Source organism: Equus przewalskii, chromosome 25 (genome assembly GCF_037783145.1).
Source record: "Equus przewalskii isolate Varuska chromosome 25, EquPr2, whole genome shotgun sequence".
Taxonomy (NCBI): domain Eukaryota; kingdom Metazoa; phylum Chordata; class Mammalia; order Perissodactyla; family Equidae; genus Equus; species Equus przewalskii.
This window is the reverse complement of record NC_091855.1, coordinates 1,166,170-1,310,348: the sequence shown is the minus strand read 5'-3', so window position 1 is coordinate 1,310,348 and position 144,179 is coordinate 1,166,170. Positions and strand designations below refer to the sequence as shown.

The window sequence follows — 144,179 nt, the reverse complement described above, 5'->3', positions numbered from 1 at the left end:
CCAGGCATTAACTTGTCTCCCTCCCAAAGTCAGGGTGACTTACACCTGAGGGGTGGTCACAAGAGACCTTCAAGTTTTTGAGGAAACATCACCAGGAGATCATGAAGCCTTCAGATGGCTATGAAGATCCGTCCAAAATGAGGCTGCCCTTGCTTATTGGGAGGAGTTTCCAGAGGGATTACTGACTCATTATTTACTTGCATCCTTGCAGGCCTTATCTCTATGGTGAGAGTCATCAAATTAGAAAAGGTGGTGTAAACTTTGTCCCTCACTTAAGCTGATATGATCAATGACAGGTCAGGATTGAGCCTGAGCTACAGGTGGTGGGTGGAACCCTCTGGCCCATGCTCTTTCCACACAGGCTGGTGCTGATGACCTTACTGGCATGAGGAATATGGAGGGTATGTGTTAAGAAATCTGACCTTCTTATGGCAGATTCAAGACAAAATCACAGTAGGTAGTATTTAGGAAGAAATGTGCACACGGAAGGAGGGAGCTGAAAATACAAGTCCCTGAAGTTGGCCAACTAGTAATGGGTCCATAAATCTTTCTTCCAGCTTGTACCAAGGCCAAGCACAATGAATGTGTTGAAATCTTGCCCTCAACCTGGCTGTCTCTCTACAGAGTGTGTTTGTATGCTAAGGCTGAACAGCTTACCCAAGTATGCCTATAGGTACTTGTAAGCATGTAGCTCATCATGGTACTGGCCAGTGGCCGGATACTTGAGAGAAGAGACTAGAAGGAAAGAATGTAATCCATAGTTTTAATAAAAGGATTTGTTCCAGGTAAAAGTGAAGAGAGAATCACAGATGAGTACTTGATGATTCAATTGGCCAAGATGTAACGTCTAATACAGAGGCACTCCTCTACTACATGGTTAAGTCCATTTTCTCTGGTGACTGGAATGGGAGGAATGGTGGTCGAGGTGTGGATGTGTACCTGAAAGCTTGATAGTGCTCTCCAAAACACAACTACAAATTAGAGATCCGGCTCTTAAATGACAGAGCTGAGGAAAGCACTGTGTTAAAAGACCTCTGATAGGATCAAGCTGTGATGTCCAAGAGCTATAGGGATATCAAGCAACAAATGTGGCCACTTCGATTAAGTAGTCAACAAAGATTAGGTTGGCATGGTGGCCCTGGCCCACGTGAAGTGAATGTTTGTTCTCCTCTTCTCCTCTGGAAGTCTGTTGGAAGGTCACCTCAGAGAACTCTCCCCACCAAGGGAATCATCACAGTAGAAATTAATAGTGGAAGAGCAGATCCAGGCAGAAAGCAGGACCTAAGATAATACTCCCTGACAATCCCATCCTACTCCCATGAGGGGTTTGAAAAAAATCCTAAAGGTTATTACTTTCATGTAGAGAACAGAAAGGAGCTAAAAGTGAGAGCTGGTAGGCCTGCCATAGGCCATGTGATGCATGATGAGGGGGCCCTATAGCCAAGGCTGCGAGAGGATAGCCAAAACCCAGGACCAGGCCTGCGTAGGAACAGGTCAAGGACTGCAGTGTCAGCAGAGGAAGGCTGCCAGGCTTCCCTGAAACAGTCTTCACGCATTGTCAAGGCTGAAGACACAGACCAGTACCTCAGCAGTGGATGTCAGCAAAAGGAGCAGCCACAAACCAGACACACGCACACGCACACACACACGCACACAGGCACGCACACGCACACAGACATACCAGCCTGGAGCTTAAAAGGATAAGTACCTGGAGCTTAAAATAACCCCTGAAGAGACAGGAAGAAGGGAGAGTGAGGGAGACCTGACCATGCCTGGGTCCTGAGACCAAGTTTTAAACCAGAAATGACTGAATAAATTTATACAACACAGTTAGGTTTTAACCATCAGTGGAAGCAGGGACAAGAGAGTAAAAGCAAAAGTCTGGGCTGTTTCTTGAACACGCCAGGCCCACTCCTGCCCCAAGCTTTGCCCAGGCTGTTCTCTCTGCTCTTTCCCCAGATATGTACGCAAGACCAACTCACTGACCTCCCTCAGTCTTTGCTCAATGAGGCCTTCACTGCTCGCTCACCCTAGTTAAAACCAGTCTCCCATTCCCTGAGCTCCTGCTACCCGTCAGCCTGGTGTAGCTGCTCCACAGCACTTTCCAACTTTCCACCATGCCATCCACTTCTGTATCGGATGATTGCTCATTGTCAACCTGCTCACTCCCCAAGAGAAGGAAACTTTTCTATTTTTTTCACTGATATGCCTGAAACACCTAGAAGAGGACCTGGCACATCACAGGTGCTTTAAAAACATCTGTTGAAGGGCTGCTGGTGGCATAGTGGTTGGGTTCACTCACTCCACTTTGGTGGCCTGGGGTTTGTGGGTTCAGATCCTGGGTGCAGACCTATATGCCACTTATCGGGCTGTGCTGTGGTGGCGTCCCACATACAGAGTACGGGAGGATTGGCACAGATGTTGGCTCAGGGATGGTCTTCCTTGGGCAGAGGGAGGAAATTGGCAACAGATGTTGGCTCAGGGCCAATCTTCCTTACCCCCTCCTCTCCCCCCAAAAATCTGTTGAACAAATAAAGCAATTTAAAAATTACCTGGCCTGTCTTAGTCCATTCAGACTGCTACAACAAAATACCACAGACTGAACAGGTTGCACGCAACAGAAATTTCTCTCTCACAGTTCTGGAAGCTGGAAGCCCAAGAGCAGGGTGCCAGCATGGTCAGGTGAGGACCCTCTTAGGGGGGTAATCTTAGGGTATCAGGCTTCTCATTGCACCCTCACATGGCAGAAGGGACAAGGGAGCTCTCTCAGGTGTTTTTCATAAGGATACTAATCTCATTGATGAGGGTTTTGCCCTCATGACCTAATCATCTCCCAAAGACCCCACCAGCTTGGGGGTTAGGATTTCAACATACGAATTTTGGAGAGACACAAACATTCAGACTATAGCATGGCCCATAGTCAGTGCTATATAAGTGTTTATTCTCAAGGAGGAATATCTAAAGCAAAAGGAATGAGAAAGAATTTTTGAACATAACAATAAAATTCCCGGAGTTGTTAAATTAGCAAACTTAAACCTTCCTTAACTCACTTTAATTTAGAGAAAGGCAATTGATAAAGTTACATTTGCATGATAATTTAGAACAGTTTTGTCACTTATAATCATGAATAGCAATTCTTTTAACAGAATGTCCAGGCAGCAGTTCCTCTGGGTCTACCTTAATGACATATTTTAATTAGTAGATTTTGACATATAAACAAGAAGAGTCAAAGCTCTTAATAACATCCCTTTTCAGATACAAGAGGAAGTTGGTACCTAAAAACATTCTCTCTATAGCAACACTAATTGTGTTCGTCTGCCAGTGCTGCCACAACAAAGCACCACAGACTGGGCAGCCTCAACAACAGACACTTACTCTCTCCTGGTTCTGGAGGCTGGACGTCTGCGATCACGGTGTCGGCGGGGTTGGCTCTTCTGAGGCCTCTCTCCTTGGCTTGTGGACGGCTGCCTTCTCCCTGTGTCCTCACATGGTCTTTCCTCTGTACACATCTTTGTCCAAATTTCCTCTTCTTACAAGGATACTAGTGAAACTGGATTAGGGCCCACCCTAATGACCTAATTTTAACTTAACCACCTCTTTAAAGACACTATCTCTGAGTCACATTCTGTGGTACCGAGTGTTCAGATCTCAACATATGAATTCCAGGAGTGCACAAGTCAGGCTGTAACATTAATAAAATTAAAATAGAAAGATATTTGTATTGACAAGGGATAAAATTAAGCTAGATCTTTCTTTAGCTACACCTAATAGCACAAGGAATATAGGGTACAACACAGGTCTCTTTTGAAATTTGTTCAAAGTGGTTGACTTTAAAGTACATACTTAGAACAAATTTGAATTCTTTTAATATTTTTTGCCTATAATTGCGCATTCTACCTAGACAATGGTACTTTTTAGGAGCATTACTTGAACAGTTTCTGAAACTTTGAAGAAAGGACTGTTATTTGAGGAAAAGAATGCTTTTTGTAAATGCCACCCATTTTTTTCTCTATTAAAAATAAAGGAAATGGATGATTTTTAAATATCGATAGCTTTCCTGAGTTTATACGCTTTCATAGGAAATCAGGCATTTTTTGATCCAAGAAGTGTGTTGTCTTAAAAAGTCATTATTAGTGAGTCACGTATGTTTGGCCCTTGAAGCGTTAGTGACCTGTAATCTCTAGAGTAGTTGTGCATCCCTCCTTATAATGAAAGGAAATGATGTCATAACTGTGTAATTGTCGTGAATCCCTGTTTGACTGTCTGCCCTGCCCAGCCCCCTTCCTGGGAAGTGCCCTTTCCCTCATTTCACATGGCTACACAGGGAGCAATTACCAGTGTTGGGAGAAAATATTTGCAAATTATATATCTGATGAGAGACTTGTCTTTAAAATATATAAAGAATTCTTACACTCAACAAATATTCCAATTTTTAAAATGGGAAAAGGATTTGAATATATATTTCTCCAAAGAAGATACATGAATGGCCAATACCCACATGAAATGATATTTAACATTGTTCATCATCAAGGAAATGCAAGTCAATACCACAAAGAAATACCATTTCATACTACTAGGGTGACTATAATCAAAAAGACAGCAAGTGTTGGCAAAGACGTGGAGAAATTGGAACCCTTATATATTGCTGGTAGGATTGAAAAACAGTGCAGCCACTTTGGAAAACATGGATGAACCTTGGAAACATTACGCCAAAGGAAAGAACTGAGACATAAAGACCACATATTGTATGATTCTATTTCCATGAAATGTCCAGAATAGGCAAATCCATAGAGACAGAAAACAGATTACTGGTTATAAGTAGCTGGGAGTAGAGGAGAAATGAAGAATGACTGCTTATGGGTATGGGGTTTCTTTGGGGGATGATGAAAATGTTCTGGAATTAGATAGTAGTGACTGAGGCATAATTTTGTGAATGTACAATCAGTTCTCATTTTTCTTGGTAATTGTGCTCTATAAAGTTGCCACAACACTGAGTTAATAAAGACTGAGCCATTGCTTCTGAGGGAAATACAGGTTGAGGTTCCCACAAGCTTCTGGTCATAACATTTTTCATCCACCACTCAGTACATAACCTTGTTTTACGTGTGTTTAAACACCTTATTTAATATATTTCTTAAAATGAATTATTTGCAGTATTTCTTTATACTAAAACACTAGACAAGAAGAGTTTAACATGTTCTTCACTCTGGGTAATATGACAGTAAATTTCTCTGGCTTTCAGTCTCACAACAATACTATCCACTATACTTTATGCTTTTTTCAAATTGGTTATCATCTCATGAATTGACAAATTTAGATGCTTTTCCATCTTCTTCATCACACGCTATAGACGTTGTTTTAGCACTTTCCAGAGCAGCCTCATAGACAGGTTGGCAAATTTCCTCTCCCTTTTTCTGGATGCACTGCGTTGTTAAGTCATTAACTCTGAACCCACAGCCAACGGCACTATCACTCAGGCCTGAGCGAAGCTGATCTAACACGTCTATTTTCTCCGTAAGGCACATCACAGTCTTCTGGTGCTCAGGACAGTAACCAGCACTTCAGCGCGACATTTGGGGGCCATTTTAAACAGTAACATCACCAACAAAAAGCACAAAAACTCAAAGAACGTGGCAGTAAATAGACCACAAAAAGAGCACTTGTCTTTGGTATGAGAGAGTTCAACCTCAGCTGGAAACGTGTATGTCCAGCAATTTAATTTTTCCCCACTCTGCACATGTCCATGAACGGTTCACTGGACGAAAAACTACTGAGCTGTACACTTTAACAGTGAACTTTATAGTATGTGGATTTTTCAATTAGATCTAAATAAAGCTGTTATTTTTTAAAACTTGAAAAAAGAAAAATATTGGGTATTTCAGTTGAGGGCAGGAGGTCGTCTTGGTCTTTGGTCTACTCAGAGTTTAGGCCTGCCGTCAATTCCATGTAAGGAGAAGACTGAAATGTAAGTGTTGTGTGGTATGAAGTGTTCCTGGGGCACAGATAGACCACGTATAGAATCCCCAGATCAAGCACTCCTTCATGAATGGTCACAACGTGGTTTGTGGTCCTGAATCTATCACTAACTGGCCACGAGACCTCTATAAAATAAGGAGATCAGAAAAATAATCCGTTCCTGAGACCTACTGCAGCTCTGATATTTTTTGTTATATACATTAAACATACTTCTTAAAACAGTTCATACGCTGTTCGTTATGCTACTCAGCCTTTCCTTCGCGGTCATCACAGAAGATAAATGTCAACTCAGCCCAGTGCATCCAAATCAGGTTACAGTGTCTAACTAAGCACTATTCCAGCTCTCAGCTGAATTAGCAAATCCCTATTAAGATTAGAATTGGTAGCTAAGGTGCTATTTTAGTGGAGAGAGCTTTGGGGTATTTTTATTGTAATAAGACAAGAAAAGAGAGTAAGTCTCATTCCCCCACCGTCCCCATAAACCTTCGTTTCCTCCAGGCTTCAAGAGCCCAGGGCCCAAGGGAGCTTTCCCCAGGTGGCCTGAGGCGCTGGCGCCCAGCAGTGGGGAGGGTCAGGGTGCAGGAGCGTTGTGAAACTTTAGCCTGTTGCACCTTCACCTGTTGGGCTTGTTAAGAAACCAGATTGCTGAGCTCCACCGGAGAGTTCCGGATTCAGTAGGTCCCGAGACAGTCAGAAGTTTGACATTTCTAGTCAGCTCCAAAGCACCATGAACTGTTAGTTGTTGGTTTGGAACCACACTTTGAGAACCAGGGAGGCAGAACCTCTCAAGAACTCCACACGGAGCCAGGTTATATTGCCTCTGAGAGGCTGTCAAGTTCGCAGGTGAAGAGAGCCTCCACAAAGGCTTTTACTGTGGCCTTCACCTTGCCTGTTTTTAGCTTTCCTAGAGAGGTAGGGAGCTTCTCTTAAGAGCTTTCTAAAGCATTAGGTATATCTTCTATCAAAGCCCCATGACATTACATACTAATTGAAAGAAACCTGCTTCCTCTTGAGGCATCTGTCTGATTGCTACATAATGTGAGAACAGTCTTTAGTGAAATTGGCATGTTCAAGCCTCGCGTTAATGTTTCATGCTACATTCTTTATCAAATAGTGGCCCCTCTGCTTAGGTTAGCCTTAGAGATTCAGTCTCCTGATATTCCTTTATGAGTACCTGCTATGCACAAAGTACCCGACTGGGGCTGTGGGAGATGCGGATGCCTGAATGTCCGGCCGTAAAGCATTTATATTGCACTGTAGAATTAAGGGCACAAAGTAGAAGATGGTACGTGGCATTAGGAGGGCAAGAGCAAAATTCTATCAGGGTCTAGAAGGGGTCACATCTTGAGGAAGGAATCATGGTTAGTTTCAGAGCATGGATTTTCTTTTAAAGTTTTGAGCTTCTAGAAATTTGGCTTTTTGTCGCTTGGTATTTAGGGGTTTTTATGGTACTATGAATGATTCATCTAACGTTAGTGGTATAACATTGTCTCTCTGAGAGACAAAAAGAGAGAGAGTTGCACAGGACAGAAGAAAGTAAAGAGAGATTTACCAAATGCGCCCTTGGAAGTGATAGTAAGAAAACTAGTTACCCACATAGTTCAGTGGAACTCCCTTCTTTTTCTTCGATCACACACACACACACAGACACACACACGTGTGCACACGCACACACATCTCTCCACCCACACTGCCCCTTTTCGGCTTACTCATGGGCTTAGCTTGCTGGGCAATTTGCAATTTTAGAAAGAGCAGAGAAGACAAGCACAAAACAGATTGTTCACCTTATAATTTAGAGTTGTTAGAACAAACATTTACAATTCCACTGGGACTTGCATTCATATTTAGCATTAGAATAAATAGCATCAAGCTTGCTAATCTCTTCAGTATTTCAAAACAGATATAAGTGAGAATGTGTGTGAAACACAAACTGTGACACTTTCCACTCAATATGTGCTTAGTTGGTTAGGTACAAGTTTCTGATCATACTTAAAATTGAGATGGAAGGAGAAGTTTCTTAAAATTTTAGCAGCAGCTGGGGGAAAAAAGGTACCTATAACCAAATTATTATATTACAAGGAAAATTTAAGTGTGCTCTCAATAAACTATTCTACGGTTTTTTATTTTATTTAACTAGTCTGAGTATATTTCATTTGAAAGATCAGAGTAGAACAATAAAGACTGCTAAACAAATATACTTCTGTTTCTTAAACCAAGTGAATGATTTTCAGCTCCCTTTTGATTCCAAATCCTGGGAAACCACACCAGTGTAGCCCCATCTTTCAGTTAAATGATTATTTAAGGTCCTTGTGATCATACCTCCTGACGCTGCTGGGGTTGGGCACACTGGTCCTTACAGAGAGAAGATTTCTCCTACACAATATCCAAGAAAAAGTGTTTTAATTATTTATACAGCAAAGGCAGTGTCAGTGGAATTGAGGGTATAGTAATGTTGGCAGAAATATGGAAATCTACGTGACATAACAGAAAGCACAATAGTAAGTTCTGTCACTAGCTTTGAAACTATAAATAGCTCACTTCACATCTCTGGGTCTTAGTTTCTCCATCCATAAAGTAGAGTGATAGGTCTTGACCAGTGGCTCTGAACTAGCACCGGCATCCGAATCGTTTGGAGAGCTTCCCAACAGTGTTTGTGCCCAGTCCCCCACACCAGACCACCCAGCCGGGCCGACAGGTATGTTTCTAAAGAAGCTGTCTGGGTCATTCTGGATGCTCTGCTCCCTCCCATCTCTGAGATTGTCTGAGACTATGAAATATATCTTTATTTTCTCTCATTTTATCTCAAAGTGAAGCCAAGTAGGAGAAGCACTTAAAGCACTTTGATGGAAACTTGGATATTTATTAAGCAAATATGACTTCTTATCTTACTCGGGTTAAAATCTTAGAATTTCAAGCTCTCAGAGGCCATGACCCCTAGAACTTCAAAAATGAGACATGATTCTATACTCTCAAAATTTTCACAACTCTACTGGACTCGACTCTTGGCCTGTTTTTATACTGGAATGTATGTTCTTTTTTTTTTTTTAACTTTGTTCAGAAAACAAAATGTATCCTTTATGGCTTGGGTAGAGTCATTTAATCATAATCAAAATAACATTTGTTAAAAGCCTTTTTGTGCCTGATATGATACCAGAAGATTCACGAAACAAGTGAGAAAGAAATCATTGCTGCTCTCTGAAAACATATTACAAAATCAGTAGCATAAATAGCAAACCTTGAAGGTTTATGGTTTCATAATTCAAGGTACAGAATTTTCTCATGACCCATCATGAATTCTTTATTTACCAAAGTACTTGAATATTCATTATCTATTCTTAACCACAGATCAGCCTTTCGAAATACACTCAGAAGGCATTTTCATTCTGATTCAATAAATGAAAACAGATTGGATCTCCTGTCTTCTGTGAGCAACTTGAGTTCAGAAAAGGTAGATGATCCTGATGCCCAGCGCACGGTGCCTGGCACAAAGGATGTGCTCAATAGAGGTGTGAATGAATGAATAGACAGATGTGTTGCCTCCTTCCTCTGGCCAGCTCTCCAAACCAAGGGTAGGGAGAGCAAGCCAAGCACTGGGGTTCTCAAGGGCTCTGAATCCTCACATGGGTACCAGGTACCGGTACCAAGAGAATGAGCATTCATGTGTTATAGTTTGGGGTTCCATATTTCTGGGGCTTCCTTCCAAGCAGTGATGCAGTGGAAAGATTAGGTGATTTTCCAGGGATGTTCAACCACATGGTTTATTATTTTCCACTGACTTTGACTTCAAGGATTCTTTTAGTTGCCTCCTGGGGCTCCCTCAGCCTTGCTTGCCTTTTGTAGCAGCTGCAGAAGCTACAGCTTCTGAATAGTTCACAGCTGCTAACAGCTGTTCATACTTATTCTTTGTATGCAGGGCAGCTAACACAATGCCTGGATTTAGGGTCAGTAGGGGTTCAATAAATGTTTGTTAAATTGAATTGCACAGGCTTCCATGTCTAAGAAACACGGATGCTTTGCTCCCATGTCTAGAGATTCCGATTTAATTGTTCTTGAGTGTGTCCTTGCATCAGAATGTTTAAAAGTTTTCCAGGTGATCCTAAGGCACTAAGAACTATTGAACAGATTTCACACATGCTGCACCTTAGAAGAGAGATGAGCAGTTCATCAAATCCTCAAGGCATTCGAGAGAGATTAGCACCTAATAGGAATTTTCTCTCTGACATAGTCAGAGTTGAAAGCTTAGAAACAGGGGACACTACAGAAAGAAATGGGCACAATTGTCGCTCCCTTTATTTATATCTTTCAGTGGCATCACATTGCTCCTGAGATAAGATCCAAAATCCAAAGCATGTCCTGCACAGCCTCTACCATGATCTCAACCTGGCCTTCCAGCCTCATCTGGTGCTCCCTCTTCCCTCACCTCCTTTGCAGCAGCCTTCTTTCAGCTCCATGGACTCATGCCCTTCTCACTTCAGACCTCTAAGCTGTGGTACCCTCTTCCTGGAATACTACCCACTCCTCATCCTGATTCCCATCCCACCCATTCACCCCCGCCCCCTTTGCCTTGCTCACTCCCACGCACAGTTGGGGTTCATGATTGAATGTCACTTTGTCAGGGAAGAGTGTTTTCCTTAACCCTTCAGACTAGAGGTTGTGTGTTCTTAGCATCTGGCAGGTCACTCATCATAGCTGCCATCAATTATTCACTTGGTTAATTTGTTCAATGTCTATCTTCTCCATACACGGCTGGATGGCATCTATCTTGTTTACCCACCATGGGGCCCTTCTGCTGGATCATTCTGTAACTTGGAGCATACTATGTAACCTCTCCAAGCTTTAAGTTTCTACTTAGTAAAATAGTTATGTCAATAGTTCCTGTCTCATAAGACTGCTGTAAAAATTAAATGAGATCATTCATGCAGAAGGCTTCTGGTCCAGCACCTTTGACATAGTCAGTCCTGAGGAAAATGTTAAGGATGATTATTCTGTAGAAGTCTTCAACTTAGATATGGTTCCAGATGACCTCTTAAGGTCTCATCAAAACTCCATCTTACAATTGTATGATGCTGTATAGTTTTGGAGTTTAGGGACTAAATAAATAACATCTCTTTTCTTCCCTTCCAAAATCTGCAACCAAATATGAAATAAAACACAAGGTAGAAGTGATGTAAGCACCATGGAGGAGTGAGATGTTCCCTTCATCTCTCCTCCTTTGACCAACAGAGGATACCTACACAGCACAAGAGGACACCTAAGAGACCCATGCAGCTATACATCTGAAGGTGGATGGACTGATTACCCAGGAACTGGTGGAGATAGGTGAGCACTCCCCTATCCTTTCCCAACAGGCCTGTGCACCGGACTGAACGCTTTCCCAGCTGGTGCAAGTGCCCACAGGACTGCTGCAATCCCAAAAGTGGGAATGTACCTTAACATAACTGTGGGAAGGGGTGGCAGCAGGCCTGGACCTGCATGCAAACACTTCCCCAGCCAGTGGGAGAGCCCACCCTGCCACTGCAGTCTCAACAAGTGGTCCAGGATCTGACCCCATGAGGAAGCCCTGCCCACCAAGCACAGCAGCCAGCATGACAGTAAGAAGAGGCTGCAGCAGATATTCATGCACACACAAATGCTTCCCCAGCTGGCACCAGTGCCCATAGTACTGCTACAGCCCCACAACTTCCAGCAGATAGGGTGGGAGCAGAAACACAGCTCTTGCTTCCACCCAGTGGTAGCAGGTGAAATCTGTGACCGGATACTACCACAAATGCCCCAGCAAATGATTATTTCACCAAATAACATGAGAAGCTATAGCAACAATTCAGAGCAGAAGGAAAATGACAAGTCCCCAGAAACCAACACTGGAGTTGCAGAAATTTACAATCTAAATGACAGAGAGTTCAAAATAGCTGTCATAAGGAAGCTCAACAAGTTACAAAAAAACTTGGAAAGACAGTTCAATGAGCTCAGGAATAAAATGAACGAGAAAAAGTAATACTTCACCAAAGAGATTGAAGCTATATTTTTAAAAAGCCAAGCAGAAATTCTGGATATGAAGAACACAATTAATGAGATAAAAAATACTTCAGAATCCTTAGAAAATAGAGCTGACATGGTGGAGGAAAGAATTAGTGATTTAGAGGATAGAAATACAGAAATGCTTCCAGTGGCAGAGGAGAGAAAACTGAGATTTTTGAAAAATGAAAGAATTCTTCAAAAAATATCCTACTCAATTAGGAAAAGCTGCATAAAGATTATAGGTATTCCAGAGGGAGAAGAGATGGAGAAAGGAGAAGAGAGCTTGTTCAAAGAAATAATAGCTGAGAACTTCCAAAACCTGGAGAAAGAACCAGACCTACAAATACATGAAACCAATGGAATTCCTAATTACATCAATGCTAAAAGACCTTCTCCAAGGCGTATAACAGTAAAACTGGCAAAAGTCAACAACAAAGAAAAAATATTAAAGGCAGCAAGACAGAAGAAAATAACCTACAAAGGAACCCCTTTCAGACTTTCAGAGGATGTCTCAGCAGAAATCTCATAAACTAGGAGAGAATGGAATGATATATTCAAAATTCTGAAAGACAAAGACTTTCAGCCAAGAATACTCTATCCAGTGAAACCATCTTTCACATACAATGGAGAAATAAAAGTTTTCCCAGATAAACAAAAGCTGAGGGAGTTCATCACCACTAGACATTCCTTACAAGAAATGACTAAGGATGCTCTCACACCTGGAACAAAAACGCAAAGGTGTACGAAGGCTTGAGCAAGGAGATAAATATACAAAAATCAGAAAATTGCAGCTCTCTTTCAGAACACGGTAGCAAATACTTAATTATAACTTAAAAGATAAAGGAGATGATGATGTCACCATCACGGCAGAGTGAACTTGTCTGGGATTCTCTCCCCTCCAAAATACAATGAAAAGGGACATCCATACTCCAACAGAGGACATCCTAACACAACACAAAAACGTCAGAGAGACACACGCAGCCATACGCTGGACGGCAGAGAGGGTAGAGCACCCTTCAGAAGAGCTGGAACAGGGTAAGAGAAAACTTCACTCCCTCCCCTAATAGACTGCAATCCAGGACCACAGGAGACCTCCGAGAAGGAAGGAACAGGGGAAGGGACATTCAATCATGGAAACATCAAGGACGCCTGAGGTCCCAAGCAGCCTAGAGGGAAGAGCTCTACCAGGGCAAGAGCTTCCTTGAGGGGTGACCTCATTAAGCCAACACCCAAGGAGAGCAGATAGCAAGAGCAGAGCAAGAAAGCCCAGAGAGCACACAGGAGAAAGCGCCCCTCTCCACACCAGCCCCGCACCCACTCCAGTGCCTGGGATTTCAGCTGAAGGCAGAGGGCTCAGAATACGCAGTTCCTCACCCCTACCCAGTGTTGATAGGCAGGAACTGCAACCAAATAATATCAGGATACGTAAGACCAGAGCCAGCCCCTATAGCAATATCAAACATTATATCAAAACTCCAGACCAGAGAGAAAATGACAAGTACCCAGAATTCAGTACGGAGGACACAGAAATATGTCATCAAAATGGCAATGAATTCAAAATAGCTATCATCAAAAAACTCAGCAAGGCAAAAGAAAAGGTAGAGAAACAATTCAACAAGTTCAGGAGCTACTTCACAAAAGAGATTGAACCTGTAAAGAAGAAACAATCAGAAATATTACAGATGAAAGACACAATGGAAGAAACAAAACAAAATACAGATTCCCTGAATGCTTGAATGGACATCATAGAGGAGCATATCAGCATAATCAAAGATATACATGTTGAAATGCTCCAGACAGAAGAGGAGAGAGAACTAAGACTAAAAAGAAATGAAGAAAGTCTCCGAGAAATATCCAACTGAATTAGGAAATGCAACATAAGAACTATAGGTATTCAAGAAGGAGAAAACAAGGAGAATGGAACAGAAACCACATTCAAAGAAATAATAGCAGAGAACTTCCCAAACCTAGGGAAAGAGATGGAAATTCTTGTGGAAGAAGCTTCCAGATCTCCTAGATATGTCAGTGTAAAAAGACCTACTACAAGGAATATAGTAGTAAAACTGGTAAAAATGAATGACAAAAAAGAATACTAAGGGCAGCAAGGCAGAAGAAAATAACCTACAAAGGAACACCCATCAGGCTTTCAGTGGATTTCTCTGCAGAAACCTTACAAGCTAGGAGAGAATGGAATGACATATTCAAATCTTTGAAGGACAAAAATTTTTAGCCAGGAATACTCTATCCAGAGAAAATATCTTTCAGATATGATGGAGAAATAAAAATAAAAACTTTTCCAGGGAAACGTAAGCTAAGAGAGTTCATAGCCACGAGACCCCGCCTACAAGAAATCCTCAAGAAGGCTCTCAGACCTGAAAAGAAAAGGGAGAAACGGGTTTCAAAGCACAGCATAAGGAGATAAACATGTAGACAGAATCAGAATAGGATAGCAAATATTCAAGTATGGCATTAAAGATAACAGGAAAGAAAACACCAAAAACAAAGACAATCTTGTCATTTTAACCAAAAACTCACAACACAAGATGGAATAAGATGTGAGAAAAACAACTTAGGAGGGGAGAAAACACCAAAAACAAAGACAATCTTGTCATTTTAACCAAAAACTCACAACACAAGATGGAATAAGATGTGAGAAAAACAACTTAGGAGGGGAGGAGGAAAGGGACTGAATGAGTTTAGACTAAGGAAATAAGAGGCCATCAGAAAACGGGCTATCTTATACACAAGATTCTGAATACAAACCTCATGGTAACCACTAAACAAAAAAGCAGAACAGAGACTCAAATAATAAATAAGGAGGAAACAAAGAAACACATCATAAAAAACTACATAATTCAATGGGTAGACCAAAACAAACAGGACGAGAAACAAAAGAAATGCAGGAGAATCAGGAAATGAGTGAAAAAAGTGACAGCATTAAGCCCACATATATCAATAATCATCCTAAATGTAAATGGATCGAATTCTCCAATAAAAAGACACAGAGTGGCGAGAAGGATTAAACAACAAGACCTCCAGGAAACACATCTCAGCTCCAATAACTAGCACAGGCTCAGAGTGAAGCGATGGAAAATGATACTCCAAGCTAATGGCAAATAAAAGAAAGCAGGTATTACAATACTTATATCAGACAAAGCAGACTTCAAAATAAGACAGGCAAAGAAAGACAAAGAAGGGCAGTATATAATGAGGAAAGGGACACTCCACCAAGAAGACATAACACATAAATTTCTATGCACCCAACACAGGAGCACCAAAGTGCATAAAGCAACTATTAACAAACCTAAAAGAAGACATTAATAATAACACAATAATAGTAGGGGACCTCAACATTCCACTCACATCAATGGATAGATCATCCAGATAGAAAATCAACAAGGAAACAGCAAAATTAAATGAAAGGATAAACCAGTAGGACTTAATAGACATATATAGAACACTCCATCCAAAAAAAGCAGAATATATCTTCTTCTCAAGTGTGCACAGAAGATTCTCAAAGATAGACCATATGTTGGGAAACAAGGGAAGTCTCAATGAATTTAAGGAAATTGAAACAATAACAAGCATTTTTTCTGATCACAATGCTATAAAGCTAGAAATTAATTACAAGAAAAGAGCTGACAAAGGTACGAAGATGTGGAGACTAAACAACGTGCTATTGGACAAGCAATGGATCATTGAAGAAATTAAAGGAGAAATCAAAAAATATATGAAGACAAATAAAAATGGTAACATGGAATACCAACTCATATGGGATGCAGCAAAAGCCATATAAAGAGGGAAATTCATCACAATACAGGTACACGTTAAGAAACAAGAAAAATCCCAAACAAGCAATCTCAAATTGCACCTAACTGAATTAGAAAAAGAAGAACAAACAAATCCCAAAGTCAGCAGAAGGAGAGAAATACTAAAAATCAGAACAGAAATAAATGCTATTGAAACAAAAAAGGCAGTAGAAAGGATCAATGAAACGAAGAGCTGGTTCTTTGAGAAGATAAATAAAATTGACAAATCCCTAGCCAGACTTACAAAGGAAAAGAGAGAAAGTTCAGATAAACAAAATTAGAAATGAAAGAGGAGAAATAACAACAGACACCACAGAAATTAGACAAATTATAAGAGAATACTACAAAAAACCATATGCCAACAAAATGGATAATCTAGAGGAAATGGATAAATTCTAAGACTCTTATGTCCTCCCAAAGCTGAATCAAGAAGAAAGAGATAATATGAATAGACCAATCACAAGTAAAGAGATTGAGACAGTAATCAAAAGCACCCCAAAGAATAAAAGCCCAGAACCAGACGGCTTCCCTGGGGAATTCTACCAAATTTTCATAGAGGATTTAATATCTATCCTTTTCAAGCTATTCTAAAAAATTAGGGAAGATGGAATGCTTCCTAACACATCCTACAAGGCCAACATCACTCTGATGCCAAAGCCTGACAACGACAACACAAAAAAGGGAAACTACAGGCCAAAACACTGATGAACATAGATGCAAAAATACTCAACAAAATGCTGGTGACTCAAATTCAGCAATACATCAAAAAGATCATACATCATGATCAAGTGGGATTTATACCAGGGACACAGGGATGGTTCAACATCTGCAAATCAATCAATGTGATTCACCACGTTAACAAATTGAGGAATAAAAAACACATAATCATCTCAATAGATGCAGAGAAAGCATTTGACAAGATCCAAAAGCCATTTATGAGAAAAGCTCTTAAGAAAATGGGTATAGAAGGAAATTACTTCAACATAATAAAGGCATATATGGCAAACCCACAGCCAACATCATACTCAATGGGCAAAAACTGAATGCCATCCCTCTGAGAACAGGAACAAGACAGGGGTGCCCACTTTCACCACTCTTATTCAACATAGTACTGGAGATTTGGGCCAGAGCAATTAGGCAAGAGAAAAGAATAAAAGGGATCCAAATAGGGAATGAAGAAGTGGAACTCTCACTGTTTGATGATGACATGATCTTATATAGAGAAACCCTAAAGAATCCATCGGAAAACTATTAGAAATAATAAAAAACTACAGTAAAGTTGCAGGGTACAAAATCAACTTACATCAATCAGTTGCTTTTCTATACTCTAATAATGAACTTACAGAAAGAGAACTCAAGAATACAATTCCATTTACAATAGCAACTAAAAGAATAAAGTACCTATGAATAAATTTAACCAAGGAGGTGAAGGACTTATACAATGAAAACTATAAGACATTACTGAAGGAAATTGATAATGACATAAAAAGATGAAAAGAGATTCCATGCACATGGATTGGAAGAATAAACATAGTTGAAATGTCCATACTATCCAAAGCAATCTACAGAATCAGAATCCCAATGACGTTCTTCATGACAATGGAACAAAGAATCCTAAAGTTCATACGGGGAAACCAAAGACCCCAAATTGCTAAAGCAATCCTGAGAAAAAAGAACAAAGATGGAGGCATCAGAATCCCAGACTTCAAAATATACTACAAAGCCATAGTGATTGAAACAGCATGGTACAGGTACAAAAACAGGCACACAGATCAATGGGACAGAACTGAAAGTAAAACTGCACATCTAATCTTCAACAAAGGTGCATACACTGGAGAAAAGATAGTTTCTTCAATAAATGGTATTGGGAAAACTGGACAGCCACATGGAAAAGAATGAAGGTAAACCACTATCTCATGCCGTACACAAAAATAAACTCAAAATGGATCAAAGACTTGAAGATAAGTCCTGAAACCATAAAACTCCTGGAAGATAATATAGGTACTGCACTCTTTGACATTGAACCTAAAAGGATCTTTTTGAATACCATGTCTTCTCAGACAAGGAAAATGAAAGAAAAACTAAACAAGTGGGACTTCATCAGACTGAAGAGCTTCTGAAAGGCAAAAGAAACTAGGATCAAAACAAAGAGACAACTCACCAATTGGGAGAAAATATTTGCAAATCTTATATCTGACAAGGGGTTAATCTCCATAATTTATAAGGAACTCACACAACTGAACAATAAAAAAACAAACAGCCTGATCAAAAAATAGGCAGAGGACATGAACAGATATTTTTCCAAAGAAGATATACAGATGGCCAATAAACACATAAAAAGATGTTCAACATCACTAATCATCAGGACAATGCAAATCAAAATAACACTAAGATACCACCCTAGTATCGATAGTGGCTATCTATAGATCTTAGTATCTTAGTGGCTATAATCACTACAACTAAAAATAACAAATGTTGGAGAGGGTGTGGAGAGAATGGAACCCTCATACCCTGCTGGTGGGAATGCAAACTGGTGCAGCCACTATGGAAAACAGTATTGAGATTCCTCAATAAACTAAAAATAGAACTACCATATGATCCAGCTATCCCACTACTGGGTATCTACCCAAACAACTTGAAATCAACAATCCAAAGTACCACATGCACCCCTATGTTGATTGCAGCACTATTCACAATAGCCCAGACATGGAAACAATCCAAGTGCCCATTGACTGATGATTGGATAAAGAAGATGTGGTATATATATACAATGGAATACTACTCAGCCATCAAAAAAGACAAAATCATCCCATTTGTAACAACATGGAAGGACCTATAGGGAATTATGCTAAGCAAAATAAGTCAGACTGAGAAAAAAAAACATAATTTCACTCATATGTGGAATATAAACAAACATATGGACGAAGAAAACAGTTCAGTGGTTACCAGGGGAAGGAGAGTGGGCAGTGGGCACAGGGGTTGAAGGGGAACATTTATGTGGTGACAGTCAAGAAATAATGTACAACTGAAATCTCACATTGATGTAAACTATTATGAACTCAACTAAAAAAATCCAGAATAAAAAAGATAAAGGAAATGAAAGCATCAAAAAGTAACTATAAACACTTCAACTTAGTCACAAAATCACAACACAAAACAGAATAATTTGTGACAACAATAAGTCATAAGGGATAGAGGAAAGGGATGGAACCTGCTGAGGCTAATGGAGATAAGAGGCTATCAGAAAATAGACTATCTCTTTTTAAAGATTGGCACCTGAGCTAACATCTGTTGCCAATCTTCTTTTTTCTTTTTCCTTCTTCTCTTCCCCAAAGCCCTGCACTGCATAGTTGTATATTCTAGTTGTGAGAGCCTCTGGTTGTGCTATGTGGGATGCCGCATCAGCATGGCCTGATGAGCGGTGACATATCTGCACCCAGGATCCCGACCAGCGAAACCATGGGGCCCTGAAGCAGAGTACATGAACTTAGCCACTCTGCCACGGGGCTGGCCTTCTAGGAGTTCTTTTATACAAACCTCATAGTAACCACTAAACAAAACGCCAGAAAAGAGCCACAATTCATTTTTAAAAAGAGCAAACTGAAAAAGTCACCACAGAAAACCACCAAAATGAAATGGCAGCCAGATATACAAAAGAAGAGAAACAATGGAAATATAGAACAACCAGAAATTAAGAAATAAAATGGCAGGATTAAGCCCTCATATATCAATAATCACTATAAATGTAAATGAATTGAATTCTCCACTCAAAAGACACAGAGTGGCTGTATGGGTTAGAAAACAAGGAAACATATCTCAGCTCTAAAGACAAACACAGGCTCAGAGTGAAGGGATGGCAGATGATACTCCAAGCAAATGACAAAGAAAAGAAAGCAGGTGTTGCCCTATTCATATCAGACAAAGTAGACTTCAAAATAAAAAAGTCAATGAGAGACAAAGAGTGGCAGTGTATAACAATAACAGGGACACTCCGCCAAGAAGTTGTAACACTCGTAAACATATATGACAGGAGCACCAAAGTACATAAAGCAATTATTAACAGACCCAAAGGGAGAAATTAACAGTAACCCAATAATAGTAGGGGACCTCAACACCCCACTTACATCAATGGATAGATGATCCAGACAGAAAGTCAGCAAGGAAATAGTGGACTTAAATGAAACACTTGATCAGATGGACTTAATAGATACATAGAGAGCATTCCATCCAAGAACAGCAGAATACACATTCTTCTCAAGTATACATGGAACATTCTCAAAGATAGAGCATATGTTGGGAAATAAGGCAAGCTTCAATAAATTTAAGAAGATTGAAACTATATCAAGCATCTCTTCCAACCTCAATGAAACTAGAAATCAACTACAAGAAAAAACCTGTGAAAGTGACAAACATGTGGAGACTAAACAACATGCTACTGAACAACCACTGGATCAATGAAGAAATCAAAGGAGAAATTAAAAAATACCTGGAGACAAATGAAAATGAAAATTCAACATACCAACTCCTGTGGGATCCAGCAAACATGGTTCTAAGAGGGAAATTCATAGCAATACAGGCCCACCTCAACAAACAAGAAAAATATCAAATAAATAATCTTAAGCTACACTAACAGACCTAAAAAAAAGGAGAACAAACAAAGCCCAAAGTAAGCAGAAGGAGGGAAATAGTAAACATTAGAGCATAAATAAATGAAATAGAAACTAAAATAAACAGTAGAAAGGATCAACAAAACTAAGAGCTGCTTCTTTGAGAAGATAAACAAAATTGACAAGCCCTTAGGCAGACTTACCAAGAAAAAAAGAGAAAAGGCTCAAATAAATAAAATTCGAAATGAAAGAGGAAAAATTACAATGGATACTACAGAAATACAGAGCATTATAAAAGAATACTATGAAAAACTATATGCCCACACATTGGATAACCTAGAAGAAATGGATAAATTCTTAGACTCATACAATCTCCCAAAAGGAATCAAGAAGAAATAGAGAATCTGAACAGACCAATCACAAGTAACGAGGTTGAAACAGTAATCAAAAAGCAGAACCCTCCTACACTGCTGGTGGGAATGAAAATTGGTGCCGCCACTATGGAAAACAGTATAGAGATTTCTCAAAAAATTAAAAATAGAAATACCATACAACCCAGCTATCTCACTACTGGGTATTTATCCAAAGAACTTGAAATCAACAATTCAAAAAGACATGCACCCCTATGCTTATTGCAGCACTATTCACAATAGCCCAGACATGGAAGCAACGCAAGTGCCCACTGACTGATGAACAGATAAAGAAGATGTGGTACATATACACAATAGATTACAGCTGTAAAAAATACGAAATCGTCCCATTTGCAACAACATGGATGGACCTGGAGGGCATCAAGTTAAGTGAAATAAACCAGACAGAGAAAGACAAACACTTATGATTCCACTCATGTGTGGAAGATAAACCAACACATGGATAAAGAGAACAGATTAGTGATTACCTGAGGGGAAGGAGGTTGGGGAGTGGGCATAGGGGGTAAAGGGGCACCACATATGGTGAAGGACAAACAATAATGCACAACTGATATTTCCCAATGTTATAAACTATTATGACCTCAATAAAATTTTTAAAAACTCACATATAGTCCCTTAAAATTAAAAACAAAAAACAAAAAACCTCCCAGAAAACAAAAGTCTAGGACCAGAGGGCTTCTCTGGAGAATTCTACCAAACATTCAAAGACAATTTAATACCTCTCCTCCTCAAACTATTCAAAAAAATTGAAGAAGACAGAACGCTTCCTAACTCATTGTATGAGGCCAACATTACCCTGATACTAAAACCAGGCAAGGACAGAACAAAGAAGGAAAATTATAGGCAAATATCCCTGATGAACATAGGTGCAAAAATCTTCAACAAAATATTGGCAAATCGAATACAATACATTAAAAGGATCATATATCATGATCAAGTGGGATATATACCAGGGATGCAGGGATGGTTCGACATCCACAAATCAATCTACGTGATACATCCCATTAACAAAATGAGGCATAAAAATCACTTGATCATCTCAATAGAAGCAGAGAAAGCATTGACAAGATCAGACATCCATTTACGATAAAAAAAAAAACCTCTCAATTAAATGGGTATAGAAGGAAAATATCTCAACATAACAAAGGCCATATATGACAAACCCACAGCCAACATCATACTTAGTGGTGAAAAGCTAAAAGTCATCCCTCTGAGAACAGGCATGAGACAAACATGCCCATTCTCACCACTCCTATTCAACATAGTACTGTAGGTTTTGGCCAGAGCGATTAGGCAAGAAAAAGAAATAAAAGGAATCCAAATTGGAAAGGAACAATTAAAATCCCACTGTTTGCAGATGACATGATTCTATATACAGAAAACCCTGAAGAATACTCCATAAAACTATTAGATATAATCATCAATTACAGCAAAGTTGCAGTGTACAAAACCAACTTACAAAAATCTGTTGCAGGGGCTGGCCTGCTGATGCAGCAGTTAAGTGCGCAGTTCTGCTTTAGCGACCTGGGGTTTGCCAGTTTGGATCCCGGGTGAGGACATGGCACTGCTTGGCAAGGCATGCTGCAGTAGGCATCCCAAATATAAAGTAGAGGAAGATGGGCACGAATGTTAGCTCAGGGCCAGTCTTCCTCAGCGAAAAGAGGAGGATTGGCAGCAGTTAGCTCAGGGCTAATCTTCTTCAAAAAAAATCTATTGCATTTCTATACACTAACAATGAACCAGCAGAGAGAGAAGTCAAGAATACAATCCCATTTACAACTGCAACAAAAAGAATGAAATATCTAGAAACAAATTTAACCAAAGAGGTGAAAGACCTACACACTGAAAACTATAAGATATTACTGAAAGAAATCAAAGAGGATACAAAGAAATGGAAAGATATTCCATGCTCATGGATTGAAAGAATAAATATATTTGAAATGTTCATCTTACCTAACGCAATCTACAGATTCAATGCAATCCCCATCAGAATCCCAACGACATTCTTCACAGAAATAGAACCAAGAATGCTAAAATTTATATGGAAAAGCAAAAGACCTCGAAAAGCCAAAGCAATCCTGAGAAAAAAGAACAAAGCTGAAGTCTTCACAATCCCGGACTTCAAAATATACTACAGACACAGAGATCAATGGAACAGAATTGAAAAACCAGAAATAAAACCACACATCTACAGTCAACTAATCTTCTACAAAACAGTCAAGAACATACCATGGAGAAAGGAGAGTCTCTTCAATAAATGGCGTTGGGAAAACTGGACAGCCACACACAAAAGAATGAAAGTAGACCATTATCTTGCACCGCACACAAAAATTAACTCAAAATGGATTAAAGACCTGAAACCATGAAACTCCTAGAAGGAAACATAGGCAGTACACTCTTTAACACTGGTCTTAGCAGCAACTTTTTGAATACCATGTCTACTCAGGAAAGGGAAACAAATAAAAAGTTAACAAATGGGACTACATCAGACTAAAAAGCTTCCGCAAGGCAAAGGAAACTATGAATAAAATGAAAAGACACCCCACCAACAAGGAGAAAATATTTGCAAATCATATATCCAACAAGGAGTTAATTTCCAAAATACATAAATAACTCACACAACTCAACAACAGAAAGACAAACAACACAATCGAAAAATGGGCAGAGGATCTGAGCAGACATTTCTCCAAAGAAGATAGATATACAGATGGCCAACAGACACACAAAAAGATGTTCAACATCACTAATTATTAGGGAAATACAAATCAAAACTACAATGAGATACCACCTTACACCTGTCAGAATGACTATAATTACCAAGACAACAAATAAATGTTAGAGAGGATGCGGAGAAAAGGAAACCCTCAAACACTGCTGGTGGGAATGAAAACTGGTGCAGCCACTATGGAAACAGTATGCAGATTTCTCAAATAATTAAAAATAGAAATACCATATGATCCAGCTATCCCACTACTGGATATTTATCCAAAGAACTTGAAATCAATAATCCAAAGAGATTTATGTATCCCTATGTTCATTGCATCATTATTCACAATAGGCAAGATATGGAAGCAACCCAAATGCCCAGTGACTGATGAATGAATAAAGAAGATGTGGTATATATATACAATGGAATACTACTCAGCCATAAAAAAGACAAAATCATCCCATTTGCAACAACATGGACGGACCTTGACGGTATTATGTGAAGCAAAATAATCCAGACAGAGAAAAACAAATACTGCATGATTTCACTCATATGTGGAAGATAAACACATGGAAAAAGAGAACAGCTTACTAGTTACCAGAGGGGAAAGGGGCTGGTGGGTGGGTGAAAAAGGGGTAAAGGGGCACATATGTATGATGATGGATAAAAATTAGACTACTGGTGGTGAGCACAATGCAGTTTATACAGAAATTGATAAATAATAATGTACACTTGAAATTACACAATGTTACAAACCTTTATATTTCAATAAAATAATTGAAAAAAATCACGAGAGAGAGAAAAATAAATATCTGTTAGCTTTATAAGAGATAAAGCCGAATGGATAATGTGACTGTAGATATGAAGCCAAAGGGGCTGCTGGTACCCTCCCAACACTGAATTCTCTTCCACTCCGAAATAGCAGGCCTCTTTGTAGGGGCAGAGCTGCCTGCTTAGCCAAACCACAGGGAAGAGCGGAGGAAGTGCGCATCTTGGAGACAGACTGGCTCTGAAAGATAACCTCAAAAAGCACAGAGCCTTGCCAATTCACCAATCAGGTAAGTTATTCCATCTCCCTAAAGGAGGAAAGAGTGAGGGGGCAGAAGATGAAAGGGGTCCTGGCATGCCTATCCCGGGAACGAGATGGATTGCCATCCCCTCTGTGGAAACAATGAGGAACAGGAATAAAAGTTCTCTGTCCCTCACAATATAGTTTCAACGCCAGTAGAATGGTGTTTTTCACAAGATAATTACAAAACTTACTTTGAAAAAAATCAGTTCATAGTGCACTGTGGGAGATATGTCTGATAATAGTATGCAAGTAAAAAGAAACTTGGTGAGTGACTTCCTTGGGTTGTCTATTAAAATAGTTGGTGTCTCTTTGTGTCTATATGTAGAACAGTATTTGAAGATGACATCAAAAGCCTGAATTTGAGGTCCTCGTGAACTGCGGCCAAGCCTACTCCAGCCTCACCCTTTCACTGCCCTTCTTGGAGCAACACCCTGATCTGCAGACTAGTGCAGGTCTGTGACCACGTTTTCACCTGTTGGTGTCAAAATTAGAAAAAAAATTATGTAACTATTTTTTAAATGAAACTAAGTGTATGTAAGTCCTTAGTAAGGCTTATCACCTAGTTTTTAAAACCATAGACTCTGGAGAAACAAATCCAAATCATTACTAACTGTGTTACTTTAGACACGTTCTCTCTTTATCTCAATGTTCTATCTATAAAATGGAAATAATAACAGTATCCATCTCACAAGTTTGTATGAGTAAAATAGTACATTCAAATGGCTTAGAATAGCACTTTGCATGTAAGTGTTTAATAAACGTTAGCCACTATTATTCAACTGAAAGACTATTCTTCATTCTGAAATTATATCCACTCTTTTATTTTCATATTCAAATGTCTTTCTTCATGCAATTATAGCAAGAGTTTATAGGAACTCTCTGTTTTAATTTCCTTACTTGACAAAATTTTCAAAGAACTTGGCAACCTTATATTAGTCCCTCCAATTTTTATTTTTAAAAGGTAACTGATTCATGAAAAACAACTATCTAGAAACCACCGAACTATAGTACACTACCTCCAACCTTCCTTATTTGAAGACCTTAAAGGCAAGGAGATAGCAATATATATTTTGTAATTAAATAACTTTCTGAGTATTACCCACTCTCCTCCCCTTTTCTCCACATAATTTGCCTTTGTTGCAAATTAACATCCTACCGAGGCAAACCACAGGGTATTTGCACAAGAGTCTAGAGGACTTTGTGGAGGGACCTGTGTGTTAAACAGTCTTTACTCATGGGCAATTATTCTGCCTATCTGCCTTGCCTTGGCATCGTGCAGTGGAGAGTTTATGGTAAATACTACTCAGTGACAATAACATCTGTGGTGACAGTGATTCTAATATTCTCTGTCGCTTGACTTGCAGTAGAGGCACTGAATGAGCAAACAATTCACACGTGATTGAAAGACCGTGGACGACACCGAGTGAAAACAGGCCTCGCGTCCTTCCCCAGGCCTGATCTCATGAAATTGCCATCGGTCTGCTGGTCACCGTTGGGAGGCAAACTCACATTTTGAAATAAACTGGTAATTAAAAGGAAATGAGCACCCATGCAGTAAGGAAGTGAGAATCCAGGTCAGCAATAACACCTGGGACTTCTACAAATCCTATTGAGATGAAATTTTAAAAATTCAGAATGTTTTCCCAGGATCCCCTACTTGCTTATACTGCAGCATTGCAGATTAAAACTGTGATTGATTCTAGCCACAACCACAATTAAGAGGTTAAAATTTGTCTTACAAACATATAAGCCTTTGCTTCAAACTAATGTGTGAAAGTATCTTTTTCTGTTAAAATATCTGGGCTCCTCCAGCCTGTCCCTCCAAGCTAGCTTTGAGCATCTGGCACATCGCTATGACTGGGCAAAGGAATGATGCCAAAGTGACAGTCCCTTGTCTGAACTCTTGATTTGCCTTCTTTGACAGCCCTGCTTGGAGAGGCACAGAGATTAGGGAGATGCCTGGCTGCTGGGGATGTGACAAGTGACAGTTTCCATCAACATTTAGCTCTACTTGACAAAACTAAGGAAAGTCTGGAAACAGGCCTCTGTGGAACATGTTGGCAATCACAGACCATACTGAGCAGGGCCTTCAAATCCAGGAATGCATGTGTATTATCCATCATAACCAGATAAAGAGCCTGCCAACTGTGAGAGTAACTAGAATTTGCCCTCCCTTCACTAAAATAAGAGCAATCATTTAACGAACGAGAGATTTATATGCATTGTCTTTAATCATTGCAATAATCTCTCTGTTTTACTATCTGTATTACTATCTGTTTTACAGTTGACGAAAACTAAAGCTGAGAAAGATTTGGTCATCTCCCACAAGAGCGCACAGCTGGTAAATGGTGGGGTTGGGATTCCAACTTGGGCCTGTCTGGCTCCGAAGCTCAGGCTCTCGCCAGTGTGCTAATCGAGGTCTTGCTCTCTGAGTAAGACTAGGTAAGGTAAGAGGGGTCTTGGCGAGACTGGGCCATGTTTGTGAAACTGTCTTTCTAATTAACCGCCATCCTAAAGTGTTTGTCAGAAAGACCACCCTGTCAGGGATTCTTAAGTGTTTGGCTGGCCTGTTTATTCCTGTCATTTTTCCAAAATCCAAAGCTGGGAATCGCTTGTGTATTTGTTTCAGTGCATCCATTTCCTCTTTGGTCTCAAGTTGATTCATCTTAACTTTCACTTTACCTCAGAAGATTCTCCCAAGCAAGCTTTGTTAACCTTCAGCCAACAATCCCCTTTGCTAGTAATTCTTTAGAAGCATCTGGTTTTAAAAGTATGTTCTGCCAGCTTGTCACCTAGAAAAATGGAAGCACAGAAAATTATTTGCTTTATTTCAATTAACTAACCATCAGTGATGATAGGACTACAAACAAGCTATTGAAAAGAAGTTTTTATATAGATACATTTAGTATCCAAGATATAGTATCTTTTTCAACAAATGAAGACAAGTAGGGGAAATTAGATTATAGCTTAAATGTCTTTATGGGTTCTACTCCCAATCCTGAGCCCCATCACCCTAAAAAACTCTAACCAAGGTCATCACGTTTGGGCGATAATATGCCAAGGGGAGTCCCAGGGTACATGCATCCAGAATCTGTCCAAGAGCAAAGACCTGCAATCGGGAAGACAGGAGAATGGTGACGAAGTCCAGAATCACAACCAGCTAACCAACTGAAGGGTTGACTAACCAGACACAGATGCAATGAGACAACCTAAGTCTAGGAAGGAGACACCGAACCAGATCTGGGCAGGTGAAGCAGCACAGTGGAAGCCTGAGAATATTCTAGGTGATTCCTTTTCTACTGACCCTGCCCCACTTTGCTGGACCAGAGATGGAATGAAAGGATCCAGCTATGTTGGAAGATGTTAGAGGTGAGACTGTGCTGTGGACTGAATGTTTATATCCCCCTAAAACTCACATGTCGAGATCCTAACCCCCTGTGATGGTAACAGAGGATGAGGCCTTTGGTAGGTGATTAGGTCATGAAGGTGGAGCCCTCATGAGTGGGATTAGTGCCCTTATAAAAAAAGTCCAAGAGAGTTCCACCACGTGAGGACACAGCAAGAGGATGGCTGTCTCTGAACCAAGAAGCAGCCCCTCTCCAGACAGTGAACCTGCCAGTGCCTTGATCTTGGACTTCCCAGATTCCAGAACTGTGAGAAATAAATTTCTGTCATTTGTAAGTGACCCAGTCTATGACATTTTTGTTTACAGCAGCCCAAACCGACTAGGAAAGACTTTTTATAACTTTTGCACCGAGAATATAGGTAATAAGAAGATACATCTCAAAGCCATTATATTAAAACACATTTTTCTTGATACTTAAGGAATATGCCAAATAACAACTGTTGAAAATAAATTCTGGCCATATTTCAAAAAACAAGAAACAGCCCACTTGCATGGCAGCGATTTTCCAAAACACTGAAGACAGTCCACTTCCCCCATCATATTGCCATAAGCCACTAACCGGTCTGGATCAGTACCTTTAAGCCCACAGCATACATCAAGCACCACATAAAACAAATCTCCTTTCCCATTCCCTGTTGTAGAGCTCACCTGGGAAACCCTCAGCCCCTCCACATTTCTCAACCTGACCTGACGGTCTAGCGTACCAGCCCGGTTCCATGCCTGTCTCTAATTGGCTCCTTCTGACAGCAGCTCTGCAACTCTGCCCCTCAGATCCTTGCAGATACTTTCTCACATCAGCTCACTCTGCCTCAGGGGCTGCTCCTTCATCTGAGCTGTTCCTCCCTTACCTGATTTGTCCCAGCCTTTAGGGAACAGGGAGAGCATGCCCACTTCTTGACCCTGAACCATGGACTGGATACTCCTGTAGTGAGAAAACAGTGAAAATGGCTCTCCTACAATTATCTTAAATTCTACCAATAATGATCCATTCCTTTGTGTTAAACTTTGACCCCACTCTCTTCTCTTAAAATTTAAATACTCCCACAGGACAGAGACTTCTAGCAGGAATGAACTTATCTCATTTTTATCCCTGGGACAGAAGAAACCATTTTTATCCCTGGGACAGAAGCAACACAGGGAAGAGAAAGCCTTGAAAGAGAGAAAAAGAGAGCAGAAAAGGAAAACAGAAACACCAGGCAACATCACCCCTTTGCAATTTCACTATCACTATGGACAGCATTGGACTTTTGAAAGCAATATCTTATCTTAGTTATATCTTTAGGATGAAAAAGTCAAAATAGTCTACAGGTTTATTATTGTTTCTTGTGCCAAAAATCAAGGATTAAATTTAGACTCGTTAATATTGGGGTAGTGGGATAATATTTTAAGATATTAACCTAGAGTTCTCTCCCTTACTTCTACTCCTCTATCCTCTCCTCCCTATCCTCCACCCAACGCCCCCAGCCCAGTGCTTCCTAGATCCTTCCCTAGGCTGCAGCTAGGACCTTCCACGTTCAGTGTCTTGGGTAGAGCATAGGGAGCCTGCTAGGCCCTTCATCTCTGCCCACTCAGCCTGGTGTGAGCTAGTAGAGATGGCTGCACAATGTTTCTCCTTGCCCAGAGGACCTGAGACAGCTTCACAGAGTTTTCCATATACCACTGTAGCACTCAAGCTGTGCAGTGTTCATACAACTGAGAAAGAGCTAGTAGGCTTGAAGAGGCCTTGAGGTTGGAACAAGGAACACCCAATAGTGACCCACTGATCAACCATCAAAGGCCAGACATGGAAGCTGACCATCTTGGCAAATGCCAAGATGGATAAATGATGACAACATAAGACGGATGCTCCCGACTCCTCACCTCCAGCCTGATTCCTTGGACAGATGAGCAACCCAGAACTCAGACCCTGAGGTTAATTTTCGACCACGTAACAGAGTAGAGAAAAAAGAGGTTCCATTTCTTGTGAAACTGCATATGTGGCCTGTAATGTATACTCACTACGTTGGTTAATAGAACAAGTTGCAATTTGACCAAATAGAAAAACATTTTTTAGAAACAAGAAGATAGGACACAGGTGGACATGGACAGAAGCGAATTAAGAGCCTCTGCCTCACACCGGGTGAGTCACAGGATCCTGGTGCTTGGATGACATGGAAAGGATCCGCTTCCTGGGACCCCAGGGCCAGGAACTCCTGCAGGGGCAGCACCACACCACTCACACTCCAGAGGCTTTGTCCAGGGCAAACTGATGCATGAAGCTGCCTAGGATTATATTTCAGTTAGCAGAGGTTACCACATGACATTTCTTTCAGACCCTGAATTCTGGAAACTCCTTTGCAAGAACACTGAAGCCTGAACACCATAAAGGAAAGAAAAAGGTCAGGGTTGGAAGAGGAATATAAAACAACATAAAATACAAAAATGAGATATGACAAGAGTGAAAAAATGAGAGAAGTATAGAAAAGAGAGCTAATTCGTAAGATCATGTAAGCGATCTCTAAGCTACATCCAGTATCTTCCCAACTCCCAGGACACTCCTACTATTTCAATAGCTTTAGTTTCCTCTGGGTTAACATGACATATCAGTTCAATTGCTTTCATCTTATTTGGTGCTAATGATGGCATGCCAGATGCCCCCCTTTGGCAAAAGGGCCAAGATCTTATGTAGTCACAGATGTCAAATTTGGGAGTAGGAAAAATAATCATAAAAGGTCACAGCTAGATATGACCTTAGCTCAATTTCCTCATACTACAAATGAGAAAAGCCAGACCCTGCGAGGATAAAAGGATTGCCGGTGGTCACCTGTCTAGCAGTGGCAGACCTGAGGCTAGGATCCGAGTTTCCTAATTTCCCGTCCATCCTTACTCCACTCCTTCATTCCCACACGCTGCCATTCACTACACAGCTTGGAACACATATGCTTTCCCTGACCTCTGTCAATAGCACCAACTTTTTTCCTTCCATTTCTGTGAAGGAAAATGCTAAGGACAGCTGGGATCAGCAAGGCCTACAGCACCCACGCACAAAAAGAAAGTAAAACTTACTATGGTCCAAATATTCTGTTTTTCCATACCTACAGCTCTACCTGGAAAAGTTCTGAAAAATACTTCCATGTAATAGTAACAAATAATTTTTTAAAACAATTAATTACAGTCACTTGAGTACAGCTGATGGTCTGGATGACAGCAGGCCTCAGCTGGGGAGAGGGCCGATCCTCACTGCATCACCACGTCCTTAGTGAGCCCGGGACCATGGTGAAACACAAGAAGTAAGCAGAAGAAACCTGGGCACTAAAAATGAGGTTTTGCTCGATGTTACTGCCAACTAAACAGAATTGTTGTTCAGTAATTTCTTTGAAAGAAGGAAACAATATTTATGTCCATTTAGGGAAAGGCATCTTCCAAGAAGTTTGCAATATTTTTTAAAGAGTGTACAGAAAAACTCTCTGTTTGGGGGGTAAAACCAAACTTAAGGAAGGCTCATTACAGTAGGCTATCTTTGCAATGAAGCAGGACCACTAAAAATGGACGGCATATCCATTTTAAGGAGGCTGAGAAAATTGTTCCTCACATGTCATGGACATCGAGAAGAAGAAAGAAAAAAAGCACTTTTTGAAAATGGAAATCCTCTAATTCTTGGTGCTTATCCCTCCTAATTTTTGTGAAAAGACAAAATTTATTTAAAAGGACACCTCTGTTTAATTTGAAAAATGAGTTCTGGGCTGTTCTTGTGTGATATCAATTTATACAGAGTCTCATGGTACATTAGCATCACTCATCAGGCAGCAAGTTCTACTGAGAGACAGTATAATGGATGGAAGCAGTGAGTGCATAATTCAGCCCTTTCTCGTGGGTTTTTCCAAAGCTAGATCTCTAACAACATGCCTGCACACACCATTTCTGGAACTGTTCCCCCATCTTTACTGTTATGGCAGGTAATCTCATCTTCTATAGTCCATCTTATACCCCACTGACTTATTAATCTTCCTTTTAGAAAGAGGAAGTGGGCTGAGATGATGATACTTCCCTGCTAACAAAATCTGTCAATGTCTTCCTATTATGTACAGAATAAATTCTAGCCTCATGAGTACGGTATTCAGGGTCCCCTGTGATCCAGCACAAACAAACTTTGCTAGGCACAAAGTGGCATGCATTTATTGTTTTACTTACATATTTTTTTGTTAATGTGCCAGATGAACCCTTTATCTCACTTTTTAAGTTTTCATTTCCTCTTTTGCTAATTTTCTGTTCATAACTTCTGCCCAGTTTTCTGATGGGGGCTTATTAGTTTTTCCAATCTACGACTAGGAACTCTATCTATTAAGGTTTGTAATTTTATGTCAGTCATATTTATGACATCTTTTCAGAGTTTGTTGATGACATTAACTTATGGGTGAATTTAGAAAGTCAAAACATTCACAGCTTCATTGACAGGGCCAGAGTTTTTCTTCCACCCAATTCATGTCTAGAATCTCTTTTTGGAAGGTTTCCCTCTCACCGTCTGCCCTTCCTGTTTTCTACCACATTCACATGGAACAACCCAGAGTTTTATGGTTCCAGCTATTTCATACGTTGACATTGACTGTCTTAAGAGTTTCGACCCTTTGTGCCTTTAGCAATCTGATAAACTATTGGGAATTTATTGGGTTAATGGAAAAGAGCTATCTTTTTCCTTCTGGGTGGCAAAATTTCCTTTGTGCCCAGGGTTCCCCAGCTGGGCTTGAGTCTTAAGATTTTTGAAACCTGGGTGACTATAAGTGAGGAAATTGTCATTTAAGAGCTGCAGGTTATGGGGCTGGCCACATGGCTGAGTGGCGGCCCAGTGTTTCGTTGGTTCGAATCCTGGGCGCGGACATGGCACTGCTCATCAAACCACGTTGAGGCAGTGTCCCACATGCCACAACTAGAAGGACCCACAACGAAGAATATACAACTATGTACTGTGGGGCTTTGGGGAGAAAAAGGAAAAAATAAAATCTTTAAAAAAAAATAAGAGCTGCAGGTTCTTGGGGCCGGCCCCGTGGCCGAGTGATTAAGTTTGCACGCTCTGCTTTAGTGGCCCAGGGTTTTGCTGGTTCGAATCCTAGGCATGGACATGGCACTGCTCATTAAGCCATGCTGAGGCGGCATCCTACATGCCACAACTAGAAGAACACACAACTAAAAATACACAACTATGTATCAGGGAGCTTTGGGAGAAAAAGGAAAAATAAACTCTTTAAAAAAAAAAAAAGAGCTTCAGGTTCTTTTGTACTCAGAAGTAGAGACGTCTTTCTTCACCTTTGGAGGAGACTAGTAACGGTTCTTGGGAAAAACCGTTAAAGTGCTTGACCTTGTTAGTGCGTTAACTTGACCACAGATGCTAGATATTCCAATCTGATCATGTACTTTCTGTGTTGGTTGACCCCACGCTTTCTCTCTGAGGCTTTTGTGGTGTTATTTTGGGAAGGAGGGAGGACAGGAAGAAGACGAAGGGGAGCTGAGAGTTGCTCCTGGGTATTGAAATTGAAGGGAGAGATTAAAGGGGAAATTTTGTGACTCTAGGCAGAGCTCTATGTTCCTGGTGAAAGGTGTGGCTCAGAACTGGAAAGAGGACTGATCTGTCCTCCTCCCATCTGAGCCTGGCACTGCTCTGGCTCCTGGATGGTGGAGGTTTAAAGGGAGTCAGAGAGAGCACCTTGGCAGGGCCACCGCCAAAATCAAAAGGGGATGGCACCATTAACAAGGCAACAGCAAGGTTCCTTCAAGCTCCTTGGAAGTGAGTAAGGGCACATGGGTAGACACAGTGTTGCCAGAGCAGGAGAAGAGGAACATAGCAGGCTGGGATGATTATTGTAGGGGATGGAACAAACTGTAAGCAGATATAAGCCATCCTTTTGGGGACTGCAGGAAATATTTAGGAAGTATTTGACTAGCAATCAAGTGAGTGGAGGCTCAAGTTATAATTTGGGCATAAAACACTTAATATGACCTCCTTTATATTTAGTGGCAAGCCTGGCCATACCAGTTGCACACCTTAAGGGTACACATATGAGGACAATGCTCCTACTTTTATTATGTAACTCAAGAAAGTGCCTCAAATTATGGGTGTATATCAGACCCAGTAGGAAGGACTCATCATGGCAGGACTATTGAGGAAATATTTTAAAGCGGGTTGAGCTTTGCAATGCCCTTCCATTTAAAACTGAACAATGACTTACAGAGCATGAGCCCCTGATGGGACCATATGAAAATGATGATAATATCAGTGCAGGTCATGGAATGAAACAAACACCTGGAAGTGCCCTGGTTCGGCAACATAGACTGAGTGACAGTTATGTGCAAGGCCCTATGCTAGATGATACAGGAGCTATCAAACTGCTTACAGGCAGGTTGATTTAAGGAAAGTCATATCTCTGATCATTGCTAGAGACTTAAGGTCACTATTTAAATTCAGTATATGATCCTCTCAAAGAAGATCACTAATAATCTAATAGTCTAGATTTGCTCATCTCTCCTGGCCCACTCTCTATCTTCCAGTTCTTTAAATCCTTTCTTGCAGGTGCATGATTCTTTCTGCCTGGAATATTCTCCTGTACCCCACCTCTACTCCCCTTTTCAGCCACCTTTTATTCATCTTTCAGGTTCTGCTTTAGGCATTTCCTTTTCCAGGAAGACTTCTGTGACTGAATGGCCACGTCCTTGCCCTCGCAGATGGGTTGAGCATCCTCTAAGTGCCACATAATACACTTCAAGGCCCTTCTCAAGGCTCCTTTCAACTGTAGGACTGCAGATTTAATTGCCCATCTTTCCCAGCGGACTGTAAATTCTGTCCCTAATAGAGTGCTTGGCTCATACTTAATAGGCATTCGATACGTGTTTGTTCATTTGAGTTATCTTTTGTCAGTTTTCCCTAAATACTAATACCCCTTGAGAGAGGTCATTTCAATTGTCTTTCATTTTACAAGTAGGAAAATATTGCCTGACTTTTATTTACAGGAGCTGAAAGATGCTGCTGAAAATAAAATTCTATCTGCATCTTTTTCCTAAGAATTATGGTAGTGAATTCTGTGTTTTCATCTCTGACTCAGACTACTAAGTCATCAAATCAGAAAACTACAAGCAAGTTTCACTTACCCTAAAATTCAGTTAGCTCTGAAGGGGTTCTCATAGTTTTCATGATCTTTGAAGGTGCCAAAGAATCTCGCAGGTCCCAGGACTTCTCAAAAGATTTCAAAGCACATTGAAGGGTGTGTGAGACTTTATTTCTTACCCCAATGGGCTGAGCCACTGGTATTAAGAAAGCCAGTGGGGACAAGCGGGGGAGAGGGCAGAGTTGCAACAAGGACTCCACGTGACCTAAAATTCAGGTCTGTGGCCTCTCCAAGGAGTTACACTAAGGCAGAGGAGCCAAAAAGGGTTTATGAAAGCTCCAGGGAGAAGGATACGGGTAATTACAGACCTTTGGAGGACTGAGAGGTTGAGTTCCTTTCCCTGACTTCTGTGTGGACTGGCCGAGAGTCCTGAGAAGAGCAAGGTTAAGTAACTAAGGAATCACAAGACTAGTTGAAATGTAAATAAATAAGATACTTAAGATGCTTAATAGCCCCATTCTACTTCATAAGATTTATAGATAAGCAAAAAGAAAGCAAGGGCAAAGAAAAAGGAAACCTTTTGAAATATAGGACGGTCTTCCATTACGTCATGTGTTTGCTGCCAGCTACGGCAGGTGACAACTGGGGGAGGCTCTACAGGGCTTTCATATCTATTATCTCATTTTGTCTTAAATAATCCTGACCACAACAAAGTGAGGCAAGTATTGTCATTATTCTTACCTAATCGATGATGAATCTGAGGTTCAAAGCTTACATAGCTAGTCTTTGACAGCACTGAGAACTGAACCTAGGTATGTCTGCAACCTATGTGTGATTTCCGTGACATCTGTACATACTGATTGTATTCAAATATGCTAATCAACCACATTAACGACGTCATACAAGGAGAAAGCTGCTTGGAGAAGAGAAACCTCTAAAGGAGGGGGGTGGTCAATACTGAACAATATCATTCTCCATTTTATTTTGTTTTAAAAATTATTTTTTAATTATACAAGTAACATACAAATGTGTGCTCATCGTATAAAGTTCAAATAATATAGAACTTAAGGTCCAACTTCATTTCCTCCCCACCACCAAGAAGTAACTATGTGGGTGATTTGTAGCTTATCCTTCCAAACGTATGCCAAAAATTTACACAGACAAAGGTGAATATTCACAAATACGTGTATATACGCACATGTAAAGTGTAGGTTTGTTCGTATTTGTAATGTCAAAATAAGATCAAACCACAGATTATTTTCCTTAACTTGCTATTTTCACTTGATAATATGACTTGGAGAACTTTCTATGCCAGGACATACCCGCTCTCTGCAGTGTGTTCCATAGTCATAGATGTACACTAGGCTATCGAGCCATTCTGCTGTTTTCACGCCAATGTCAAGATATTTCCAACTATGGGTTGCTTTTTTGTTTTGTTGTTATTGTTGTTCTGTTTTCAAAACAAAGATAATACACTTCAAATTATGCTTTCTAGTACTATGTCTCTGTCAGTAAGGATTTTGAACAGATACTCGCTCTTCCATTGACCCCCAAAAAACATTTTGTAGAAAATCTATAACTTATCTGAGAAGTTTCAGAAAGGAATATCCATAGTAAAGTGCTACAATTACATATTTATCATCTAAAATTCTCAAGACGAAAATAAGTAATTCCTTTTGCTGAATAATGCCTTATTTCTTTGTTTACATATAAACAAGAAAAATCAATTACCATCTGTTTCATCTTATCAAGACTACAGATCACGTAACTGATCTACTGGAAAGCTCAGAGCCAAATTGTGGCCCATGTCAATTTCGCAAATACATGAGACTTTACCCAGTATGTTTTATTCCCTGACTTCTTATTTTCCTAATGTCACTGTTCCCTTTTCTCTATTTTTCTCGCTTATATTCATTGTTTTGAATGTATTTCTGGAAATCACCTTAAATTCTTTTTGAATAGGTGAGAAAATAAACAGACAAATGGATGGATGGATGAATCGAAATGGTTGAGTGAGTCAAAAGGCAACTTTTCTTGGGGCTGGCCCCATGGCCGAGTGGTTAAGTTCGCGCGCTCCGCTGCAGGCGGCCCAGTGTTTCATCAGTTCGAATCCTGGGCGCGGACATGGCACTGCTCGTCAGACCACGCTGAGGCAGCGTCCCACATGCCACAACTAGAGGAACCCACAACAAAGAATACACAACTACGTACCGGGGGGCTTTGGGGAGAAAAAGGAAAAAAATAAAATCTTTAAAAAAAAAAAAGGCAACTTTTCCTGAGCTACTTCTGTCAAATACTATTTTTGTTTTGTAATGAATCACTGTCTTTACTATAGTAAACATATTACAAAATTCCCTTTGTACCATATCCTTTTCTGTATTTGAAACGGTGAATTTCTTCATCTGTGTTTATGATTTTACATTTACCATTTTAATTTAAGTAGTATTTAAAAGTTCTCTAAGAAAAAATTAATCTAGTCATTGTTTATGTGTTCACCAAAGTTGTTTAGACACTTGTGCTTGCATATTTACATTCACTGTCCATAGCAGGTTGAATAATGTCCCCTCAGAGTTCTTGTCCACCTCGAACCTTGGAATGTGAACTATTTTGGAAAGAGGGTCTTTGCAGATGTAGTTAAGATGAAGTCATACTGGATTTGAGTGGGCCCTAGGTCCAAGGACTAGTACCCATTTAAGAAGAGAGGACACACCGAGACACAGACGCACCAGGAAGAAGGCCACGTGTTGACAGAGGCAGAGACTGGAGTGATGCAGCTATAAACCAAGAAATGCCAAGGATTACCAGCAACCACCAGAAGCTGGGCAAGAGGCATGGAACAACTCCTCACTCAGAGCCCCTAGAAGGAACCAAGCCTGACAACACCTTGATTTCTGACCTCTAGCATTCAAAACTGTGAGAGAATAGGTTTCTGTTGTTTGTGGACATTTGTTATGGCAGCCCCAGGACTAATACACTGTCCCTCTATAACTTAATGACAATTATCTCAAGAGCACCTGTGGATTATGGTTTCTAACCTGGAAGGACAGTTATATGAGATCAAGGTTTATAATTTCTAACTTGAGAAGTATAGTACTATGAATAATCAGATGAAGGACTGTTTGAAGGCTCTTAGTGATGATGAAGCATTAGTTTGAATCTGAAGTTCTAAACTTAAGAAGTGAAGAGAGAATGAGTTGTAAATCCAAGGCCGTTGTTACTCATTTCTTATATTTAAAATACAGGTTGTTTAATCTGGAAGAAGATTAAATTTCTGAAAAACCTTGCTTCCCTACCATCCCATTTTAATTTATTAATGACATTCTCCTAACAGCTGTCTAATATGGTTCAAAAAGCCAGTGGGAGTAGGGGGGGACCAAGATGGCGGAGTGAGTGGTCTTCTTTGTCTCTCCCCTGTAGAATCTACAACTAATTGGACATTCACCGATTAACAAAGGATATCCAGATAGCAAATCAAGACGCCTAAGAGACTCGTGCTGCTATGCATCGGAAGGCAGATGGACATCCCCCGGGGAGAAGGTGGAAATAGGTGAAAACTCTCTGACCGCCAACCCCCGGACAGCCTAGTTCCTGCAAGAGGCTCTCTTCCAGCGGACTCCCCCATAGCATTGCCACACACCAAGGACAGGAGTGTGCACTCACCAGCAGAGCGACGGTGGAAACAGGTGACAACAGCCCTACCTAAGCCCCCCGTGATTACACCTAAGCCCAGGGGGAATCTCCAGGGTCCCGGACCCACCGGCAGGGAAGGCCTCTGCTCGCCATTAGCAGGGAGGCCCCACCCAGAAAGCAGAACAAAAGAAAGCTCCCAGCAATCGGATTCCCCAGCGTGGCACCAGACTGCCAGCTGCTGCTGGGCCCACAGTCTCCGGCCCTGCACAGGTTGGTGCAGGGGGTGCCCGGACTTCCCGTGGACGTGCTTGGGGACTGGGTGGAGCTCCAGCACCCGGTTCTGCGGCCCGGGGGAAGCTCCAGGGTCCCGCACCCACCCCCCACAGGGAAAGCCTCTGCTCGCCATTAGCAGGGAGGCCCTTCCCAGAAACCAGTACAAAGGGAAGCTCCCGGCGAGTGGATTCCCTAGCACGGCACCAACCAGCCAGCTGCTGCTGGGCCCACGGTCTCCGGCACATGGGTCAGTGCATGGAGTACCTGGACTTCCCGTGGACATGCTTGGGGACTGGGTGGAGCTCCAGCACCCAGCTCTGTGGCCCGCAGGAGGCTCCAGGGTCCTGCACCCCCCCGGCAGGGAGGGCCCCTGCTCGCCATTGGCAGGGAGGCCCCGCCCAGCATTTGGAACACCAGGAAGCTCCCTAGAGCAGAATTCCCCACAAGGCAGCAGCTTACCAGCCACAGCCAGGCCCACAGACTCTGGCCATGTCCCAGATGAGGCAAGGGGCTCAAAGAGATCCCATGAGAGTGGTGTGGGGCAGAGTGGAGCTCCGGTGAAACTATGTGGTCCAGGGGGGATCTCCAAGTTCCTACAGCAGCCTCAGCGAAAGCCTCTGCACAGCACTAGTGGAGAGGTCCCGACTGGCAATCGCAAGGCAAGAAGGCCCTGGGGCAAAAGTAGCACAGCTAGGTGAGCTAACAACAGACTGCAGAAGATACCCATAGCTCTGCTGGAACCTATAGTGGACAAGTGTGCTCTTGTGGGCTCTGTCAGTGACAAAGCTACGATTATAGGTGACCCTGCTCCTGGCTGCTGGGAAAGCCCATAACACCACTGCAGACCACAAGGAGGGAGCGCGTCTAAGTGGGCTGCAACAGTAGGCACCAGCAGCCTGAGGCCCCCTTGCAATTGCCCCCACAACTGATGAGGGACCCCACAGGACCACTGTGACTACAAGGAGGGGTCCAGGTCCAGTCAGTAACAGCTGACAGGGTTCCTGGTTGGTGCAGTCTAAAAAGCTGCCCCCCACCACACACCAGTCACAACAAGTGGAAGCAGCAACTAAACTCTTTCTCTATGCAGAGGCACAAATCTACGCCATAAAGCAGTATGAAAAAATATACTAAATCTCCAGAACAGAAGGAAAATGATAAGCACCCAGAAAACAATCCCAAAGACAATGACATCTATAACCTAAATGATGATGATTTCAAAACTGCCATTATTAAAAAAACTCAGTGAGTTAAAAGAGAATTCAGATAGACAACTCAATGAGTTCAGGAGCTAGGTCACAAAAGAGCTTGACACTATAAAGAAGAACCAATTAGAAATACTGGAGATGAAGAACACAATGGAGGAGATTAAGAAAAATCTGGACTCTCTGAACAGTAGGGTCGATAATATGGAGGACAGAATTAGCAATTTGGAGGATAGGAATATAGAAATGCTGCAGACAGAGGAGGAGAGAGAACTAAGACTAAAAAGAAATGAAGAAACTCTCTGAGAATTATCTGACTCAATTAGGAGATGCAACATAAGGATTATAGGTATACCAGAGGGAGAAGAGAAGGAGAAGGGGGCAGAAGGCCTGTTCAAAGAAATAATAGCTGAGAACTTTCCAAATTGGGAAGAGAGATGGAACTTCATGTAACAGAAGCCAATAGATCTCCAAACTTTATTAACACAAGAAGACCAACCCCAAGGCATATAGTAGTGAAACTAGCAAAAGTCAACAACAAAGAGAAAATACTAAGGGCAGCCAGGCAGAAGAAAAAAACTTACAAAGGAAACCCCATAAGGCTATCAGCAGATTTCTCAGGAGATACCTTACAGGCTAGAAGAGATTGGAATGAAATATTCAAAATTCTGAAGGACAAAAACCTGCAGCCAAGAATACTCTACCCAGCAAAAATATCCTTCAAATACGCTGGAGAAATAAAAACTTTCCCAGATAAACAAAAGTTAAGGGAGGTCATCACCACAAAACCTCCTCTTCAAGAAATGCTCAGGAATAACCTTATTCCTGAAAAATCAAAAAAAAGGAAAGGGGTTACAAAATCCAGAACAAAGGAGATAAGCAGAAAGACAATAACACCAAGTAACAGCTCTCCATCAGGACAAAATGCAAAAGAACTGGAAAACAAGTGATAAAATGGCAACAGTAGGCCCCCACGTTTCAATAATCACTCTAAATGTGAATGGATTGAACTCTACAATCAAAAGGCACACAGTGGCAGGATGGATCAAAGAACAAGATCCAACAATATGCTGCCTCCAGGAAACACACCTCAGCCCCAAAGACAAACACAGACTCAAAGTGAAGGGATGGAAGACAATACTCCAAGCTAATAATGAACAAAAGAAAGCAGGTGTTGCCATACTTATATCAGACAAAGTAGACTTCAAAGCAAAACAGATAAAGAAAGACAAAGAGGGGCAGTATACAATGATAAAAGGGACGCTCCAGCAAGATGACATAACAGTTATAAATATTTACGCACCTAACACAGGAGCACCAAAATTCGTAAAGAAACTATTAACAAAACTAAAAGGAGACATCAACAGCAATACAATAATAGTAGGGGAACTCAATACCCCATTAACACCAATGGACAGATTATCCAGACAGAAAATCAACAAGGAAATTATAGAATTAAATGAAAAATTAGACCAGATGGACCTAATAGATATATGTAGGACACTTCATCCAAAAACAGCAGGTTACACATTCTTCTCAAGCGCGCATGGAACATTCTCAAGGATAGACCATATCTTGGGAAACAAAGCAAGCATCAATAAGTTCAAGAGGGTTGAAATAATATCAAGCATCTTTTCTGATCATAATGCTATGAAACTAGAAATCAACTACAAGAACAAAGCAGGGAAAGGGCCAAAAATGTGGAGACTAAACAACATGCTACTAACAAACAATGGATTATTGAAGAAATTAAAGAAGATATCAAATATTATCTGGAGACAAATGAAAATGAAAACACACCATACCAAATTATTTGGGATGCAGCAAAGGCAGTCCTAAGAGGGAAATTCATTGCAATATAAGCTCACCTCAATAAGCAAGAAAATCTTACATAAACAACCTCAAACAACACCTAACAGAATTAGAAAAAGAAGAACAAACAAAGCCCAAAGTCAGTAGAAGGAGGGAAATAATAAAAATTAGAGCAGAAATAAATGATATTGAAACAAAAAAGACAGTAGAAAGGATCAATGAAACAAAGAGTTGGTTCTTCACAAAAATTAACAAAATCTACAAACCCTTAGCCAGACTCACTAAAAAAAAAAAGAGAGAAGTCTCAAATAAATAAAATTAGAAACGAGAGAGGAAAAATCACAACAGATACTGAAGAAATACAAAGGATCATAAGAGAAAACTATCAAAAACTATATGCCAACAAATTGAACAACCTAGAAGAAATGGATAAATTCCTAGACTCATACAACCTCCCCAAACTGAATCAGGAAGAAATAGAGAATCTGAATACACCAATCACAAGTAAAGAAATAGAAACAGTAATCAAAAACCTCCCCAAAAATAAGAGCCCAGGACCAGACGGCTTCTCTGGAGAATTCTACCAAACATTCAAAGAAGATTTAATATCTATCCTTCTCAAACTATTCCAGAAAATAGAGGAAGATGGAGCGCTCCCTAATACATTCTGTGAAGCCAACATCACCCTGATCCCCAAACCTGACAAGGAAAACACAAAGAAGGAAAACTACAGGCCAATATCACTGATGAACATAGATGCAAAAATCCTCAACAAAATTTTGGCAAACCGAATACAGCAATACATCAAAAAGATTATACACCATGATCAAATGGGATTTATACCAGGGACACAGGGATGGTTCAACATCCGCAAGTCAATCAATGTGATTCACTACATTAACAAAATGAGAAACAAAAACCACATGATCATCTCAATAGATGCAGAGAAAGCATTCGACAAGATCCAACATCCATTTATGATAAAAACCCTCAATAAAATAAAATAGGTATAGAAGGAAAATACCTCAACATAATAAAGGCCATATATGACAAACACACAGCCAACATCATACTCAACGGACAAAAACTGAAACCCATCCCTCTCAGAACAGGAACAAGACAAGGGTGCCCACTTTCACCACTTTTATTCAACATAGTACTGGAGGTTTTGGCCAGAGCAATTTGGCAGGAAAAAGAAATAAAAGGAATTCCAATAGGCAATGAAGAAGTAAAACTCTCGCTGTTTGCAGATGATATGATCTTATATATAGAAAACCCCAAAGAATCCATAGAAAAACTATTAGAAACAATCAACAACTACAGCAAAGTTGCAGGGTATAAAATCAACATGCATAAATCAGTAGCATTTCTATATGCTAACAATGAACTAACAGAAAAAGATCTCAAGAACTTAATCCCATTCACGATTGCAACAAAAAGAATAAAATACCTTGGGATAATTTAACCAAGGAAGTGAAAGATCTATACAAAGAAAACTACAAGACTTTCTTGAAAGAAATTGACGACGACATAAAGAGATGGAAAGACATTCCATGCACATGGATTGGAAGAATAAACATAGTTAAAATGTCCATACTACCTAAAGCAATCTACAGATTCAACACTATCCCAATCAGAATTCCAATGTCATTCTTTACAGAAATTGAACAAAGAATCCTAAAATTCATATGGGGCAACAAAAGACCCTGAATTGCTAAAGCAGTCCTGAGAAAGAAGAACAAAGCTGGAGGCATCACAATCCCTGACTTCAAAACCCACTACAAAGCTACAGTAATCAAAACAGCATGGTACTGGTACAAAAACAGGTGCACAGATCACTGGAGCAGAATTGTAAGCCCAGAAATAAAACCACACATCTGTGGACAGCTAAGCTTTGACAAAGGAGCTGAGGGCATACAATGGAGGAAAGAAAGTCTCTTCAACAAATGGTGCTGGGAAAACTGGACAGCCACATGTAAAAGAATGAAAATCAACCATTCTTTTCCACCACTTACTAAAATAAACTCAAAATGGATCAAAGACCTAAAGATTAGGTCTGAGACAATAAGTCTTCTAGAAGAGAATATAGGCAGTACACCCTTTGACATCAGCTTCAAAAGAATCTTTTCAGACACCATAACCCCTCACATGAGGGAAACAATGGAAAGAATAAACAAATGGGACTTCATCAGACTAAAGAGCTTCTTCAAGGCAAGGGAAAACAGGATTGAAACAAAAAAACAGCCCACTAATTGGGAAAAAATATTCACAAGTTATTTATCGGACAAAGGGTTAATCTTCATAATATACAAAGAACTCACACAACTCAACAATAAAAAATCAAACAACCCAATTACAAAATGGGCAGGGGACATGAACAGACATTTCTCCAAAGAAGATATACAGATGGCCAATAGACACATGAAAAGATGCTCATCATCGCTAATCATCAGGGAAATGCAAATCAAAACTACACTAAGATATCACCTTACACCTGTTAGAATGGCAAAAATATCCAAAACCAAGAGTGACAAATGTTGGAGAGGCTGTGGAGAAAAAGGAACCCTCATACACTGTTGGTGGGAATGCAAACTGGTGCAGCCACTATGGAAAACAGTATGGAGATTCCTCAAAAAGTTAAGAATAGAAATACCTTATGACCCAGCCATCCCTCTACTGGGTATCTATCCTAAGAACCTGAAATCAGCAATTCCAAAAGTCCCATGCACCCTTATGTTCATCGCAGCATTATTCACAATAGCCAAGTCATGGAACCAACCTAAGTGCCCAGCAACTGATGATTGGATTAAGAAGATATGGTGTATATATATACAATGGAATACTACTCAGCCATAAAAAAGGACAAAGTCGTCCCGTTCACAACAACATGGATAGACCTTGAGGGTATTATGTTGAGTGAAATAAGCCAGACAGCGAAAGACGAACTTTGTATGACTCCACTCATAGGTGGTAGTTAACATATAGACAAAGAGAACCGATCGGTGGTTACCAGGGGAAAGCGGGGTGGGGGAAGGGCACTAGGGGTGAAGTGGTGTACCTACAACATGACTAATAATGATGTACAACTGTAATTTCACAAGGTTGTTAACTATCATAACCTTAATAATAATTAAAAAAAAAAAAAAGCCAGTGGGAGAGCTGTGGAAGGCATCTGTGGGCTTGTGAGCATGGAATCATATGTTGTTCAAGCTGAAACCTTACATTTGAAATGCTGACTGACGATGTAAGGATCAACACGATTTCTTAAGCAGCACTTGCAAAAACAGTGAATCAATTCTGCCACTCAGTCCTTTAAAAGCTCAGCAAATTACCCAGAGGTGCACTAGTGGAAATCCCTGTTGAAACACAGCTTCTTGTTTCTTTCCTTTTTCACTTGTTATATGAAAATCAGAATAAACTACACATATGCAAGATGCCACTTCTAAGTCTTTCTCAGTACAATATTATGATTATCAATTACTTTTTGTTGAAGTAATATGAGTTATATACTTTGTGAGTGAATGTGTACTTTCAGTTTACCGCTGGGGTGAGATAGAAAAAAAAAACCTGGAGCACAAGAGTCTTCAAATGCATCTACAATGGATACATAATGTGGACCTCACAGCAACCTATGATTATAGACTTACTGGCTTTTCTGTAATGAAATAACCAAATCTTCTCTCTCTGATATAAACCAGCTGATGAGGATTTTGTGGCTGCCTCCATAAAGTATGCATCAATATTGTATTGATTTACATTTTCTTTCATTTGAATATATACCTTTGATACTAATTGACACTTATTTCTAGAAGGAATATAAAAAAATTTCTATGGGGTTTTGATAAGTACAGTTTTGTGGGCAAACCTCTTAAAAATCTTTAAGTAAATGCATTTGATAATTCTACATTTTAACTGACTCCAAGTAAACATAAAAACAAAAGCAAACTATCAGAAAAAGAGCACTAGACAATAAATATTTGCTGAATGAATAAACAGAAGCATGAATGACCTTATCCATTATTTATTCCTATATTATTTCTGCACACCTCACTACCTTTTGATTGTAATTTGGCTTCCTCTATTGATCTATCTTTAGAGAAAGAATGATTCCTGTGGTCATTCTGGCATTGCAATTATAATCCTCAGAGCAGATAAAAAGCTGGCATTCTGGGTTTATTTAAAGATACCTCTAGACTGTGAATGCTTCACTGGAGGGCCTAGCGTAGTGCCTGAAACTTAGCAGATATCTAACACATGTTCAATGAATATGTCCTGCTTCATTTCAAGTTATCATTCCATTTAGTCGATGCACCAAAGAAGATACTCCCTGCTGTGCTCTGAATGTTTGTGTCCCCCCAAATTCATATGTCGAAATCTTAATCCCCAAGGTGATGGTGTCAGGAGGTGGGACCTTTCGAAGGTGATTATGTCACGAGGGCCCTTATAAAACAGGCCCCCCAGAGCTCCCTAGCCCTTTCCGATATGTGAAGACTCAGCAAAAAGATGACTGTCTACAAACCACGAAGACCTCACCGAATACCAAATCAGCCAGCACCATGATCTTGAACTTCCCAGCCTCCAGAACTGTGACAAATGAATGTTTGTTGTTTACAAGCCATCCAGTTTATGGTATTTTTTTATAGCAGCCCAAAAGGATTAAGAAACTCTCATTTAAGAAATCAGATAAATAATCCTAAAAATAAAAAGTAAAATAAAATTTAAAATGTAGTGGATGGCTTACCAAACAGGAAATACAGCAGATGGAGGGATGATCATACGACCGCCCTCTTTCTTCATACTAAATATTTCATCATACACTGTGGGCAAAGCCATTTCAAGTGTGGGTGTGTGTTATTGGCTCAGAATAAAGTATATGGCATAAGGCTACCACTAATATATTTAAACAGCTGAAAATGGGTTAACATGAACAACAAGGACAATCTTTAAGAGGGCAGAAGAGGGAAAGGTGACACAAAATTATTCTAGGTAACTTTTGAGAGATGAGGAGGGGAAGATGGCCCTAGTCACTCAATGGGCACTGCTATATGCCTCATGGGGAAGAGAGGATGGCAGATGCGCAGGCAAGCTGCTTCAGTCCTCCATAGCACAGACCAGCGAGCTTTGCCTCCTTTCCTCTCCCACGTCAACAAGGACTCCCCCAGGCTTGGTCCTTCTGCTTGGTTATTGCAGCAGCACAGGTCCACAAATGCCAGAAGTCTTAATCAATCATAAAGGTTTATGTGAAGGAGGCTCAGTCTTGGATAATTATTAAAATACAATAGACTGCTTTACACACAACCATGGAAGTTCAGAGACTCCTATGTCAACTGCATACAATATTGATGTAGAGTGCTGAGGAGCCACCTGACACCTGTTCCAACAGGTGAGGACCAGAATGGAGGAACTCTTCCCCAACTTGTCAGGATATTATGACCTGAAAAGATGCTCTGGAAAGCAAAAGTAGGAAAGTAGTAGCAGGAAGAATAAGATAAAGGATGACTTTTTAAAGAGAAAAGAAAGTTCATGACCTTTGCCTTGATATGGCTAAGAATAACAAGGAAATAAACACATACAGTCATGTGAAATTAGATACTATACTTACAAATATCTTTACTCGCTGTGAGCCTGGGGCCAGCGACATGGGTCTGTCCTAGTTCCAGCTCACTTCCAAGGGGCAGAAGTAAGCTCAGCTCCCACAAATATGGAGTGACATCTCCCTTCCCCAAGGACTAAACCAAGACAGTGAGGTCAGGAGAGAATCTGGGCTTCCCTTCTCCTGCCAACTGGATTGTGGCTTTTTCACCATCTTTGAGGATCAACATCTTCTTCAAGAAAGATCATGCTACCTAAAAGAGTGTGGCCTTATGCAACAGACCGCGAGAGGGTAATCTTCTCATAAAACCTAATAAGCACATTTAAACAATAAAAACATTCTTTCCATACAGGGTAAGGGGTAATTTTTTTTTACAGAGGATAATATTCATTATTTGGAATTGAATTTAAGAGCTAACATTTAGCTAAAATAATCTGACCAGATAGCTATACCGGTAGACTACATTCCATCAAGAAACCTAAAGGAATAGAGCTATTCTCAATGTTATGATATCCTGTACTTTAAATCCCCTTTATAGCACTTTTCACAATGTACTATAATGTATCTGTTTACTTGTCTGTAGCCCCCACTAGGCTGTTAGGTCCTTGAAGAAGGAACTGAGTCTCTCCCATTCTCTTCTGTATTGGAATTAAGCACAGAGGCCTGGCACAGAGGTGACCCTCAAAACACTGTGGAATGAATGTCTTCATGGGTAGTAAATAGAGTATAGCTCCGATACAATTTCATGTTCTGCACATTATCAATAAAAGACTGGAGAAGAAATTGAAAAGCAGTTACTCAGAAAGCAGTATAAATGGAAACAAAGGCTCTCATCTTAGGTGCTTTGAATCAGGGCTGCAGTATCCAGTTGGTCAGGTTGTTCAACACACAAGATTATCATCTGGGCAAGGGCATAAATTGGGGCAGAAATCCAGCCCATGGTCTGCTTACCAAGCCTTGAACCCCAACACTGCTTTGTATCTGCCCACAGGAAGCAATGTCGTTTTTTAAAAATTCATATAAAGGCACTGTACAGGCTAGAGACAGTCCTGCTTTAAATAGTGACTTAATCTCTGACAGGCTAGATCCCAAGGGCAAGAAAAACTGCCCTACCAATCTGATCCCACCACAAAGGGTGTAAAAGAAAATGTGAAGATTGTCTGATCTTGCATTGAGAACACTGGCGTTGGAGATTGTTTCCCTCTGGCTTCTAAACCTAGGAGTGATGGGCTTATAAAATAAAACTTTTCTTGCAACATAAAGAACCATGTAGTGGAGCCTCAGCATTCAACCTGATCCCAGAAAGTGAGCGACAGAATCAGAGATGCGTAAAGAACAGGAAGAAACCTTGCAGGTCACAGAATTTCAAGGCTGGAAGAGACTTTCGAGATACGTGATCTGGTTCAATAATCGCTTCATTTTACAGGTGAGGAAACCGAAAAGATCAAGGAAATTAAGTGGCTCGCCTGCGGTTAGCTAGCAAAGCTAAGTCTAGAACCCAGTTGTTCGCTGGCTTTCAATCTAATAACCACAACTAGCTGGACTTGCCATCATTATAATCAACATTGATCGTGCACTCACTGTGTGGGAGAGGTTGAGACATATAGACTTGGTCTCCATCAAGGGCCTTACAATGAGGTTGAGAAAACAGAAAATAAGTAGTAAACACAAGCAATAATGAGCTGGCATATGAAGGAGGCTTAGACTCGGGTTTCTGAGTGGCAGTGGTGACGCCAATGTTAGGAATCAGTGGCATGGAGTGGAGTGCTCTCGTGTGGGCCGGCTATTCCGGAGGGTGCCGAACTAGGTGACCCAGAAGGTTCAGCTGAGGCAGCAGGGGGGGCCCAAGGTCACAAATGCAAAGGCAGGAGGACCCAACTTCCGGGGCCCCTCGACGTGCGGCTTAAGCCTTTGGGCTCATGACCCACGCTGCGAGGACGCGCGAGGAGAGCGTCTCCACCGGGGCTCCGAGCCCAGGCGGCCGGGACTGGGGCGGCCAGAGCTGCAGGAGCCGGGGGCGGCCGCAGGGACACGGCCGGGGGCAGCGGCGGGGGCAGCAGCAGCCGCAGCGGCAGCACGCGGCGCCCCCGGGACCCGGCTTCCGGGCGGCGCGGGGCGGGGCGGGGCCGGCGCCTCCCACGTCGGGCTGCGTGACAATGGGGGGCGGGGCCGCCGCCGCCGCCGGGTCGGGTTTGAGAGATTAAAACTCCCGGCGGCGCGGTGCGGCGCGGCGTGCGTGCGTGCGCGGCGGAAGCGCGGGACCGCGGCGTGGCGCGGGGCCGGCGGCCGGCGCGTCTCCACGCCATGAACTACCCGGGCCGCGGGGCCCCGCGGAGCCCCGAGCAGAGCGGCCGGGGCGGCGGCGCCTGGGAGCGGGGCGCGGACCCGGAGCCGGCGTTCGGGGGCGGCGTCTGCTGCTTCGACCGCCTGCCCGGCGGGGACCCGGGCGACGGCGAGGTGCCGCTGGCCCTGCTGCGCGCGGAGCCCGGGCTCGGCGACGACCACTACGACTTCGATTCGGCCGAGTCGGGCCCCTCGCTGCGCTTCTACAGCGAGGCCGGGAGCGGCGGCGGCGGCACCTCCTCGTCGCTGCACCCGCCGCCGCCGCCGGGGCCGTCGAGCCCGGGGGACGGCGGGGCGGCGGAGGGGGGCCCCGCGGAGAGGAGGTGGCCCCGGCCCGGCGGCGCGGCCGCCCGGCACCGCTACGAGGTGGTGACGGAGCTGGGCCCGGAGGAGGTGCGCTGGTTCTTCAAGGAGGACAAGAAGACCTGGAAGCCCTTCATCGGCTACGACTCGCTCCGCATCGAGCTCGCCTTCCGGACCCTGCTGCAGGCCACGGGCGGCCGGCCCCAGGCCGAGGACCCGCGCGGCGACCGTGCTTGCGGCCCTGCCTCCAGCTCCGGGGAGGACGACGACGACGACGACGAGCGCGGCTGCGGCTTCTGCCCGCGCGCGGCGGGGCGCGAGCCCGCGCTGGAGGAGCTGGTCCACGTCGAGCGGGTGTGTGTGCGCGGCGGCCTCTACGAGGTGGATGTGACCCAAGGAGAGTGCTACCCGGTGTACTGGAACCGTGAGTAGCCGGCCGGGGGCGGGGGCGGGAGCGGGCCGGGCCGCCTCTGCGGGGCCCACACGCACCGGGTGGGTCTGGCAGGCTCTGAGGCCTGGCGTTTGGTCGGAGCCGGACGGAGACTGGGGCAGCGCCGGCGGGTGAAGGATGAAGGAGCAGATGGCAGAACCCGAACTGCCTGGGGTCAGGAGGAGCGGGTACTGCCGGGGAGCGCCTCCTAGTGAGCGGGTGCTCCCCTGGAGGTGCTCCAGGAACGATGCCCAGCTCGAAAGGTTGCAGTCGGTGATCCTACCCGAGCTGTGTCCACCCGGGGATCTGACTCGGTCTCGTTTATCCTGAACGACCTATGATTTAAGTAGCAGCTTGTCCTCCGGAGTGGGAATGTCGGAGAGGATCTGCGCGAGAATCAACAGTTTACTTATGGACTCGGTAAAAGAAAATTAATCCCTGGCAGGAAGGGAAAGGAAAGGAGATAGGTTGTTCCCGCCGACCGCGTTCGGGAGAGGTGGAAAGCACTGCGTGAAGCAGTTCTGGCAAGTGGGTCGCTCGCCCTCTATGGAGTACGCGTTTTGTCCCTTAGTTCCTTGTTTACGTATTTTCGTTTTTGCCTCTTAACCTTACAAGGCTTATGCCTTGGTTTCATCATCTGTAAAATAGGGATAATTGTACCTACTTTGTCCTGTTGTCGTGGACGTTAAGTGAGATTATATACCTAAAGGGTTGGAAATGTGCTTGGCACACATGTGTGATATAAGTGTTAACAATGGGTCCTTACTTGTTAGACAACAACGCAGTTAGGTTTGCCATTAGATTAAGGAGGAAGGCAATCAGAAATATTTGCCGTTGCATGCATCGTGTGTTACGTATGTAATATATGATAGAGTCTGTATATTCTACATGTAATAGGTTCTCGCTATATAATAGATATTCTATAGTAATGGAAGCTGTTGGCCACCAATAATTTGTAATACGCAGTTTTAATTTTTATGGGCCCAGTGTCCTAAGTCAACTGTCTTCATTAATTGTCACTAGCCTTAGGTCTTCCATACATCTTACAAATTCCTGGTATTAATTATATGTATTGATGACTTTCTATATGTTTAGCATCTTATGGGTAAAGTCCATCACCTTTATCTTCCTTCTCTCTTAGAGCCTAATGCAGTAAATATTCAATAAATAGGTATTGAATTGCATGTGATGCTGATAATATTAAAACATTTATATGTTAAGCATGAGTCACTGAGATAGCAGTTACAGCGTGTATCAAATCACTAAGCATACCAGGAAATTTAATTTCTTACTACACTTTAAGGTGACATTGAAGGCATTTGCTACCATTTTCACAAGGCCAAATTCATATGGGATCTGTCACGTCACTCCTTTTGATTATAAGTTCACAGGGACAGAATATGCTTGTATTCACTCACTCATTCATTCATTTATTCATTTGTCTCTGATTTTTATCAGGTATTTGTATGTGCGTAACGCAGTACTCTTGTTAGGGAGGCGTTAGGTGTTAGGGAAGGTGGAAAAAAGGACAATCCCTACCCTTCGGGAGCTTCCCACTTAGTCCTTTCTTCAGACGACCTGGATGTCTCTATAGATTTTTTTCCTTTGAAGATAGAAGCACAAGGATTTAGTGGAGTCAGAAAGTTGGATAAAATGCAGTGCATCCTTAGAGAGGGGACTGGAAACCCGGAGACGTCTTACCTTTAGATCGACTGAAGTATATTCACTTAGAATACTGTGTGCTTTTTTGGTTTATGACAAAATTGTTAATACTTGCATAGTGTTTTACTGTTTACAAAGTGATTTTTACATGCATTATTTCATAATGATATCAAATTAATGCTAACATTCTGTATGTGAAGACACAGGCTCAGTGAAATTCATGAACTTGTTCAAGGTTAGCCAGAAAGCGGTGAAGCAGTTCGTGGTCTAGTAGGGGAATACAGTGCAGTGTCAGAGCGTCTGACCCACCGAAGCACGAGGGTGTCAGGAAAGCTTTCCACATAGTGAAGGACCGAGTCGAGTAGCTAGAAAAGGAGCAAAGGTGGATACACAGTGCTAAGAAGTTTGGACTTTATCCCCTGAGTATCGGAGAACCGTGATGAGTGACAACCCAAAGCTGATTGGAGAATTGGAGAATATCGTAGAATACTAGTTTCATAAATCAAGTGAGAAACAGTGAGGGCCTGCGGAAGTTAACCTGAAAGGAAATGAGAACTTGGTCTTCTTGAATCTTTTTTTTCCTAAAGCAGATAGTCAATAAACCAGTGATAGCTTATAAATCGATTTTGTTTGACTACCACAACAGCAACACCTGTTTTGACTCCATTTTAGCATTTTCTGCAAGATGTAATCCTGTGGGTGTCCTAGGCCTTCATTTGAGCTACAGTGAAAATGCAGTACAGTCGTGTACCGCATAACATCGTTTCGATCAACGCCGGACTGCATATATGATGGTCCCATAAGATTAGTACCGTGTAACCTAGGCGTGTAGTAGGCTATACCATCTAGGCTTGTGTAATTGCTCTCTATGTAAATGTTCGCACAAGGACGAAATCGCCTAACAACACATTTCTCAGAACATATCTCTGTTGTTAAGTGACACATGACTGTTTTGTTTTTTGTCCATAGTTTACCACTTCTCACAAAATCCCGTGTAATTTTGCTCTAATTGGTTCTTCGGCTCTCTGTATTATATAAGTTTTCACACCTTCTCAGGAAGGGTCAGTCCCAGTGTGGACTGTTCAGCCTTTCTTCAAATGGAGGGACTCTTAGGATACTTTGAAGTTTTTGACCTTCCTGCCATTTTACTTTGCTTTTTTAACTTTTCCGGAAACTTTTGAATAGTGGTAATGAAAGGTTAAAAAAAAAAGTCCAATAAATTCCTACATAGAATGGTGGTAGGATTCTAGTGGCCATTTAGACTTTTGTGACCTCATTGTCCCCACTGCATCTGAGTGTCGAGGCCAGCTAGTTAGCTATGCCTAGTCTAAAAGAAAGATGTTACTTTAAATTCACTCTTCCTTTTGAACTCTTACCAGCAGATAAAATTTGAACCAGTTTGGGGTACATGAATCAGAAGAGGAACAGAATTTGCCTAATATAGATAGGGAGCCAATATATTACCCAAAAAAAGTGTTAATTATAGGAAATTTATTTTTGTTTTACTGTTTTTTGGATATTGTTCTGACTGCATGTGGATGTTTTAGATAAAAACATCATTGCTGAGGAATGGCTAAATGAACTCCCTTGCTCTGTGTTCTTCCTAAGCTGCTTGCAGCCTCATAGGCTTCTTTTGAGAATTATCATATATAACATGCTTAGAACAATGGCTGGCACAAAGTATGAGGTGTTAACTATATCTGTGTGAACCTCAGAAAACAAAATACCTTACTGGTAGAACTCACATGAAGGTTAAGAAGGCTGACCGGGGCAAAACTGTCTAGTCCCCAGGGCTGCTTGTTATTGGCCTGTACCTCATCACAGGTAAAAGAACGTGTGTAAAGAAAATAGCAAGAAAGTGGCCAAACCATATAGTGATAGCTATAGGCAGGCATATGGGCCGTTATAGAGATATTTGATGAGTTTAGAATAGCCTCATGGCAGTTCTAATGGTAGTGATGTGTGCAGTATGAACTAGAGAGTATGTAATTTCCATTCATTGACTAAAGTGATAAAGTTGTTTAATTGACCAAATATTTATATGAATGTGTAATTTCCAGAAGCAGTCATTAACTATAAGCCACAGCTTTCTTCCCTTCTCTTCCCCCCATCTGATGTGCTTACAAGGTCCTTTTCCATTTTTACAATTCTAAACCAGTTGTAGTGTCAAACACCTTAGAAATTAACCAGTCTTCATGATATATTGAAGAGGAAATAATATTCCCAGTAAAATGAGATAGAACAATTACAGCTTTTTCTGCAAGTACCCAAATTATGTGATGTTTATTGACTTCACATAACTGTAACCATCTGTTAGGTCTTTTTCATCTAAGGGTTTATAACCTTAATAATTAGTAATCCTGAATGAGGCATAGGGCATCATGGGAAAGTAATGGAGTCCAGGCTGGTAGAAGGCACTCTTTCTTGATCAGTTTCTGCCCCCAGTCAAGCAGAACTATAGGGAATAGAGACCAGGGATTGGCATGCCTGGCTCTGAAAATGTGTTGGAGACTTTTATTTCTTACTCTTTTTAACTTCATTATCTCTCACTAGCCCAGCCTGGAAAACATCCTTGAGCTTCATTGGAGCCCTGGCTGTGTAGGTTTGCAGAATTCTGGCAGAAGTCTTCTGAGAGCCCCATTCCATTTCAGGCCTGCTTTAGAGTGCATTTTTCAGTGACCTCCTGAAACAGCACAAAGATAGGAATGACAAATGAGTGATAGGTGTGGAGGGCAGGACTTGGCATGACTTGACCACAGCCTTCAGGACTTTTCTTTTTGTTTGCATTGTACCATTAGTTTAAAAACTGATCTGGTATCAGTTATTGATCCACTTTGTGTATGGCTCAAATGTAATAATGCATGTTGTGTAGGTGCTGTATATAAATGTTCAGAGTGATTAGTATGTTTTTCTTTCCCCCATCACCCCCCCTTCTTTTCTTTCTTCCTTTAGTATTTTGTTATAAAAGAGACCTTTTGTGCTCTTCCCTCTTCCAAATTTTATTTCCTGGGTCTTTTGATGACCCAGGATGAATGATCTCCACATCATTCCCTGTCCTTTGTGCTTTGCTAAGATCTTTGATGTCTGGAGCCCTAGGGCTGATCTTTTTCTGTAGAGAGCAAGAAAAAGCTGGATGTGCTGGTCACAGAATCCTCTGAGAATTGTGGACACTGGGTGAGGAGAGTAGGGGATAGAAAGGAGAGCGGGAAATGGGAGGTGTATTTACAGGAAACTTGAGATAAAGATTATTGGCAGAAGACATGGGGAGGTAGGCAGTGCTAGACTCCCTGATTGTTGGGGAATCTGATTGTAGACCTTTATCTTTTCATAAGTGTGAGGAAATTTAAACTGTGTGTGTTATCAAGAACAACTTCAATACTGAATAAAAGATATAGATACAGTCTCTTTTTTTTTTTGAAGATTGGGAACTGAGCTAACAACTGTTGCCGATCTTGGTTTTTTTTTTTGTGGTATTCTTCTCCCCTTAGCCCCCCAGTACATAGTTGTAGATTCTAGTTGTGAGTAGTCTCTCCTTTTTTGCCACAGTGCATTTCTAAAAGCTCAGTTAAAAAAATAAAACAAGGGAAAACGTTTTTTATAGCCATTGTATATAACCTGCAGTTTGCTCTTTTGCATCTGCTTTGGTGAAGGGAAATTGTGCCCATAAAAGACATTGAATCCCTGACAAATGAGTAGATTAATGAAATGAAAAGCATAATACAGATACTTTTGCTACCCCTGGATTACGGAAAAGTGAAATTCAAGGTGGTGAAAAGTAGCAATTGCTTGTGCCAGAGAACTAAAGAAAAGTGGTAGAAATATTGATATGATTATATAAAAGTAATTCTGATTTCTGTATCATTTTCTAATTATACCAGATTGCCATATGACAAGAATAAATTATGCACTCATTAGTATTTGTTCTGATATCTTGCTACATTAAACTATATCTAGATAACCTTTATAATCATTGCACTGTTTTTTCAGATAAGTCCTGTTGAATGATTGTTGGGAGCCAAGCCAGCCTTTGGAAATTACATTGTTATTGGTATTTCTATACCCCAGGACCTCAGATATCTGGAAATCTTAGAGAAATATAAATTCCATCTGAATGTATGGTTCTTCCAAATAGTTGCAAGTTAAGTTTTTATTTGCTAGAGTATAATTTTAACTATGTGAATGGAAATCTCTCTAACATTACTAATTTTCCTTTAGCCGCTTCTCAGTGAACCATCATTCTGAACAGTGATGCAGGATAGCCCTTGAGACACATGGTAGGGACAAAGACCTGGATGAGTGTGCTAAAACATGAGACTTCTCAATCCTATGCCATGGAATGTGCCGCTCGGTAACTTGAGATGGTGCCCAGGGAGCCGAGCTGGAGTTACTTCTGAGCCTTGATATACATAGTTAAAGCAATCTCACCTTGTATTTTACTACTTACTACAAATGATCAACTTTTAGTTAGTATTTTATTGGCTGAATACATTGTTTTCTTCCCATTTAATAGAATTGCTTCTAGATAGGCCCAGGGTATCCCATGTCCACCTGATTCACCTACCTGGACCTTCAGTAAAACTTGCATTTTAACATCTGTCATATATTTTAACATCAAGTACCCGCAAAGTTTGTTTATGCTTTGGGGAACCAAATCTTTTCTGTGAGTCAAAAGATAGTCATTGGAAAAAGAGCGTCTACTTGGAAGAGATTGTGAGGACCACTCAAATGAGGAACGCACTTTCAGTGGCACTCACTCTTCCGTGCTGGCTGTCCACTGCTGAAATGAACCCTTACTCCATGGCTGGCACTAAATGAACAGGTGTGCATGTCTGAAAGGCTCATGTGCAGATACTTGCTTTGCTCGACGTTTTCATTTTATAGCTAACTACTCTCATTCTTCTAATTCAAGATTAGCACCCCACCCATGGTTCTGCTCTTTGCCCTTCCAGAAAAATTGGGACCTTATATTTTAGAATATCTTTTTGGATATAGTTGCAGTTTGTTCTTTAACTTCTTTACTGTTTAGCCTGTTACATTAATTTGTGTAAACTACATTATCTATTATACTTTTTTGTGGGGTAGAAGAATGTAACTGCCGCATGTATAGTGAATGTTCCTGATCCTGGAATACTGGATTGAATTGTTTGGAATTTTGATTGCCTGACAGGGTTCATCTTTTATGGACAGATCTAGAACCCATCAAAGTGTATGGTAGGTCACAATGTAAAGGGTGGACCTGGTTGACAACATTTGGTTTGTAATCAACTCTTACCCTGCTTGAGCTCCTCAGTTTCATCTCTGCCACCTCCGTTTCAGTTTGTACTGTTTTTTCTAGAGAGGCAGCGTTGTGTAGTGTTTATGAATGTAAATGACCGCTGGGGGCAGACTGGGCCCAAATCCCAGCTCTGCTGTATACTATCTGTGTGACTTTGGGCAACTTAAATTCTCTGTACCTCAGTTTCTTCTTCTGTAATAAAATGTGCGTAATAGTACCTACCTCCTGGAATCGTTGTAATAAATGAGTTGAAATATTTAAAGATCTTGAAACATCCCACGATGAATAATAAGTTCTATGTAGCAGTTAGCTGTTACTATTTTCTCCATTTTCCTGCCTCTTCTATCCTTTCAAATTTAGAACCTGCTTGACATTCTTGGCTTTCAGCCCTCCTATTTCAATTTGTAGTCTCTGTCCTGATAGCATTCTTTTGCCCTACTCTCTTGGTAGTTGACTCTCAGTTAGCTGCAGCCCTAGAACCCTCATAACTGTTGCCTGCTCTTGTGAGAAGCTGGGACTGATTGTTGCCTAGTCTCACACCCCAGAAAGAGCTGTGTTGTCTTTAGTCTTCCTGGCTTGGACCCCAGAGGAGTGCATCAGTCATTCTGTTACATATCTGCCTGTAGGAAAGGAGGAATTCTTTTCCATAAAAGCATTCTAAATTCTTGAGAATATTCTTTTTTTGGTATGCACATCCTGTCACCAGATGTGGGAGGTGCTGACTCCACCCCAGCAGCTCATTTGGGACATCTCTACCAGCTACCAGGAGTTTTGATACAATAGAGAACTTTACAGCTTTCTAAAAGGCTGCTCAGTTTTCAGTAGAGGCAGACCCGGTAGTGTTCCTGGTTTTCTGCCATATGGCAAGAAAGAAAAATGGCCTGTAATTCTTCTTGCGGTGGAGGCCTCAGCATGAAAACCTTGAGGGAGTCCTCTTCATTGACCTGCAGTTGAACCAGGAGTAGTAGGGGTGGCAGCTAGGTCTGGCGCCTAGTGCAAGATCTAGCTTCAAATATGAATCTGCCCTTAGTCCAGGGATTTGAAACAGCCATTCCTTATCCAGCATTGGCTGTAAAAGCCAAGTGGGTTCAGAGAACAGATCTTTGTTGTCAAATTCCCTTAGTTGGAATCCTTGATTTACCATAGCTGTATGACTTTGGGCAAGTTATAACCTCTGCATGGCCCAGTTTCTCCTTTGTAAATGGAGATAATTTCTGTTTCACAGAGTTATTATGAAGATTCCATTGAAATACACATATGTAGAGTGCTTAGCACAGTACCTGGTTCAGTAAGTGTTAGCTATTGTATTTAAGTCAGGCTGGTGTATTGCCTCTTGAACTAGAAGCCTAGCTTCTGGAAATTAAAAAATGTGTGGTTGACCTGTTTTATTTGTGAAAAAGAAAAGTGGGAGGCTATGCTCTACCAAAATTGCTTCAGCCTAAATTTGATGACTGTATATACATCTAACACATGCATGCACACATATTGCCCTACCTTCCCTTTCCTGCCATCCTGCTCTCTCTGTATACATCTGTGTGCTCATCTTAAACCTGCTTAATCACCCCCTGAGAATTCTAGGAATCACAATGAAGTATCACCCTACAGGGACCTTAATTCCTCCTGAAGTCTCTGAGGTTGAACTTTGCAGGTGAAGTGAGGACAGTGGAATACTCTTCAGCCTGTAAAGAGCCTCTGCGTGCTCCTTGACTGTAGAACGGCATCCTGTCTTAGACCAGTACTTTGAAGATTTCATTGAGCCTGACAGTCACTGGGAAAACTTAAAAATGTGGATTCTCAGATCTCCTCCTTGGAGATTAGATTAAAGAGATCTGAGCCTCGGGCCTGAGAATCTACATTTTTAATAGGTATCCCAAATAATTCTGATTGCCGGGGTTTTATAGACCTCACATTGATAACATTGTTAGTTCATTAATTCCTCCAGTCTAAATGGCTTAAAGCTGCCTCATCTTGAGTTGTCTTCACCTACACTCAGAGGATTGCCAGTTCAACCAGTCCAAAGTTGCATTTCAAGGGGTTCAACTCACAAATTGGTATCTTATTTCATCTTGTTGGTTTTTCTTTCACCTACCTGTTTCTGCTCTGTACTTCCATTTTAAAACTTATGTATCCTTATTAATTTTTTGTCTACTCATCTATCATTTATTGAGAAGGAAGATATAGTCCCTTACTATATTGGTGGATTTATTTACTTTTAGTTCTCTTGGTTTTTGTTTCATGTATTTTGAAGCTCTGTTATTAGGTATGTGCACATTTAGGATTGTTACATCCTTTTGGTAAAATAATGCCTTTATCATTTTGAAATGTCCCCCTTTATCTCTGGTTTATTGTATTGAAGTCTATTTTGATACGGTTTAGCCACTCCCAACTTTCTTTTGATGAGTATTTGCATGATATATCTTTTCCTGTCCTTTTGCTTTTCAACTTGTGTGTCTTTAGCTATCTATTGGATGTTGCATTTTAAAATCCATTGTGACAATCTCTGTCTTTTATTTGGTGTTTTAGGCCATTCACATTTAATGTGATTAATGCTACATTGAGTTTAAATTGACCATCTTGCTATTTGTTTTCTCTTTGTCCCATTTATTCTTTGTTCCTTTTTTCCCTCTTTTCCTGCCTTCTTTTAGATTGAGTATTTTTTTATGATTCTCTTTTATTTCCATTATTAGCTTTTAGGGATATCTTTTTCATTTTTATCCTGGTTGATGTTCTCTGTGCTTTTTGGATTCCAATTACACATATATTAGATCATTTGATATTGTTCCCCAGCTCTTGGATGCTCTATTCTGTTCTTTAATTTTTTCACCACTCCTTTTTTCCTTGTGCTTCAGTTTGGATAATTTCTGTCGATTTACCTCAGGTTCACTGATTCTTTCCTTAGCTGTGATGAGTCTGCTCATGAGCCTGTCCAAGGTATTCTCTCTCTTATTGTGCTTTTAATTTCTAGCATTTTTTATTCTTTCTTGTAGTTTCCATCTCTATGCTGAAATTATCCATCTGCTTATACACGTTGCCCACCTTTTCCACTAGAACCTTTAGCATATTAATCATAGTTATTTTAAATTTTCTAATAGTTCCAACATCTGGAACATCTCTAATTTGGTTTTGTTGTTTTGTCTGTTGACAGTATGATTTGTTCTTTTTTTCTTCTTCTTGCTTTTTGTATGTCTCAATTTTTTGTTGAAAACTGGACATCTTATGTAGGACAGGAGAGTATTTATACCTAGACACAGGCACTCCTTGTCTTTTTCTAGGCCTTTAGTGTGGGAGGTTGATCAGTCTAGTTCGGAGTTGAGCTGGGTTTGGCTTTTGTTACTACAACGCTTACCATCAATGCACCACAGGCTTCAGATTCCCCTAGCATTACCCTGTGTTTAGTTGGGGCTTGGTTTGCCAGAGGGATTTTCTCCATGCTCGTCGCCTCCCCTAGTAGTAGATTAAATGCTTGCTATATTGGTGATGATGGTGGGAACAGGAGTGGAGAAGGGACATCTCTGTTGTTCTGATCCATATTCATTCTTAAGCACACTGTCTCTGAGTCTTAAGAGTGGGGCCTTCTCAGTGATTCTGCCCCTACCCCAGCTGTAGGAGACCTCGTGGTCTAGATCCAGGACAGTGTCCTACCCCTACACCAACGGTAGTTTTTTTTTTTCTGTTGCCTTTTCCCAGCTGATATGAGCCTTCATCTGTGCCCTAAATGCAAGAGCAGTTGCCCCCCTTCCAGCAGCAGCTTGAGTCTTTTGTTCCACAGGTGAGGTAGGGAGGTCCTAGGCAGGGCTTCACTCCTTTCCCACAGCTGCTGCTGTTCCTCTCCCCCAGGCCTGCACCATGAAGGGGTACATCTCCAGGTTTCTCACCATTCCCCTCTCTCAGGAGCTCCTAGTGAAATTTTTGGAGAAGAATGTGCAAAGGGGTGCAGTTTCCCTTTGTGTCTGAAGCCCCAGGGACTGTGTACTCTCACTGTAGCCCACACTTGATCTTTAGCAGTTTGTTAAAGATTTTAGCTAAAATCTTTTTACTGGCTTATATGACATCTGGTGTCTACCCTCAGTAAGCACGTGCTCACATCTTGTTTGTTCCTGTCTTTCCTTGAATATTAGTTGTTTGCCCTGTGACCTCAGATCTCTATAGGATTTAAGAAAAATTATAATTTTGCAAATTAAATGTGTGTCTTTGTTTGTTTCAAGGGTAGGAGCAGCAATCTTTCAGCTTTCTACATCCTAAGTAAAGGCTGAAATTCACTTATACTTTTTGTACGTATGGTGGTTCTATGATTTTCATCATACATCTTTAACTTGTCAGTCTAACTTCAAAAATTATTTTGTGGGCTGGCCCTGTGGCTGACTGGTTAAGTTCACGTGCTCCACTTTGGTGGCCCAGGGTTCAGATCCTGGGTGCAGACGTGGCACCGCTCGTCAGGCTGTGCTGAGGTTGCACCCCACATAGCACAACTAGAGGTGCTCACAACTAGAATCTACAACTATGTACTGGGGGCTTTGGGGAGAAGAAAAAACAAAAAGATTGGCAACAGGTGTTAGCGCAGGTGCCAATCTTTAAAAAAAAAATGATTTTGTCATTTCGTGTAGAGTGAAAGCATCTTATTAGTGTGCTTCCGTTTACCCCCAAAGCCTTTTTGCTGTTGTTTTATACATTCTATTTCTACATATCTCATAACCCTCAAAATATTTTTAAGTAGAGTTTTTAGAAGAGATTTAAGTTAGAAAATGTCTTGTATTTGCCAAATATTTATCATTTCTATTGTTCTTCATTCCTTTATGTAAATTCAAATTTCCATCTAGTATGGAAATTTCTATCAAGTTCTTCTGCTTGAAGAACTATCCTTAATGTTTCTCATACTCCAGATCTCCTGGTGATAAATTCTCTTGGCTTTTGTCTAAAATAGTATTTCTGTCTCATTTTTTGAAAGATATTTTCTGGATATAGAATCCTAGGTTGACTTTTTTTTTCAGAACTTTAAACATGCCACTCCATTATCTTTCACTTGTATAGTTTTTGATGAGAAGTTTGCTGTTGGCTTTGTCTTTCTTCTTCTACATGTTATTCATTTTTCTGGCAGCCCTCCCCCCACCCCCGGCTGTATTGATGATTTTCTGCTATTTGATTAGGATGTGTCTTGGTGTGGTTTTCCTCATATTTCTTCTGCCTAAGATTTGTGGAGATTCTAGGAACTGTGGGTTTATAAGTTTTCATCAAATTTGGAAAATTGGCTATTATTTCTCTGAATTCTTTTTTTTTCTGTTCAACCCACCCTTTTCCGGAATTCCACTACATGCATGTTAGTCTGCTTGATAGTGTCCCGCAGCTCTGTATGTTTTCTTCTCAGTTCTTTTTTCTCTGTTTCATTTGGTTTCTATTGCTGTGTTCTTGAATATGTTCTTTTGCTGTTTTATAAACTTTAAGAAGTTCACTGATCTTTTCTTCTGCAATGTCTTATCTACTGTCGATCTCATTTGGTGTATTTTTCATTTCTGATGTTGTATTTTCCATCTCCAGAAGTTCAGTTTAGGTATTTTTTTGTATCTTCAATTTTCTTTCTTGTCACGTTTGTGTTTTCCTCTACCTTCTTGAATCTAGGGAGTGTAATGGTTGTTTTAACGTCTTTGCCTTCTCATTCTACCATCTGTGTTGTTCCTGGATCTGTTGCTTTGATTGGCTTTTCTCCTGGTTATAGCTTGCATTTTCCTGCTTCTTTGAATACCTGTTAATGTTTTTTGGATGCCTGACATTGTAAATTTTCTGCTGTGTGCTGGATTTTGTAGGATTCCTTTGTTCTTTGTTTTGTAGGGCTTTGTTCTAGTACGCAGTTAAGTTACTTCAAATTAGTTTGATCCTATCGAGGCTTTCTTCTGAGCTTTATTAGAGAGTCGGAGCAGCTTTTAGTTTGGGGACGATTTATCCCTATTACTGAGGCAGTCAGTACCTTTCTGAGGACAGTACTCATTGCCCCATGGATTAGGTCTTCTTCACTCTGGCTGATTGGAACTTGAACTCTTCCAGCCCTATATGAGCTCTGGAGATTGTTCCACCTACTCCTTTCCAGTGGTCCTTTTCCGTGGCCTCAGATAGTTTTCTCCCCGTGCGTGCTTAGGTAAGTGTTCAACCCAAGACTCAAGGGAACCCCTAGTGAACTCCAGCACTGTCTCTATAGGCCTCTACTTTCCAATATTTTGCTCCACCTGGTAGATTCCAGCTACCTTGGCCTCCCTGAACTCTCAGCCGTTTTGCAACAGAGGCAGACTGCTAGGCTCTGTTTGGGTTACCTCTTCCTGCGCTGCAGTGTGAAAACTCTAGGCACTAAGCTCGGACAGTTCTAGGAGTCCTCTCAGTAGTCACTGTCCTCCTCTGCCTGTTGTGCAATAGCTGAAAATCATCGTTCCATATATTTTGTCTGATTTTCTAGTTATTTAAGGTGGGACAGTAAATCTACTATGTGTTACTCCATCACAGTTAGAAGTAGAAGTCTCTCCTTCCAGTTTAGCAAACTGATTTCCTTTCTTCATTCTTGGTGGTCTTGCTGTAGTAGTTAGTAGGCACAAGGTACTACTCTCATATCCTACATGCCTTCCCACCCAGGAATGTTGGAGTGGATAATGCTAAAACCTTTAGTGAGCTAATACGGATCAAATGGCTGTTTGCCACACAGAGTGAAACCGAGAAGTCTTCTGCAGCTTTTCTGGGCTGTAGGGTAGAAGTGATTGTTGGACTTGTACATCAGAACTCTTTGCTGCTGCCTCTTTTTGCTAGCATAATACCTGCAGCCCGCCAAACCCACCTTTTACTGATATCACCAGGAAGTAAATCAGTGAACTGATTAACTTGCCAGTCAAAGTGGATCTGCAGTGAGCTCATCTGCAAGTCTTAGCTTATATTTTGTTCTGTGTCTTCTGACCTGCTTCTCTGGTTGTCATAGCATGAGATTTTATTTTGGAAGAGATTGTAGGGGAAAGGGGAGTTTAGTCAAGTGGCTGAGGATTCTAGAAGGCTAGTCTTGGTATAGCTAGATTTAAGCACTGCCTGTGGTTTTAGAAACTTTAAAAGATACTGTGTGAACTAGAATAATGCCATAATTTGGAATGAGATTTTGTAGTTTACGAGGTGCTTTCACATAAGGTATTTTACTAATCCCTATTATAACCTTGCAGTGAGGTAGAATATCCTCAGGTTACAGATGATAAACTGAGGCTCAGAGAGGTTAAGTAAGGGTGGGCCTGGCATTAGAGCCTTGGCCTTCTGAGTCCTTACCCACCTCCTTTTCTGCTGTGTACCATCTACCACTTCACAGTTTTGCCATCTGAGCAGATGGGAAGCTTGTATGCCACTAGTACCTAATATCCTGAAGTATTTGGCAGCCTGCTTAGGTCAGAATTACTTGTCCACTTTTACTGCTATACTTACTTACTCCTTCTGTTTGATGATTTTCTGAATATATTCCTCAAATAAGTTTCTTGTGACTTTGGTCTTAGGAGCTTCTTAAATGTTTTTTCAGCTTGTTTTTACATGTCTTCAAGTTTTTGCTTTTATGCTTGTTAGCATTCTGAATTTTGACTGCACAAATATTTCTTTTCTCCTTTTTCTCCCGTTCCTCTTTTTTCACAGATTTTAGATTTTGTTTTGCTTTTGACCTAATTTAGAGCTTAAATTCTGAGATGACCAGGTTTCATCTGTAGCCAGTTAACCTGCCTGAAGAGAAGCTGTTTGACAGTTTTGACATTTGTTTATCATCTTCCTAATCTTCATAATGTGAATTATGTCCACATTTTGTGAATGTGAGCTGTTTTCTTTCGATACATTTTTTTCTTTTTTTTACAACTCAGCAGGCCACATTTTATTAGTTTCATTCCATAAATATTCGTCTAGTGTCTACTAGGTAAAAGAAGAGTGACCACCTCTACCTCAGGCTTACAGAAAGCTTTCCAGAGAAACTTCTGCTCGACTGGGATCTTAAAGAAGGGCATTGCTGGCCGAGGGAATGGCATGGGAAAGGCCTGGAGTCATGAAGAAGGATAATGCACTCAGAGGACTCGGGTTCTGTTTGGCGGGAGCATTGGGAATAAGGAAGAAAAGAGTAGAAGACGGCAACTGCGTAGGCAGGCAGAGACTAAATCAGGACAATGCCTTTTCATACTGCAAACTTAAATTTTACCCTGTGAGAATGAAATGTTGGAAGGTATAAAATGAGGAAATTGCTTCATCAGATTTTTTCATATAAGATTATCGCTCTGGCAGCCATGGAGAAGATAAATAGAACGCTGGAAAAGTGATAATCATAATCAGAGAGCTAGTTAAGGAGTTATTGCAGTATTGCAAGTGAGGATCAGTGAGGGTCCAGGACAGCCCTTTTCGAATGGTTATTGGAAGGATGGAGGAAGATGTTAAAGAAGTAGAATGCACGCTATTAATGCAATATGAGTAAGAGGAAGGGTGGTCTAGTTTAGCTCTCATGTGTTCAACTTGGGGGATTGTAGAGGAAGAACAGGTTTCCCACCGAAGTCCACTTCGGGGTGGCCGAGGGAAGCTAAATAATCATTTATTGTGACATATTGCATTTAATGCCTGTTGCACACCCGGGTAGAAGCATCCAGTGGGCAGTTGGATATATGGGTCTGGAGCTCAGAAGAAAATAGTGCTGCAATTAAAGAAGCAAAGATCCTCGTAATTTAAGCGAGTGGTCTCTGAAGTGATGTGTGCAAACACCCTGTTGGGGATTCTACAGTGAAAATATTTGAATTTATATTTACTTTCTATTTCATCCTTTCAAATTTTCTATTTTTGTATGTTTTATAATGTATAAAACATTTTAGAACAGTAATACATACGCATAATGTATAAATAAGTATGTATGAGAATGTGCTCAAGATATTTTTGGAGGTTAGTAATTTAAACTGATTGGGAACTAGTGGTCACTTCTGAGCATTGCCTTCACCATAATAACCTGAATTTTTTTTAAAAAAATACATGTTTCTGGACACTATCTCCAGAGACTCTGATTTACTAAGTGTGTAGGAAGAAACCTGAAAAATCCATCTTTTAATTTAATTCCTCCAATGATTCTGATAATCAGCCAAGTCTGATTACAGGGTAAAACCATGGAAAACACATATAGAAAGAGAAGATAAGGAGATAAGATAGATAGGTTTGAATGACACTGCTAATTCTAATAGTTCCAAATATGTTAATTCATATTCTCTTGATTTTTAATAATCTCATAGAATGGCCATAGTCAGTATTGAATTGTCTCCACTAAGCTAAAATTAACATTAAAAATTCAAAAGTCTATTTTAATGTTATATGTTCTATTTTGGGCACAGGTTTCTCTCTCATACGTACACAGATTACTTGGAACATTTTTTGACTAGCCGAGAGAGAACTTTTTTCCTAAGCATGTAAAATTCTGCCTTGCCTGGATCCACCAAAATATTAAACTTGGAAGGCTAAGGACAAAAATGGCCTATGATTTAAAGCCTGTTCTCCATTTCAAAATGAAGACATTGCCCACATCTAAAATCTTCCTTCTGTGAATCAAAATTTGAGAAAAAGATGACAACGTAATGTGAATGCCTGAAAGGATCACGTAATAAAAACTTTTGAGGACTGTTATGGGCTGAATTATGTCCCCCTGCAAACTCATATGTTAAAACCCTTACCACCAGCACCTCAGAATGGGATGGTATTTGGAGACAGGGCCTTTAAAGAGGTGATTATCAAGTTGAAAGGAGGCCATTAGGCTGGGCCCTAATCCTCTCTGACTGGTGTTATGTAAAGAGGAAATGTGGACACACACAGGGACACCAGGGATGCGCACACAGAGAAAAGACCACGTGAGGCCATAGTGAGAAGGCTGCCAAGTGCAAGCCAAGGAGAGAGGCCTCAGAAGAAACAAAACCCACTGACACCTTAATCTTGGACTTCCAGCCTCCAGAACTGTGGGAAAATAAGTTTCTCTTGTTTAAAACCACCCAGAATGTGGTATTTTGTTATGGCAGCCCTAGCAAACTGATACCAGGACAATAAACCACTTATTCAACTTTACAGTTAGACTGATGAAGAACTGAGAAATATGTACAGGTTTTTAACCCTTATGGCCTTGTTTTTTGAATCAAAAGAAGCAAACAGTACTTACAGTATAATTGTATTGTCCAGAGTTTCTCACCTCTGTGAAATTGATTTAAACTTGGTAAATGGTAGATATTATTGACAGCAACTCTTGCCTCAATGTAATTTAGTATTCTTAGTGTAATTATTACTTTGAAATGTGATCCCAGGTATATTTTGAGGTCTATATATTTTGTAAGATAGAATTTTGTGTGATTGCTAACTACTGACCCAATTTTGCAATTATAACATTGTAACCAAGCTAAATGAAGATCAGAATACATGATTAATTACTTTTGTTGTACATCATTCCTCCAGATTATAGTTCCTGTCTAGTGAATGAGCAGGTGTTCAGGTATTCAGATGGAAAGTAATATTTTGATAACTAGTTCCTAATTTACTGCCTTTCATTCCATTTGCCAATTAAACATTATTATTTTTATACGTATTCTGTTTTTATTTTATGAGCCAGCTTGTGAGAACTGTCAGGTTTATTGTTTTTAATTGATTTTATTATGAAATATCTCAAGTATGTACAGAAGTCTAGATGACATAACCAATAATCAGTACTTTCCCTCACTTGGCTTAAGAAATTAAACATTACAAATATAATCAAAATCTCTTCTTGACTCCACTCATTCCCCTTTCTTCAATCCAAAAGTAACCACTCTCCTAAACTTGCTGTTTATTCCCATGCATTGTTTAGATTATTAGGTTATGATTCACACTGGCTTTTTTTTTTTTTTTTAAAGATTGACACCTGAGCTAACATCAGTTGCCATTTTTTTTTTTCCTCCTTCTTCTCCCCAAAGCCCCACAGTACATAGTTATATATTCTAGTTGTGGGTCCCTCTGGTTTTGCTATGTGGGACCCTGCCTCAACATGGCCCGATGAGCAGTACCATGTCTGCACCCTGGATCCGAACCGGTGAGATCCCGGGCCGCCAAAGCGGAGCGTGTGAACACTTGGCCATGGGGTGGCCCCCTTTTTTTTCTTTTTTAACTTGATATAAGTAGTGCTGCCCTGTTTCTATCCTTCTGCAGTTGGCTTTCTGGTTCATGTTAGGTTTTCGAGATGTGTCTGCTGACACGTGTAGCTCCAGCTATCTTTCCACTGTGTGTAGTAGTAGTCCATTGTATGCATGTACTACAGTTTGTCGTCGTCTTTGGACACTTAGGTTGTTTACCATTTTTTTGCTATTATAAAGAGTACTGTAGTAAAAATTTTTAAGTATGTCTCCTTCTGTAAATGTGCCAGATTTTCTCTAGAGTATGTATCTAGAAATAGAATTGTTTCAAATTTCATCTCTTTCTCTGATTACCAGTGAATCTGAGTGTATTTCATGGTCTAGGTTTACTGACTATTTGGATTTCCCCTTCTGTGAAAATCTTGTTATATCAGTTAAGAGTCCAATCAGGAGACAGAAACTGCACAGCAATTTCAACAGAGAAAGAGTAACATAAAAAATTATTAACAAAGAAATGAAGTTCAGGGCAAAAAGAACTCTACGAAGAATACAGAAATAGCAGATACAGGTAGCAGCCACCACCCCCAGGACTGAGACAGAGCACTCAAGGAGGATGTCGTTTCCTCGCAGGGCTGAGAGTCTGACCTTGTTGAAGAGTGTGGCAGTGGTCACTGAGGTGCTGCCCTGTGGAACTTCTGGAAACCTGCCCCCTGGAGTGCTGAGGAACCTTCCACAGGCAGGTGCCTGGCCTGCGAACACACCTCGGCTGCCTGAAAGCGGGTGGGAGAAGTAGTCCAAGGTCGTGTGCTGGGGGAAGCTGCCCATGGGAAGGTGGCACTGCTGAGAAATACACTGCACACCCTGCCAGAGCCCAAAGAGGGAAGTGCCCTGGACAGAGAACCTTCCTCCTCCATTATACATGGTGGTTAGAAATAGTTGCACAATACGTTAGGCACAGAATGATGTAAATAGGCCTCTGTGGGGCTGATCTGGGACCCTAGCCACCATTTATGGTATTCATTCTGTGAAAAGTACGTTCAGAATTCCCAGATAGTAAGTTTACGACAAACCTTAAGAATGAATGATGAAGTATTTTGCTTAATCTTCCACCTCTTTCTTTTCCATCCTCCTTATCTCCTAGCTCCTTCTACTTTTCTCGTGTCTTCTACTTTTCGTATATCTAATCCTTGCTTATTTCTTCTTCCCCTGAATACCAGTACCCCACCATTCCTCTTGGCCCTTACTCTGTGACTTCCTACTTTAAGTCCTGGGTGGTCAGATTGTTCTGTAAGTTTCTAGTGCAGTGAATTATAGGCATGCCTTGGACCCCAAGTGAGTAAAGCACTAGGGGCATAGCTGAGTCTGAGGAAGAAGGTCAAGATTGCCTCTCTGCACATACCACAGCCCTGTGAAAGTCTGTCTTGGGTTCCTGTCTGCAGTCTGTTGTGTGACAGGTGGGTCCAGATCTCACCATTCTATAACTACAAAGTGAAGTGACATCGTAAGTAGATACCTGTGTAAGATCATATCAGTTAGCCTGAGATTCTGCTACATATGATAGAAAGCCCAAATAGCAGTGGTTTAAACACAAAAGGGTATATTTTTCTCCACCTAAAAGAAGTGTAGATGTCTAGAGTTCAGGGCTATGTGGCAGCTCCACTGAAACCAGGGACAGAGCCTCCTTCTGTTACTCTGCTTTCTTTCCTTTGTAAGAGAGCTGCAGGAGCTGGAGACACGTGGCAGAGATGAGGGGGAAAGATTAGAGCTTTACCACCAGTGACCCTGCTGTATCCCCTACCCAAAGTCAGTAGTCTTTTAATTGAGCATATTGCTGCCCTCAATAAATTTGTATTCTGTTATGAGGAATGGGAGGAGGATAGATAGAGGATGGGCATCTTGCAGTTTCTTCCAAAATATGTGATCTTTATTTTTTCTGAATGCATTAGCATTCTCCAGAGAATAAAAGAGATTATAAGGAATTGGCTCATGCAATTCTGGAGGCTGGCAAGTCCAAAATCTGCAGAGGTGAAGTCCCAGGTCAAGTTCCAAGGCCAGCAGGCCTTTGTTAGAAGTAGAGAGAGCCAGTGTCTGTTCAAAGGTCATCAGACAGGAAGAACTTAATGTTCCAGTCTGAAGGCTGTCAGACAGCATTCCCTCTTATTCGAGGGTGGGTCAACCTTTTGTTCTATTCAGACCTTCAACTGAATGAATGAGGCCCACCCACATTCTGGAGGATGGAGAGCAATCTGCTTTACTCAGTCTCCTGATTTAAATGTTAATCTCATCCAAAAAAACACCCTCACAGAAACACCCAGAGTGTTTGACCAAATATCTCCATACCCTGTGGCCCAGTAAAGTTGATACATAAGCTTCACATCACAATGAATGTAAGACTAAAACATGTATTGTAAACATGCCAAACATTATAGATATTTGTAATGTGGAAATAGAACGTTCCTTATGTTCTCACCTCCCAGAGGTATCTGTTAATAACATCGTAATGTATTTTTCTCCACTTACTTTCAGTACATAAACCAATATATGTATTTTACAAAAACAGAACTATACTATTTCTACATATATATGCACATGCACAAATATGTATACATGTAGTGCTATGATTCAATCTTTTCATTTTTATTCTAGACATTATTCCATGTAAGTACAGACCTACTTATTCTGAACATTATTTCACTATCAGTGTATTATCTATTCATTCATATTTTAATTTATTTAATGAATGTTTTTAATACCTACTATGTGCCAGGCAACATTTATATATCCAGTCCTCTATTGATAGAAATTTAGATCATTTTGTTGGTTTTTATTCTTTTGTTTTCTGTTGTAACGATGCTGAGGTAAACATCTTTGTACTTCATTTTTAGACATTTTTGCAGGAGTTTCTATAGAGTATATGTCTAGAATTGCTCTCTAAAAAGATAGCAGTGCTTTAGGTTTTAAAAGATGGTGCTAGCCCAGAGTTTCTCAACCTGCGCACTGTTGACATTTAGGGCCAGATAATTCGTTGTTGCTGGGCGGGAAGGGTGGGACTGGAGGAGCCGTTCTGAGCATTACAGGATGTTTAGCGTCATCCCTGGCCTAGATGCCAGTAGCAGCACTACCACTGCCCAGTTGTGACAATCAAAATTGTCTTCAGACATTGCCACATGTCCCCTGGGGGGCAAAATCGTTCTGAGCTGAGAACCACTACACCAGCCCTTCTCTCTTTTCCTCCTCCCATAAAATAGGGACAGCCTGGCATGTGGTGTCAGAGCCCAAGTTGAGTGAAGAGGTGTCCACATGAGAAGCAGACTAGTCTGGGGTATTGGAGGCCGGGTGGAGTGAGGAGAGCCACAAGGGATGATGGCTTATTGTGGGATGTCAGAGCTCAAGCTGGGGAGAGTTCTTCATTTATGTGACAGAAAGCACATTTAGAGTGGTTCTCCAGCCTTGGAGCTTGGTCTCTGGAGATTCATTACGGACTTGATGATTTAATATCTATTACAGCATACAATTAGGGATTTGTTGGCTGATGTCGCTATATTATTTAGAATTGTTTTAATGGTAGAAGTAGCTAGGCCAAGAACATAACTCACAGCTCTCTGATGCTCACCTGCTAACATCCGGCAAGTACTTTAAATGATCCCATCTTTGTAACTGACTCTTACAAACATAATACTGAGCCAAAGAAGGCAAATAAAAGAGTGCGTGTTACATGATTCTGTTGTATAAGTTATTAAAAAGCAAAGCTAGTCTGTGGTGCTAGAGGTTAGAATTATATTCACACCTGGTGAGGGGTGAGGAGTAGCACCTGGAAGGGAGATGCAAGAAGGGGGCTTCTGAAGTGCTGATAATGTTCTCTTTCTTGAGTTGAGTGTCATTAACATGTAAAAAGCCATAGAGCTGTGTGCTTATGATTTGTGTACTTTTCTGTATGTGTGTCATCCTTTCACAAAATGTTTGCCCCAAAATATCCCCTGTTCTTTTATTCTTAGAACATAGGCAGACTCTTTCCTCTGAATCAGATAATTTTGAGAAAATAGAATGTTAATGGCTGACAGACCCTGCAGCATAAACCAACTACACAGACTGGCAAGTACCACTCAAGCTGAGGAAGGTCCAGTTAGGAACACTAATGTGCTGAATTGAACATGTGCTGAATAGGTGAACTGAACACTAAAGTGCTCGTATCCCAAACTTGCCAGCCAGGGGGTAATGCTGCATGAATGCTTGTTCAGCAACATTCAGCATACCTTTGTTGAAATCATACTTTATGCCAGGTACTCCTATCTTGTAGATTCTAGAGACACATGAGCACATAGTGCCTATATCCAAGGATCCCATAGAAGTGAGGAAGACTAACCAGTTAAAATACAGTAAGATAAACACTGATAGATGTGCACAGAATTAATTCAAGGGCATCACAGAGGAGAGAAGATGACGAAGGACTTAAGTATAAAGGCTAAGTAAAGCGAAAGGGGAAGAGCATCCTAAATAGAAGGAGCAGCACATGCAGGATACAGAAGTGAGAGTCAGCGCCACACCTTCCGGGAACGGTCCTCATTGACGTGGAAAGCACAGGGACCATCAGCATTATCTTATGTAACCCCAGACCCTACCCTACTACCTGCTTCATGGTGGATATTCAGGTATTAGATGAATAAATACCTAGAGTAACATCAGGTAGTCCAAGGAAAGATCATAAAGAGTTTGTAAGCCATCCTAAGAAGCTCAGAGTTTATCTGGAAGACAGTGAGGAGCCATAAAAGAATTTCAGTATTGCACTGGATTGAAACATGATTTGTGGCATTTTAGAAAGGTTTTCTGGCAACTCTATGAAAGATGGATTGAGTTTTTAAAGAGGAGAGAGTAAGTTAGGGGAATCCGTGTGTGTGTATGTTTGTCCATCAGCTTACACATACACATATGCTTGTGAGTAGGCATTTGGTAGTGGTGGTCAGAGTGTCATAGAGTTAAAGCTAGGGATACTACGTTTAGATAGGATGTTTTTGAAATAAAACAAGAAGTGATAAGAGTGTGAACTAAGGCATTGACTGCAGACCTGATGAGTAAGGGATGAATTTGAGGGTGATTTAGGAGAAACAATAAACAGTACTTAGCATGTGTTCAGTTACAGTTGTAAGAAGCAAGTGAGGAGGAGGTATCATGGCTGACTCCCAGATTTTTCTCTTGGGTTACCAGCTGAATACTGTCAGCACACCATTCACTATGATAGGGAATACAGGTAGAGTGACAGATTTGTGTTCTGTTTTGTTTTGTTTTTTCCAGAAACTTAGTGTGTTCCATGACTTTTTGTGATTCTAGTAACTGTTGATCTAGCTACTAAGAGATGTTTAGTTGGCAGTTGAATATTTGGATCTAGAGTTCAAGACAGAGGCCTGAACCAGAACACTGCAGTACTTGACAGCATTACTGGTGGAATTTAGGGCTTAGGTAAAGCAAAGTAACATTGGATGACAACTATAATTTAAAAAATAGTAAAAAATAAAAATAAGTAAAGCTTAGATAAAGCTTCCAAAACATCTATCCAAAGAATACATATTTAGATTTATTAGGCTCAAGAGAGGAAAAGATTTGGGAGTGCAGATGTGTGCTATAAACTTGCTTTACTCGTTCTAACTCTGCTTTTTATTTCCATGATTTTTATGGGCAGACATGGTTGGCTCTGGTTTCTAAGTCTCATAATAGACTGGCAATATAAAGTTTCCCAGATTATTTATTTTAAAATTAGCAATACAACTAAATGGCCTGTGTTTCTTGGGGAGAGAGTTAAAAAGAGACTTTTCCTATTTGAGAACATAGGTTGCATTGTGTATTAGAAAGAGCTTGAATGAACTTTGAAGTCAAATTCTGGTTGGAATCTTGGTTCTCACATTACTTAGCTATGTGCCTTTAGGCAAGTTACTTAGTTCACTAAGACTCAGCTTACTCATTTGTAAAACTGGGGTAATTATAGCTGTCTTTTAAGCTTACTGTTAAGATTAAATGAGATGAGCTTTTGGGTCTGGAGGATAATGGCAACTGTCCAAATCTAAATCTCCACATGTCCTCCCCAAAAGCCGTAAGACCAAAAAGGACCGCATACACACATATATACCGTACATAACTCACACCTTCACCATTACTACAAGAGAGACAGCGCTACAAATGTTAAGTTATTTGCATGTGAAGAAAGAGCAAGTTACAAGAGCTCCTGTTGCTGCTACAAACCTCTGAGTCTGGAGAAGAGGGCAAGGAGAGGCTTAAGAGACCATGAAAAAAGGGGCGATCATAGGTTAAAATGAAGCACAAAGTCACCCTCAGAAAGAAAACGTCCCCACGCAACTGGCAAAATACAAACACAGGCCTAGGACTTAGTATTTCATAGCACTAGCTAGAGGGAAGGCATGTGAAAGTTAGAGGGATGGGAAGTAGCAGCATCAGAGAAACATTGCTCCTGGGAGAGAAGAGAGAAAGAAAGGTGTCCTTGGGAGCCACGGCAATGAGAGGGAAGAAGGAAGAAAGAAAATTAGGAGTCCTCGAGAAAAGAAAGAGAAACAAGGCACACCAGTCCAATCTCCACCCACCACCACTCATCCCCACCACCACCACCACCACTATAACATTATCCATTTAAGGAGCTGCTTTTACTAATATGAAGAAGCAGACACTCTTGAACTAAGACCTCTATCCATAAAATGCTTGGGAATAGAATTAAATAAGATACCGTACAAGGCTGCTTTAAGAGGAATACAGAAAATGTGATTCAGTACATTTCCGCTAATAAAAATTCTCCCCCCAAAAGCAAACACAAAACAAAGAGAAACTGTATTGTAATACTCCAACTGAATAAAATGTCCTCAAATAAACTTGTGGACATCCTAATAGGGACATTGATGTAAAGAAGCAAAATGACCAAAATAATGAAAACGAGATGCAGAAGGAAGTAAAAACCTTCAGAGAGAAAGTGGTTGAAATGGAATACAGGCAAAGGAAGACTGAACATACTTATATTGGAGACCCTGAAGAAGAAACAGAAATCAATGGAACAGAACTAATTATTAACCATAATCCAAGGGAACTTTCCGAAATAAGAAAATAACCGAAATCTCCATATTAAAGGGCCCACCTTGGACAAACTGATCCAGAACAATGAACTCTGAGTCATGAACTATTCAATTTTAAAGACTAGTAAACATTAGATTTTAATGACAATTTTTTTTCTGGAACTCCTGGTGGGGAGGGAATCACATTACTAATTAAAAAACTTAGGCTCATGTCACACTTCTCAAGAACAATACAAAGGAAGGCTACAATAAGGCAGCATTTTTAAAAACTCAGGGAAACAAAATTCAAGCTAGCCAACCTGTCCTTCCAGTGTGAGGGCTATAGATAAACAGCTTTGAACATGAAAGAAACTAGGAAATAGTTATAATTTAGTTGTAGCTCCAAGACTAAAACAGTGGTGGAGACATGTATATAATTGTTACTTGTTCTGACAAAGTAGAAAGAACAAAACTAAAACTGAGTGAGTGGAGAGAGAAGGAGAAATAAAATAAGATCATTCCCTGTTGTATAAGTAGTAAGGCGGAGTTAGAGACACCACTGCACATGGGCGGGCCAGGTAGTTAGGTGAATAAGCAAAAGAGATGTAGGGCGTTCTCAGATACACTCACATACACGTGTGCTCATCTGCCTCTAATGCCAAAGTGATTCTGACATGTAACATTTAATACAAGTAAAGTTATATACTGTGAAAAATTAGCTACTATGGCTTGAAGTCTGAAATTGAAAATTTTAAACAATTCTGTTGGGTCGTGAAAGTCTGTTTTTGCCACAGCAGTAGCAAAATATAAAATTGTCGTTACTATGTCTCTTTCTGGGAGGTGGATCTTAAAATGTGTAATTCTGTGATTTCTCTTTTCAGAGGCCGATAAAATACCAGTAATGCGTGGACAGTGGTTTATTGATGGTACTTGGCAGCCTCTGGAAGAAGAAGAAAGTAATTTAATTGAGCAAGAACATCTCAGCTGTTTTAGAGGTCAGCAGATGCAGGAAACTTTTGATATTGAAGTGTCAAAATCCATAGATGGAAAAGATGGTAAGACCAATTAATACGTTTAATATGTTCTGTAAACCAAGTAAGTTGTTGATAAAGGTTAGAATAGTTCCTAAATTTGACACAGTAATTCAGGAGGGTTAGAATTTATAAAATTTTCTGATTTTAAACATTTGCTTATTATTTTAGAATTTAAAAGTGCTGTGAATTTCTGAACTATCTTAATTTTATTTTACTTAATATGTATGTTCGCTGGCATGACACTAACATGATTTCCTATAAATGTACAAATTATCATGTACTGTCTGAATTAGTCCTTTTAATAGTTTTTTAATTATCAAAGAAAATTGAACTTACAAAAAATCTCGTCATTATATCAAAAGAGCAGTTTTGTTAATATTTTAATGCTGATTCTTTTCCTGAAATTTAAAACAACTTTAATTTCCTTTGTGTAAGTACCTCTTAGCTATCTCCATATTGATAACCATATCAGTTTTTTAATTTGAAACAATCTCCTTATATTTCCTTATTCAGCATTTGGATACTTTGCAGTAGTCTAAAATATCTGTGTAATAGCCAGGATTGCCATGTTTTGTTATGTCTGATCTTGAGTAAAATTCAAATTGTGTGGTACAGTTAAAAATACTTCTGTTGTTCCATTTACTGCAGGCAGTGGGATCAGCTATTCTGGTGAGTATATAAGTACAGGTGGATTAGAATTTGTAGATTTCTGTAAAGTTTTTTTCCTAAAAGCACTTATTCATCTATGTTTGCTTTTATTTCTTGGCAAGCCCTTGGTTTTTTGGCAAGCCCTACTGAATCTAGTGAATCAAACTGCAAATTGATTTTTCCTCTTCCCTTGTAAAACATCTCTAGAGCAGAAAAACTCAGTATTGATCAAGTAATTCACAGAATGTAGCTTGGAAAACATGAGTTACATGGTTGGAAGTAATTGTTTGTATAACGTAATGTCAAAACAATAAGCTTTGGCTTTTTTTTTTTTTTTTTATTGTTAGTGATATCCAAGTCTTTTCTCTCTCCTACTCTTTGCTCTCTTTTATCTCTCTCCAAACATAGACACACACACACACATCACAAGCAAGGAAACTGTATGGTTTAGCTTATACCAAATTAAAATATCTTTTGTATCTAGTTGATTAAAAGTCTGCATAACTGAGGAAAGTTATGGCTTCTGAATAAATTGGCAATTAAATCTAACAACTATATGGTAATAGTTGTCTATTGTGTGCCAGATGTCATACGCTAGAAATTTTAAATATCTCATTTTTCTCTTCTGTAGAGTCAAATCTGTCCTTATTTCACTGTAAAATTCATGCTCGAGATTCTTACATGTCAGTGTAGAAAGAAGCTCCGGGTCTGCAGGGCAGAGCTGTGTCCATATTCCTGCAGACTACCATGGAGACAGCACTTTGGTTACAGCACAAATAGCAAATTTTACATATCTGTAATCTTCTGTCAGTGACTAAAGTATTTTGTAACCTCTCATCACCACTAACAAAATAATCACAAAAGCCTACTTCATAGTGTTTAAAGGACTGAACCTTTTCTCATACTTTCATTGCTGTTGGAGAAGGCCAAATTCTGAATTTTTTTCTTTCTGTTAATTCTCCTTAAGTCTTGTCTCAAAAGTGCGAGTTCACCTTAACAACCCAGGTTACCACCCAAATTCTTTACTGTTAATGTATGAAAAACCCGAGAGCTTAGAGATAAAAAAAAGGATGAGTATGAAAAATAAAAATATAAGTAGATTGTTCTTTCTCTTACTGTATTGAAACGGTTTTCCCACTTGCTCATTCATCCTGTGGAGGCCAGTCCCGAGCTCTGTCTCGTCTCTAGATCCCATCTACTTGGAGTCTTGTTTCTGTTACAATAAAAGTTAGAATTTCTTGTGTCCTCCTCACTACTTTTCCCTAAGGAAACATTAAAAGTAGCAGAATATTTCAGTTTTCTTCACAGTGCCCTGATTGTATGAGCCAGTCGTTTAAAAATAAGTCTGATAAAAGAACATGGTTTATTTGTATGAGTAAATTTTCAGTATGTCTTTGAGTGTGTGTGTTGATTCTAGAGCATCAATCTGGGATAATATAGTAAATTTTTTTTGCTAGCTTTAAGGATATACATTGAGTGGTAAAATTCAAATTAGAAATAACAGGAAATTGGTAAACTTTTAAAACACTTTTGCATCATCTTTCAAAATGATGATTCTTTGAGGTTTGTTACAAGAAAAATTGATTTTTTCAAATATGCTGTGGCGTATAGGTGAAACATCAGCATGTTTTGTTATGAACAAAGGTTATAAGTTTGATTCAGTACATATTCTCTTGTCATAAATTTCCAGCCGTTTTATTTGTTATTCAGTATTATGTAAAAGATTTATGTGCTAAGATGTGACATTTGACTTTGAAGATTATGGGAAATTTTATAGTACCTTTGAAAATTATCACTGGTCTTAAGGAAAGAACATTTGCTGTCCAAAAAGCCACCATTGTTGGAAAAATAACTCAAATTTACCACAGCTACAAAGATAAAAAATATTATAATCTTTTATTTTGCTTCTTACCTCCAAGTTTCTGGAATTCCATATTTCATTAATTTGAGGGGGGAAAAATATGCCTTTTCCACCCAGATTTTCTCATGTACATATAATAAAGCCTTGGCTCTTCATATTGTCAGGAAATTTTGAATGCTTCTGTGTGCAGATAGTGCTGTGTTAGGCACTCGTGTGAAGAAGATAAGACATGGTTTTTGACCCTCGAGCAGTTGTAAACCTCTTGGGGAAGCAGAGCCTAGAGATGAGAAGAGTTAGAGAGGAAGTCCAGATAACACAGTGACTATCACACATTCTGAGAAGAGATTTGCAGTAGAGAGAGGTGATCACACTGCGCTGGAGGTACTCCAATGAAGCTCTCTGGAAGAATCCATTTAAAAACTAAAAACATTAAAAAATATTATATTCAGGAACTCTTATTAAGTGCTCTAGGAGAATTTCTAAGAAATTAAATAGAGTTCTAGCCTTGAAGGACGTTAAAATAAAATACTAATTCCTTTTCTTCCTGACCTTATCTGTGTTTTAGTTAGGGTAGCTGAGCCACAAATTAATTAGATATATGTAGAATTTTCTCATTAATTTTCCTACTAATCTCAAAGTAGCCTTGTATTAAATAGATTGATGAAATTTAACATAGCTTTTTTTAGCATACAGATAAAGATAACCCCAAAAAATGCAGTCGCTTTTTGTCATTTAGATACTTTAATCTAAATTTCGTTTTCTCTGAAAGTTAAAATAAAACTTGATTCTCTTCCCACCACACCACCTAGGCTAGGAAACATTTATCTAGCAGCCTAACAAATGAAAGCCTAGAGTTTCACTGGGGATGAATTATACGGATAAAATCAGACCTTCAAATAAGTAATTTTGTAAATACTTAAGCCTTGTAGTAGATTAGCATTTCATCATTTTATAATGTATATATCAAAGTGATCATCAGTAAAAAACACGTGAACGAAGTAGGTTAGTCCTGCACCTCAGTCTGGCCAAAAAATGCATAACCTCAATTCAATTGTGAGAAAATGTCACATAAACTCAAATTGAGGGACATTGTACAAAATAAGTGACCAATACTCTTCATTAGTGTCAAGGCCATAATTAAGTAGATGGGGGCATCCTTTCACAATGTCTAAGTATATCAAATCACCACGGTGTACACTTCAAATATCTTATAATTTTATTTGTCATATTTATCAATTGTACCTAAATAAAGCTGAAACTTTTTTTAAATTGTCAAGGTCATGAAAGACAGGGAAAGACTGAGGAATTTTTCACAGTTTAGAGGAGACTAGGGAAACATGATAGTAAAATGCAACATGGCACCCTGGATTGGATCATAGAACAGCAAAGGACGTTAGTAGAAAAACTGGAGGAATCTGAATAAAGTCCGTATTTTAGCTGATAGCATTGTACCAATGTTAATTTTTTTGTTTTGTTAATTGTACTATAGTTATGCTAACATTAGGGGAAGCTAGGTGAAGGATATATGGTAACTCTCTGTACTATTTTTGTAACTTTTCTGTAAATCTAAACTTATTAAACAATGAAAATTTTTTTCTTAAAGGCCATAGAGGGACTGGTCCCGTGGCTTAGTGGTTAAGTTCATGCGCTCCACTTTGGTGGCCTGGGTTCACACGTTTGGATCCTAGGCACAGACGTATGCACTGCTTATCAAGCCATGCTGTGGCAGCGTTCCACGTAGAGAGTGGAGGAGGATGGCACAGATGTTAGGTCAGCGACAATCCTCCTCAAGCAAAAAGAGGAAGGTTGGCAGCAGATGTTAGCTTAGGGCCAATCTTCCTCACCAAAAAAAGAAGGAAAAAAGGCCATAGAGGAATTAAAATAAAATAGTAAAAGATATTTAATTAACCCAAAAGAAACCAGGAAAAGAGAAACCAGAAACAAAGATACCGATGGAACAAAGAGAAAATGAATGGCAAACAGTAGACCTAAATTCACCCATATCAGTAACTTCAGTAAATGTAAGTGTACTAAGATTCCAATTAAAAGACAGAGATTGACAGATTTGTTAGGAATCCAAGGTCCAACTATATGCTGCCTTAAGAGTCACACTATCAATATAAAGTCACAGATAGGTTGAAAGTAAAAAAAACAGACTTTTTACTGTTCAGCTAATTTGGGATGTTACAACAGCACAACTATTGATGGATCTGTAAGAATTTATAGCATTTAACAATTTGGTGTCTAAAATGGATAAGGATATCCTAAACTGTGAATATAGAATTTCAGAAGTCAAAATGCTACGAAGAGGTAAGGAGTGCTAACTCTTTCCAACCAGCTTTCCTTTTCCTCTCTCTTTGGTGACTAAGAGGATTCCCACCTTCTAGCTTTTAGTCATTATTTAACTTTTACAAGTGGGCCTAACTAAATTTCCTGAGATCCAAACAGGTTACCAGTTTTCTCCTAGTTGGCAGGTTTGAGATGTGCAAGCCTCCTTCCTCTGAAGTTGAGGTGATCTGAGTTGCCAGCATTTTTAATAAACGGAAAGGTTACTGAGTTGGTACATCCTAGGGCTTGGTATGTTGTCAGCAACCCCCTTTCTTGATACTCTGTTGCTTTCAGAATTATGTAATGAAGAAAACTACTTTGAGATGAATTATAGTAAGGAAATTAATTGGAAATATTTTAGTACTTTAAATCTTTTTCATTGCTTTGTAAGACTTTACTATATAAAAGAATTTTTATTAAATCTTAGCATTTAATAGTTAGCATTTTCAATTGTATTTTGAGTTTTTGCATACTGTTGCTAAAACTACTTAAGAATTCCTAAGTAAATCTTTCTTTTAGAAAAGGAAAAAATTAAGTAACTCTTTCTGGCACTTAAATTTCTCTTCGCTGTGATCGCTGTTTGGGTTGATGGTAAACCTCTTTGTCTCTGCAGTGCTGCGGTGGTCCCCCTAATTCTGTGCTCTGGGTTGATAAAAGATAAAGCTAACTATGCTACAAGGTGTTGTAACAAATAAAGCAAATGACTTTCAAGTGAAAATAAGAATTATATTTGAGAAGAAGGTTAAGAATTGTGTCTATTTAATTTTGTGAAAATGTTTTAAATAAATATGCTTCTCTGTTTTTGGTATAATGAGGTGTTTGTCTTTTTTTAATTCTTAAATTACCCTATTCCTTTAGAAAGAGTAGCTTTCTGAAAGTGCATAATTTTAAAGTGTGGTCAGATAGTCCATATGTTTCCTGTTAGTTCTCTTTTAGTGAATGTGGAATTGGTTCATGTTGTTTTACTAGTGGATTTATAAAATCAGGTTTTGTTTCTTTAAATAGTAGAGTCACACATATATGCCAGTTCGATCTCCTTGCGTGTTAGCTTTTTCCTAGTAAAGTTTTTGTTTGAAAACGTCTCCTGCGAGTGGTGCATCTGCTTTCTCCTCACTGACTGATGGGAAGGCACAGGAAAGAGGAGACATTTTCAGTGAAGAAGTGGCTTCACTTGTCCTTTTCCACCCTTGCGACAGTGAAATGTTCTATAATCCTTATGTTACAACCCAGCTTTTAATCCCACTCTAGTTTTTTGCAGCCATCTAATTAGTATATATAGTTATAAAGTGCCTTGTAAGCATTTCTCAATTTCCTTTATTGCACAAATCTTTAAATATACCTCATCTGTATATACAACAGATTTTTAAAATATTTCTAGTAATAACAAAACTTAAATATTTTCATATTTGAGCAGTGTTTAACCTTTGAAGGCCACATTAATGTAGAAGGGAGTGAAGGTAAAAATCAAATGTGTTAGAACATAAATTTGAACTAAATCATAGATTCTGAAGTTCATTACCTGAACTGTTAAGAAACTGATTTGTAAGCTTCAATTTCAAGTGGATTTTTAAATAATTGCTTATTTAGAACATAAAGAAATTTATTGATATGTAACTAGCAATATTTGACAGGGAAAATGTTGATTTTAAGGTTATCTACTGATTTGCCAAATATCAAGTCTGTGTCTGGCTTTCCTCTATGTTGGCTGTTTCATGCTTACAGGATGTCACAGCATACATTTTTACTAATGATTTTTTTTCGTCATTCTATCACTAATAAATCTTTCATTATTTTATCATTTATAAATCAGTTAAAAGTAGAGCTTCCAATTTGGGTGAGTTTTTTTTTTTTTTTTTGGAAAAGTTTCATTTTTAAAAATCTTCAACAGCTTGAACAGAGTTGTGGAAAGAGTTTTTGTTTCTTTGGGAAGGCTCCATTATACTTCAGTAATGGAGAGCATCCAGTGAAATGTATACTGTGGTATCTTTTCAACAAAGCTGCATTAAATGTTTAAAATGTTATTTTTTACATTCTCAGTTTGCACATTGGTTGTTGGCTATGTCATAGTTACAAATTTGGTGAAAGTAAATAACCTTAGTATTGTAAAGATGAGATTTGTAAGTCTCTTCGCATACAAAAATGCCATGTTGTATTTTTTATTCTGTCTGTGTAAAGACATTAAAAATGGTGCTCACATAGTTGTCTTCAACTGATAAATTTAGATATCATTTGTTTTTTTCCTTTCAGTAGAAGTAGAGCATATATTTGATAAACATTAAACTAATGTTTTGCTTCACTGATTTTTAAGTAGAAATTATATAAATAAAGCCTTTAGAATAATGTTTGTCAAATACAACTCATTTTTCAAAGTTAATTCAACAAAAAGGCAAAATAGCAAACCTCATTTAAAATTTACTTTGAAGCTCAGTGTTTTTGCTTTCTTAGTTGTCTACCACCTCCCTCCCTTCTCCCTCCCTTCTCTGTTCAAATGGAGAGGATATAAGGAGAGTACAGATGCGGCAGGTCTTAAGCGAAAGCGTTCCCAAGGTACAGTAATTGTAGTTTTATTTCTCCATGTAGTTATGTTCCTGGCTTAGAGCATTGAGTTGTATTTAGAGCATAGAAATTAGTAGTTATTTAGAAACGTATCATTATGCTGTTTTGCTTAGTGTTACTTAATTATAAGAGATATAAGCATCCGTAAACGATGTGTATAGTCCACTAATGGAATGTTGCCAATATTAAGATGTTTTACCTTAAGACAGTATGTGGATGATTTAAGGAGGAATGAAATTTTGTTGACTTAACACTATTTTCTTAATATCTTGGTCTTCTAGTTTCAATGTTTTAAGCATATGATGCTCAAAATAGTTTTAGCAAAAATGTAGTTTAGAAACAGTAGATAAAAAGGGTTAAAGTAGTGACTTTGATCAGCCATAGAATTAGAAAAGTAAATTGTTAAACTCTTGCAAAAGACTTTTTTTAATTTTTGAAAAGTTCTTTTATTTAAAAAGCTGAGTTTGTGCATTGTATTCTTTGGAACTGAAGATATTATTGTTTGTTACATTAATTGTATTTGGTCTTGTGTTCAGTGTTGGTAATGTGTCCTGGCAGGTAAGTAAAATATAAATTGGTTTTTCATTAAATTTTGAAATTGCATTTGTAATAGAACTAAGAAGTACATTTTCCTGGAAAAGATCTACTTTTCTGTATATTCCAGAGGTAATAGGTTTTCATAAAAATGTCCTATGATCTTAGATCTTGATCAGGGCTGTGTCCTTTCACATTTAGCTTGAGGTTATTTTCAACATGTCTTCAGAACAGAAGAGTTAGACTACCTGTAACCAGCTATTAATCTCTTTGTACCTCCGTGTCTTTACATATAAATCGGAGATAATACTTTGCTTCAAAAGGATTTTAAAAAAATAAATTAGGCTTAGTGATTTGAGGGTGCCTGGTTGTCTGTGATTTGAAGGTGCCTGGTTGCCTGCAGATGGGTATGTGAGTTTTTCTTACCTTTGTACCAGAGATATAGAGGAAAAGTTTAAGTCATTCAGATATAAGTATTATCAGATTACGAATTTGGTGGACCTGCTATGACAATTTTCTTAATCCATTGCTTCCAGAAACATTACTGAACTTATGATACGTGCCAGGTGCTGTACTGGGACTGTGTTTGTTTCTAATGATTCAGAATGATTACAACATAGTCCCTGCCTCACGGAGCTTATATATTTCTGGAGCATGTAGGTTTGATTTTTTTTTTTTAAGAGCTCATTTTCACCAAGCGTAGCTCAGTTAGAGAAATGCAATAATCATATTGATTTGAACATCATAGTAGAAAAAAATTTCGATTTCTTACTAAAACATCTTTCAACTTTGGATTTCTGTTGTGGTGAGCAATACCCAGGGATAATTGGCCTTAATATCCATTCCAAAAATACCTTACGTTCTAATAAATTAGATTATTCTCTTCCCAGTTTAAGGGTAAATTTTTTTTTCCTCCGAGTCTTGTTTTGTCTTGCATGGAGTGAAATTGTCACAGATCCAAAAATAAAATCAATAGAAGAAATGGAACTTAAGTTTCTTTGTCAAAGCTCTTGAGGACTTTCATGAAGGTATATATCCCTTAGACCTAAGGAATGGTCACACCACCTGGGAAAGCAGTTCTTTAATAATTGAAACATATTAACTACATGTTAGAGTTTAAAATTATGGTAGTTAAACCAGATTTTCCATATTGTTCTAACAAGTTGCCCTTCTCTGTAGCAGGTTTAGTCATTTATAAAATAAAGTGCCTGGTCTATTACTTGATTCACATCAGTATGCATTTCAGTGAAGTATGTTTTTATTCAACTGATTTCAAATATTGATTCAAAAATCTGTGTATTACTGATTTTTCACACAAACGAAGTTTCTATTGGAGACCTTCAAATTACTTTTTCCTTTTTGCAACAGCCATTCACAGTTTCAAGTTGAGTCGAAACCATGTGGACTGGCACAGTGTGGATGAAGTGTATCTTTATAGTGATGCAACAACATCTAAAATAGCAAGAACAGTTACCCAAAAACTGGGATTTTCTAAAGGTAATTGTTATAAATATTAGTATAGTTTGTCAAATTTGGGGGAATCTTACTATTCTATTCAAAATAGACTATTCAAATTCTGTTTTTAGTATATTTTAAATATGTATTAACTTTAGTGACAGTTACTCCCCTGTTAAACGAAACTTTTATTCAGATAAAAGAGTTGAAATGTATTCATCAATAAATAATTATATCTTTAGAATGGTCAGACAAGATTAATAAATATCTTTTATACTTCTGAAAGCACAAAAGCAGTCAAAACTGAGGCAGTGATTTGAAAATAAAACATGGCAATTGAAACATGGTGTCAGGAAAGATGAAGACTGAAAATTCTCTGTTGGATTTAGCGAAATGGAGGTCATTGGTGACTTAGATGGATTGATGGGGTGGAGGCCAGATTGGCACAGTATGAAGTATAAGTAGAAGGTGAAGAAATGGAGGCAGTGAGAATAGTCAACTCTTTAAAGAAGTTTGACTTAAAGAAAAGAGGGAAAAGAAGAAAAGAGGGAATTTATTTTGAAAAAATAAATTTTTTAAAAAATTTTTGTCTCATGTAACTGTTTTACTATCCCATTTTTTAAATTTCTTTGATAACAGATGTGCTTGAATATCTTTTTATATATTCATTAGTCTGTTGTATTAGTTTTATTAATTACCTTATCATATCTTTAGCCCATTTTGCTATTTGAATGACTGTCTTTTCACTTTTTGATTAGTAAACTCTCTTTCTATACTTAGGTAATTAACTTATTGTGCATCATATTTTTCAAAACTTCTCCCAGTTTGTCATTCATCTTTTATCTTTGCTTCATGGTATTGTCTTTATAGAAAAGTTTCTAATTTTTGTGTTCAGTTTGTTCTCCCTCCTGTCCTTTTCTTTCTCCTTATGGTTTCTGGTTTTGGTGTCATGTCCACTTCAGCACTTTATATCAGAGCCAGTCAATATACGTCATCCTAGAAATCCTATCCCCTACACCCTGGTGAAATTTTTTCAAAATACTTCTTTTATTTATTTCTTGTAATATGTAGTGAAAATGCTATTTCTGTAATTAGTAGTAAACTTAGAATCATAATTTTTCTACAGCGTCAAGTAGTGGGACCAGACTTCATAGAGGTTATGTAGAAGAAGCAACATTAGAAGACAAGCCATCACAGACTACCCATATTGTGTTTGTTGTGCATGGTATTGGGCAGAAAATGGACCAAGGAAGAATTATCAAAAATACAGCCATGTGAGTTCTTTGATGAATACATTCTCCATCTAGTCTGCAATCTACACTTTTGTCCAGGGTATAATAGAGTTTAATCATCCTACCACATGTTTCTCCAATGTCAACTATTCTGCTGTCTCTTAAGTTGTAGATGAAGTTTCTGGACCAAATTTTGAGAGTGATTCTGTCTAGATAATGATATTTGTTTGATTTTTTTCCCTCCACAACACGGAGAAGAGGAGGGATAAGAAAGTCTTTTTAACTTAATATATTGTTAATTTACTAATTAAACTGATTAAAGCAAGAAAAAGGTATAGTTTTAAGTTTGCATCTTACTCTCTGAACTGCAGAAACTGAGAATACTGCAAAGTTGCACAATTCTGAAAAAGCTAAGAATTCTTTAAGTTGTTAGCAGCTTAGCTTTTCCAATTAATTACTACCAGAGGAATCTGAGCTCTACATTTTACACAGAAAAGCCAGTTTATACTTTATAGAAAAGTCTGATCAGATTTATGATGTGTGAGAACAAATCAGTTGTTGGTGAGAGCATAGTGTATTTGGTTCTGAGACTTCAAATAAATGTATTTCTTGAGTCCTTATAAAACAAATACTTTGTAATATCAGGAACAGTATCCTCAGCAACATCTCTATAATAATACAGTGTTGAGTGTTATTTCACTATTTATTCTAACACCTCTTAATACCAGCTGACGGATTAAAGCAGAGTACAGTTCAACTTAAAAAAAAAAAACTGTCAGATACTTCCTCAACAAAATACCAGCAAACTGAATCCAGCAACATGTAAAGAGGTTCATAGAGCATGACCAGGTGGGATTTATCTCAGGAATGCAAGGTTGGTTCAACATTTAAAAACTCAGTCAAGGAGGGGCTGGCCCAGTGGCTGACTGGTTAAGTTCTGCATGCTCTGCTTCAGCAGCCTGGGGTCTGTGGGTTCAGATCCCAGGTGTAGACCTGCTCCACTCATTGGCCATGCTGTGGAGGCATCCCATGTACAAACTAGGGGAAGATTGGCACAGATGTTATTTCAGGACACATCTTCCTCACCAAAAAAAAAGTCAAGGGTAATACACCACATTAATAGTACAAAGGAAAAAAGCCATGTCATGTGGTTTTTGATGCAGAAAAGGCATTTGACAAAATCTAATACCCTTTCATGATGAAAATACTCAGGAAACTAAAAATAGAAGGGATTTTCCTTAACCTGATAAAGGGCATCTACCAGTTCACAGCTAAAATTATACTTTATCAATGAAAGACTGAAAGCTTTCCTCCAAGATTGAGAACACAATAAGGTTGTACCCTCCCACCACTTCTATTCAACATGGTACTGTAAGTTTCAGCCAGGACAATTAGACAAGAAAAAGAAATAAAAGACATCCAGATTAGAAGGGAAGAAATAAAACCATCTCTGTTTGCAGATAACGTGATCTTATATATAGAAAATCCTAAAAGAGTTCACACACACAAACACACAAACTATTAGGGCTAATAAATGACCTCCCCAAAGTTACAGGATACAAGATCAATGTATAAATATCAGTTGTATTTATACACTAGCAATGAACAATCTGAAAGTTAAATTAAGAAAGAATTTCCACTTACTATAGTAACAAAAGGAATAAAATCGTTAGGAATGAGTTGAACAAAAGAAGTTCAAGATTTGTACACTGAAAACTACAGTATACCATTGAAAGAAATTAAAGAAGACCTAAATAAATGGAAAAGGCAACCAATGTTCGTGCATTAAAAGATTTAATGTCGTTAAGTGGGCAGTACTTCCCAAATTAATCTGTAAATTCACCACAATCCATATTAGAATCCCACCTGTCTTTTTTGCAGAAATTGACAAGCTGATTCTAAAATTCACGTGGAAATGTAAGGGACCCAGAATAGTCACAACAATCTTGAAAAAGATTGATGGAGAAAAAGAAAGATGGAGGGCTTACACTTGAATTTCGTAACTTGCTACAAAGCTAAAGTAATTAAGACGTTGTACTGCTGGCTGGGATAAAGATAGACACAGATGAATGGAATAGAATTGAGAATTCAATTGATTTTCAACAAGGGTGCCAAAACAATTTAATGAGGAAAGAATAGCCTTTAAAAAAATGATGCTGGGATACCTGGATATCCACATGCAAAAGGATGAAGTTAAACCACTACCTCACACTGCATACAAAAATTACAGTGAATCAAAGACCTAAATATAAGAGTGAAACTATAAAACTCTTAAAACGTAGGAGTAAATCTTTGTGGCCTCAAATTGGGTAATGGTTTCTGAGATATGACATCAAAAATAGAAGCCACAAAAGAAAAAACAGATTTATAAGACTTTGTCAAAATTTAAAACTTATGTTCTTCAAAGGACACTATCAAGAAAATTGAAGACAACTCACAGAATGGAAGTAAATATTTGCAAAGCATATATCTAATAAGGGTCTAGCATCTAGGATATATAAAGGACTCTTACAATTCAACAATAAGAAAAGAACATAGTTTTTAAAGTGGGTAAAGGATTTGAATAAACATTTGTCCAAATAAAACATATAGTTGGCCTGTAAGCACATGAAAACATGCTCAATATCATTAGTCATTGGGGAGATGCAATTCAAAACCACAGAGAGATACCACTTCATACCCACTAGGATGAGTCTTATCAAAAAGATAGAAAATAACAAGTGTTAGCAAGAATGTGGAAAAATTAGGACCTTATATGTTGCTGATGGGATTGTAAAATAGTACAGCTGCTTTTAAAATAGTTTGGCATTTCCTCCAAAGGTTTAAACATAGAGTTAGCATATGAGCCAGCAGTTCTACTGCTAGGTGTATACCCAAGAGAATTGAAAACATAGATCTACACAAAAACTCTTTAAAGAATATGCAGCCTTTATTCGTAATAGCCCCCCAAAATGGAAAGAATCCAAATGTCTGTCAGCTGATGATGAATGGATAAACAAAAGTGGTATGTTTGTGCAATGGAATATTATTCAACCATAAAAAGCAGTGAAGTACTGATTGATGATACAACATGGATGAACCTTGAAATATTATGCTAAATGAAAGAATCCAGACCCGAAATGCCACATATTGTGTGATTCCTATCCAGAATAGGCAAATCCATAGAGACAGAAAGTAGGTTCATGGTTGCCAGATCCTGGGGGGAGGAAGTGTGGGGAGTGACTGCTGTGGGTATAGTGTTTCTTTTAGGGGTGATGAAAGTGTTCTGAAATTAGATAGTGGTGATGGTTGTACAGCTCTGAATATACTAAAAGCCACTGAATTGTTTAAAAAAAAAATAATGAGGTTGTGTCAAAAGGACACATAAACCAACTTGAAGAGATTCGCTGACCAAAAAAGGAGACAATTTGAACATCTGTAAGGATAATAACTACCGTGGATTGAAACGCTTCACATACGTTTAAATCTATGAGTTAGTAATGTCAAAAAATATAAAACTAACATCTCAGTATTTTGAAAATTATTAATAAAAGGAAAGAACCATTTATCATACCTTTTCTCAGTTCATACAGAAATAATTTGGTGGTACCACAGGCAGCCAAATATTTGATGTGAGGAAATTTCTCTTTTTGGAGGCATAAGGAGTGATGGAATTTAAAAAGCACCTTTTTGCAACCATGATAAATTAATGGATCTAAGCAATGATCATCATAACTGCTAGCATCACCAAAAAGATGAAACCCAGATGTACGTACCTGTGGAGCAGTAGTCTTACCAAAACAATAGAACTTGAGTCTGATCAAGCCCCTATATGTCACTACCAAATTGCAGGAAATGGGAGACAAAGAACATATTAAATAACACCGCAGAAATGCAGTCTTTAAAAATTAGACTCTGAAAAACTCTACAGTACAAAAACCAAAAGAAATTACAAGGCAAAAAAAAAAAGAGGAAGCTGTAGATTAAAAGCCACTTAAGAAACATATCTACCAATTACCATGCACGAACTGTATTTGGACCACAGTTCAACACATGTAAAGACTTTTTAATATTACCACACATTAATATTATATAAAAGTTATATATTATAGTCTGGGAAAATGCACCACTGAACTACGTATTTGCTGAAACTAAGGAATTACTAAATTTTTTTGTATGATAATAGTACTGAATAGGTTATGTTTTCCTTCCATTTTAGAAGTATGTACTAAAGTATTTACAGATGAAATGACGTGATGTCTGAGATTTGCTTTAAAATATTATGGCAGAAGAGTGCTACTATAAAGCAGTAGTGTGAGGGGGTTTTTGGGGGATGCTGGAACTGTATCTTGATTGTGGTGGTGCTAACCATGAATCTATACAATTGACACCAGAAGGGAATAAAGTCAACTTTGGTATATCTTAGTTTTAAAAATAAAATTTTAAAATCCATGTTATGGGGAGAACAAGTAGGGGAATAGATGAAAGAGACAGACCATGGCTTGCTACTGTTTGGAGCTGGGTGATGGCACAGGGGCACTCATTATACTGTTCTCTCCACTGAACATTGACGCCTATAATTATTTAGCATATGATGTGAAAGCTTGGAATATTGGAAATCATAGCAAATTTAGGAAAGTAACTTTGAAATAAAGGTGCCCAAAATGTGGCAAATTATTGCATGATGTAGCAGTAATTGAAACATAATTCGACAAAGTTATAAGCAAATGGAAGTGTTATGATGAAAGACATTTTATACCATTTAAATACATATGTGGAGTTACTCTGATAAAGTTTTTTTCTGTTAATTTTATTTTATTTTTTTTTAGGATGAGAGAGGCTGCAAGAAAAATAGAAGAAAGGCATTTTTCTAACCATGCAACACATGTTGAATTTCTGCCTGTTGAGTGGCGGTCAAAGCTTACTCTTGACGGAGGTACATTTTGTTTAAAAATTAAATGATTTAGCCAGTAGCAAAGAATTGTTGTTCACTGAGGACAAAGGGTCTTTAATCTAGTTGTCTTGAGGTATACTCACTCTTTGTTTTAGATTATTTGAGAAAATAAAATCCATTGATTTTTAAAATAATTATATTGACGTGTCATTTTGGACCACCATCTAGATTTCACAGCACAGTTTTCATGCATGCCCTCTGGATTAGGAGAGCAGTGGGGCATGTGGAGGAAACAAAATGTTTTCTAAACTTTTTAACATGAAAGTAACTTGTCGAAGTTACTTTTGTTGTCCACAATTCCATAAGACCTTACATTTTCTTCCTAATAATTTTCCTCCACTACTTTTAGAAGATACAATCTCAGGTTTTTGTTTTCTTCTGTTGTTCCTGCGATCCCTCAGCTGGTGAATTACAATCTAGCATAGAGAAATTGTACAGTATATTTGTTTAAATAAAATCATTTTTGTTTCCCTCCTTAAAGAGCTGTTAGCCAAAATGTATATATACATCTTTCTCTACTCAAAGTTGTATCCTTTGAATGTTAAAACCATTGAAATAGAATATTTAGATTGATTATTTACATAATCTGGCAAATGGGTAGGTTGTGGTGGCCATAATCGCAGCTCTCATTTGTGAGCTTTACTGTGTGCCTGGCTTACTACAGTTCATTTTACATGGATTACCTCAGTTAATTTTCTCACAATCTGTGAAATATCTATTTTATTTTCCCTGTTTTACTGCTAAGGAAACAAGCTCAGTAGAAGGTGAATTTGAGAATGGCAGGCAGAATTTGGGTCTGAGTAATGACAGAACCCTTTTCATCACAGTGCTAACCTGCCTACCTGGATGATTTCCAAGGATTCTTCTGAATCAGTTAGGAATGTCAGTTATAGCTTATAAACCAAAATGGCATCAAAAGTTGTAATGAGTTAAGAAAAAATGCCAGTGGCCCAAGAGCCAGCAACAACTCATGTGTGAAGTTCTAGTGTAATAACGCTATCTTTCAGGCTTTTCCCATTCACCCAGATAAATTTCTTAGACTGCTCAGGAGTGTAGACAGCATGGATGAAGCACCCTTTAATAAAACCCATGAGTGTGTACTTTTCTGTTAGGTTTAAACTACTGTGATAGAATCTGAAAGGCATTATGCTGAGTGAAAGCAGCTAAAGGAAAAATACCACTCTGTTCTTAACACCTCTGACACCAGACGTGGGGGGCATTTTCCCCACACCAACCAATTCTTCAATTGTTGGTGGCTACCAACTTAGTGGCCTACAGCCTCACTCAGTTCCTACACCATCTGCCCAGAGAGAGTGCAGACACCTTAGGGGCTCAGTCTCACAAGACTACCCCCCACTTCAGGTGCCAATAACAAGTCCAGATTGTCACCTGTGTCTCTGACCGACCAGCTGTAAATTGGGGGCTGGGGGTGGGAAATAACATGACCCCATTTTGAGATTCTGTAATTTAGTAGAATGACTCACAAAATTCAGGGAAGCATTTACTTACATTTACTGGTTTAAAGGATATTACAAAGGATGTAACAGAACAGCTAGATGAAGTTATGGGGAAGAGGTGGAGAGATTTCATGTCCTCTTCCAGTACATTACCCGTCCACTACCTCCACGTGTTCACCAACCCGGAAGTTCTCCAAACCCTGTTGTGTAGGGTTTTTATGGAGGTCCCATTATGTAAGCATAATTGACTAAATCATTGACCATTGGTGACTGAGCTCAGTCTCCAGCCCCTCTCCCCTTCCCAGAGGTCAGGGAATGGGGCAGAAAATTCAACCTTCTAATCACATGGTTGGTTCCTCTGGCAACCAGCCCCCATCCTCCAAGAGTCACCTCATTAACATAAACTTAAGTGTGGTTGAGAGGGGCTTATTATGAATAATAAAATACATTCCTCTCACTCCTATCACTCATGAAATTTCAAGTTTTAGGAACCCTGTTCCAGGAACCAGGGACAAAGACCAAAGATATGTTTCTTGTATCACAATATCACAGTAGCCAATCTGAAAGCTTACATAATTTAGGCTTCCCTTATGTAACATCCTGGAAAAGCCAAAACTGTCAGGACAGAACAGATTAGGGGTTGCCAGAGTTTAGGGGAAGGAGAGGGTTCAAATTCAAAAGGGCAACATGTGGGGATTTTTTAGGGTAATGAGACAGTTCTGTATCCTGATCATGGTGGTAGGTATGCAAAACTATAATGCATTAAAACTGAGAGTCATTTTACTGTTTGTAAATTTTAAAATAATGATAAAAGGTTACCTACAGCAAACGTCATTGCACTCATTGGTATTAAAAGACTAAAACATTTCTTTCAAAGCAGGAACGAGCTAAGGATGTCCACTTTTACAACAAATATTCTACCTGAAGTCTTAGCCAGTGCAGTAAGATAAGAAAAAGAAATAATGGTTTTAAGGAATGGAAAAGATCTGTTTTTATTTGCAGGTTATATGATTGTCTACACAGAATATACACAAGAATCTATAGAAAAATTATTAGAATAAGACAGTTTATCAAGGTTGTGAAATAGAAAATCTGTGTATGAAAATAATTACGTTTCTGTATACCAGCACAGTTAGAAATAGCACAGGGGCCGGCCCGGTGGCCAAGTGGTTAAGTTTGCACACTCTGCTTCAGCGCCCCAGGGTTTTGCTGGTTCGGATCCTGGGCGGGGACATGGCACCGCTTGTCAGGCCATGCTGAGGCGGTGTCCCACATGCCACAACTAGAAGGACCCATAGCTAAAATACACAACTACATACTGGGAGGATTTGGGGAGAAAAAGCAGAAGTAAAAACAGAAGATTGGTGGGGCTGGCCCTGTGGCCGAGTGGTTAAGTTCACGCGCTCCGCTGCAGGCGGCCCAGTGTTTCATTAGTTCAAATCCTGGGCGCGGACATGGCACTGCTCATCAGACCACGCTGAGGCAGCGTCCCACATGCCACAACTGGAAGAACCCACAACGAAGAATACACAACTATGTACCGGGGGGGCTTTGGGGAGAAAAAGGAAAAAATAAAATCTTTAAAAAAAAAACAAACAGAAGATTGGTAACAGTTGTTAGCTCGGGTGCCAACCTTTAAAAAAAAAAAAAAAAAGAAATAGCATAAAAAATAAGGTTCCTAGAAATGAATCTAATAAAATATGTATATTTATATTAAAAATGAAAAAACCATTAGAAGATATTAAATACAACTTAAATGCGAAGATCAATAATTTTCTTAGGTTGGGTGATTCAATATCTCAGAGATGTTAGTTCTCCCAAATTGATCTATAATTCCCTGCAATTCCAATCAAAATCCTAATAGAGCTTTTCATGAAACTTGGCAAGCTGATTCTGACATTATTATAGAAGAGCAAAGGCCCAAAAACAGCCAAGATACAGAACAAGGGGGTGAGCTTGAGGGGAGAGTCATGTCCTAGTAGATAGCTGGACCTGTTATTTAACGTTTGTAATTAAAACAGTTTATATTGGCACAAGGATAAGCAAATACACCAGTGTACCAGTATTAGGAAAAAAAGTATTAGAAAAAAATATAGGAGAATATCTTGACACAAAAACACAACTATAAAGTAATGTGGATAAATTTGATTAGATTAAAATTAAGAACTTCTCTTTTTCAATAGACACCATAAAGAGTGAAATACAAGCCACAAACTGGGAAAAAATGTTGCAACAGATATAACCACCAAAGGTTTAATATCCAGAGTAAAGAACAGGAAGCTTAAATGGAGATAGATAGATAGATAGATAGATAGATAGATAATACACACAACATATATATGCACACAGACACATATTTTAAATATATATTTATGTATAATACACACAACATATATATGCACACAGACACATATTTTAAATATATATTTATGTATAATATATATAAAATGTTCATCTCAGTAATCGAGATGCAAATTAAAACCACAATGAATTATCATTCACACCAGGCAAAAATTTATGAAAGTACTTAACACCACATGTTGATAAGGATGTGCAACAATGAAGATTCTTATTCACTGTTGGTGGGAATGTAAATTGGTATAATCACTTTGGAAGACAATTTGAGGTCATCTTGGAAGTTGAATGTGTGTGTGCCCTATGACACAGCAGTTTCACTCCTAGATAGATATACCCTAAAGAAACTCTTAGATATGTGCACCCAGGAGGCATGTAGTGTGATTAGGAACAGTTTATATTAGCAAAAAACTAGAAACAACCCAAATGTGTTTCAAAGGAAAAAGGATAAATTGTAAGATACGTATAGAGTAGAATACTGTACAGCAGGGAAAATGAATGAATTAAAGCTATATACATCAACATTGATGAATCTCAGACACGCAATGTTGAGAGTGAAACAAACCGTGGACAGTAACACAATTTACATAGTGTTTAGAAACAGACAAAATGCAATGAAATATTTAGCTCTGGCACATAATAAATGCTATAGAATTGGCTAAAATTATTAATATTAATGGACATATGTAGGAATATATAAAGAAAAGCAAGAGTGTGATAAACACAAACCTTTTATTGGTGGTCACTTCTGGCAGAGAAGCAGGGCATGTGATCGTTTAGGAATATACAGTCATGTGTTACTTAACAGTGGGGGCACGTTCTGAGAAATGCACCATTGGGTGACTTCATCGTTGGACAAACATCACAGAGTGCACTTACACAAACCTAGATGGTATAGCCTTCTACAAACCTAGAGTATACAGTACTAATCTTATGGGACCACCATTGTGTACAAAGTCCATTTACCAAAGCCTTATTCTAAGCACGTGACTGTGCTGTGGCTTTCAGAGATACTGGCAGTGTTCTTAAGCTAGGTGGTGAGCATGTTGTCCTTTTTATAAATTATTCTTTCAGCTGCACATATATATTAAATATCTTCTTTTGTCTGTATGAGTATTTCACAGTACAGACTATTTTTGGAAATGTGTTGAAATGACAGCTGAACTTTTTGTATCAGCTTGGTAGTCACATCTTTCACTTTTACAATTTAAAAATGGACACAGGCTATAAATATGTTGTGCTACCCATGAAAAGCCACAATATTCCCCTTTCCCTCTTTGAAAACACCTCTGGCTTTTGCTTGAATCATTGCCTTCCAGTCTTTGTTAGATTGTATTAAAGTAGGGAATAAATAAAAATAAAATAATTTAAAGCAATGCAGTGAAAAACTGGAAGATAAGAGAAATTACACTAAACTAAAAATATAAGCCTTCTCCTGCCCACCCTGTTCTTGCAGATCATGATACTCATCCAGGTATTGGCCTTTTTTGTATTGCTATAAGAAATGCAAATTTTTCTGTATCTCTAGTCATCTTATTAGGCATTTAATAGAATAATCTTCCCAAGGTGTAATTTCCAGAGGTTAGCTGTAACTCCTGGAAGGCTGAACTATCTGCAATGCAGTTTGTGTAGCAGTTTTTTCCAAAAGTCAGGTACACCAGCTTTATCTTGTTTACTGAAGGGGCCTTCTGCTCATTTGCCTTTGTAATTTGACAGCTCTTGCCCTTCAGATCTTTGGTTCACTAAAGATAGGTACATGTAAAGTGTAGGGAAACTTTTTAATTTGTTGCTGATTTGCCACCAGTGGCTCTAGGCATTTCACGTGGGTGTTACCAGGCCCAAGGAGCATAGGCCAAAGAAGAAGAGGAAGGAAACAGAAAAGGAGGTACCGAAAGAGTGAGATTGTGTCTCTTGACACTTGTTCCAGGAATAGAGATGGTCTGGTTTTGCTCTGAGACCTCTGAGTGTCATGCAGAAGTCAGTACAACATGCCACAACTAGAAGGACCTGCAACTAAGATATACAACTATGTACTGGGGGGGATTTGGGGAGATAAAGCAGAAAAAAAAAAAAAAAGATTGGCAGCAGTTGTTAGCTCAGGTGCCAATCTTGAAAAAAAAAGTCAGTACATATAAAAAATGATGAGGCTTTATGAATGTGGTAATGGCCTCCATCCTTTAATGTTTCTTTTCTTCTCATGTCCCCTTTGTCTTTCACTTTTTATCCTTGCAGTATTTCGCAGGATGGGAAGGTTCTCTAGATCCAAAGTGAGTCTTGAGTATTTTAGTTGACTTAAAGAGCTGTCATCTCAGGGAGTGTAACTTTTTTCAGTTTATTTTTTCCCTAAAACAGAGATCTTCTGTAAGTTTAATTTTTTTTTTTTAATTTGTAGACACTGTTGATTCCATTACTCCTGACAAAGTACGAGGTTTAAGGGATATGTTGAACAGCAGTGCAATGGACATAATGTATTATACTAGCCCACTTTATAGAGATGAAGTAAGTATTGTGATTATCTTGTTGCTATTGGGTATTTTTTAGAGTGATAACATATATGTCCTGAATTTTAACATTTTGTGCTTTTTTTACAAGCAAATGAGAAAGTACAGGAATCCATTAATTTATAAATAACCCATATTCGATAGTGAATTTGATAGTCTTCAAACTGCACATTGGGACCCTTAATAAAATGGATAATCTTGGAAGCGGAAGATTGGTTAGAAAATAGTTCTTTGAAAAATAACAGTTTTCATAAATCTCATTAATTGTATTTATGATTATTGTCCTCACAAAAGAGTTTTAGACATTTAGAAATTTCCTTCAAATTTTTTTTATATAATAGACTTGCTTTTGTTGTGTCATGTCTGTAGTGGATTTGTATGCGCTAGTCATGCCTTATCCTGGGAGTACGGGTTCCAAAACCCCCAGGTGGATGCCTGAAACTGCAGATAGTACCAAACCCTAGGCATCCTGGTTTTTTCTATATGTGCATACTTATGATAAAGTTTAATATCTAAGTTAGGCACAGTAAGAGATTAACAACAATAATAATAAAATAAAACAATTATAACAATATGCTGTAATAAAGGGTACTGTAGGTCTTAGCAACCTCAGCATATCATTTCTTTTCTTTCCTTATTAAGTCGAGAATTTCACCTTTTCACTTACAGAAGCTTTTTACGGCTTCTCTTCTCTATGAATACCAGCATCACTACTCTTGTGCTTTGGGGCCATTATTAAGTAAAATAAGAGTGATTTGGATACAAGCACTGTAATACTGTGACAGTCGATCTGATAACTGAGATGGCTACTTAGTGGCTAATGGTTGGGTAGCATGTACAGTGTGGATCCGTTGGACAAGGGGTGACTCACATCCTGGATAGGATGGCATGAGATTTCATCACACTACTCAGAATGGCATGCAATTTAAAACTTATGAATTGTTTATTCCTGGAATTTTCTGTTTCATATTTTTGGACTGCTTATAACTGAAACTGTGGAAGGCGAAATTCCAGACACAGGGGAACTACTGTAGTTCTCAAATGGTAATGCTGCCAACATATCACAAAGTTAACCCTAAAGGAGGTGAGGGGTGAAAGTTTGTTCTGAGAATGAGAGAAGCACTACCAAATGCATTTTGTCACTTGACTGGTAAGAGAAGAAGAGTCCTGTTTCCTAGGAATAAGCTTGGTAGTTACCTAAGGTGTATTAACTTGTTTAATCCTCATAAAAACTCTGAAGTAGATATGGTTAGTCTTCTCATTTGAAAGAGGAAGGAACTGGTGCAGGGAGTCGTTACCAGTAGAGCTGCTCTGTGCTGCTCCAAGCCAGTCCAGTTCTGATTTTATTCATTCGAAGTCCTTCCCTGACTTCATTCGAAATATCCTTTATCTACAGAATTGTGTTTGGTTAGTTGCCACAAAAACTATGTTCTCCTGCAGCTACCATGCCCGTAAGATTTTTCTCCATTCTTCTTTCTATATCCCCTCATTGCCATGTACCAGTATTGGGCAGGGTCTGCCTTGATCTGATTGACAGCAGTAAAAGAAGCCTCAAGGAGAGCTGCTGTTCTGGACCTAATTCTAACCAACAAGAAAGGCCTAGCTGGTGAAGTAGAATACTAATAATTAACATGTTTGTAGTCCTTTATAGTGCACAGTGGACATTGTCAGATATGCCCTAAAGGTTAGGAAGTAGGACTATAATATTGCAAGTGAAATCAGTGAGGGGAAAACGGAAAGAGAATGGCCAAGAGCGTATTACTCTACACACACACACCCCATATATACATGCCTTAACACACACATGTATATATATGGTTGGTAGCACTCCTATGGAAGGTATCCTGAATGTTCAAGGCTGAAATGTGCTGAGGCATGAATAATAATAAGGACCTTTTTTTTTTAAGTTATAAGTTGATATTAACAGCAAGAAAAACTAGAAAGAGGCAAGTGTCAGACTTAAAGCTCTGGCTGTTAGCTAATGATGACTGAGAAAGTGGTCACTTTCTGTTTTGCTCTTATATCTTCAAAGATAATTATCCTCGGAATGGAACTGAATAAAACAGATATTCAGTAGGAAGAGGGAACTGATAGCTAAGATAAACAAAATGGAAAGAGAACACCCAGTGTTTTAAATGAGTTTGTTTGTTGATCCAGTTGCATTTCATGGAAAAACTCTGAACTTGTGACCAAGATTTTTTAGTAATCTTTATCAGTGTTTCCCAAACGTCCCTAATTAGAAGTTACCCTGAGTACTCATAAAAATGCAGGCAAAAAGAGAACCCTGTGGGGGGCTTTGGAATTGAGGATATTGATGTGAATTTATGATTTTGAAAATATGTGAGTGTTATAGATATTATCTATATATTTATATGTTTATATCCATATATATATTTACTACCTCTGTCCACTGAGAGAGCCAAGAAGCAAAGACACCCCGGTCTAATGAGCACACCTGGCACCCAGATCTTTGCCTCTAGCACTGTTACTCTCCACTAAGAACTAGAGTTCCTCGGAAAAGTGGCTGGTTCCAGGACTAGCGCAGAATGGGTAAAGGTGAAAGAAAAGAATGTTGGGGCAGACCACAAGGACACAGGAGCCAGATTGAAGAAGCAGATCCCACTGACCAAATCAGGAACAATTTGAGCACCAAAATAATTAAGTAATTATTATTACTTAAGGAATTATTAGTGGTACCTTTAATAGAGAATTATTAAGGATAATATAATGAGCTATTCTGAATCACGGAAAAGTTAAAAGTCCATGTCGATTTTAAGTACATTAACAAATGAGGGAGAAGGGAGGTCCCTTGCTTACAGTAGAATACCAAGGGCTTACTGGTAAATATGGAGGGAATACTGGAGTTAGAAGGTCCTCTTTTAACAGCTGTCATGGTAAGATCAGGTAAGAGAGGACTGGGCAAACATCAATGAATGCTAAATTGAGGGCAAAATGTTGATGTACAGAATATTTGCATGGTCTTAAAGTGTCTCCTCACAGACTGCTTATTAGTTAAAAAAATGAGAAAAGATATACAGTGGAGAAAGCAGGCAACACATTTACTGAGTGTTACTGAGGGACACCAAGAGAAGGAGACAGTGTCATTTTATGCAGTATTTCAATCATAAGGGGACGTCAGACAGACACAAAATAAGGGAGTTCCAATAAAAAAGGAAGAATGGGACTCTGTTCTTTTAAAATGTCAATATGATAAAAGACAAAGAAAGGCTGTGGAAAATGTTCAAGATTAAAGGAGGCTGAGGAGGTGTGCCAGCTAAGTACAGCGTCTCATCCTAGGCTGCATCCTGTGCTGGACGGAGAGACACCAAAAGGGGTTTATTAGAGCAATTAAGGAAATTAACATGTGGATGACAGATTCAATTGGATGAAATATTATATCAAAGTAAATTTATGAAATTGATAACTACACTATGATTATGAAAGGGAATATTCCTCGTCTTAGGAAATACATGCTGGCGTATTTAGGGGTAAAGGACCATAAATTACATAACTTATGTAGGATATCCTCAAATGGTTCACAAAGTAGTTGTGTGTATGTGTTATAGTAACAGAACAAATGACGAAGCAGCTAGGATAAATTGCTAAAAATAGGTGAATCTTGGGTAAAGGGTATATGGATGATTTTTATACTATTTCTGTTTTGCAATATTTTATAAATTTGGAATTATTTCCTAATAAATGTTAAGAAAAGGAAACCAAAAAGAAGAATTTCCCAGATCCCTTCCTTGGAGATTGCAGTTCAGTAGGTCTGAAGTAGACCCTGTGAATTTGTGTTTTTGACAGTTCCCTAAGTGATACCATCCAAGAAGTTTGGGAAACATCACTTAAGGCGTTTGAAAAACAAAAGAAAAACTTTGAGAGAAGTGGGCAAAAATTGTTCTTTTTTTATAAAAAGGAAAGCTGATTCTACAAATCACAGTCCATTTAGCACAAGGTTGATGTTAGGCAATATTCTAGAATAAGTTATTTTTAAACAGTATATGTTTCCTTAGAGAAGCAGTGATAACAGGCAGCAGGAGTCCTTTAGGATTGTCATGCCTGGTGAATGAACATTGTTTGGTTTATTGGATAGACATAAAAAAGAGCCTTTTTTCCCCTTCCTCTCAGCCTTTGGAATCAAATAGATGCAGATTCAAAACCTACCACTTCAGGCACAGACCTACGCCACTTGTCTGTCAGTAGCCATGCTGTGACAGTGGCTCACGTACAAAAAGAGGAAGGTTGGCAACAGATGTTAGCTCAGCAAAAAAAAAACACCTACCGCTTAACCAGCTATGTGACCTTAGATCGAATTTCTCAGCTTCCTCACTTATAAAATGGGCATACAATACCAACCTGATAAAGGTTGCCATGAGGATTGAAGACATAATGTATATAAAGTTCCCAGTACAATTCCTCATCCTTAGATTCTCAAGTTGTGATTAAGTATCGGTCTTTATGTATTTCATGGGCTACCATTTTTTTAAAAAAAAAATCAGTAGACTTGCTGTGTTAATTCTGGAGAATGAAATAAGAATCAATGAAGAGAAAATGTGGAAGGGGACATGTTTGTTTACTAGTGAAGAACTTTGTCATAACTAAAGCTACCTTAAAAAATAGAAGTGTCACAAGGAAAAACAATTTGTAAATAATGTGAGGTGATGGGTTTTAACTAAACTTATTGTAGTAATCATTTCACAATATATACATCCATCAGATCACTATGTTGTAGACCTTAAAATTATACAATGTTATAAGTCAATTATATCCCAGTAGAACTGGAAAAAATAATTTGAAAAAAGTAGAAGTGACCACTTTAGAATGGAATGACCACGGGGGCAGATGCTGAGCTGCTAAAGGGACTCCTACGTTCTCAGCAGTTTGAGTCAGGCCGTGTGAGGACCCTTTGCACTCGAGATTATGAGGTGCTCATGGGAGGGTCCCAATTAGTGGCTCTGCCAATAATCACTAAAAAGCCATGGTTAGGGAAAAAGTTTTGTGTATTAGTCAGTACTTCTCAGGTCACACTTTCTGAGGAACAGTTTAAAAAGAGAAACTCATTCCAGACTATGAAGACATTATCAGAGAGCCTTTGGCCCTTACCTTAACCCTAAATAAAGTAACGTGAAAAATCCAGAGAGAATTGTATGTTTTGTGCACATCTGAACTCTCTTTTGAGTGGATTTTTAAAATGAAGAATTATAAAGAGAATTGTCATGGCCACATCTTGCCATTGTTACTCAAAAATTGTTTAATTGATGTATATGACTAAAACTCTAAATTACTTTTTCTCATTAAAATTTCCTGAAGCGGGGAGAAAACAGAGGACTAATTATATTCTTAAGCCATATTTTGTCTGTATTCTCTCTTAAAACTGCTGGCTTTTTCCTTTTGGGTTGATTTTCTTCATAAATTTTAACTTTTGAGCAGTGGATGTGAGAATTAGAAACTCTTCTAAGTGTTTAAAAAGCCATCCAGTGCCTACTGTATAAGTAGTTAGCTGACTTGATTAGATAATATTTTAGGGCTAATAAAATTACGATTGTATATCATTAATCTTGGTTCAGATATCACAAATGAACAGACATGGTCACAAAGGGATTCTAGCTGGGAGAATATAATTGGATCAGAGGAAAAGGAGGGGGGGAACTCTAATTAGAGTAGGCTTTTGGATACAACATAGAGGTGGAGTTCTCCTTTTCCTGCTGAGTAGGTGATTTATAAAAGCATTTAGAGGTGGTGCAAAGCCATTTTAAAGGTTGGCTTTCAAAATCATAATGTGTTGGCCACAAATGTCCCTGTATATGTAAGCTATAGGCAGAGATTTTAAATGCTGCCATGTCTAGATATGTTCTAATGACGAAACACAAAGACTGCTTCTATTCAAGTATATGATTATTAAGACAGATGAAAGCACCAGCTCTTTAGAAACCATCCTTTCTGTGTTTCATTCCATGGTGGAATATTTTAATGTCACATCAGTATTTTTTCTGTCTCAGATGTTTACCCTTGTTTTGTTATCCATATATGATTGCTGGACTGAGGAAGTATTGCGTAGAGTGAGAGGGGCTTTGAATTTTTTTAATATGCAATAGGTTAATCACTGGTAGAGATACTGGTAGATCTTTTGTTTTTCTTTTAATTTTTAAATTTTAATTTGAAGGTCTGGTGTTTAAAAAAACAAAAAGATTGGGTACCTTTGCCAGAGTACTTAATTATGTATCTTTTAGTGTTTCTAGATTTACATGGTATGAGTCTTAAAATCAAGGCCTTTAAAGTAAAAACTGTTAACAAATCTTGCTTTTAAAGGAATTTATTTTATCTAAACATAGCATTTTCTACACCTCCCTTCAGGTAGATTATAAATCAGGAAAATTATAAAATTTTAGGACTTAATTGATACTCTTATCAAAGCCAAGTTCAAAGCATTGCGCTATAGCTCCCTTTAAACAGAACATGTAATTTCATATCACACTGCTTACTCCTTGAACTAGATTGACTAGAATTACATACAACGCATGTCTTAGGAGGTTGTTATATACATTTACCACTAAAGCAGTAGGTCCTAAGGTGTGGTCCCCAGAACCGCTGAATCAGAAACTCTGGGATAGAGCCTGGCAATATGTATTTAACAAGCCTTCCACGTGATTCTGATGCACACTGAAAGTTAGAGAACCATTGCACTAAAGCATATTTCTGTTGCTTTTCCCAGGAAAAAAACTGTAATGTCCAGTTAAAGTGAAACTTTTGCTGAAGAAAAGGCAGCTTATCATCCTTCCACATGATACCAGCTCATCTTTCCTTCTCTTCCTTCATTGGCTGAATATATTTCCTTAGATCCCATACATGGTTAGAGTGGGTTTAGCCAGGCCTCAGCATCACATTTAGAGCTCTGAGATGTGAGCAGTCAGAGAGAACACTGGCCTCATCTGTGTCCCTGCCAACCCTGCCAAGCATGAAAGCTCACCTGGTTTTCAGTTCGTATCAGCAGGTAGAGAAGCTTCAGTAAAATCTGATGGAGGCTAGTTGTCTCTTGAGACAAAATAACAAGATTGAAAATGGAAGCAGCAACATAACTAGTGTTTGTATGTTAGAGTAACAGCTTGCATATTAGGTACTGAAATGAGAAATTGAATATCAAGGAGGAAATTTATAATCAAACAGTAGTAAGTAAATGATAGAAAAAGGAGAAGACTGCCTTAAAATTTAGGTCAGGGGCTGGCCCTGAGGCATAGTGATTAAGTTCTGCGTACTCTGGCAGCCGAGGTTTGTAGGCCTGGATCCCAGGCGTGGACCTGTACCACTCATCAAGCCATGCTGTGGCAGTGACCCACATACAAAATAGAGAAAGATGACACAGATGTTAGCTCGGGTAGAATCTTCCTCAAACAAAAAAAAGGAAGATTGGCAACAGATGTTAGCTCAGGGCAAATCTTCCTCATCAAAAAAAAAAAAAAAAAAACTCAGATCAGGGCCCAGTATAGGTTTGAATAACAAAAAAATCTTATTCTTCTGACCATATGGAATATTTAGCAATATTTGTTAAAGCTAAATATCAAAGAAAGCAGTTTTACAAAGAAAAATGACTAAGATGGTTCCCAGATTATTAACCTCTAAACGTTTCAAAGCCCTGCTTTCTGGACATATAAAACTTTTTACTCAACTCTGTATTGCCAACTTAATGGGAGTTTTGGAATATCAAGTAGATCAATGTTAGCTTTTTCTTCAGTCATACAATGGCCTTTCATTACATTACTCTTGGCTAAATGCAGAATGTATTTACAGAATACATACTATAAGTACATATAATATGTTAGTACGCCTGTTATCGTAAACTGAAATATTCTTTTCCAAAATTTGCTGTGGCTTAAAAACTACAAGCTACAAAAATTTAGAATTACATATGTATAAAGTTGCAGAGAAGAAATTTCCAGGGGCTCTTTGGAAATTTTATTGGAATCTGCATAGAACATTTTTTTTAATCTACGGAACTGTTGGCTCATATAGTTGGTTTAAGGACTATGGAAGGCTCTGTGTGGGTAATATCTGCTTTTATTCTTCAGTGATGATATGGATTAGAATAGCGTGTAAACCTTACTTCATTTTCTGCAAGCTTTTGAAGCTGCTAATTTTAATAATCTAGATATATTTGGCCAGTAATGTGTGTTTTTCTTTCTCAATGTATTTGAGTTTAGAAATAAAGTTTTTAGCAATCAATGATTACTCTAATATGACAATGTTTTCTTATTTCAAACAGCTAGTTAAAGGCCTTCAGCAAGAGCTGAATCGATTATATTCCCTTTTCTGTTCTCGGAATCCAGACTTTGAAGAAAAAGGGGGTAAGGTCTCAATAGTGTCACATTCCTTGGGATGTGTGATCACTTATGACATAATGACTGGCTGGAACCCAGTCCGCCTCTATGAACAGTTGCTGCAAAAGGAGGAGGAGTTGCCTGATGCGCGATGGATGGGCTATGAAGAGCGACGTCTCCTTGACGAGCTCTATTTAACAAAACGGCGGTAAGATGCCCTAGTCTCTGAAGACAGTTTAAAATGACTTCATGGAATTACTGGACTTCATAGGAGAATGCTTTTAAGATTCTCATGATAAAGAAGAAATATGTTGTTTAGGGTACTAAGATTATTAGATAACATGCCTAATCAAGCTAGAGACTATTAATTTCATGCTAATTACATATGTTTTCCTACAGCATAAAATAAATTGTTTTGTCATCTTCCTCTTTTCCCTTCTGTCTTGTCTTCACAATTTATTTAGCATGAAATCTAAAATATATTCCAGGCTGAGTCACTGCATAGAATCCTTATTGAAAATGTTTGCCAGTGTGTAGTCCTTTGTAGTTTTACTAATCTTAGAGATGGGCCTTTACCTTTTGATTATTCTGAAAATCATTTAAAGCCCTTTTTTCTTGGCAAGGATATTTTTGACAGATTTTATAATTATCTGATCGCTTGTGGCCTTCCTGATGCTATCTTTTAATTCTTTGCTACATTCCTATCTTCATATATAGTTATGAGCTCTATCTTCTTTGTCCTCTTAGCAATCATCTGATCAGTTCTTAACAGTGAAAAAGTCACTCGTTTTGATAGTTAACATTATATAAAAACAACCAATTTAGTTGACTAAAATTCTTACTCAGGAAGCCTTGGATTTATTTTAGTGTCATAGAAGTTGTCTAAGATATCTAAATTGCATTTAGAACCTTATTAAGTACAATAAGCTAGATACACAAATCATATAGTGTCAAAATAATTGATAGTTTTGAAAGAAAATATGTTGGCAAGTCTTAGAGCATCATTTTAGATATAAAATCTGGTAAAGTTTTTTAACAGCTTTAGAAAATGAACAGCACCTTTTTTTAACTTAGTTTCATTGTTTATTAAATGTAAGTAGATACAAAACATTGTAATTGAAAGAAATTGAAATAATCCAAATGTTCATCAGCAGATAAGGTAAATAAACTGTAGTTCACCCATATGGTAGACAGTTACACAACTGTTACAGAGACTGAAGCAGATCAACAAGCAGTGAAATGAAAAGATCTCTAAGATCCATTATTGAATGTAGAAAAAAGGACACAGAACAGTATATGTGGTATGAATGTTTGATGTGACTTTTTTAAAGGTGTATATATGCTTGTACTTGCCTCACATTTTACTGAAAGATCTCCCCAAAAAAATGTTAACATCAGGTGTTATGAAGAGTAGGGGTACTTTCACTAATCATTTCGTAAACTTGTGTAGATTTTTCTATACTACAGCAAGTGCATTTGCCAAATACTGTCCATACGGGTTAATTTGAGGGATTAGATACTGAGGCATCCTTTTCTTCTCTATACTTTAGTGAACTAGTGAGCGTCTAGTATTTATGGAATTATGAATACGAGTGTGTTCATAATCTCACACTGCTTCCTAGGCTGAGAGAAATAGAAGAACGGCTGTGTGGACTCAAGGCATCATCTGTGACACAAACACCTGCCTTAAAGTTTAAGGTAAAGAAAGATAGATGAGATTTTCATTATTGATCTCAATTTTTTTTCCAAACATCATTTGAAGCATGACATTAGGATTCAAATGAAATCTTAATAATTGTTCTTTCAAATGAATATTTATTGAACACATACTCTGTGTTGGACACAGTTTCTGGGTTCTACAAAGAAAAGAATGGACGAGACAGTTCCTCGGCCCTCAGGTTATATAACGAAGTGTTATTGGTGCTATTAGCAGTATACAGAGTGATACATGCGCGAGAGAAAGGTTTTAATTTTGCCTGGAGAAGTTTACGAAGGAATGACATTTGATCTCAGCAAATTGGATATTGCCAAGTGGAAGAAAAGAGGACTGCTGTTCTGTGGGAAGAAGCAGCATGAACAAAGGTGTGGAGGGATGTAACTACCTAGTACCTCCAAGAAACACCACGAAACCTTAAGTATTGGGAACAGAAAAATAGATCTGGAAGATATTTAGTATTTAGAATTAACAAACCTTAGTGACCAACTAGTTGTGGGTGGTAAGAAAAATGAGTGGAGGTATATCAGTGAGAATTCCAGGGATGGAAAATTAGCATTTCCATCAATGAGAATGTGAGACAAAAGCACAAGAAAGAGGCGGGTGCGTGTAGTTAGTCTGGAGGGCGAGCAAGCTAGTTTGGCTACAATAAACAGGACCCAGAGCAAGGGGGCTGTAGGAGAGCAAGAAGAGCTGGAAGGAAAGAACTTATATATGATATAGGCAGTAGAAGCTTTTCAGGGTTTTTGAGCATCAGAATGGAGCAGTGATTTAGAAGGAAGTGGCAAGAGAGATGTCGACATTGATCTACTGTTGGAAAGAACACAGCCTATAGCTGAATAACAAATAATTTGTTTGCAGTGTTACATGGAGTATGGCATGTTTCCTAATACTCATTTCTTTTGAATGTATGCCCATGTCTAGTGTGTTATATCATCTCTTCTTGAAATCTGTTTCTTTATCACAGGAACTTAACATACAGGTTAAGTTATGGAATGATGTAGAAATTTTTTTTAAAACAGTAAGAATTTTCTTATTGAATCTATCTCCATGATTTACAAAGTTTTTTTTTTAACTTATACATTTAAAGGCCGTAAGGTAAAGTTATAACATACATTTAAAAACCGTAAGAGCATGGTCTTTGGAGTCATCCCCACCAGGAATTTGAGTTCCATCTCTACCACCATTATTATACATAATCAGTGTTAAATGTATAGAATTGATTTGGTAGAAAAAGTAAACTCTTCTATTTCATGGCTTGAGTATTTTACTGGAGAGTTGAGTATGATCCACTAAGTGTATTAGGATCTCAAAATTCAATATCACATTACTAGAACTTATGTACTATAATTGTGTATCCTTCTAATATGTAGTTATATGTAGCCTAATAATAAGGATTTTTAATTGTTATTTAATTAGTCATAGAGAAAAATGTAGAAATCTGAAATTTAAAAAGGAGTGTCTCATAAATTGGCAAATGAATATTTAGCACTTGAGTTCTAAAAGGAATAGAAATTTTTCTTTGCCTCTTAACCAGCAGATGGATTTACTTTTAGAATACAGATGTTCAATCTGTTACAAGTGACCGTTGAACTTAAAAAAAAGAAGAAAATATTGACAAACGTTGGTCTGGAGAGTGGGAAAGTTTGGTTCTGATCATGAGGCTTTGCCTAACTAGTAAAGTAACATTAGCCAAATCATTTAACATCTCTGAATTTATCTGATTGTCCCTGGACAAGGAGATTAAACTAAATATCTAAAACTCTTTTTCGCCTTTAAAATTCTTCGATGGATTTGGGCATCACTAAAGAGGATTACTCTTACCTGGGAGAGAATAACTCCTTTGTGTGTTTGTCTGTCAGACTGCAGACCAGTCATAAACAGAGAAAGGAAAGTTGTTTATTCTGTGGATTTAACAATTTAATAAGCATTTATGAAGTACCCGACCAGTGCATGAAGCAGTTTCCTGGGGTAGATGTGTGTATGCCTGTATGCCTATGTCTGTCAAGCAGAAAGGACTTACACAGCTTTCTCTTCTATCTCAACTATTTTTTTGTATCTTTCTCTTTCCTTTATCCTCTCCTCACTTTACGGATAAAGAAATTACCTTAATCCTTTCAGAAATCACTGTTTTCATCTGTGTCACTATTATTTCACTTGCTTTTTCTTTTCCTTTTTTTAAAGATTGGCACCTGAGCTAACATCTGTTGCCAGTCTTTTTTTTTTTTTTCCTTCTTCTCCCCAAAGCCCCATAGTACGTAATAGTATATTCTAGTTGTGAGTGCCTCTGGTTGTGCTGTGTGGGACGCTGCCTCAGCATGGCTCCAAGAGAGGTGCCAAGTCCACACCCAGGATCCAAACTGGTGAAATCCTGGGCTGCCAAAGTGGAATGTGTGAACAACCACTCAGCCACGGGGCCCCTCACTTTTTTTTCTTATATTTTTAATTTTTCTTAATACAAGTTAATTTTCTGCAGCCTTCAAACATTTTTTTCAAGTAATTTTATTGAGATCATAATTTCAGGTATACATTATTGTTCATCAGTTTCTGAATACACTTAATTGTGCTCACCCCAAGTAGTCTAATTTTTAACCATCACCATACATATGTGCCCCTTTATCCCTTTCCCCCACCCCACCAACTCTCTTCCTCTCTGGTGACCACTCATCTCTTCTCTTTATCCATGTATTTGTTATTGCCCACATATGAGTGAAATCATGCAGTAACTGTCTCGTGCAGTAGATGAGAGTTCCCTTTCTCCACATCCTCTCCAACATTTGTTCTTTTTTGTCTTGGTAATTACAGCCATTCTGACAGGTATAAGGTGATATTTCATCATAGTTTTGATTTGCATTTCCCTAATAATTAGTGATGTTGAGCATCATTTCATGTGTCTGTTGGCCGTCTATGTATCTTCCTTGGAAAAGTGTCTGTTCGTATCCTCTGCCTATTTTTTGATTGAGTTGTTTGTTTTTACTTTGTTGAGTTGTATGAGTTCTTTATATATTTTAGAGATAACCCCCGTCTGATAAATGATTTGCAAATATTTTCTCCCAGTTGGTGGGTTGTCTTTCCCTTTTGTTCATGATTTCCTTTGCTTTGCAGAAGCTTTTTAGTCTGACATAGTCCCATTTGTTAACTTTTTCTTTTGTTTCCCTTGCCGGAGTAGACATGGTATTTGAAAAAATGTTACTAAGACCAATGTCAAACAGTGTATTGCCTATATTTTCTTGTAAGAGTTTTATGGTTTCAGATTTTACATTCAAATCTTCAATCTATTTAGAGTTAATTTTTGTGTCTGGTGCAAGTTAATGGGTCTACTTTCATTCTTTTGCATGTGGCTGTCCAGTTTTCCCAAGACCATTTATTGAAGAGATTTTCCCTTCTCCATTGTATATTCTTGGCTCCTTTGTGTCAAAGATTAACTGTCCGTAGACGTGTGGTTTTATTTCTGGGCTTTCAGTTCTGTTCCATTGATCTGTGTGTCTGTTTTTGTGCCAGTACCATGCTGTTTTGATTATGATAGCTTTGTAGTATGTTTTGAAGTCAGGGATTGTGATGCCTCCAGCTTTCTTCTTTTTTCTCAGGATTCCTGTGGCTATTCAGGGTCTTTTGTTGTTCCATGTAAGTTTTTTAATTCTTTGTTCTATTTCTGTGAAGAATGTCATTGGGATTCTGATTGGGATTGCATTGAATCTCTAGATTGCTTTAGGTAGTATAGACATTTTAACTATGTTTGTTCTTCCAACCCATGAGCATGGAATATCTTTCCATTTCTTTATGTCTTCTTCAGTTTCTTTCAATAATGTCTTATAGTTTTCAGTGTATAGGTCTTTCACCTCTTTGGTTAAGTTTATTCCTAGGTATTTTATTCTTTTAGTTGTGATTGTAAATGGGACTATATTCTTGATTTTTCTTTCTGCTAGTTCATTGTTAGTGTGTAGAAAAGCAACTGATTTTTTAAAATTGATTTTTGTACCCTGCAACTTTGCTGTAGTTGTTGATGATTTCTGATGGTTTTCTGGTGGATTCTTTAGAGTTTTCTATATATAGAATCATGTCATCTGCAAATAGCGAAAGTTTTGCTTCTTCCTTTCCAATTTGGATTCCTTTTATTTCTTTTTCTTGCCTAATTGCTCTGGCCAGTACCTCCAGTACTATGTTGAATAGGAGTGGTGAGAGTGGGCACCCTTGTCTTGTTCCTGTTCTCAGAGGGATGGCTTTCAGTTTTTCACCATTAAGTATGATGTTGGCTTTGGGTTTGTTGTATATGGGCTTTATTATGTTGAGGCACTTTCCTTCTTTACCCATTTTATTGAGAGTTTTTATCGTAAATGGATGTCGGGTCTCATCAGATGCTTTCTCTGCATCTATTCAGATGATCATCTGATTCTCATTCCTCAAGTTGTTGATGTGGTGTATCACATTGATTGATTTATGGATGTTGAACCATCCCTGCGTCTCTGGAATAAATCCCACTTGATTGTGGTGTATGATCCTTTTAATGTATTGCTGTATTCGGTTTGCCAATATTTTATTCAGGATTTTTGCACTTAAGTTCATCAGTGATATTGACCTGTAGTTTTTCTTCATGTTGTCCTTGTCTGGTTTTGGTATCAGGGTAATGTTGGCCTCATAGAATGTGTTAGGAAGCATTCCATCTCCTTCAATTTTTCAGAATAGTTTGAGAAGCATAGGTATTAAATCTTCTTTGAATGTTTGGTAGAATTCTCCAGAGAAGCCATCTGGTCCTGGACTTTTGTTTTTTGGAAGTTTTTCGATTACTGTTTCAATCTCTGTGCTTGTGATTGGTCTGTTCAGATTCTCTGTTTCTTCTTGATTCAGTTTTGGGAGGTTGTATGAGTCTAGGAATTCATCCATTTCTTACAGGTTATTAAATTTGTGGGCATATAGTTTTTCATAGTATTCTCTTATAATTCTTTGTATTTCTGCAGTATCTGTTGTAATTTCTCCTCTTTCATTTCTAATTTTATTTATTTGAGCATTCTCTTTTTTCTTGGTGTATCTGGCTAAGGGTTTGTCAATTTTATCTTCTCAAGGAACCAGCTCTTAGTTTCATTAATCCTTTCTACTGTTTTTTTAGTCTCTATTTCATTTATTTCTGCTCTGAGTTTTATTATTTCCCTCCTTCTGCTGACTTTGTAGGTGCATTTTAAGATTACTTATTTGAGATTTTTCTTGCTTGTTGAGGTTTGCCTGCATTGCTATGAATTTCCCTCTTGACCACTTTTCCTGCCTCCCATAAGAGGTGGTATATTGTATTTTCATTTGTCTCCAGGTATTTTTTAATTTCCCCTTTGATTTCTTCAATGATCCAGTGGTTGGTTGACAGCATGTTTTTTAGTTTCCACATATTTCTGACTTTCCCAGTTGTTTTCTTGTGGTTGATTTCTAGCTTCATAGCATTGTGGTTGGAAAAGATTGTTGGGATGATTTCAGTCTTCTTAAATTTATTGAGGCTTGCCTTGTTTCTCAACATATCATGTATCTTTGACAGTGATCCGTGTGCACTTGAAGAAGAATGTATATTCTGCTGTTTTTGGATGGAATGCTCTGTATATAGCTATTAAGTCCATCAGATCAAGTGTTTCATTTAAATCTACTATTTCCTTGTTGACATTTTGTCTGGATCATCTCTCCATTGATGTAAGTGGGGTGTTGAGGTCCCCTACTATTTTTATGTTGCTCTTAATTTCTCCCTTTAGGTCTGTTAACAATTACTTTATGTACTTTGGTGCCCCTGTGTTAGGTGCGTATATATAGATAATTGTTATATCATCTTGGTGGAGTGTTCCTTTTATCATTATATACTGGCCCTCTTTGTCTCTCATTGTCTTTTTTATCTTGAAGTCTGCTTTGTCTGCTAAAAGTTTAGCAACACTTGCTTTCTTTTGTTGGCCATTAGCTTGGAGTATTGTTTTCCATCCTTTCATTCTAAGCCTGTATTTGTCTTTGGAGCTGAGATGCATTTCCTGGAGGCAGCATTTTATGGGATCTTGAATTTTAATCCATCCGCATACTCTGTGTCTTTTGATTGGAGAATTCAATCCGTTTATATTTAGAGTGATTATTGATATCTGAGGGCTTAATACTGCCATTTTATCTCTTATTTTCTGGTTGTTCTATGTTTCCATTGTTTCTCTTCCTTTGTATTCATCTGCCATTTCATTGTGGTGGTTTTCTGAGGAGGATTCCTCAGTTTTCTCTTTTTGTGAATTGTGGCTCTGCTCTGATTTTTTGTTTAGTGGTTACCATGAGAATTGTATGAAAGATATTGGAGATGGGATTGTCCGTTTTCTTAAGGCCTGTGCTCTCCATTAACCTAAGCAAGTACCTTCCCTTTCCTCTCCCTTTCTGAGTAATTGCTGTTACAAATCGTTCTTTTTAATGTTGTGAGTTTGTGACTAAGTTGAAGTCTTTATCATTACTTTTGATGCTTTCTTTCCCTTTCTCTTTTAAAAAGTTGTAATTGAGTCTTTGCCTCCTTTTTCTGATAGAAAGCTGCAGGTTTCTGATTTTGTCTATTTGTCTCCTTGCTTGGGGCTTTGTAGACCTTTGTCTTTTTGTTGCCACTGTGAGGGCATCTTTAATTATTTCTTGTAGGGAGGTCTAGTGGCGATGAACTCCCTCAACTTTTGTTTATCTGGGAAAGCTTTTTTTTTTTTCTTTTTTTTTTCCAGTTTTTTTTTTATTGAGTTATTGATAGGTTACAATCTTGTGAAATTTCAATTGTACATTAATGTTTGTCATTCGTGTTGTAGGTGCACCACTTCACCCTTTGTGCCCACCCCCCACCCCACCTTTCCCCTGGTATCCACTAAACTGTTCTTGGTCCATAGTTTTAAATTCCTCATGTGAGTGGAGTCATACACAGATTATCTTTCTCTTGCTGGCTTATTTCACTTAACATAATTCTCTCAAGGTCCATCCATGTTATTGCAGATGGAATGATTTTGTTCTGTTTTGCAGCTGAGTAGTATTCCATTGTATATATGTACCACATCTTCTTTATCCATTCGTCTGTTGATGGACACTTAGGTTGCTTCCACGTCTTGGCTATTGTAAACAGTGCTGCAATAAACATTGGGGTGCACAGGACTTTTGGGATTGCTGACTTCAGGCTCTTTGGATAAATACCCAGTAGTGGGATGGCTGGATCGTATGGTAGTTCTATTTTTAGTTTTTTGAGGAATCTCCATACTGTTTTCCATAGTGGCTGCACCAGTTTGCATTCCCACCAGCAGTGTAGGAGGGTTCCTTTTTCTCCGCACCCTCTCCAACATTTGTTGCTATTAGTTTTAGATATTTTTGTCATTCTAACGGGGGAAAGGTGATATCTTAGTGTAGTTTTGATTTGCATTTCCCTGATGATTAGCGATGATGAGCATCTTTTCATGTGCCTATTGGCCATCAGTATATCTTCTTTGGAGAAATGTCTGTTCATGTCTCCAGCCCATTTTTTGATTGGGTTGTTTGATGTTTTGTGATTGAGTTGCGAGAGTTCTTTATATATTAAGGATATTAAGCCTTTGTCAGATATATGACTTGCAAATATTTTTTCCCAGTTAGTGGGTTGTTTTTATGTTTCAATCCTGTTTTCATTTGCTTTGAAGAAGCTCTTTAATCTGATGAAGTCCCATTTGTTTATTCTTTCTATTGTTTCCCTTCTCTGAGAAGGCATGGTGTCCGAAAAGATCCTTTTAATACTGATGTCAAAGAGTGTACTGCCTAGGTTTTCTTCCAGAAGCCTTATGGTTTCAGGTCTCACCTTTAGGTCTTTAATCCATTTTGAGTTTATTTTGGTGAATGGTGAAAAAGAGTGGTCAATTTTCATTCTTTTACATGTGGCTTTCCAGTTTTCCCAGCACCATTTGTTGAAAAGACTTTCTTTTCTCCACTGTATGCCCTCAGCTCCTTTGTCAAAGATAAGCTGTCCGTAGATGTGTGGTTTTATTTCTGGGCTTTCAATTCTGTTCCATTGATCTGTGCACCTGTTTTTGTACCAGTACCATGCTGTTTTGATTACTGTAGCTTTGTAGTATGTTTTGAAGTCAGGGATTGTGATGCCTCCCGTTTTGTTCTTTTTTCTCAGGATTGCTTTAGCAATTCGGGGTCTTTTGTTGCCCCATATGAATTTTAGGATTCTTTGTTCTAATTCTGTAAAGAATGTCATTGGGATTCTGATTGGGATGGCGTTGAATCTGTAGATTGCTTTAGGTAGAATGGACATTTTAACTATGTTTATTCTTCCAATCCATGTACATGGAATGTCTTTCCATCTCCTTATGTCGTCATCCAATTCTCTCAGAAAGGTCTTGTAATTTTCATTATATAGGTCCTTCACTTCCTTAGTTAAATTTACCCCAAGGTATTTTATTCTTTTTGTTGCGATTGTGAATGGTATTGTATTCTTGAGTTCTTTTTCTGTTGGTTCATTACTGGAGTAGAGAAATGCTACTGATTTATGCAAATTAATTTTATACCCTGCAACTTTGCTGTAGTTGTTGATTACTTCTAACAGTTTTCCAATGGATTCTTTGGGGTTTTCTATATATAAGATCATGTCGTCTGCAAACAGCGAGAGTTTCACTTCTTCCCTCCCTATTTGGATTCCTTTTATTCCTTTTTCTTGCCTGATTGCTCTGGCCAGGACCTCCAGTACTATGTTAAATAAGAGTGGTGATAGAGGGCATCCTTGTCTTGTTTATCTGGGAAAGCTTTTATTTCTCCATTGTATCTGAAGGAAAGTTTCACTGGATAGAGTATTCTTGGCTGAAAGTTTTTGTCCTTCAGTATTTTGAATATATCATTCCACTCTCTCCCAGCCTGTAGGGTTTCTGCCAAGAAATCTGCTGAAAGCCTGATAGAGTCTCCTTTGTAGGTTATTTTCTTCTGCGTTGCTACTCCTAATATTTTTTCTTTATCATTGACTTTTGCCATTTTTACTATTATATGCTTTGGAGAAGGTCTTTTGGCATTGATGAAATTAGGCGTTCTGTTAGTTTCCTTTATTTGTAAATCTGGAACCATCCCCAGGTTTGGGAAGTTCTCAGCAATTATTTCTTTGAACAAGCTCTCTGCTCCTTTCTCCCTCTGGAATACCTATAATCCTTATGTTGCTTTTCCTAATTGAGTTGGATATTTCTCAAAAAATTTCTTCATTTTTTTAAAATCTTAGTTCTGTCTCCTCCTCCACCTGTAGAATTTCTACATTTTTATCCTCTAGAACACTAATTCTTTCCTCTATAACATCAGTGCTATTTCTTAAAGATTCTAGATTGTTTTTTATTTCATTAATTATGCTTTTCATATCCAGAATTTCTGCTTGATTTTTTTTATAGTTTCAATCTCTTTGGTGAAGAGATTCATTTTATTGCTGAGCCCCTTGAATTGTCTTTCTGTGTTTTCTTGCATCTCGTTGAATTTCCTTACGATGGCTGTTTTGAATTCTCTGTCATTTAGGTTCTGAATTTCTGTGTCTTCAGTTTTGGTTTCTAGAGAATTGTCATTTTCCTCCTGGTCTGAATTGTTGCTGCAGTTTCTCATGGTGTTGGATGAACTAATCTTTTGTCAGGACACTTGTGGTGTTTTTAGGTTGCAGATTGCTCGTGTTACCACTAGGGAGAAGCAGGAGCAGCATTTTTGGCCCTGCCTTGTCTGCTCGATGCTGTGGGGGTATTTTGGGTGCATGCCCCAGCGTGGGGTGCATTCAGGCGCTTGTGTGGACTCTGCTTGGTGGGCAGGGCTTCCTGCTGAGACCTAAGCTAGGACCACTCCTTTGCACTGCAGGGACACTATGGGCTACCCCTCCCCACCAGGAGAGTGATAACCAGTGAGCTAAAAGCTGCCACCACCTCTTTCCACAGCTGCCCAGGACATGTTACCTCTTTTGGGGCTCAGCAGCACTGTGAGCACGCTCGCATGCAGGCCTCAGCTATGCTTGCCCCAGTGCATAGATCTGCTGCAGTCTCTGTTTACAGTCTGCAGGGTTGCTGTGCTTGGCGGGTGGGGCTTTCTCAATGGACCAAGCTAGGGCCACTCCTTGGTGGCACAGGGGCATGGTGGGCTCCCGCCATCACCACGAGAGCAATCATGATTAAAGGCTAAGGGTCACCACCACCTCCTCCTACAGTCGCCCCGGTGCATGTTCCCACTTTCAGGGCACTTGTGCCAGGTTGGAAAATGTTCATGTGCATGCACAGGGCTACTAGGGAGAGAAGGGCATGCTCACCTCTCTATGCCACTTCCGGGGGGACCAGTCCGACCACCCTCAGATTTGTAGCTGCATGTGTGTCTCAGGCGTCCTGTTGTGCTGTGTGGGCTCCCTCTGTTGGTCAGTGAATGTCCATTTACGTTGTAGCTCAAAATGGGAGAGACAGAGGGAACAGCTCACTCTTCCATGTTGCTGATGTCATCTACAAACATTCTGGTTATCCAATCTTTTAAAAAAAGAACTATATTTAACATAAAAGTACCATCTCAAAATGCATACTCATTCATATGTATTTTTTAATTTGGACATAGAGAAAAATCACTCCAGAGACATTGTGGGGAAGGAATTAAAGGAGTTTAAAATTGGAGGCAGGGACACTGTTACAATATAGTCCATTTGAGCTGTGATGAGGTGAAATGTTAGACTCTGTTGGAATGATTTCTTAGACGCTGGGGGCGAGAGGGAAGGATGTATTTGGGATGTCTCACTCATGAAGAGATGGAACATGTAAGAGAGGTAGGGGGCGCTTAGGAGGGAAAGAGATTGCGTTCTGTGTGCAGTGCAGCACTGTGACACCCTGTTTTCCTTGAAGGCCTCTCCTCCCTTGGCCTCCATGATACTACTTTATCCTGGTTCCCTTTCTCCTTTCACTCTCCCTGTTGTAGTTTTACCTCCCTCACCTGCTAATCAAATAGATAGTCCTCATAGTTCTATCGAAATCCCTTTTTTACTCTGTGCACTTCCTAGGCAGTCTTACCCATTCTCTTGGTTTTCCATGTCACTTCTATGATGGTGACACACAGACTTAAATGATGATATATGCAATTCTATATCTCTTGCCCTAAATTTTCAGCTACCTGTTAGATGTGTTACAGATACCTCAAACTTATTATGAACAAAAGCAGGATTTACCTAGAGCTTCCTTTTAGGATTAATGGAACCACTATCCTCCCAATCAGCCAGACTCAAATCTTGTGACTTGCCTCTGACTCATTCCTCATCTCCATTCACTCAGATTGATTCCACCCTAACCTCTCATATTTCCGTTTCTGAATGGAACAGTTTGTCCTGCCCAGGTTCAGATTATCTTTTGCCTAAACTCTTTGAGTAGTTTCCTAACTTGTCTCTGAGCCACCAGCCTCTCAATTTTCCAGTTCATCCGCAAGCTAGTACCAGGTTTACTAGCCTCCTAAAACATGGGTCAAATCCTATTGTCCTTCACTACTTATAAATTAAGTCCAGCTTTTTAACTCAAACAGTCAAGATTCTGTACATTTTCATTTCAAACTACATTTTCCCCACACCCAGTTTTTCAGCCATGTCACACTATTTCTGTTCTCTAAATTGAGCCAGGTTCTTTCTTGCCTCTGCTTTATAGTTCATGTGGTTGTATCAGTCTGGAATGTCCTTTTTCCCAGCCCCAGTGTCCCAACCCCAACTGTGGAAATCCTTTTCATCTTTTGTGGTCAGTGTAAGTGCTTCCTCCTTTGTAAAGCCCTCAGAGTTGGAATTAATTGTTCCTGTCTCTGCTCTCTTTCACTCTATTATGGATTTATTTTATTCTGCCTCCCCCACAGGATTGTAAACTCTGAGTGCAGAAGCTCTGCCTTATTGGTCTTTCTATCCTTAAGAGCACCTAGTGTGTTACTTCACTCAAAATGGCACCGTGGACAAGTGGTTGAGTTCTCATGCTCTGCTTCAGCGGCCTGGGGTTCATGGGTTCAGATCCTGGGCACACACCTACACACCACTCATCAAGCCATGCTGTGGCGGCATCCCACATAGAAGAACTGGAATGACCTACAGCTAGGGTATACAACTATGTACTGGGGCTTTGGGGAGAAAAAAACGAGGAGGATTGGCAGCAGCTGTTAGCTCAGGACCAATCTTCCTCACCAAAAAGCATAAGAAAAAGTAGCTTAGGAAGGGAGGAAGGCAAAAGGAGTGACAGGGCGCATGTATGGTGACAGATGGTAAGTAGTCTTTGGGTGGTGAACATGACGTAGTCTACACAGAAATCAAAATATGATGATATGCATCTGAAATTTATATAATGTTATAAACCCCTGTTACCTCAATAAAATAATTTAATTAAAAAATAGCTTAATAAATCTTTAATTAGTGTATGGAAACACACAATGAAATGATCTTCCCTCTTCTATCCACCTTTTCTCATTCTTCATTTTCTATTAGATTTAAAGATAATGAAGTTGCTCCTGTAAATAGATTGTTTAGGATAATTAGTGGTTGGCGTATAGTTAACAAATAATGCGGATACCATCTAGACAAAACTCATTAAAAAAGACATATTTGGAGATAATTTTATTGTTTGTATTTTATCATATATTATGTCGTGGCCAAATTCTATTGAAAAACACTTCACCATTTTTAAAATTTAGGATGACTTTGTCATTTTAGGTTGAGAATTTCTTCTGCATGGGATCCCCACTAGCAGTTTTTTTGGCATTGCGTGGCATCCGCCCAGGAAACACTGGAAGTCAAGACCATATTTTGCCCAGAGAGATTTGTAACCGGTTACTAAATATTTTTCATCCGACAGATCCAGTGGTGAGTTGCAGATACATTTTTCTCTCAATGTTAAATTGTTCCTAAAAGAATCCATAAGAAATCTTGCAAAGTACCATTGAATTAATGAGAAAAATTCATTTATCTGATTCTATTTGCGTAGGTTCCTGTTTTCAGAACTTTTATGTTTTGGTTAATTTAGGACTCAGGAAATAAAATATCTTAGAGTTGATCTGTTTATATTTTAACTTGTAGTGTAAGAGTATAATGTAAAAATATGATCTCTGGACAGTTAATACAAGGGACAGGAGTCATCTGGACTTTCAAACTTTAACCAGTTGTAATACTAATTAACAACCATAAATTTTTAAAATCCCACTTTACTTTTTTCTCTAAAGCATGCTACAATATTGAAATATGTTTGATAGATCCTCATAGAAATGAAAATATTTAAGTATTGTGTATTAAACATGAAAAAGTAGAAGAGTTTATTTTAGCCTGGTAGAATTATAAAATTTTGGATTTTTACATTCTCATTTCTTTGTACTGTAAATAATTTTTTTTAATGTGAACACTCCAAAGATCTTGCATGCAGGTAAGCAGTTTATATGCCAAGTATGATTTTTAGGTGAGAAAAATGCTTCCTTAAAATCTTTTTTTAGGGATAAGCTAGATAGAACTAAATTTTTTTTTTTTTTGAGGGAGATTAGCCCTGAGCTAATACCTGCTGCCAATCCTCCTCTTTTTGCTGAGGAAGACTAGCCCCGAGCTAACGTCCATGCCCATCTTCCTCTACTTTATATGGGGGACACCTGCCACAGCATGCCTTGACAAGCAGTGTGGTGTCCCCACCCGGGATCCGAACCGGTGAACCCCGGGCCGCCAAAGCGGAACGTGGGAACTTAACAGCTGCGCCACCAGGCCCGCTCCTAGATAGAACTAAATTTAAAAGAAACTACTCTCTATAGCATTCCTTCTCTGAAAAACAGCTTTATATAATTGGGTAAAGTTTTTTAAAAGATCTTTAGCTAGTAGCAAATAAATATAACATTGACTAGACACTACATTTTAGAAAATTACCCATATGTGAAAGAATCAAAACTGCTCTATTTAAGAATAACTTTCACTGACCTGGAGTCTAGTATTAGATTCGAATACAGCCTGCACAGTCCTGGCCAAGTCACTTCTGAGACGTGTTTCTCATCTATATGACGCACATGATAATATTTTACTTCATAGGGTTGTCAGGATTAAGTAAAATATATGTGAAAATACCCAGCTAGACGTTAAGTATTTCATTCATATACGTTCTGTTTACTCATTCTCTTAGCATTTGAACATGAACTTGAGTTCATAGTTGAACTCTGAGCTTTCAGAGAATACCCCATCCTTTGTATCATCTTAACTTTGTTATATGATAAAGGAGAGTTCCAAACTCATTTTAAAATATTATTAAAGTTATTTTTATTATTCATTTTATAGTTTTTCTTTGATTTCTTTTTGTATGCAATGGTTTTTTAATGGTTTCTGTCAGAACTGTGCTAGGCAGTTTTTAAAAACATCTTTCTTCCCAACATCCTTGTGAGGTAAGAAGTGTTGCTCAGGAAGCTGAGGCTCTGAGACCTTGTGACTCAGTAAGTGTCATGCAGTTAGAGACAGAGGCCAGAGTATAAACTCTAGTGATCCTGACGCCAAGGCCATTGCCTTTCTGCCGTATCATCCTTGCTTCACATTAGACAAATGATCTTATGTCTCATCTAATTTGTGTTACTATATTAATTTGTTTGAAAAACAGAGTTCAGTAGGAGCTCCTAAAAATTAAAAATTGACCTTATTTCCTGTTTTCCAGTTTACTGTTTACTACTGTGGCTTTTTTGTGAGACTAACATAAATCTAATTGTTAGATGATATCAGAACATAATAAAAATGAATCTGTCTCTCTGAAAATAAATTAATGGGCACTATTAGCCTGGACTAACTCTCTTTTTCTTTTCGTAGTCTCATCATTAAGGGTATATAATTTGATCAAATACACATTATTAAGAGTGAACAAATAGGAATCCATGTTAGAAATTTCAGGTTTTTAAAAGTTCCCTAATGTCTACTGAGCATGCAATAGAATAAGAATAAACAGGATTTACTAAAATCCAAGCATTGTGCCTTAATGTTGTGTTTCTTTGAATTTTTTTTAATCAAGGCTTATAGATTAGAACCTTTAATACTGAAACACTACAGCAACATTTCACCTGTCCAGATCCACTGGTATAATACTTCCAATCCTCTACCTTATGAGCATATGAAGCCAAGCTTTCTCCACCCAGCAAAAGAACCTACCTCAGTTTCAGAGAATGAAGGCGTTTCAACAGTACCAAGCCCCGTGACCTCACCAGTCTTGTCCCGCCGACACTATGGGGAATCTATAACAAATATAGGCAAAGCAAGCATATTAGGTAATTTCTCTTCAGTATTCCTTATCAATGAGTATAAGCACTTTTTATATAGGCATTTAGCTTTGGGGTACTTGGGAATACTCTATGTATTACAAAACGTCCAACAGTTAATTCATGTGTTTAGAGTTAATTACCTTCTCACTGATCGTATATGAGGGCCAAAAGCCCCTGTCGTTGTCTAGAATCTGAATAGCTGGATGCACTAGAAAAGGCCTAGGAATCAAGTCCCTCTTTCAGTCTTGGCCCTACCACTTACTGAGAGATATTGGGCAACTCACACAGTTTCTAATGCTCTGCTTCCTCCTCAGAGAAATGAGGCAATATTTAAGTTTTAAGGGTGCCCTAGCTAGCCAGTTCTCTGATCCAATTCCAAAAATCTCTAAACTGTGTCCTCCCTGAGGGCAACAAGGAGACTTAGTTCCCCTTTGAGTGATCTCCAGGACAAGCCACAGTGTTTGGTGTAGCATTGGAGCTCAATTATGTGAAACTTGAATTTGTCCATTGCTTTTGCTTGTAAGTTGCCTTCATGTAAAATGCCACAAGATGGCACTATAAATAGGCTTTATCTGCTGGACTCATTGATACTTTACTTGATCATATCACAGATTATCATCCACTTAATTTTAGTAGTAAGTATGTCAATGGTAAATATATGCCGATATCAGTGGCATGGTTTTTTAATTAAAGTTTTTAATCTTACTGAACCCTTTAATAAGCAATGATCACTTGAATAAAATACATAGAATCTTTATTCATTTGTTTGTAAGCTGTATTCCTAGAGTTGGTACAGCTCTCATTCTATTCAACACCATTTTTATTTAGAAACCTACAGTGTAAGTTGTCTTTTTGATATGTTCCCACCCTGGAACAAGTGACTAGGGCTTGGTCCCTGTGCCAGTTGGCTGTGATTGTGGGTGGTGCTCTCAGCTTGCTACATGGTGTAATTCAGCAGAGTGACTGCCCTGTTTGTGAAACGCAGGGGCTGCGAGCATTGGAAAGGGGCTCGGAGGAATGTTGTTCTCAAGATTTGGACGCTCATCTGCATCACAGCCATCTGAGACATCCAAAGACTCCCTAGAAGATGAGAAGAAGCCGGCTGCCTCGCCTGCTACCACCACTGTGGCAACACAGACCCTTCCACACAGCAGTTCTGGGTTTCTTGATTCTGCATGTTAGTTCACACAGTTCTTTCCTTAAGTTTATACTGTATCTTTATAACACTTGAGAAAGGCAAAGGGGATTATGATATTAACACCAGCGGTCAGCTCTCTAAAACCTAAAGCATACTTAAGCTTTTAAAGAAAAAATACTTTCTCTCTGCTTACATTTTTACGAATAATCCCCAGGTAAATGCAGTTTTACTCTGCATTGGTGAATTAATAGATGAGAACGTTATTAATCAGGACCCTGTGGGACAGGCATTTTAAACACCAAGCATAAAACAAATCTATCTGGGGTAAGCACCCCTAATTTTTACAAAGTAGATGTTTTAAAATGTAGTCTTCTCAGCCTTAAAAATTCATGTAATTGCTTTAAACCTATGCTCTGTCTACCCCTGACACTTTTTAAATGCTGAGCCAGTGCCGTCCTGCTGGTAGTCCCCTGAATGCCTTCGTCCAACCTCATTGCAACCTTCAGAGCTTCAGTTGTCTTAGATCCACTGTGTGGCGTCCAGTCCTCTCCACCTACCTCAGGTGAAGTGGGAGCTCAAGAAACGAGCGAGTGAATGGATGGCTTAGTTTTCTGCCAGTGCATTTATAAGGTTTAAAATCTCAAATAGTAGTCAAACAGTAATACACTTCTTGTATATTTACTTTCAAGGGTCTAAACTTGAACCTTATTTTAAGTGTCCAGTAAAATAAGACTAAGAAGTCTAGTCCTATTTTTCCATTGGCTTATATGAGGAAACGTTTCTGAAACCAGTTACTTCCTTTCTGTAACTATAGCAAGAGGAAAACTTTCTCTAAAAGGTTTTAAACAGATTTCATTTCAGATACTTGTAGCCTTGTTTACTTACTGTGTCTGCTACTCTAAATTTTAAAATAACCAGCATCAATTCCCATCCATAAAACTTACTTGAAAAGGAGTGATAGCCCTGAAAGCTGGGTCCTTCTCCACAGTCAACCATACTCCAGGGTGAATTATCCTGGACATTCCTATTTGGGCCAATAGCATTTTTTAACTTAATCCTGTCTGTGTCAGACTGAGTGCTGAAAATTTTGTAGCTGCAAGCCTTTTGAACACTGTCTAGAACATTCTTTTTAGACTTTGATATATGTACAAAATTAATATTTCAGTTTTCTTTTGAGTTCCTATACCATTGCTGACTTAAGCTCTCACTTCTACTTAATATCAGAAATGTGCTCGTGAAAATAGAAAATGCTGTTGTGACATGCAGATGTCAAAAGAAATCTAAACTTCTGAGGAAAAATAATTTCAAATAATTTTGTTAAATGGCAGGTAAAAAGTCACAGTTCCTTATAATGTTAATGCACAGTGATGATGCCAGTAAATGTTAGGGTGAGTGAGGGGACGAGAAGAGCAGAGGAGGGTTTGAGCCCCAGAAGAGGGTAATGAAGACATACAGAGAGAATCTATAGGATGTGAGAGACGAAAGCTATTTTTAGTAGTTTTACTATTTAAGGTAGTAATTTCAAAATGATGGTAGAGGAGCCTGTTTCTTCTCTTAGGGCCACAGTCAGTAGAAGTGCTTAGCTGTGTTGCGTCATTATATTTTGATAGCCTAACGAAGCACATTTTCTGTCATCCTTGCATATAAATTCTTTCTTAGTCCTAATGGTTAATTCCTTGTCAACTACAGACTCCGAACTAAATGTGAACTAATCACGAGTCTTAGTTACGTATATTCATCTCTAGACATAGATGTAACTAGTAAAACTGGAGTAGTACTACAGTAGAAGTCTATCTTTTAAATCAAATTCCCAAGATTTGCCTTACTAATTCTTGGACTTGCTTCAGTAATATACTCTTCCATGTACTCCTGATTTAGACAAATTCTTGTCGTGAGTGCTATTTTGGCTATATCGTGCAAATCGTAAAACCTTTCTTTCCATCAGTCTTCTTTCTGGAATTTGGTCATTGTGACTGGTGATTTTGGCTTCCTTCCTTCTTTCTGCTCACATTGATTGCCTGATTTCTTCTCGATAATCTTTGTTCTGAAGCTGCCGACTTTGATTCTCTCGCTTTTTGAGGGTAAGATGGACACAGATTTTGAATTCATGAGTAATCAGGGTTTCTCTCTTTGAAGGATGTGTTGTCAGTTGAGACCATTTTATTATTATCAAGCTGAAATATCTTATATGGCTATTCTTCATTTCTTTTGAAAAGTCTAGGCTTATTTCCAGTAGTTTCACTGTTTCATTTCTTGGGCTCTGTATTTCTAACATATTATGAATTCTTTTAGCGTTGTTTTGCCTCTAGGTTAGAACTTAAATGAGCTATAAATTTTGGGGATGTCTGGGTGTTAACAGATTATGGCATTATATTTCAAAGTGAATTATGCTTACCTTTTCCACGTAAGAGCTCTTCACAAGAACCGCAGTGAGTGCTGCTTTGTGTATGCTAGGTTCAATCAGCACGTTTAGGAATATTATTCTAACTTTTGGCCACTGCATCTGAAGGCCATTTGTAACCATCAGCCGACACTTTACAGCATCTTGTGTTTTTTTTCCACAGATTTCAGACTTCAAGAATCGTTCTTTAATCTCCCACAACTTCTTTTTCCGGAAAATGTAATGCAGAATAAAGATAATGCCCTCGGTATGGTATCTGTCAGGAATAGCATTCAGAGTATTGTGAAAATGAACTGCCTAGAGTTCTTCTGCTCATTGATAAACCGGATCAATTCTTCTATGAGATCAGCTTGAATGTTACCATTGTAGAGTATATGTATTTCCTTCCTGTATTTTCTTATCTTAAATGGTAGTGATCATGAAACCCAAGTATCGATGAGCCACTTAATATGCTAGAATACATGATGTTCCTGTACATGCCTACAAAGAAGGGCCTTTGGAGAGGGGAGAAAAGCATTAGGCTGCTTACTTTCTTCTCTTTGGACAATACTGGACAGTAGTCCTTTAGGACTAAAGGCTTCAAAGAGGTTCACTCTGCTTTTGGTGTAATACACTTAGATGTAAAAGGGTGTCACGGCATAAAGAATTGTCTCATTCCTAGTTATTTCAGATGTCAGATGCTACCAGGTAGGGCCATAGGCATGCCATAGCTGATAGCTGGTTTCAACACAAATATTTAATGTTTTGTTAGAGGGGTAGATCTGCTTAAAAAAAATTAGTATCATTGGATGCAAAAGATATTTTCAGTCTCCTAATTTTCAGCAGATTCTAAATGTATCACTAAGATTAATCTTAGCAGTTTAAAATTATTTTTATCATTAACTTCTCGTTTCTTTTTCCATAGCTCCTCTCTCTTGCCTTTTCTTTAATATTGGGTTTTGTCTTAACAAAAAATGTTACAGGTTTTTCTTTGGATTTTTAACTGCATCTAATTTTATAACTTCTGTATTTAATTGCTAATTTTCATTAATTTTTTTCTATTTTTAAAAGAAATTCTTGCTTGATAGAAGTTTCAAAATAATGTTTTCATATAACAAGTTGATTTGGGGTTTTTTGCTCCATGGCAACAGTTTGCGTTGATCTAACTCAGTGATTTCACTTAAGAAGTGATCTTACATGAATGTTCTCTCTGGTCCCTGCTCATGTCCTATTCACTTCTGTAAAGAAATCACTGGATCTGTGCTTTTTGTATATTTATTTGGAGAAAGGAAAATTAATCTACTCATACATTGGTGCTGCATTCAAGTAGCCTTACATCCACTGTCTTAAAGCGATCCCAACTGCCCGAGCAATTAGACCACTAACCGTAGCTACACCACACTGGTTCAGATGGTCATGTGTATATGGCTTCTATTTTCTCCTCCCTTGTTGTTATTCATTCAACAATTTTATTAAGTGTTCACCATGAGCCAACATACCAGGGTAGTCGGTAGAAAAGATGCCCAGATGAAACAGACTTCAGTACTGCCCATAAAGATGTTAAATGCTACTGTAGAAATTAAAAATTTCCTAGAGGGCATGTACTTTACTAGGAAAGGTAGATAACTGCATAAATAATTGTAATATGTGGTAGAATGTGATGAACCACATAACGGAAGCACAGGTAAAGGACTCTGTCGGTTCTAAGGAATGAGAAAATACTTTCACCTGGAGAAATATGAAAGGCATTGTGGAAGTAGGATTTGGACATGCAGACAAAAAGACATTGCAGGGGAAGAAGCATCAGAAGCAGAAGCACAGAGGTGGGAAGCGTGGGTATACTGAGAATCAGAACATGGTTTTCTTGACAAGAACCATGGGTGAGGGAAGGGGGTTCTGAATATGATTGAATAAAGTTTCTTAAACCAGATTGGAGAGGGTCCAACAAATCTGGCCGTCTCTTGGAGTTAGTTTGTATTCAAAATTTACCCATAGAACCTATATTTACCCACATAGCCCATGTGTGGTCAAATGTCAGGTATTTGAATGTCTTTCAGGGAAGATTAGTGTTGGGAAATTTTTTTTGGCAAGTATGACAACTGATTGTAAAACTCATTTTAGGATTTTTAGTTACTTTTTATCAAAGGATGACTGGAGAATAGTCTTAGACGCATTTGGAGCTATGATAATTCACAAAATGTAAACATTCTTTGAATGTCAGACACCTACCCTGTAGAAATGTATAGTCACCGTGAGGCAGCACAAAAATAAGAAGACATACCTTACCAACAAGAACTCTGAGCATAATCTTTCTTATTACAAATGAATCCTTCACCAGTCATTTGGAAACAGGGTTTCCTTCACTACTACTTTAAGTATTTTTCTTGGTGTCTTCCTAGAGCTGAAATCATGCAATTATGACCATAATTATTACTTACAAGTAAGATAACTTCTAAGATTTATTGCACTTTTGAAAATTTCTCTCCAGGGAAGTTAAGATGCTTCCATTAAATGGTAGACACCTGTCCAGTTAGTACACATATTACTAAGATGCTTACTTTCTATTCACATGTTATCTTTTTAATACTATATCCATGTTGACAAGCCTTGTGCATAAAAGGACTCTCTGATGAAAGCACAGGACTGGTGACACTATGTAGATTGCAGGGATTCACTTTGGGTCATGAGGAGGGGAAGTATGCCTGTATGTGTGACTCCCCAGAGAAGAAAATACAGTCGGCCCTCTGTATGCACAGGTGCGGAACCCACAGATACAGAGGGACAGCTAAGGAACTTGAGCATCCATGGATTTCGGTATCTTCAGGGAGTTCGGGAGCCAGTCCCCCGTGGATACCAAGGGACGACTGTGATCCATGTTTTAAAACAGTATAAGCAAACTGCTGCTGACTGTTAAAATCCCACAGTCTTTTTCTCATTTTTACTTCTCTTCAACTGCAGGAATCTCCTTCTTTTCTTTGTAGATAGAGAAACTCTAGCACTTAGGCACTCAAGAGAGAGAAAGAAGGACAAAGTGATGGCTTTATGTTCCCCTTTCTCTTTCACCTAACTCAGCAAGATAAACTAGCAAAAAAAACTACCAATTTGTGTGGCACCACCCATTCTTGAAATGGTGCTAATGGGAAAGTAGATCCAAGGCAACTCCATGTAGATTTGGGCCAGCGTTGGCTAAGAACGGATCTCACAGCACATAGAGACTGGTGCTGCCACGTAGAACCTCACTCCCTTGGGAATTCTGCCATCTCCATAAAAGGTGGAGGGAAGATGAGACATAGGCGCCCCTGCTTCCATCCATCCACCTGCAAACCAACACCTGTGGGGTCTGCTGCACCTGCAACCAGACTGCCTGGGCTAAACCTTTTAAGGAAGGCAAGAGACTAAAACAGGCTCATCAGGGACAAGCTGGCTGCCTGACTCCCGTTTTGATGGGGACAACCGACAGATAATAAGGATAGGGAAGGCCAGTCTAGTTAGCGACTGACTAAAGCTCCTGTGGGTGGCAGGAACAACAAAGGCATGTCGTAGGACAATAATTAAATTTAGCACTTCAGTGTCTGGTGTTTGAGAGGCAGTGTTGCATAGCCATAATAGCATGTTAAGAGTAACACTTGTTATAACAGAAAAAAATCTCCTTTTCTTTACCTGTAAAACAATTCAGCTTAAGACTGTTGGAGTAGGAAGACATTCTACAGTGGCATTTGAAAGTGAATTCTTAGAAATTATAGCTTGGTGGTCTTCACCAGTATTAATGCGTATGTTTCCCATCTCTTCTGGTTTTCCTCTTATTTCTCCCTTTTTTTTTTAGTAACGAACTTCACCTTGACTCCTCTTCATCATGCTTGAGAGTTCCAGTTTCCTCTTTTTCATCTTCCTGTCTCTTGTGCCAGAATGTACCTAGAAATCTAACGCAAATGTCCCATGGAATATGAAAGATAAAAGATTAAGACATTACTGCTACCCCACAGTTGCACATACGGATTCCAGCTACTTCTGACTTCTTGTGGATTAGTTTATCGTAATATAAATGAGCAAAATAGCAGTTACAAAAAACTTTATAAAACCTATGTCATTATATTTTATAGGTGTTTTATAAGCTAATTGGTATTTCTGCTGCTTAAGTGTGAACCTTATCTGAAAATGTATAGAGAGATCGATGGACATTCCTTGTCAGAAAAGCACCATTAAATAAAAAAATAGCAGCTGTATATGCATTTTTGGTCTTGTCACAAAATACCTGTTTAAAATAAGCATTAGCTAAACAGTGAGATGAAATCCTCCTCAAGAGAGATGTGATTTCCTACGAAGGGTTACCGAATTCCCAGTGTAAAGCAAAACCTGACTTTCTCCAACATCCTTAATTTTTGCCAGTTTTTACTTTTCACATCCTCTGGCATTCTGAACAAAGAACAGACTGAGTGTCTGAGTGGTGGTGATTTGGTTGTTTTTGTTTTTAAGATAGACCCTTCAAAATACCATAGGGGTCATTGACAGTTTTAAGGAGTTTCTGAAGATCAAAATATTTTTCTATGTGTTTTGTCGCTAAGGATTTATTAAATGAATCGATTGCATTTCTCCTATAGCCTTCTTTTGTTAAGATGATTTTTCTCTAACAGATATTGCAGGCACTTTCTGTGGGTTTTAGAAAAGACTTGATTGAATTCACTGAAGTGTTTGAGGACAGCAGTTACAAATGCAGTCCTTCCTCCCCGTTCCTCCCGCCACCCAGTGGGTGCTTTCATGGAGTAGACATTTACTGAGCACCTGTATGCCCCGGCACAGGGTAGGCCCTATTGACTGGATGGAGGCTAGGGTGGGTCATACTGCCTTTGGGGAGTTCAGCCAAGTGGGGAAGAAAACGTTCTAGGACTGTGAAGAGATGCTGGTGTTCTAGCACATCCCCAGAGAGCCAGTTGCTGTATCGGGCCTCCCCATGACGGAGCCGTTGAGCGCCCTGTGGCCCTCTCACAGGCATCATGGCGTGTAAGCCTGGCCCGTGATTGCGCAAGAGGGCTGTTTTCCTTACTTTACCCACTAGGCACACAGATTAAATGGGAAAGCCAGGAGTTGAGCCAAGAGTCTTTACTCCAAATATACTCTGATGCCACGTGAATGTTTTTGTTTTCTTCCTTTATATTCCATATTGATCTGGACTTGCAAAGGAAAGGACTCCACCGAATAGAATCCTGGGCTACTAAGGCCCTGAGTGTTTTTTCCCATAAGATTAAACTGAAAAGTCACTTAAAAAGAAAAAAATTAGGCGAATCACTTGTATTAGTTAAATTGTTATTCTCAACTCTAGTAAGTCTTTATAGACACTATCTTATTGTCATACGTATTCATTTGTTTGACTCCTTTTCTTTTCAGTGGAACTGGATCACAGAATCGATTTTGAGCTCAGAGAAGGCCTCGTGGAGAGCCGCTATTGGTCAGCTGTCACCTCGCACACGGCCTATTGGTCATCCTTGGATGTTGCCCTCTTTCTTTTAACCTTCATGCACAAGCATGAGCACAATAACAATGCAAAACCCAGTTTGGATCCTGTCTGAACTCTTGAAGGACATTAATGGCCCAAAACTCATTTTTTTCTGTTAAAATATGTGTGTCAAGGTATGGAGACTTCAGGTTTAAGTATGTTCCAATTTTGTTTAGAGCAAGAAATATTTGCATTTAAAAGCACTTTATTTTATTCTAAAAACAAAACATTTTTTCAGTCCGAAAGAAGTTATTTACAGGTTTCATCATTTTAATTGTCAGTCTGACAGAAACCCCTGCAGAGAATCAAGCAAGAAGTGAAGCAGGTTTGGGCGAACTGCAGGGTTATAAATCACAATCTAATCTCTCCCAAATATAGAGGCATATTAATGGGTTGAAGCTTATGTATTAACCAAAGTATGTTAGAAATCTAGAACGGTCAAGGTCCAGTGTGTTCTATGTAAAGATCAGGAGGTGGTGTCATTGTTTGGATTTCTAGGAAAGCTTCCATTTCCAAAATGCCTTTGAAAGAAGAGTATGACAGATTGAAAGTGTTTGAATTTAACTTGTTTGGAAAAACTGCTAAAAAAGAAACAAAATGTTTGAACTACTGTATTTATAATTTATTACCTCTGACTAATTGCTTTATTTAAGTTATGAAACATTGCATTTTTTTAAATGTTTCCTTTGAACAATTTAAGAACCATATTTATTTTCTACAGTGTTGTCTTTTTTCTCAGAACTCCATCTTTGTACTCTTCAGATGAATATGTAGACAGTGTGGCATACTTTGAGTAATTTTTCATTATAAACTTGTAGTTCCACACAAATAACACTAGTTCAATTGTATTGGGAAAAAATTAACTTTATATTACATCACATGTACCTCAGAAGAAGTAAAAGTTTTCTGAACTTGACAGAGTACTCCATAATGAGTACATTTCATTAACTTTATTGGAAAATTAGTAAACTACTTTGGAGTAGGGAGTGTGACAGCTATTTTAAATATATAAAAATCTTTGTGCCAAACAATTAAAATATATAAAGGGATAGAATTCCACTAACAAATTTTATTTTCAAAATGTTTAAGAAAACATGATTGAGACACACGGCACAATAGGTCAGGATTCCAAGGCATTGGGAGAATTTTCCTCAGCTGCAATTGTTTCCACAGTGCTTTTCATCTGAGGAGCTCAAAGTGCTTTACGATTCAATAATCTATGTAGTAGCTCCTTGAGGCAAGTTTTTCTCATGTTACATGTTAATACACTAAGGCACCAAAACATTTAAAGTGTCCTGAATTAGATTACAGAGCAAAGCAGAAGAGCCCCAATTGAAGCCAGACCACGTTCTTTTATATGCTGTTAAGCCACTAGTAATTCATATGTGACCTCTTAGTTCGCAAACAATAATAAGTAGTTGCAATTCGTAATTTGGAGAAATGACTGAAGCCAATATTTTACCCTTCCTGTCTTATACATTCTTGGGTTCTCACCCACAAAGGAGGAGTTACTAGAGGGGATTGGTAGCCATCTCTGCCACAACCAACCCTCACTTCTGAGTAGCTTCCACCAGGTTTCACTTAAGGTGCTGTCTTTGCTTATCTTGCAAGGATTTTTCTTGGCCTCCCAGTATCACTGTCAAACGGGGAGCGAAGCTGGTCAGTTGCACATCTCACCTACTCCTTTCTTTATAAGATAGTAAAATCTGTAGCTTACCTGTAAGCTTTACTCAGCACCATCAGTCCTCTTGTCTATTTTGGCCTTTCACTGAATTTGCACAACATAACAAAGCACTTCTTTTTAGTATTTAAAAAGATCCCAAGGCTCCGTGACCAAATATGTGACTCACTAAGAAATCCGTGCTATAAAAGGCTTCTGATGAGATCTTAGCAGCGCTGACGCAGTCTCTGTCGGATCAGAGAGTCCTGTGAGCTCGGGCCACTTTCATACCCTGTTTATTTCATAGGTCTAAGTTAGTTCTCGGAATATTAAACTCATGTCTCATATGACTGGATCATTGAAGATACCTGAGCATATGTTGCTGTGGGTGGTATGACACTCAAATGCCTACAAGCTCCAGGGGATTCATTCTTAACCACTACGGTGTGAAGAGTCCTTTTCACCTAAGAGTGAAAGTCTATCAAACCTTTTAATTTGATATTGAGTAAAAAGAAACATATTCCCATAGCTATGAAATATGTCTGCTTCCCTTTTTTCATATTGAGAAAAAATCAAATTTAACCATGTGGAGTTTATTTGAATTGTTGAAAAAGCAACATTCAAAACCGCCTTTTCAAAATGAGATATTCTGCATTACTGGACGGATATTTTGCTTTCAGTTCATTATTTCATCCATAGAGATGGTGATTTTGACTTTACAGTACTCTTGTTTCCATGTCTCTGCATGTTATCACGGAATGTACTTGTATATACTAACGTAATATACAGAATATGTGTAATTCTGGCTTGATTTAGAAGCTAAGTCAGTTACTGAGTAACATTTTGCAGCTTTATTTCAGCAAGTACTAAACTGGCCAAAAAGTTCTGGTTTTGATACCATTAAAATTTTATTCTCTATTTTGTGTACACGCTATGATGATTCTTCTAAGTACTGGGCAGATCGTTCGATTTTAATCCACTTAGGTTCCCAAGAGTTATTTAAACTTAGAATAAGGAGAATCTTTTGGATTAAATCTTGCTTTATTTTTACTTTAAAATTAGGCTTTGCTAAAGCCTTTTGTTGTTAGTTCATAGCTTTATTTTCAGCGGTAACCATGCTTATGTTATAATCCAGTGTTACTGTAGTTTAGAACATAATTACAAAATGTACTGGGTTTCCCAATAACTACTCCTCAAATGTGAAGCAAGCCTTCGGAATCTTACATTTTACTTCTATTAAACAGCATCTGTCAGTCTTTGGGAATTCTCACCCTGAATATGTTCTTTTGAAGGCCTCAGACAGTGATGTGTACACAGTCATCTTCATCTTCATTCTCTTTTTTTCTCTGTTGTTTCCTCTTTGGGAACTGAAGCGTCCTGGTCCTCATAGCATTGAACACACCATATCCCAGCTTTGCATCCTCCCAAAGAGTAGACAGAAGAATCGTCAATGCGCTCTCTTGTCAGCCAGTTCCAGTGTTCATTCCGGTGACGGAACGCAAGCTGCTTAAAGTGGAGGCAGACCAAACCTAGAGGTTGCACCATTAAGGCCTACAGGAGAGGAAAAATGATTGAGTTGCTTTTTTTTTCTTCTCCCCAAAGCCCTCTGGTGCATAGTTGTAGATTCTAGCTGTGAGTGCCTCTGGTTGTGCCATGTGGGACACTGCCTCAGCGTGGCCTGACAAGCGGCGCCATGTCCGCACCCAGGATCAGAACCAGGAAACCCTGGGCCTCTGAAGTGGAGCATGTGACCTTAACCACTCGACCACGGGGTCAAGCCCCTGACTTGCTTTTAATTAATTGGGTTGGTTAATATTTCTGTCTTCTCAGCTACTAATGAATAAGGCATTTGGACAATTGAGAAAACTAATTTGTATGTCTTAAAATTGTTTTTGAATAATCCTTTTTTAAAGATTGGCACCTAAGCTAACAGCTGTTGCCAGTCTTCTTTCCTTTTTTTATTCTCCCCAAAGCCTCCCAGTACACAGTTGTAGATTCTAGCTGTGAGTGCCTCTGGTTGTGGCATGTGGGACGCCGCCTCAGCGTGGCCTGATGAGCGGTGCCATGTCCACGCCCAGGATCTAAACCGGCGAAACCCTGGGCCACTGAAGCAGAGCACCCAAACTTAACCGCTCAGCCACAGGGCCACCCTGAATAATCTTTTGTCGTTATGGACATGGGACTGAAGAAGGAATATATGATGTTAAAGAAGAGTCAAGGCAGAACTAGAAAGAGGCTGCAGTCATACACTGGAGAAAGAACTAGAATGTGACTAAACTGAGTGTAGGGTAGTTGACTTTTGTGGTTATTCTCAAATTGTGTCTAATCCATTATCTGCTGTCATCCCGGGGCCTCATGGTCTGCCAGGAATTGGATGGTATACTCTGGCTCAATTTGAAACACATAGATTAAAATATTTTTATGGTTATGGGCAATACGTATAGTTTCCTAACGTTTTATAATAATTTGCCTACATAAAAACCTTTTGCTGTGCCTACAAAGAGCAGATTTGACAGGAAGCACTCCCCTGAGCTCTGTTACCTCTGGATGGGTCTGGGGAGCCAATACAGCCATGCTGTCTCCCTGCATTCTTCTTTTGCATTGGTCAAGGGAAAAGGAAGTTGTCAAGGAGATGCAGTGTTGAGCTTAGAGCAGTGTGCAGAATGGCAGGGGCATGGAATTTCGTCTGAGGTCTCATTTAGAAAATGTTAGTGCAGTGGTAGAAACATCTTGGTTATATACATCCTGTTTCAGTGGATGTTGGTGATCATTTTCAAAGAATCCTAAAATTTCAGGCTTTGTCCAGATTTTAGAGGTTATATAGCCCAGTTCTGTTTTAGTTTCATGTGAGCATTTAAATAACATGAAGTTCATGAGAAGTAAAGTGAGGGGCGGCATTGAGTGGTGGCATGTGAGGCTCAGCCCAAATGCTCAGTGGTGGACTGAATACACAACAGCAGAGGAGGGAAGAGGTGGAGTCCCGAAGGGCCAGCCCCGTTAGCAAGGCAGACTTCTAAAGCTGGCATGGGTGGGGAGGGCATTCCCCAAAGCGTGTTCTGCACATGTTAACAGCTGTTGTCTCAGAAAGTAAGTTTGAGAAATGCAGTTAAAGATTCCTTTACAGCAGGACGTGAGGAGCCTTTGATGCACTCAGTGCAGTGTGACACTATCTGGTGCTGGGGCGGGGGCAGTTTTTCCAAACTTAGCTAACCAGAGTTATGTTTATTGGAATATTCTTAGAGAAATGCTGATCATATTTAATCCCTGCATTTTACAGAGATTGATTCCTTCATTTGACAAGTGGGTGTTCCCACCCTGTAAGATCCCATGGCCAGCCAAAGACGGTCAGAATTTGAACCTGGCTCCCTGAGTCCCAGCTGTGTCTTACTCCGTCCTGCCTCTTTCCTTCCCCTAGTTAACAGGGAACTACTGAAGGACAGGAACCAGCTCTCTGCATCTTTTGTGCCTCGTCCCCACTCCCCACCCTCTTGTGTGACCTGACACTGTTTGTGCTGCAGCCTCTCAACAGATAGCTGTAAGCCTGAGTCTCCAGTGGTCACCTTGTTTCCAGGCCCTCATAAACGAGTGACCTGCCAGGCCTGGACAGACTTCCTTCCATATCTCAGATTCACAAGATCCTGGAGAAAGAAAAGCAAAAGAATAAGAAAATTAAATAAATTAAAAACACAAAATACCCAGGAAACGTGGTGTTAGTTGTCCATTCTGGTGACAAATGCAAACTTGGTAGGGAGACAAGTTGCACAGTGTTGAATGTTTGGTATTCCTTTCCATAGTGTTTATATGTTGCCCTTTCATCAATTCAGGACAAGTAGATAGATCCCTTCTAAAACTGTTCCATCACAGGTTAACTAATAGAAATTTTAAAATTTAAATACTGTACTTTTTGGAGAATAGAAGAGTTTTTGCTGCTCTGTGTGTGTATGTGTGTGAGAGAGTGAGTGTGTATGTGTGTGTTTTCCCCAAAAATAGTCTCTTGGCAGAGACGTAGCATGCACTTTTCCTCTGCCTTTGTATTTGAATAGGGGGGAATGAGCTTAGTACTGTCTGTTACCTTCTGGTTTTTCGTTTATGCATAACAGGGTGCAGCTCACTTCCTCCCCACCCTACCGTTGTCAGGGCATGTGGGAACGCTATTTAGGAAGGGTACATCTGGTCTTCTGTTGGAGTAAGATGAAAAACAAGTGTGTTAGTACTTCAGCTTTAATGCTTTCTCCTGGATGAGCATCATTCATACCTTTCCTTGATTACACCCACATACACTACCATCTCTGCTTCATCTTTGAAAATATTTGACTCCCTGTGACCATTTTCTGGTCCTAAGGCTGTCATAATAAATCCAAACTCTGCCAGTAAGAGTCTGGGGCGTTTTTTGCTTTTTGCTCCTACGTAGATTTCTCAGAAGCAGCCAGCACTGTGACTCCCCTGAGAGCCATGTGTCGCTTCCCCCTCCGGCGTCCAGGACCTGTTCTCACGTTCAGGCTGCCACACAGCACCAGGGGCTGTCAGTGACTGCAGGAAAACTCTTAGAAGCTGACCTTTGTCTTTTCTCTTTCTTTTGTTGCCTCTCATGTTCAATAGTCGAGGCAGGGTAGTTTTCTTAGAATCTTCAATTTTCCTGACGCATTAGTCCTGTTCTATCTCTGCGGTGAGCAGCTTGGATGGCAAAAAAACAAAAAACAAAAAACCATAACTTTCATTTTAGATTGTCCAGTTTTGATTTTTCTTATTTGGAACTAGTGCGTGCACATAGTTCAAGGAAGTGAGAGGTAAATGTAGTTTTCTCCTGGACTGACTGTGTTTCTCTTGCTGAATTGATCCATTCATTATCTCGTTCACCAGAAGCATGTAGCTGTGCCCTACGTTAAACAACCTCAAAGAGTAGGCTGTTCCAAGCATTCCTGGAAACATAATTCTGATCCCGTACAGTTCATGGTAATCTTCCCAAAAAGTTTATGAAGAGTGAAAGATATTAAAATCCAGCTATTCATGAGCCGTGGTCACCCACACTGCCTCTTACCAGGAGGGTTGGTGGCCACCGTGGCACACTCCTTCCTCGAGAACATCAGAGGATAGAGTATGTGTATGGGAGAAGATTGACACATTCTCATCTTGGAGCGTATAATCCATTCACAACTTGTGAGTCCAGGGTTCAAGAGTTATCTTTCAGACTAATCTGAACATGTGGTAACTGATAGAAAATTAACTCCAAGAACCAGTGCAGACTGGGGCCAACTGCTACTAATTCCCACTTAACCTCTCACTCCCACGTCCTTTGTTGGTGCCAGAGTGACAGAAAAGTAGGTTCTAGATGTACGTTGTAAGAATCTAGGAATTTCAGTGCTGGACAAAAGTAATTCCCTGAATGGATACTGATCTGGGATTGGGAAGTAAATGGCCAGGATGTAGGACTACATATAGGATTGAAGTGGGACAGTTGTGTGGACTGGAGAAAGAAAAGGCGAACGTTGGGAAGGAAAGAGACTTGGTATGTGGTCGTGATGATCTGACAGCTCAGATGTTTCAGAAAAGCTAGCCCAGGGGCTGTTTCTGAGAAAGGGAGAATAGAGTGATAGGTCTGATCACAACATTCCTTCAATTGAAGCCCTTTGACGACGCCAGTTTCACTGGAGGCTCCCCACAACCTAGCCCAACCCAGCTCCTCTGCCTGACCTCCCACTGCCTGGCCTCAGCAGTCATATTTCTATTACAGCAAGCTGTGCACCACTCGTCTAAGAATGCATGCATTTTAGTTATTGTAGTGGTTACCCGTTGTGTTTGTCTGCCCAACATCCTATTTCTCCTCTTGGGTCCTTTCCTCCCCATCTCCTTATGAGGTACCGCCCTAGCCCTGCCTATTCCCTGTTCTCATAGGCAGCCAATCCTATAAAACTCTCCTTGCAACTCTTTCCCATCCCTGGTTAAAATTATGTTCTGCTTTGTATGAGCCCCTGTTAACACAGCTCAATCACAGCAATGTCTGTACCATGGTCAGGTGATGGGTACATGATTCAGGTCAGACCATATTTCCCACCCCATGAGCCACAGTGATTAGCCCAGAGATAGGCACATGACCCAAACTAGACCAAGTAGATGCCTTCCATGGGATTTTATTTGCTAGCCCCAAACTGCAGATAGCTTTCCATGGCTCTTAAGTATAATCCAGTGGCTCATGGTGTGATGTGAGCTTGGAGCCATCTGCAACACGGATTATGTCCATCTGTGTGGGAGAAGGAAGTGTACACATGAAGGCCAAGAGCTCCTGGAGAGCTGAAGAAAATGCCACCCCCAGATTTCCCAGTTATACCTTCCTTCTATTTGCTTAAGCTATTTTGAGATGAGTTTCTGTTTCTTGGATCCAGAAGAGTTCAAATTAATTATCGTTCAACCAAAAATAACCTCCACAGCCCTAGTGGAAATTTTGTCTTTGAGGACAATGTCTTGTGAATTTTTCTTTCCTCCATCCTCTAGTTGAAATTAATAACTGCTTGTGAGCACCCTGTCGTAGTCCATTCAGGCTGCCATAGCAAAAATACCGTACAGTGGGCAGCTTACAAACAAACGACATTGCCCACAGTTCTGGAGGCTGGGAAGTCCAAGATCATGGCACCAGCAGATTTGGTGTCTGGTGAGGGTCCACTTCCTCATTGACTGCCATCCTCTCACTGCAACCTCACATGGCAGAAGGGACGAGGGAGCTCTCTGGGATCTCTCTCTGTCAGGGCACTAATCCCATTCATGAGGACTCTACCCACCCTCATGACCTAGTCACCTCCCAACTACCATCACAGTGGGGATTAGGTCTCAACATAGGCATTTGGAGGAGACACATTCAGTCCATAGCACCCCCCCACCCCCCCACCGTTAACAGTATGTACCTCAGTAGTTGCACTGGTTTCCTTTTGCTTGATTTGAAGTTTGATTACATGTCCCTTTCCCACTTGTTTGCAAGCTCTTTAAAGATAGGGAGCATACGTTAAACATCATCGGGCCCTGCACAGGGCACCTCATCATGGGTGTTTAAATTTATTGAACTATATCTAGACTTGTACTATGTACCAGGCTCTAGTCTAAGTGCTAGGAATAACCACGAATTAGAAACATAAAAATTCTTGCTTTCATGAAGTTTACATTCTAGTAGGAAAATTGCGTGATCAAAATTCATGGGAATTGCTGAGTTGGGAGAAGCCTGGAGAAAAGGCAAACCCTGCCAGGAACGAAGAAGCTCAGACAAAATGGCCTTGCTTTTTCCACAACCAAAGAAAGCAAAATTAATAGCTTTTGGGATGTGGCAGAAGAGCGGGAAGTATGTCAGGATGAACTTGAAAATACATCTTAGGTGTACTATTTTTTTTTTTTTTTTTTTTTTTAAGATTTTATTTTTCCTTTTTCTCCCCAAAGCCCCCCGGTACATAGTTGTATATTCTTCGTTGTGGGTCCTTCTAGTTGTGGCATGTGGGATGCTGCCTCAGCGTGGTTTCATGAGCAGTGCCATGTCCGCGCCCAGGATTCGAACCAACGAAACACTGGGCCGCCTGCAGCGGAGCGCGCGAACTTAACCACTTGGCCACGGGGCCAGCCCCTTAGGTGTACTATTTTAAAAACTGATTGTTGCATTAACCTGTGCCCAATGAAAATGCCTAACTAGATTTTATAATTACAGGCACGCCCCAGCTTGTGCCCCATGGTAACTCAGGGGCTGTGTCCTGCAAAGACCAAGAAGTGTTTCCTTCTTGCCATGTTCTGTTCCCTAAACCTAACAGTGCATGTTCACATCTCTCCGCCTTTGCACTTGCTGTCCCTGCACCCTGGAATGTGTTCTATTTTTTTCCCCGTTACTGAACTTTTACTTACTTGGAAGTCAGTAATCACTGCATTTATAATTAGAGAAGAAAAAATTCCCAGTGCTTTCCCAATTCCAGCTGCAGACTATTTTCTCTCTATACCAAACGGTAATTTAGGATTTACTCTCTCGGCAACTGAAACATAATGGAAGGGAAAACAAGCAAAAGTGGAAAAGATGAGTTCATGGGAAATGGTAGTTGGTCAATTAATTTGCTTTTAGTCAGAGACACTGTAACGTTTTGTTGTGTTTTGTTTATGAAGAAGGGAATGTATTCCCAATTTTATGTAAATAGCTGTTGGGACAGCAACTTTTTTGGAGGCTAAGGATCGCCAGTGTGTACCTATATATAAATGCGCCTCAAGATCAGTCCTTACACAAAACTTTTGCCTCTGCTAGTTGACTGCCCACAAGTTGTACTAAAGATGACTTCTGTGGGGAAAGGATACCAAGCACAGTGAAGCGGAAGGACTAGTCTGGGCGAGAACTGCTCACAAAGGCAGTGACGTGGAAAGTTACTTGGGCGACGGGAACAAGAGGGGTGTCTTGTTCCGGGGCTGAGCTGGTTCCTCTTAGCGACGCCAAGTCAGAGAACTGGGAATTCTCCTCAGCTAGATCTTTGCTTGTAAAGGTTTGCTACCACCACCTGTTTCAGAGGTTTCTCTGCTCATTCTTTCCCCTCTCAACTGTAAACAGATTTAAGGATACATCTGTATACGTAGGGCTGGAAGCTTACTAGCTTGCCAAATTTATTAAATCCTCAATCGTGTGGCTTTTATTGCAATCATTGTTAACTTTTACCCAGCACTGTTCTAGACGCTTTACACCTTTTCCCTCACTTGGTGTTCACAATACTCTGTAAGGTAAATGCCATCGTTAGCCCTCATCATCCAACAAGGAAACCAAGACACAGGGTTAAGTAACCAGACCATGGTCTCACGACTACCAGACGAGGTGGAGCCGCAGTGCGTGGATGCTTCAGCCTGTGCTCTGCTGCGTCTGCCAGTGCAGCGTGCGGGCAGGCAGTCCAATGGACTCAGGGCCAGACTCCACACAAACAACTGCAGCCAGAGCCCTGAGAATCATTACCTCAGTCAAGATTCCAGCTCACTCCCCTGCTTCTGGTCTCTATTGCTGGTAAAAATAACCACAATGCTTGCAAGTCAAACAGAAATGAGCATATTTCGTGAGAAGAGTAAACCGAAGTAAACACATCCTCCTCTGCCTCCTTCAGGGCTGTGAGCACAATGGCTGACCGTCTTGACAGATTAACTGCCCAACGCGTATTATCTTACCTGTATTCGTTTCACTACATATGGCAGCTAAATATTCTTACCTAGGAATACAGTAGTCCTGGGAATTGTCAATCCACATTCCCCAGGCTAAAGAAGGCTGAAAATATCCTGTATTGTAATCTATTATAATCATCCTGGAACCACATTTTTAATGGTGTGAAGTCTTTTCCAGAATTCAGATCCTGAAATCTTTTAGACAATTCTCTAGAACAATTATTTATATATATAGATAGATAGATAGATAGATATACACATAGGTGTGTGTGTATATAAATATATATGTCTGTCTCTGTATAAAGGCACTCAGGTCCTCAGCTGTACTAAGGTCCCTAACTAAGGAATCCATAAATCTTAAATGAAAAATTCTCATCAAAAGGAGCTAGAATTCCCTTTATTTTCTCTGAGAGACTTGTCAGACTCGGATTTCCACTTATCTCAGATTTGTTGAGTCCTGTAACCACAG

At 39.2% G+C, this 144,179-nt stretch overlaps 1 protein-coding gene and 1 long non-coding RNA gene across 9 annotated transcripts; both read left to right on the top strand.

The window, feature by feature from the left end:
* Nucleotides 1-49,806: 49,806 nt before the first annotated feature.
* On the top strand, nt 49,807-135,478 carry DDHD1 (DDHD domain containing 1). 8 transcript variants are annotated; one of them, XM_070593089.1, is made up of 15 exons: nt 49,807-50,679; nt 76,649-76,822; nt 77,450-77,470; nt 84,084-84,185; nt 86,097-86,225; nt 87,310-87,457; nt 92,224-92,330; nt 98,553-98,659; nt 106,919-107,181; nt 108,596-108,671; nt 121,340-121,489; nt 123,645-123,897; nt 124,877-125,068; nt 127,594-127,677; nt 132,792-133,480. In XM_070593089.1, the coding sequence occupies exons 1-15, from the start codon at nt 49,914-49,916 to the stop codon at nt 132,971-132,973; spliced, it is 2,754 nt and encodes a 917-aa protein (XP_070449190.1). In that variant the 5' UTR covers nt 49,807-49,913; the 3' UTR covers nt 132,974-133,480. The 8 variants fall into 8 exon arrangements, with proteins under 8 accessions (XP_070449190.1, XP_070449191.1, XP_070449193.1 ...); XM_070593090.1 differs by lacking the exon at nt 77,450-77,470; XM_070593092.1 differs by lacking the exon at nt 84,084-84,185 and having other exon boundaries at nt 49,808-50,679.
* A 5,538-nt stretch (nt 135,479-141,016) lies between these two features.
* Nucleotides 141,017-143,192, top strand: LOC139079266 (uncharacterized). The gene is made up of 2 exons (XR_011532728.1): nt 141,017-141,917; nt 142,166-143,192. It is a non-coding gene; the product is annotated as an uncharacterized lncRNA (long non-coding RNA).
* Nucleotides 143,193-144,179: the final 987 nt, after the last annotated feature.

Excerpts from the sequence above, each read along its gene's own strand:
- DDHD1 (XM_070593089.1), top strand. The coding sequence starts at position 49,914 with ATGAACTACCCGGGCCGCGGGGCCCCGCGGAGCCCCGAGCAGAGCGGC. Across the intron at positions 84,186-86,096 it reads TAAGCGAAAGCGTTCCCAAG|CCATTCACAGTTTCAAGTTG; the intron begins GTACAGTAATTG and ends TTTTTGCAACAG. Across the intron at positions 92,331-98,552 it reads AAAGCTTACTCTTGACGGAG|ACACTGTTGATTCCATTACT; the intron begins GTACATTTTGTT and ends TTTAATTTGTAG.